The following is a 144179-nucleotide window of genomic DNA, read 5'->3' as shown; positions in this document are numbered from 1 at the left end:
GAATTCACATCCACCTGCTCCAGTTTAAATACACTGGAACAGCTTTTCAAAGTTTACTCAAAGCTAACTGGAACTGAATAATGTAGAGGAGGGCAAAAAATGCAGTCGAGAGAGTGAGAAGAACCTGGCATGTGAAGATATTCATAAGCCTTTTATAGCCATTGTCAGCATTAGACTCCATCTATTCAATATTTCAATAGGGCTTGCAAAGAATAAAGTACAAATGGAAGGAGAGAAAGTGAAAAAAGCCCCCCCACCACCACCACTTTGGGACTCTCAGAGCTAACATTGTTGCCACACAGACCCAAAGTATTGCCTACATCAGAAATTCAGAGTAATTATTACTCGAACTCAGAGTACAATGTATGAGTTGTTCCCACTTCTAAAATGAGATATATACATTTTGCAAAAATTGCCTGAAATTCAACGGCCAGTTTTCCTCTAAAATAAAGTAGATTTCATCCTCAGACACAAAACCAAATGCCTTTCCTCAGACCTTTGTTTAATAATAACCCATAATGTGGTTCAATTTCATTTCCAAAAATAATAGGTCTCAGTTTCTGTAAAGTTAATTCAGTGGTGCAACACACACTGACCACACACTGGTTATGATTAAGGATGCAGCGATCCACTTTTCCTTCACTTCCAATCTGATTCTGATAACTGAATTTCGACATCTGACTATTCCACAACTCTTTTTTGATTATTATTATTAGCATTGATATTATTATTGCTACTGTAATTATGGTTATTGTTGTTATTGGTATTATGTGTAAGGTTACATAAGGCTGTAATAAACCACACAGCACTTCTTGGCCAACTGTTACTAGCTGAATCAGTTGCAGACTGAAGGGCTTTTTACAGGGGCGACAAAAATTGCCTGGTCTTAATTCATTTTCGGTGAGAGGCCGGCGATGGAGCAACATGCAGCGAGGAATGCAGACGGGATGTGGGCTTGCACTGTTTCCTGGTCTTTTGCCCACAACCCACAAGCAGCTGCAACATTTACTTTACTAGTAAGCAAATTTGTACTTCTATAACACATTTTAGACATTTTTAACAGCGCATATTCTGCTTTTCTGCAGAAGCACTGCAGTCGTTATGGCTCAATCCCTTGACACGGGTCACAGTAGGGTGGCAGTGTCGTTCTCTTGTCTAAAAAGCCTTTAATAGCCTTTAAAAGCCTTCAAATGCAGTACAAGCCTCACATGTGCATCTACCCCATAGAATTCTGGTACACAAAAGATATGAGGATATCTTTGTGGAACTGTTTAATTATTAATTATGCGTTGCAACATATTGAATATGGCCTTAAAACTGCATTGTTACGTATTTATAATTCACAGAAACATGGGACGATGGAATCTGGATCGGTAAAATCAGTCCAGTATTCGATGAGTGAATCACATCAGTATGAACACCCGCTACCAATATTGGACGGGACAGGTCCCAACCCTAGTGATTATGAATAAGCTTGGAGTTTTAAACACTAATTAGTCAGGAGCCACCGCAGCAAAAAGACTGCACAGGCCGTCAGACAGAGGAAGTATATTGTGTTTACGAGCAGGCGAAAAACTCCTGTAGTCTGTATCACTTTGGTGAAATAAATGGGATTGATCTGCTCCGTGCACCAATTTAAGTTATGAAACCCCAGAGCGCTGGCCTCAAATCTTCTTTAGCCCACTTTTGCATGCCATACCATTATGCACCATTGACCCAGTGAGAAAGAGCCATTATAGAAAAGACTAATTCTTAATCTAGGATATTGCTTTCTCATTATTCTCCCTCCCTCTGGCCTCTTGTGTGATAACTGTTTGATTAAGGCAGTTATGTCACTTGAGAGCCCGAAACAGCCCATCTTTTAATATTACCTGGCTGACTGATTATACCAGCAATGCTTGAGGCTAATAATGTTGAACTGTGATGCTTGATTACAAATGGTGATGGACCCTCGCCGTCAAAGTAGCCTTCAGTAATCTCAAAGTTATTTATTCAATAAACACTACAAAATAATTAACCCAGATACCACAAACCAGGTCTAGTGGCTTATTCACTTTAAATAGCGGGCACTCACTCTGACTTTGCCCACTCACCTTGCTTGTTGAATTCTAATGTAGGCCGCGGCGGCAGCTCCATATGCAGCTCATTATGCGAGGTGCCTTGCAAAAGCTGAGGCTGAGATCATCGGATTGCACTGGAAACCAGTAGAACATGGAGTATGGGAGCATGAGTAGGCCACTTCAGTGAAATAAAGAGACTGTCGTACTTTGAAGAATGCTCTGATTAAATGCTGCGGGAATCCTGCTCATGCCACTTTACTTAAGTGCTGAAAAACACAAGTAGCGTGTAAGTAGCTTCACGAACGCCTTTGAGGGTCAGACCACTCCACTTTAATGGCGGAGCCCAGTTGAGAGTTCATTCGATTATCTGTGGATTGCGACTGGGGCTTGGCGGCCTGCAAGCGAATCCGCAGAAAGCGGAGAAGCCGCGGCAGCGTAAGGATGTAAAGCCGAGAAGCGGGACACTCTCAAAGGGATGGGTTATCAGACAATAAATAAAGACAACCGCGGTAGCGCGCTGTGTACTTACAGAATCCGTATTCAATTTCAGACAAGCATCAGACTTGCGGACCACGCAGTCACCCTGAGCGAGAACACTTTAATGCGCTGAATATAAAGAAGAATTCCTGTTTAATTGAAAGCACATCACCCTTGCCTGTCCTAATGCTCTTTGTCAGCTTTGTGTCTCGTATTGTTTTCAGTAATCAGAGCCAGATGACAGCAGGCAATGGAAGTGCCGAATAAATGAGATCATGACCGCCTCAAAACGATAATCCCAAAGAGCATCCACCTCAAAGTCCCCGCATCTTAAAGCGCCACCTTTTCCTATTTGCACAAAAGGTATCACGGTTTAGCGTGGACCCTTTTTTTTTTTTTTTTTTTTTTTTTTTTTTGCCTGAGAGTAATAACATGCAGCAGCGGCGAGTGCACTGCTGCAAACATCAATAGATTGCACTGCCGGCCGCTAAAGAGGAGGAAGATGAGATTCCATGAGGCGTATCGTTTACATCACATACTGTGGTCACCGTGGGCCCCCTAAGGCAAAATCCCAAACTCGCTTCCCTCTGCTCCCTCATTCTTTTGATCTGCATTAATTAATTAGATAATTATTGCATTAAATTTCCAGTGTGTGCAATGTGCATAATGGCCCATTAGTTTGAGATGATGACATCGGACCGCTGAGTTTCTAACACTGACAAAGCCAATGAAGTGCTCGGAGGAAATGTTTACTGCCTCGTTTGTCAGTCCTCTACCATTAACATCTTTCACCCGGTGATATTCTGCACCCCCCCTCACCCCATCCTCTGCAACTCACTTTCAAACTACACAGAGGCACGCGTACACAGATACACACTTGGATGAACATGACCATTATGCCGAGCACATTCACACACGGGGAACACAGACACCCATTAGCATAAACAATGTGATGATCATAGCTATACATCAGCGAGCTCCAACCTCAATGCTTTTTGAGAGTATCTTTGCCCTGATAATGAGGCTCAGCTTAATGTGACTGTGTGCCTAATAACCCATGACAGCATGGAAAAAATATTTGCTTTTGTCGGTCTCTCTCTCTTTTTTTTTGTTTTACTTTGCGGCACAGTTGAGCAGAAAATGGAAGGCAGAGAATGAAGGAGAAATTGGAACGGGAGGTTAGAGGAGAGAGAAGTTGAGGTGGAGCTGAGGTTGGCTGAAGGCCGTAGTATGTTAACCCCCCCCTCCCTTCCTCCTCAACATAGACTGGAGTTCAACTGCATCATTTTAGGTTCACTGACTTGGCAAACCCCACCATTTAATGAAATTAGGTCCAGAGTGCACTGTCTAGAGGCTTCATTTCAAGGACACAAGTCCAATAAAGGAAAAACCGGTTGTATAATTGTTATGATGGTCTTCTTGTGCAAGGTTTTACCTCCATGAAGCCGTGTTTGTTTGTTTTCTTTCTGCATTTTGCATATGAAACATGTGCTCCAGCCTGTTTGATTAAGTAATTTCTGCATTCAGATGAAACACAATCACCTCCGATAATGGGTTGCTCAGAAGATGGATAAATAAACATGGGGGAGACCTGCATCTGCTGTGTCAAAGATATCACAAGACAAGCACTCAAAATCAGCGAGACCGTTAACACTCAAGTAGACCCTTTGGTCGCATTAGAATTGTAGATAAGCTTTTAAATAAGGCACAGATAAGGTAGGTGCAAACAAACTGAGTGGCAGGTAACATTAATCATGCTCTTCTTTTATTACTTAACTCAGGAGTGCACCGAGTTCTTTTTATTTTGTTTTGTTCCATACTGCTCCCAGTTAAATCTTATGCTCGGTAATTTGTCCGGCAGTCCGCAGTGCCTCCTTAAACCATCCATCTCATGCAATCGCTGCTTCCATACAGCTGAAAGACACAGCAGTGTTATTTTCATGTTTATTTTCCAATTATATTTTCTGTGCATTTTTTTTTTTCTTATTGCATTGGGCAACGACTATGGCACTGTGCATGTATTTCATTATGCGATATCTGCCCTCATGGGCCAGGAGAAATGTTGCAGATATCATAATCCTTAGCCTGGTAAAGTAATCACATAGCACTAACATCCATTTAGAAATTGTTATTGCATCTGCATCTAGGCTGCATTGCTCATGGATGGTTATGGAGATTACAACTGATCAGCTGGCAGCTGCACTGCGCCGAATATTGACACTAAAACAGTAATAGCGAGCTGGAATAGATGAGTGAGGCTCGTGATGGCAGGAGAACTGTGTGGGGCGCCGGGTAAAAGAGTTGGATCTGTTATCATGAAAACAAACAAGCAAATTACACTCTGAATACCGCCATTAAAACCCAAAGCTGTGGTCAATGGGGTATGGCGCTAACACTTTAATGTACAACAGCCTCACTCCAATGTGTTAACCTGGGTGTTGACCTATGGAAAAGTACTTTAAGTGCACAGTAAACTCTTAAGTATTTAACGCGATGGTAAACCTAGTTCTAAATAGAGTTTTTTCCTTACTTAGCATTAGTCTTGAATGATCTCTTCTTCATCCACCAAGACTTGAGAAGTTCCCAAAAGTCAATAAATACAATAAAATTAAGTTTTAGGGGCTGCTTCTTCTACATTAATGGATCCCAGCTGGGATTTAGTTCCATCTGAAGGGTAAGAATATTGCCTGAACCCTAGAGAGACCAAGCATCTGTCCAGCATAAAAATATCCTGCATGTTGGGACTGAAACAGACTGAAATTTTCAGCACTGCAATGTGTTAGTAAGTGTTTTCATCACTGAAATTGCTTTTTTTTTTTTTTTTTTTTGGCATTGCTGCTATTGATGCTATATTGCTGCTTATTTGATAGTGATAGAGACAGGAAAGGCAGGGGAGAGATGGGAGATGACATGCAGCAAAGGATCTGGACTCAGAGTCAAACCCAGGCCGCTGCAGCGAGGACTCAACCTTAGTAAGTGGTACGCGCTCTACCAAGTGACCTACCGGGGCGCCCTGAGGCTTTTAGTAGAAAATACACGACTGAAGCCATCGCTAAGTAAAGCTCCCTTTTGAAGCGCTTTGCGTGCCCCTGACTCTTCTGATATAGTGTTGGATTGATAAAATAATCCCCAGTAAAATGGCAGATTTATGTTCAAGAACACCAACGGTCTCTGTACAGGATAATGGCTGCAGCTGAAGAGTCAGTCAAACGGGGGTCATGTTTCCTACACACAATGATGACCGTAAAAAAACATTAGAATGAAAAATGACATATTTTAGTTTACCAAAAATCTCCCTAGCCCAATGATATGGTTTGATTTTTCACTTGGATAGATGTCAATGGACCATAAGCATCATGTTTTACCTGACTCAAATTCCAAGTTACTGCAAATTCAAATGAAGAGTCACGTTCATCTCACAATCTCTCAGATGAGGTCCTTTATGGGGTCGAAGCACCAGGCGGAAAAAAAAGGAACAATGCACTTAAATGCACTGTAGGTTTTGTTTTCGGACTCAACAAATGACAAAATGATCAGACCCAAGTCTTGAGTTGATGTCATTTGATTCCTCTCAGAAGCAAACATGTTGAGCTGACATTCAACACCGTAAGCCACAGGGCGGTATCGATTTGCAGACAGAAAAGTGTAACTATCCACCATGAACCACTCTGCATGTAATCTAGAATCTATAGAAAAAAAAAAAAAAAATCTGGGCTCTAAAATTTTCTCAGTCGATTACACAAGAAGGACTTGACCGATACATAAGATATCCAATATTTAATATGAAATATCTGCCAATCATGCGGTTGTGACGGAGGTTCCTCCCAGACCACAGCTACATAAAAACAGTCTGTAAAACCTGCAGTGGCATTTCATTTTCTCTTGCAGGTTTTCACGATCTTGTTTGGAAAATAATTTATCATTTAAGGGAAATAATTGATCCTAGACTTCCCCTTGGCATTGCAAAGGTGAAGGTGCCTTATAAAGTAATGCTAACCCTAAAAAAAAAAAAAAAAAACTTGATCAGTGTGGGTTTCAATGGAGGTTCAATTAATGTCCTATGAAGGTCTAAATGTTGATTCAGTCATTTCTGCCCTGCAACAAACTGGATGTTTTTTTTTGTTTGTTTTTTTTAAATGTATTCATAATTATTGTTATTATTATTTTATTTAATGGTGCAAAATGCCAAAAAATGTCAAAGATATTGACTATCACAATACAAATACGGGTTACAGGCAGGTTCAGTCCAGAAATAGTACTGGTATTGCCTTTTAACAATCCATATCTGTCAAAGTGTATATACACCGTCCTCCAGTGTGTCCACCACCAAGTTTTGGCCACAGATCACAAGTGATGAGCCAACATAAAACGTCTGGGGAAAGAGTGTATCCTTATCATCGTGTGACATGTTAGACCTGCTTGTTCGGCAACTCTGTCCACGCTCATCCTCGGGGACGATGATTTATCTTGACAAAGCTTAACAAAAGGGATGGGCGAGACTAGTCGACATGACTTCATCTCACTGGTCCGGTAAGCACCAGAAATACTAGGCTGTTGTTTTTTTTCCCCCAGTATTGCTTCAAGTTTTACTCATAATAAAACATGGCCTTACACTAGATTTTTTTTTCCCTCCACCACTGCTCTGCAGCCACAATGACACTACATCTAGAGTTGTTGTTGTCTCTGTATTACTACGCAATCGCTCCCCTCAGCACTGTATGTAAAGCCTCTGCTTAGTGATGCAGAAACAAAGTAGTTCCACCTGGTTTGGGAAAGAGCGTCGACGATGAATCCCAAACGTGTGTTGTTGTACAAAATGTGTCAAAACGCTCGACATCTTCTTGCTGAAAATGAATGCCAAGTCCTTGTCATTCATTTTCACAGAGGAACAGTCCTGATGAAGCACTCGTTTCCGTGACAGGGAAGGGTGTTGAAAAGTAAAACTTGCAGGATCTGTTACACTCGGTGGAGTAGCAGTAAGAACCCAAACTACAACTTTAAAGGAATACTTCTGGATTAAAAAAAAAAAAAAAAAAAAGAGAGAGATCATTTGAGGAGAAGTTAGATGGTGGAATTGTAACTGCTGAACACATTTATCCTTCCATCTACCACAGCAATCTGCACACCGCTGAAGGTATGGGAAGATCTGGCACACATTAAATTCTCCTAAAATGACTCTTGCTTTTTTAATTCCAAGATGTGTATTTCAAGCACACAGTTTCGGAGCTGCTGTAAGGTTTATTTCGTCACTTTGATGGAGCCAGGCTAACGACTCCTATAGACTTCAAGTCTTTATGCTAAGCTAACACGAAAGGCAACACATTGGAACCAAACCATGAGACATACAGAGGTGTAAGTTGGATCGAACATCTTGTCTCAGTGCGGTAAGTTAGAATAAGGGTATTTTGCCCAAAACACTGGAGTATTCCTTTAGTTGGTGATGCTTTTTATTGAAAAATTTTAATCTTAAACAGGTCCTAGAGTCATTTACAAAACTAACTTAACTTTAACTTTTTTTGCGTATGCATGCGCTGTAGGTGGCCAAGTGGCCGAGTGGTCCGACCCAGACGTGGCACAGGTTCAACCCACACGACTTTGCTGTTTGTCCATCAGTCGCTGTGTGTCCTGCCAGTCACTGAAACACTGAACTACCTGCCTGTGCACTGATTATAAGTGGCTTTGGATAATAAATCTAAATGTTAATGTACTGCTCTCTGTGCCAGGGTTATAATTGTTTTGCCATTGTTTGCTGCACTGATGCGGTAAAACATTAGCAGTACCTTTTTGAGATGGCTTATCTTCAAACGGTCATATGCATAAACCCATAAACATAATCACAGTTTATCCATGTGTGAATGTGTACCTTTGTGCTTGTTTTGGTCAGCACATAATTTCCATTATCCTTTGCAATCTTGGCGCTCATTATAATGTGTAAATATTGGAAAACCTTGTGTGCAGGCCTAATTCATTATTTAACATGCAATGATTTTTTTTTCTTTGTGCACTGTTGTATACATGTAGGTATTCAAAGGGAATAAATAAACATGAGAAAAACAACGGCAGTCTGGAGGAAACAGTAAGGAATTCATATGATTCATTATAGATTAATAGTGAATTTGAAATTAGGGCTTTTTCATAGGTTTTTGTCTCAGGGAACGCATGTGAGCCGGGGCGAGTGTGGCTTCCTTTTACCTAAAAATTCAGTGGATTCAGCTGGGAAGTTCTGTGGCAGAGTAATTGTCATCTCCTTATCCTCCTTTTGATGTTCATGCATTTGATGTAGAATGGTGAATCCATTTGAGGCGCTAAATAATTAAGGAGACCTTTCTCCGAGTTGAAATTTTCTCATTATTTATTCTAAATGCTTATTGGACTATGTCGGATATGCTCTCATTCATAATTATCACCAGAAATGATTAAAATGTTTACACAAACACATTCTCCTCTCCAAAGGAAACTAGTAATACTAATATAGCTGTTGTAGCAAATGTCAACAAATATTGAACTATAACAATCATACGTTATGCGTAATTATGATTCAGTGGTTCCATCGTGTTGTGACATTATTAAAGACCATAATCTCAATCAGCAGAGCTTCCGAGAAATATTAAATTGTTTGCACAGCTTCATCACAAAAGAAAGGTCTCGAGGCGTGTGTCAGTGTTCGGCGAATCACCCGATGTGAATATCTTAGAGCTGTTGTTGCATGTCGTAATGAAATATTTAAGATTTTGTGACATTTTGTTCGGCACGTCTTGTCAGTGTGACATCGACCGTAGAGCGCGTTCCGGGCGGGTTTCCGAGGCTCGTGACCCTGGTGTGTTTCCACCTGCCCTAACTTAACCTGAGGGCGCAATCAAACGCCTTCGCCGATCAGGCCGTGCTCATCGGAACGAGTCCAAACACAGAACGGGGCGCCACTGTTTCGGCCAAAGTTGTTTACGGTTCACCTGTGGGGGCAAGATACAGTTCCCTCGGTGCCCGGCACCATCCCATCATTAGTAACCGTGTTTTGAACAGAAACCAATTAACATGCTTGTTCATCTGCCGCTATACAGCCCACAAACCCACAAGACACATGTGAATTACACCCCTTGCGCCCATATCCTCCCACACTCCCTGCACTAAAATGCTTATGTCTCGCTGCTGTACCTTGCAGTCCTCTTACATGCCTGATTTTTTTTTTTTCCCAGGAATAACGGAAATATGTTTCTGCACATCTATTTGAGGCTTTGACCCTTGTTACTGTTAATTTGAGGTTATTCTGCCGGCTCGCTCATTATAAGCTTTTCTGGATAAGAGAGGCCAGTAAATGTCCCAAATATGAATGTATAATTTAAATCACCTACATGCCCACCACACATGGACAGAACAATCTGTCAGCAGAGATTGTAATGCATAATTGAAGCTAATTGAAAGTGCATCCTCACTCGCCAGTCTCTTATCGAAAGTACTTCCAGGGAAGAACCGATAATGCCGGCACATTAATGACAGTACTAAGGTTATTGCCTTATCTGCAGAGGACTGCAGCAAATTTTCTCCTTTCTTTTCTCTTTGTTTTAAGAGGCAAATGTCAGGATTTATAGAGGCGTCCCCTATCGATCGCAACCCAAGCACTCTCAAGGATGTTCAAAATGTGTTTGCAGAAGTTGGAGGCAGACTCCTGTCATGGAAACTTTGAAAAGTAGGGGGGGGAAAAAACTGCTGGAGCAAAGCCAATTCCTAATTTCTGCATTAGGTTTTCATTTGGTTCTAATGGTCTTCCCCTCTATTTACTTTGTTTTATTAAGGAGTAATGGTATGTGTGCATAGGGGTGTGTACTTGACGCTAGGTGCCGCGCTGCTTCCCAGATTTGGAGGCTTGATGGGCGTGGCCACACCTCCCAAACATTTCCTAGCTGCACCTGATTGGACGAATGCTTCGCTAGTGGGGTGTTTCCGCTCGCTCTGAGATTTCAAACCGGATGAATGGCGGCTCTTTGGGAAACTTCCTTTGATATTAGGAAAATAGCTGACCGAAATGTGCTTCTGAAAACAACTGAGGCGAGAAATAAACCATGCAGTCACAGAATCTCTCTTCATTTTAGATCAACAATGGTTCGTTTAAAGGTTTCTTGGGAGTATCCAGAGGTTGTGAGTCACACTGGACACCTGTAATTTGCATAAAGTAGCTTAAACCTAAACTTTATGCAAATGAGAGGACGCCCTGTCTCTTGAAATGCAATGCAGTGCTACCAGAATACTTTGCACAGCTGCTTCCATAGACAATGAATGGGAGGCGTGGAAATGACCATAAGAGAGAGTGAGCTTACAGTCTTTTGATGTCACTCCTCCTACATGGTTCCTCATCACCATCAGGGGAGAGCATCCATGGAGAATGAAGCCATTTTTCTCAAAATCAAGTGAGAAACAGTTTATCCTTCTTGCTACTTCTGTAAACTTGCATGTGATGTTCAAAAAAAAAAAAAGTAGTTCCACCTCCCACTGACAGGTACCCAAGACAAGTGCTAATTTATTAAAAAACAAAGACTGTGGTATTTTGGGAGCATCTGAGAAAGGTGATTGGAGTAGAGACTAAAAAAAAAAAAAAAAAAAAAAACTTCTAAAAAGACATTCATTTAACAAAAAGTATGCAGAGAAGCAAATATTTGCAGTCTAGCTTAAAAATCATGATTTTTTTTTTTTTTTTTTTTTTTTTTAAATTGCACTAGGCATCTTCTGACAACTGTTTAATATTTGAAATTTGAAGAATGTCATTACCCAGAAATAATATGTCTTGCCAAGAGGATTTGCATAGCTATAACCAACACCTGAAGTGCATTCGGGAAAACAGAGAGAGAGAGAGAGAGAGAGAGAGAGAGAGAGAGAGAGAGAGAGAGAGAGAGAGAGAGAGAGAGAAATACATCATCACCATTGCAGAGGTTGGTTTTCTCTGCTGCTGCACAACTTTTGGTTTTGCTAATGCGTTGGCTGTTAGGGGTGTTTTTTTTTGTACATGAAAATCTCGCCTAGTGCAGCCTTAAGAAGAGGCAGGGAAGAAACAAATGACTGATGTGGATCCAGGTGGTTTACTGCCTTCACTGCTCTAATTAATGGGAGATAATAAAAAAAGGGCCACGGGAAGCGTCCCTGAACTCACAGATAGACTGAAATTGAGTGGCAAAGCTAAAGTGGCAGCGTGCGGGGGAAGATTATTGGTATCAGGCCACCAGCACATGGGTTAAAGTTACACCGTCGGACAGGCAGGTTCTGCTGCTGTGCTGTGGATGTATTTACAGTGCAGCGGAAGAGCGGAGATAGGGGGAAAGCAACTCTGCCTGTGTCACTCAGGACTACATCCATGCAGGGAAAGATTGATGGCAGGGGCAAGAGGGAAGGCAGGAATGATGAAGCCTTTCACTGCCACCAATCCATATCAGTGCATCCAGGATAGCGGCAGCATCACACTGTGTGTAGACAGTGTGTGTAGTGTGTGTTTCCGCATTTCGCTGCAGGGATTTTTTTTTTTTTTTTTTTTTTTTAAACTGGGCTGCCACCTCAAAGCGAACAACTAGGCAAAGCTTCCTTTATAAAAAAAAATCCAGGTGGCAAATACAGTATATTCCCACCAGCTTACATAAACATTTCATTTGAAAGGAGTAGATGTTGAGGCTGGAATTTGATAAGATTTAAAAGCAATATCCTCCCATCACCCAAAGAGTGCCACCGTGAATCCATAACTCAACACAACCGATTTCCTCCTGTAATACGATGATTTATTTTAATAATATAATCCCCTCTTTATGCATCCCTGCGGACCGGTTGAACGATGCTCCCTTTAGCAAATTTTTTCCTCCAAAATGCTTCTGTTTAGCACCACGTCAAACAGTCTCTTACATGGAGTCCCGGTTCTTAACTGCAAGGATTAGCAGCTTTTTTTTTTTCTTTTTTTTCTTTTTTTAAACAATATGTCAATTTGATAAGCAGCCATCTTCACCCCCGATGAAATTCCCATGTAACGGAGGTTGAATGAGAGGGAGGAAAACACATCTCAATTCGAGTGTACATCCTGCGCCAGAAGCATCATCCTGGCGGAAAAAAGGGACAGTTAAAAATTTGCATTTAGATTACTGTGGTAATAGAAAAACCATGGTGATGAATCTTGTTCTCCAAAAAGGGGACTAATGTGCTTGTATTTTGAATGAAATCATAAAGTTGACCACTCGGAGAGAATCTGAATGAAAGGATGTGTAATGGAATAGTCATAATCGATACATCATATTTAGTCAATAAAAGCTTAAAGGGCCGAGTATTAGCATATGGGCAAAATTCTATTACGCAAAAAGAAATGGAAATAAAGGTTATGAAAATGAACATGAGCAGATTAGTCAAGGTGCAGTAATTGTCAGAGGTAGATTACGTGTCACCTCCATTGTTTCATGGGTCGCCTGTAGTGAGGAAAGCTCGAATCTTGGCCTTTTAAATAGGGCCGTGACGATAACTGCATCACTGCATTCTTTTGCATATGGTGTGTGATATGAATTACAAACACAATAACTGCTGTTTAGTTTAGTTACAGAGCATCTGGAGGAAAAAAAAATTCATTTCAGCTTCTCGAGGAGGGGCAGGGATAGATAGATCATATAGGGGATAGGATAGGGATAGGAACTGACTGATCCTGTGTGATCCTCTATATCTCTGGAACGGAAGCTTCTAGAAACACGGGACCAAGATCAATGCGTCCGGGGTCCCTGAAAACCCCAATGTGGACGCTGGATCCAGGTCACTAGGTGGTTCGGTTCCAGAGATATAGGCCAAAAGTCAATTTGAGATATGTGAAAATTTTGTCAAAAAGTGTCAAAAATGTATATATCTCTTGGAGGGTTGACTCTGGAGATGTGGGCCAACTGGTTCCCTGTTCAAAGTGAATGGGAGATATATGGAATTTGTCACTCGGTCTGCAATACCGTCTGTGTAGATGTTAAAGCGATAAACAGCTCTGTTCAAGTTTATCTCATGTTTTTTTTTTTTTTTTTTTTTTTTTTTTTTAATATGATTTTAAACAGCAGGAATGCTCTGTTAAAGTCGTCACCACAGCCATCACACCCCTATTTGCAAAGTCCTCAGAAATTAACTGTTGACAATGCTGAAACATTAGAAATGATCATCTCTGTGTTTGAGCACACATAAAAAAAATAAATAAATAAAATAAAAAAAATAATAAAAAAAACAACTATTTTTGTAGGTGTGGGCTTTACATATAATCTCCTTTAAAAAAAAAAAAAAAAAAAAACAGCACCATATTTGCACCCAACAGACACATGGGAGGTGGGAGCTCTATTTCGGTCATGACAGACATTTGCCACACGACACGTCAAGTGCTGATTTTCATATTCATGAGCGCCGCATTGTTTGTCAATAGTGCATACGGAGAGGGCTTAATTTGTTTTCAGTTCTTCGCCGTCCTCCAATCACATAAGTGATAGCTCCTCAGCATCAGAGCCACTTAATTAGGCATCACCAAGCCTCTCCACATACACTTTTTAGAGCTGCCTCAGAATCAAATAAGGCATCCATCGGGTGAGAATTCCCCCATCGACTGTAGTCATTACTATGGCAAGAAATATGTAAACACCAGGAAAGAAAGAGTTGAATACCAAATTTATTCAGCATTAACTAGTTCTGTGCTTACTTTTTAAGTTCAGGGAGAAGTTCATGCTGCAGCGAAGCGTGGCGCCGTGGCTCCGCTGATCAGTGGGTGAAGCAAAGAAAACTGGGGTAATAGAGTTATTAATTTCTCTACGGGAAGTAGAAGTCAGACCTGTTGCGCAACAGAGGTCCCATAAATGGCAATCACTGAACTGTCAGACGCCATCAGCATTCAGCTGACTGCCGAGATGAAGATGTTGGCCCTAGTTGAGCTTCAGCGAATAACAATGTCGAGGCGCTTGCTATTCATATTTTTAAGTCTGTAACATCACAAATGAACGGATGGGTGATTCTATTCACTGGGTGCTTGTAAGGTATAAAAAAAAAAAAAGGATTTTTTTGCACTGCTGCAAGTCAAGTTGAATCACTGAGTGAAAATATGTTATTTATCTGTTCACTGAATCAACTAACTGAATCAAGGACTTTTTTTTAAATTTAATTTTTATTTATTTAGTCTTTTTTTTTTCCCTTCTTGGGCTGATGGAGGGGATTGCGATTCGGTTGAGAGTTTTTGACCTCGTGAAAATTTCAGAGGCGCTGCAGCGACGCATGATAGCTCCGTTGCTAAGTGTGTCACTGAAACCTTGCAAATGAGGAGCAAAGTAACCTAGAACAGGATGGGGGACGGTGCAGCTGGAGGAGGGGATGTCCCCGACACCGGCTCCGCTTGATTAGAATAGAGAGTGGCACCTTCAAAAACACTGCAAAAGTGAACATGGCAGGAGCCTTTATGGCCACCATTACCCGGGAATTGTGTTTGGGACACTGGCTCCACTTCCATGCCCCCCTCTCTCTCTCACTCCCTGTTTCTCTCTCCCTCTCTCTCTTTGTTATATAATTTATTGCCATCTGCTTGGGCCAAGTGTAAATCTGAACGCAGACTGACTTGCTCACCCAAGCTTTATCTGTTAACATTTAGCAATGTCTAATTAAGTGAAAATGGGGACGTGCTGGCTGAAAAATGCTGCGGCCAGATAATGACAGTCATAATAGTTTGGGATATGTGTCTGTCAGACCAAGCAAATGGACTTATTAGATCAGGGTAATTAGAGGGAGACAACAGCTGTAATAGGCAAAAGCTGTTCGGCTGTGATTAAAGAGACCAACTTGCAGCACATCAGCAACTGTTTGTACAGAAAGACGCTGCTGTACAAGTGACTGATTATCAAGGCAAAACAACTAAAAAAACACACACACAAAAAAACGGGCCGTTCGCTCCGTCAGCTCAAGGCTTTGATAAGCTGTGAATAATGAAAATGCTGCCGCGCAAAATCTGATACAGATGATTAACAATTAACCGTGCTAGATCGCCTTCATGATACTGAAACACTAAGTGCTCTCTATAGGCGGCTCGCAGGTGATGTAATACATCCACTAAGAGCCATATGGAGATCCTCGGTATAATAACACGGCCAAGAGCAACGATTAACAAACAGCGGATTCAGTCTCCACGTGCGACTTGGCCCGTCTCGTCCGTTTTCAATGGAAACGGTTTCCTGAATGTGATCACTTCAACACCTACACCTCTGATCGATTTTGTGCCAGTCACTGCAATTCTGTGAGCATTTGATTTGCATACTGCTTAAAATATCTAGTAGAAGATAGCATGAGTGCCAGTTTGTAGTTGCATGTTCACATTGGCTGGTTGCTTTGCTTAAAGAAAAGCCTCCTCCTCTTCCTGCCCTACACACACATCCACCTCTCTGTTTTCCAACACAAGTTACAAGGACCTAACCAAAAAAGAGGCATGGGAGGAAATTGTATCATTTACCACAGATACCATAGACCATAGCCTCTTTTTTTGGTCAAGTAGAAGATGAGCAAAATGCACAAAGTAAGTCAGCTCCCACTCTGCAAGATGTTGCATCCCTCCAGGACGCTTTCCAAGGCAGTACCATCGAGTAATCGCTCACTTGCCTCTAGTGTGGTGCAGGTGGAAGACCATTACAGTGATCTAAACTCAGAAATAAATCTACTTAATCAGACTACAATCATCTATGCATAATATACCAATCTTTTCTCTAAAGATCTGTTGGTTCCTCAAGCCTGTTTGTTAAATATTCACATTCATTATTTGTTAGTTGCAAATTCTCCATTGGAGGTCGTGGTGGAGAGTCGATCCCAAACCATTCGACCCCGGATCCTGAAACAAGCGTCGCTTTGGGTCAGCTCTCAGCCAGTGAAACAGAGCAAGGTCAACTTTTGGTTTTGCTGGACTTTTTTCATTTTTTTATTTTTGTCCGTGGACATAAAATAACCAACTGGTCAGCAGGGACACTATCTGGTTAACCATGCAGCTTCTCTGACATGGAGACGGGATTTTAAAAAGGGAGCGGGCATCGCATGCAGCTCGTATGTAAAAGTCATGTCAATCGGAAAAAGAGGCTGACGTTAGAGGATTAGAGATGGGCTTTCTTGTCCATCCCTAATTTTCTTGTCTGGCGTTGTGCGTGTGAAGATCTGAACTCACTGAGCAGTCTTCAGTGTAGCTCTTTGTGGTTTAATGAGCCTGCTGTCCCCCGAATTTCACAAAATAACCACAAGCTTGTAAAACGCGAATAGGTGCTGTGTGCATGAAAAGTAAGATAAATATATTTTTACCTGGAGAAACAACTGGAGAGAGAGAGAGACACTAGTTTGGCAGTGGAATAGCACGGTGGAAACTAAACGAGTTATGGCCAGGGAGCTGCGTGGGTGTATATATATATCAGCCTTTGTGATAATACCTTTGAAGGAAATGATGTACTGTCTAACGGGGCTTTTGTTGGAGCGGGAGATAAACACTGTAGTCATTTTCTCAGTCTGACTGCTTCCACACACAGTCGGCGCTCTTTAGCTTCGTAGAACAAACACATCCTCGGATCAGCCGCTTGTTAAACAATATGATGAGTCATCATATTTGACAAGATGACTGAAGCGGTTGGGGTTTGCTATTCAGACCGTTGTAAATCTAAGATGGAACTGGCCATTTGGCGATGACAGCAGTTTTTTTGGGAGGGGGGGTGTATATGTTCACTGAGCAATAAAAAACCCATTGTGACCCACAGAAGCCCTTAACGCTCGCTCAGTAAAACAGTTTTTGCAGAGGAGAGGACACATGGTTATTTGTCTTTTTGCAATGGCTGCAAACCACTGCCGGACACGTGAGACTCTGGCTGGTGATTTGATCATGCACTCACTTTAGGGTACGCATCAATACTGAGTACCAACATGAAAACTTTTCATAGTGCTGCAAGATTCACTTAAAAAAAGTAACGAGGGTGTTGACCCTGAAAGCACTTTATTTCCAATATTTGAACTGACTCTTGTAATTTAACAAAATTCAAGAGTCCAGAACACTGTCATTGACTTTTGAAATTACAACCTAAAACTTAGGAGTGGAAAAAGAAAACAGGGAATTGTCACCGAGTTTCAGTGCAATCGGTTACTCTCCCTGAGACAAATTATAAAGCTATAATCAAATACAACATGTCACTATCACCGCTCCAGATATTGACCAGAAACCCGCGCTGACATTAACTGAGACAATTGAACTGTCAGCCACGTCGCAACACTCAGGATACAGAGCAGGGAAGCGCACTTTGTCAGCTGCCTCGCTCTGGAGGGATTTGTCAGCACGAGAGACTGTGCCCTCTGCAGTTTAGGGCTTTTATTTTCAAAACGTCCGGCCCGACCAGGGAGCCGTGCCTTGCCACGGATCTGCACCTCGACACGATTGGTTGTCTCGACACATTTCTTTCGCCCATCTGGTGTTTGTGCTGGAGTTGCTTGCTGCTGCTAGCATGAGTCCAGCATAGACGGACACCCAATACCGGTATCGCAATCGGTGCAACCATAATGAGTTCACATGGTAACAAAATACCCTTATTAGTTGCTTTTTTGCACTGCCCTCGGCTCGTAATTCAGAATGCTATTTCTTTTTATCCATTCTCTTCAATAGCATAGTGTGTGTAATTACAATTATTACTAATTGTTACTTGTTATTAGCCACCATGCAGATTTGTTTTGTTTTTTTTTTGTTTTTTTTACAGGCACAACCTTCCACTTTCTAATTTAAAAAAGGAAAATAACAAGAAAACAGCCACTTAATTTCCTCAAAAAGGCCCATCCTCCTTTCGGTGGCTCAGCTGGTGGAGACGGTACCACATTTCAAGACGAAGTCCTCATCTCAGGTTCGATTTGAGCCGAGCCGTTTGCTCGAGGTCATCCCCACTCTCTCCCCTGCCTCCCTGTCTCTTTCTACTGCCAGTAAAGCAGAGCTACCAAAAAAAATCATTTCCTCCAAAAAATAGGTACTAGGACATAGTTTTTTACTCAAATCATCAGCAGCACCCCCTTCGTTAATCACATCACTCCTGTCCTTCAACAGCATCGCATTGATTTCAGCTCCTCACCTTTAAGGCCATGCAAAGCCTCGCTCCTCTGTTCCTCTCTGAACTCCACATCAACACACCCACCCGCTCTCTTAGGCCTTCTTCTTCTTCTCCTTCTTCTCCTTCTTCTTCTTCTTCTTCTTCTTCTTCTTCCATCGACCTCCCTGTACCACCCACCCGCTGGACTACCAGGGTGTGTAGAGCCTTCAGCCCTCCCACCGGACGTCCATAACACCGACTCCCTCGCTGTTTCTAAATCTCATCTCAAAAGACATTTCTTTAAACTGGCATATTCAGTTTGATTGTTGCCCGTCTCACACATTACATCACATTAATCCTCTGTGCATAGTGATTTCATACATTGTAAATTTGTCTCAGTAAATGTATTGATTTATCGTTACTTTAAAAAATGATAACAATAACTGTGCCCTGTAAGGTGACTTGACTTTTTTGAATGGCACCTATATATAAAATATATGATTATTATGGCCCTGCGATGGACTGGCGAACTGTCCAGGGTGTTTCACTGCCTTCGCCCTATGAGCGCTGGGATAGGCTCCAGCACCCCCCCGCGACCCTAGTGAGGATAAGCGGTTTAGAAGATGAATGAATGAATGAATGATTATTATGATTATGATTATTATTATCCCAATTATTATTACTATTTCTATTGTTATTACTTTCAAATCGTCATAATTAACTTTGCGCTCCTCAATGTGCTGATTTGCCGCTCTATGCCTATGTTTTTTTTTTTTTTTTTTTTTTTTTTTTCCCAAAAGGACAATGCACACTAATGAACAAGAGCACTCGAGTCCATCATGCAAATGCACAAGATTTAACCACAAAGGCTAATTTCCATCTGCAGTCCCTGGGCAGGTTGATGGCTTATAATGAAAAAAAAAAAGGCATGTTATTTGCACCCGTGTACGAATCTTTTCGTCGACTCGGGCACGTTAATTGCAATGATAAATAAATAAAGACATGAAAAGAAGGGAACGTAGAGGCACGAATGCAGGATTGTCAGTGCACTCGTATCACATCGAGGAAACCGCGCGACTCAACGCTTAATTTCGCTTTAAGGAAAAGGCCAAGGATGGTGAGGCGAAAAGACAGCTCTGCTCAGCATTTGCGCGCTGTGACGTGTTGAGGAGCTGCTGTTAAATGCAGTTAACTCCACAAGCCGGCTGATGACGAGGTGTTGCACTGCACTTCACCTCGCGGTAATCTCCCGGAGACCACCGAGAGGCAGTTCTCGTGCTTGTTCTGCGGAGACACGTTGCTCTGATGGTGCCGGGTTGCGGATGACTCAAGCCTTCATTCCTCTGTTGGAGAACAGGTGTGTGACTGGCTGCTCAACGCTATCCGTCTTGTTATAATCTGCCTTGTCTACTGTAACCTTCGCCGTCAATGGCTGACATCCCCCTTCAGCTGAATTTAATGACACACTCAATAACCCAACAGCAGAGTTCAAGATTCAAGGGTGAGACCTCAGTGCTCATCTTTTCTCAGCGTGTGCAACGGCAGTGAGGGTTTAAAAAAAAAAAAAAAAAAAAAAAGTCTGAGTTTGCACTGCACACCCAGTGGTGGTTCGATAGGCAAGCTCCCACCTACCGTCAGTGTGGCTTGTGTGTTCACCGTCAAGCTGAGCCCTGACAGCCCTTCCATTCATGCCTTTTATTTCCACATTCATCCATTCAGCTGAGATCAGAGCCAGCAGCAGTAGCTCTCACTCAAAACGCGAACCGCACATCAGTTTTGAGACATTGCTGACATTTATAATCACCATAATCGGTGTGTTGTGTTTTTTTTTTCTCTCTTCCCGATGCACCGTACGCCGATGAACGTCTACAGTATCTCAGAGAAAGACAAAAACATAAATCAGATCTTGAGAGCGTTTTTTTCTGAAGGCGCCGCAGCTTTCCTTTTTAATCATAACCTTTCATTGGAGCTATATGTGTTGCATCATAGACCACGCTGGCAGTGGATCCATCCAGACGTGTTCACACTGGGGAGAAGCTGACTCAGTGTGGTGCTGCTTTATTGCCTCGGGCCATTTCTGTCTGTACAGCAGAGCCTTCCGTATCTGGAGGGGGGAAAAGTTCAGTCTCTCGGAGAGGCAACCTTCGTTCACTAGGACATACATCTAATTTACTTTTCATCATCGCTTGATAATATTCAAGGTGATATGCCATCTCTGGGAGTGCATGTACTCACTGATTTGAGGAATCCCTTTATCGACAAAATTGAACTGGAAGAGAGTGTTTTTTTGTGTCTGTGTGTGCAAGCCTATTTTTCCTGTACCCTTGTAAGATTGAATATGACGGTTTCTGAATAATCTAGATCAGGGACACGGTTCTTTGAGATTACTCTTCGCCTTTAGAGGAATATTTTTTGCAGCACAAAAAAAAATACCCTAAATAGCCGAACATTTAGCCATGTCAGCTACACATATCTCGGGGCCTGTGACCCGCTGAGCGATTAGAGGCTGCATTATAACTTAAAGGCCACAGATTTAGACCACAGTGTGTTCAACAGGAGGGATGTCACACAGAACGCCTACCTGCTTCATGAATCACCCATGAATAGGTTGAGATTCGGCTGAACGCACAGGACGGAGATGAAAAAAAAGCGGCAGGGCACGGCGTCAGAGGCAGCATCTGTTCCGACGAGGAGCCGGTACTCCCTCATGCAGAGAGGAGGCCACCTGGACACCGTTTGAGCGGGCGCGGGACGGGGTCAATCATAACCCGTAGGCCTACACACTCGGAGAGCCGTCCGCCCGGATGAAACAGTCGCCGGAGCGCCGACGGAGGCTCGTGATTGCCTCGGGGGCCAACAGGGCTGGCTCATTTCATCTTAGTAGCTGTCTGTCTTTCACCGCTCCAGAATAAGATCAGGCATGTCTCCTGACTCCGAATATTTGTATCTGTCAAAACTTCAGATGTCAGAGACGTAATAAAAGATAACTGAGCGCCGGAATACAGGACACAGGAAACTTCAGGGGAAAACAGATGCTGTTTGTTGTTGATTTTCCTCCAGCTTCCTGGGTTGTGTTGGAAGCACAACAAACAAAAAAAACATATATTTGATTGTTCTTTAATAAACTCGAGCGTGACTAATTAAAACACAGTGTTGGAGATTAGTTTCACTATAAGTAAATGTAAATTCAAGTTTGGATAGTGTCATCTTTTATCATTTTTGATGCGTAAATAACAATTATTTCTTGCTATTAAAGAAAATATGGGAATAGTGTTGTTAAACATTTAATTATGACGTACAATATAAAGTTGACACGTTGTACTGAGATACATCAGCTTGATTTGTGTTGTGTTAAAAATTGCAGCCGTCACTTGTCAGCCTATGGCCATTATAAACACAGTGAACACTCCTTAAAATATATTTAAACTAAATACGATTTTTGCCAACATCATAATCAGGGATTTTTTTTGTGAACTACTTTGAACTTGTGAGGATCTTTACTTCAGAGCCTTTATTTCTCTTGAGTAAAAAGCTTTGCTGAGGTCCAACATCTTCCAGCGTTGACTGAGCGGCAGATTACAGAGACATACTTTCAAAGTGGCTTCTCCAGCATTGCCAAAACCTCTCACAAAGTGTCTTCTTCAGTCTTGACTCCTCGATTCTGCAGACGCAGCACTTTAATAAAGTAAGCATCAAGGCACATTTATCACAGAAATAGCCTTGGCAATGGGAGAAGCCGCCATTTATCACTATTAAAAGAATGTGTTTTGGCTTCGTGTTTCGGTTCTAATGAAGCTGGTGAGAGGCAAAGGCGTTCCTGCGCCGGACAAATCCATAGCTCAAAAAACAAAGCACTTGCACTCAGAAGTGTTATCTCTTTCAAATCACATCCACGCGGTCGTTTGCAGCTGAATCAGTTTTTCAAGCATCAGCAAAGTGGCTAACTTACATCGATTCGCTTGTATTTAAAACCCCTGCAGATTGTAAGCTAAGATGGACATGCAGGTGGCGGACAAAAGGAACAGAAACTTCTAGTGAAATATTATTACTACATACATGCAGAATAGAAACAAAATTCGGCCTCGGAGCAGCTTGAGTCCTCTTTGTAGTGCAGTCACACAGTTTCGGGACTGTGTTTAGAGGGAAAGCGGGCTCATAAAAAGGTTTAATGGTTCTTGGATCCGGTGGTCCTGGTGTTTGTGAAACCACTCCTGAATTTGTCTTGCAGCGTGTAAGGGAACATTAACATCTTGCAATATGGGAACATCAAGAAGGAACAGCGTTTGCATCGCAGGGTGCATCTGGCCAAGTTAAATGTCCTCATATTTTTGGTATGGCTGCACATTCCATGACAGATCCACCACCGTGTTCGACTGTTGCCAACAGATAGTGGGAACTGAAGGCATATTTTGGCTCTCTCCAAATGAAAACCTGTCAACATGTTGGACAAAGCGTGGAGGATGACTCAGACGATATTAATTTTTTTTCTCTCTCTTACTTAGGGCATGCCGGTGTTGTGCTCTTTACACCAGATTATACATTTTTGTTCCTTGGCATTGGGTGCAAATGGGTTTCCAATGGCTGCCATGCCATAAATACCTGCTGTGGGAAGCTGAAAGCGAAGGTTACAATATTGTAACCTAGTCCCATAAGCACAGGTGGAACTCAGTGTTTCTTGAGAGTGTGTCACAGAGGTGCCGATACAGTGCTCGGGTAATTTTTGATGCCAGCGATCAGTGACGTTTTGCAGCCAGCCTGTTACGTCTGCATATATTCGTTGGATGAGTTTTGACCTGCGTCCGCTGTGACCGCAAGGATTTTAGCAGCTTAATTGACTTGATGCACCTGCAAGTTAGGCGCTAGGGCTGCACGATCATAGCAAGAAAATGGCAGAAAAAAATGTTTTTCTGGTTGATTTTTCTGCCATTCATGACCACGGGAGGTCAAAAATCACAACGGGGAAAGAAAAAAAAAATAGAAATTAAATACAATTAATCACCAATATTAGACCTCTTGAAATCACTTAGTTACCTGTAGTTGCACTGAAAACTCTTCTGACCTTTCAGACCTCTTATGAAACAGGCACATAGTGCTAAGTGACATTCTAATTATTATGACTCACCTGTCTCAAAGCTGCCTTTCAGACCGCAGTTACTTAACATGCAGAGTCCTTCTCAGGAGCTTTGTTCGCCTCCTGTAGGTTTTTTTTTTTTTTTTTTTTTTTTTGTACATATTGAGATGGCTAGCTCAGCTGAGATGAAGCTGGGTAGTCCAGTACTGCCTGGGAGTAACAATTTGAGAGTACTCTGAGTGCGCTGTAGCCCATGCATGAGGTGTTTATTGATAATTTAGCTTGACTGGCCAGCTGTGTTGTTACTCCCTTTTCATTACCTTCCTTCCACCTACTCCTTCTCTTCTCCCACTCTTCCCCTGAGGGTATCTGATAATATTGGGATTTTCTTTCGCCCCTCTAGTAAACACCAAGTCTTTACAATAATGTCCTTGACTGAATGAGTCACACTTTTCCCCCTGTCATCTGAGAAGTACACATCTCTCAGCTTTAGTGCACAATTTTTATTCATTATTAGTATTTTTTTTCCTGATCATTGAGTGCCACAGGTTTTTTTTTTTTTTTTACACTAGTAGTACTGTGTGATTCTCCATCATTATGATGAGAGTGCTGGAACTGGAAACATGTTGTCATTATAAAGAGTCCTTGCTCCAGATAAGATAAAGGGGCTTACATCAGCTGTTCAACAATGTGTTCTGTCCAACGACGTTAATGGCGCTTTGATGCGCGCGTGCAGACGCATAAACAAATCCAGATCGGCTTTTCCACAGTCTTTTGTTTTGATTCCTTTTTATTGCACTGCATTATTAGTCTGGCACATTTATTACTTGTGACTGTCAAATACACACATGCAAATTGAAAATCTAACAGGCTGAAAAAAAATACATATACATATATATATTTTCCATTTTTATATTTTGAGTATCAGGCTATTGTCTTGAATTTAATTTAAAGTACAACGCATACACACATGTCATATTCTGCCCAATTCATTATATATAAAAAAAAATGGTGGTGATAAATTTAATTATATACTCACTGACTACACACCAAGGCCGTAACGGCCATATACATTGAGAGGTACAAGTCCCCCCAATGTTCAGGCAGTCCCAAAATGTCCCCCCCAAAATATGTTGCTGGAAATTAGGATTCGCATCTCTTTACTAATATCTGTCCCCCCCAATGCTGAAATGGTGGTTTCGGCCCTGCTACACACACAGTATAGAGCAACACTACAAATGAACCCTATGCCTAAACAAGGGCTCTCACACAGCTGTACAGCACATTCATCGATGCTGATTAATTCTGATTCATATTGGTATTGGCCGATATTGACCTTGTTGACTGCCATCAGCCGATTGGCTAATAAAATTGCATTAACCAATGGCAGTGGCTGATATTTATCTGTCCGTTTTGGTCTAGGGCAGAGACTAATGGTGTCGAAAAAATGTTTTGGATAGACAAACATCTTCAGTGGGATGCCTCTGGGGCCAAAGGGGATTTTTGGGATTTTATTATCATTATCATGATGCCCGTCACTTGGAAAATGACAAACTGGATTGACTGCAAATCTGTAAGCGACTGCAACCAGTGTGTTTCGCTACCAGGCGCTGACGAGAGCAGAACTGACCAGAAGTGAGCTGCCTCTTCTCTTGCTGTTATTGTTTGTCATCACTGGCAGTCCCCTTAATTAATGAGGCGCGAGACCCTTAAAAAACATGATTCTGAAATATTCCTGCAGTATCGACCGTTCTCCAGTGTTTTCCCTGCCAGTATAAGACTGAGGTGCAGCACCGAAGAGATTTTTCATCATGTCCAAGTTGAGTGAACGGGACTTAATATGCAGCACTCAAGCTAAAAAAAAAAAAAAAAAAAAAAGACCTAATATAAAGTTTGGCCTGTCAGTTTGTGAATACGCACTTTCCAAAAAAGAAAATATTTGCTATGTGACCATTTTGGTTGCAGTGTAGCAGCTCTGCCCTCAATAATGTTCCAGAAAAACCACAGTCAGGTCAGCTCTGGCTTCAGATTTACCTGACTGATAACAGGGAGGCTGCCGTGACACATGCATGTATGTGTATACATGCAAACACACACACACACTCACCCCACACAGAGCCCCCAGCACCATGTTCAGACACACAGCACCTACGCCCTCCAAAAGGTCAGGGAAAACCCTGATTCCCCGCATAAAGTGAGGAAAAAACATATTGCACTATTTAAAGAGAGTAAACAAAGGCACTGTCACAGATGACAGTGACACAATCCGACCGCCAACATCGGGGAATTGCATCTTAAGATCCGAGTCGGCCTACAAGTCGAGACAGAAAAAGGATGAAGATCGATATCCGAGTCCGAGTCCAAGTCGGAATTGGGTCACAATTTCGAGACCCGAGCTGCATCCTTATCCACACCGCTGCCGGCTCCTCGTTATCGTTAAAAGGTTGCATCGAGTTACATTATGGTGCATTCAGGCTCTATTCAGTAACAGTGAGTATTGTAAGGAGATAAATTATTATGCCATCATGATGTGTTCAAATGTTGTCTCACAAAACGGTGCTTGGTGAGAAACTACAATGAATTAGGCGATATAGAATAGAAGAATAGAACAGAATAGAATAGTAGCCTTTATTGTCATTGTGTAATACAGTGGAATTGCAGGTGCCCTTCACAGTGCCATATACAAACACCGAGCTATACAATGAACAAACAATATGAAGAGACAAATGACGACATAGAAGAGACAAGAGGCAATATTGAGGTAGTATATATATAAAAAAAAATATATATATACACACACACACACAACTGTTTCAAAAGCCTTTATTTTTCACAACAGTAATGTTTGTCATGTGAAAGGAAGGCTGTGTTAAATTTGTATGATTGAATTTGTGCTCATATTCAAAGATAGCATAATGTAGCTCTTTAAAAGACTTTAAAACTATCAGTTATTGGCCATAATGATATTTGAAACATGGGTTTTGGCCCAAAATTTCACAATTGGTGCATCACTAGATGTCACAGCTGTATCATTTGAGTCATGGCAGCGAATTACATTCAGACCTGCTGTTTGTTGTAAGCATTGATCCCCGTCTTGGTGGGAAGGGAGAAATTGCCTCATCCATTTTTTGATGGCCAAACCAGATATTATCTGGGAAATTCATATTCACAGGTTAACTATTTTTTATTTCATGCTTTGACAATACTTGTGCAACACCTATCACAGCTGAATGCAAGTCTCATTTTATTTGTGTTCGTCTGAGGATCATAATTCACTCTGTGCGTCTATGTGATAATGACTCATTATCGCTCACAGAGTGATGGAGGCATTAAGCTAACAAAGCATAAGTGTGACATAATTATATTTCTGCCACGGTTCCTGCTATTTTAGTCAAAGTGCAATATAACAAGTCAGATAAGTCAAATTGAAAGATATATTTTGATGCGCAGCCCTCCATGCTGCAATAGGGAAAAAAAACAAGTTTGTGGAAAATGCTGATGGAAATGAACCTGATCTCCAAAACAACTGTGAAGAGAGCGCCTTGTGTCAAAATGCAGATATCTTGTCCAGACAAAAAAAAAAAAAAAAGAGATGAGGTTGAAAGAGCATGATGGAAACTAGGGGTGATGTGTTCGGTCAGTGTATGTGTGTGTGTGTGTTCACGGGATCCTTTCTGCGGAGAGGAACCCAAATTTTAAATAATTCATGTCCGCAGCACTTTATCTGCATGCCAGAGTTTGTGCTCGTTTCACAAAAGTTCACCAGACTGTGTTGATGGAAGAATATCTGTCAAATAAATTATGTAGGCATGGCTTGACGGTCCAACAAATGGCTCAGTCGTGTCTGAAGAACGGTTTGAAAGTGGAATCGGACGTTCTGAAGCACTTTTGTAAAGTATCCGCCCCCGACTGCTCCCAGGGACTGTCAGATCCGCAGTCGTTATCGTGTGAAAAGGTGCCTGTCGTGGCTGCACGGCCTTTAATTTATGCTTTAGACTTTGTCTTTCATCTATGAACACCATGAAACATTGCCCCAATACACTACCACAGAAACTACAATGACCGCTCGCCCGATACTAATCGATACTTGTGAGACTTGGCGCTGGATGTGCTCTCTGATGTGGCTCTCCAATCAAGGGCACCTCTTCATTTCGCCTCGACTCGGCAGATGAAACCTCGGCTAATTTGCGTGTTATTGTTTACGCCGTCGCAGAAGTTTGCTCGGAATCCGCCTGACAGTCGGATGGAAATGCAGCTTATGTCGGCTGCAGGAGGAGACGGCGGGAGAAGTCATTAATTCCAGCCTGAATGGCGAGCGCGCGGGTCCCTAACCTTATTAAAACGACTTTGACTTCTCTATGTCTCCGAATGACATGTCAGTCCACAGGCAAAACACCTGCGGGTTCTTAACGGGAAAAAAATAAATAGATGAATAAATAAAAAATGAAAACATCACTCCCCTTATATCTATCATGAAAGAAAACGAGCATATGCAAAATGCAAACTCCGAGCCGGCTGAATCGTTTTCTAACCCGCCTCCTCACTCCAGAAGCCAATGCCTTGCTTATTTGTTTGTCATGTTTATGGCGGCCTTGACAACTAATAACTTTCTGAGGGAGTCTCTTACGGGAGGTACTCTGCACCGGCAGATCGGCCAGCCATATGTTCTTTGATTATTGAAGGTGATGTGTGAGAACGCTGTCAGCCCGCTGCGTTGTGTTATCTGAAGTAGACACCCGGGTCAAGGCTCACAACCGAGGCCCGACACATGCTAATGAACTTATCTCATAAAATATGCATCAGGCCCTCCCAGGACCGTACAGTGGCAGAGGCGTGATTTTGCAGGAATTATGGGAACAGTCATTTTCCATTATGTCGGCGCTAAATGAGGAGTGACCTGAGGGAGAGGCATGTCTGACCCGTGTCAAGATAGTTCCTGACAATTTTGCGCGGGGAACTTTGCAGATCAGTTTTGACTTTTAAGATACTGTGGTGACAGAGAGAATAAATGGATCCGGGTGCACGGCGTAACCTTGTTCGAGTAATCTCCCTCCGAAGCCGATGTTCCAAGTCTATATAATTAATCAAAGACAATGATGTCAATGAGGGCTCCGCTTATGAAATTAGAGGCATGCTGTCTTCCATTATTGTATAACTTCTAAGTGCATTAGGAGACAGAGAGGAACAATAAACCAGGTGTGAAAACCATTAGCTCCGTTCTTCGTTTAAGCCATTTGTGCTTCGCAGCCAATGATTTCAGTGCAGTTGAGTGTTTAGGAGCAAGGCAAGAGCAGAACGCTTGAATGTTGATACGGAGGTGGGGATTAGGAGCAAGGTGTGAACAGCAGCAGTGCAGCAAGGAATGGCTGCTCAATTATGAATGAGGCTGTAAAAATTAGGATAAGTCTTGTTGTTTTTAAAAAAAAATCGATGAAATCCGGAAATCACGATTGTTCGCCTGTCTGTAGACGACTCATTCAACACGTCCTGCTGCTTTGATGCGATCCAAAAAAAAAACATTTAATGCATGCCTGTTCTTTAGCTGACATGGATACGAAGTGATTTTTCATGTCATCACACTCCTGTCGATCACGAGTCACAAGGTTAAAAGTGCCTTTATTCGGCTAAATTAAAAATTTCCTAAGCTTCAAATTTATCTTTTCTTTTCATTGGAATGAAGTTGTAGTTCATGGAGTTCAAGCTTTTAATATGGCGAAACAGTTACATAAAAAAAAAAATAAATAAATGAATAAAAAAAATGAAATGCCCTCTCTTTCTTCAAGCTATATCAAGCACATGTTCACATAAGCCCTCATCACATGCATATCTCAGAGGACTTTGCAGAGAATAGATCGAACTAATAAGCAATCAGACAGTGAACTCCACTAATACAGTGAGTCATACTGTAATAAGTCATACTGTGCTTGGAAACAAGACAAATTAAATTGTCCATTATGTAAAGTGTGTCTGGTGTGTTATCGGACCTATATGTTACTGCTATATGTGGTGTGTGTCAGAGCTATGAAGGCGAGGATTGAACCCAATCGCACGACTCAAACAAGAGTTCAACTTAACAGTCTTTTAATAAGAAAAGTAACAACTCAAATTCACTGACAAAAGTAGTAACAAGGAAAAGTAACAACTGAAATTCTCTATAACAAAAGTAGCAACAGAAAATCACTCTTAACGAGGAATTACTAGAAACAAAGGCAAGACAAAAATCAAAGACAAAACAAAGTAGCAAAGGAAATACAAAACCTGACTTGACTTGACGTGACAAGGAACATGGACGTGGCATGACAATGCAGGTTTTGTATTTCCTTTGCTACTTTGTTTTCTCTTTGATTTTGGATTTTCCCAACTAAGCATTGGTTCACAGCGCCTAAGCCAAATGAAAAGACAGAAAAAAAATTGTCTGCAAGTGTGTGATGTGTTTTGGTGCAATTTCCATGCACACACACATACACAGACACACACACACAACAAGCTATCAGCAGTGCAACCACACAACCGCACTTTCTTTGATTTCCAAAAAAAATTAAATTAAATTAAATTAAATTAAAAAATTTTAAAAAATAGTGCAATTTGTGTCACAAATCCATTGGTTATCATTAAATTTCAAATATTTTCTTGTCGAATTGCTGTAATTTAATTCGTCCACAACATGAGTAGACACTTTCTGATCACAAAATGTACTTGAATCGTACATCACATAAATCAGAAAAATTAAAAGGGTAAAACATGGTATTTGGGAAAGAAATGAAACAGAAATTGGGAAAAATTAAAATGGATTCCATAGGGCCCTACAAAAAACGCATTACAGCAGCATCATATCGATGCTTAAACATTTTGCTGTTCAATGATGGCGAGATGAAATGTTTCAGATGTGGCTGAACTACATGTTGGACAAAATTACATTTTCCTTTAGCTCAAGTTTCTACATTTCCCTGAATACAATCCTGGTTCGCTCACGCATGCAAAATCAGACTGAATCTTTGACCAAGTAAAAAAAAAAAAAAAAAAAAAAAAAGCCATGACGTGCTGTATCCTACCGCCGCCTGAAGCTCTCCGGTACTTAGACCGAACTGTGTCTGGATATAGACAGTTACATATTGAAAGAAAGAACAAATTAAATTCAACTGTATGCCTTTGAGCTGGATTATATGTTGGTAATCTTCTGTGAGAGTTTCCTATTTCATGGAATGCATGTCTGTCAAATTACATGCTGCGGCGAGAGAAACAATCTCCTGTGACCACTGGCTGTCAAAGCTGCTGTGCTGCTCGCCGGAGTGATGCCTGGGAGAATGCAAAGCGTCTGCGCTTAAAGACATGATTGGGATCATAGGGCTCCGCATTGGCAGTTCATATATGGATTTGATATGACTTCATCACACCACTGCATGAGACATTCGAGCACTCCCTCAGACAACGGGACGGTTGCCTGCGAACGATAAAACGACTTCATGTGTTCTTGAAAATTGGAAAAGGAAAAAAAAGCGGAGGGGGGAAAAAATAGTCTTTGGCTCCATTTTCGGCGGCTTGCTGGTAAACTCGATAAAACAACAACACAAGGCTTAGGGAGGGAAAACATGTCATGCAATGAGGGGCGACTCACCAGAACAGACCACAGACTGGGAAGTGAGTTTTGAAAGACAGAAATATCAGCGTCTGCCAAAGTAATTGCTGAACGCTCGGTATTGATCGAATGGTCATTTTGTGCCACGGGACGGTGAAAGTGAAAATCGTACTTATTGCACCTTTAATGTCCGACTACTGTGCCTCCCCGCCTGTCTCAATAATAAGACTAAAAATCATTACCATCATAAAAATCCCCGGGGAAATGGATTAAATAACAACCTTTTTACTTTTTTTTTTTTTCAATCATTATTCTTTGCATCAGATTATATCCGAGTTGAGGTGAGGTGACGATTGCCGCATTCAGCAGTTTCTTCTCCTTCTTTTCTTCCAGGTGATGAGCTCCATTAATCGCTGAGTGGGATCCGGACGAGGAACGCAGGCGGCTGCTTTTTGGACCCTGCCACACCCAGCCAGCCCACGCCTCCCCACCCCGTTAACCCGCCCTCCCGTTCCCGAAGCCACCCCCGCCCCCCTTCTCCCTTCCAGAGTTGTTTCAGCGTGGCTCAGCTCGGCGTGGTCTTAGGACTTCGACTTGGGGACCTGAACCTCACAGACCGCCAATGCTCACAAGGAACTGCCTGCTGCTGTTCCTTTGGTTTCTCTTCAACGAGGGCTCGGTCTCTTCCTTGCGTCCCCCTTCGCCACCGCTGAGCAGGAGCAGGACGGGGCGGGAGCATCCCAGGAGCCTGGTGGGCCCGATGAGGAATGGGGCGGCTGGGTTTCAGCGGGTCAAGCGGGGATGGGTGTGGAACCAGTTCTTCGTGCTGGAGGAGTACATGGGGTCAGACCCGCAGTACGTGGGCAAGGTAAAAAGCCTTATTTCTCCAGTTATTTATGGCATGGGGGGGAAGTCATAAATCACATAGTAAGGAGCTTTAGAGAAATTGAATTGGTGGTAAATGGAGGGAGCGATAGAACGTGAGAGAGATGAAATAGGAGAAAGGGGAGCGCAGGAGGGAGGGAGGGAGGGAGGGCGAGATAGCAGTAGGAGTGGGAATGTGTTTGAATCCACTCTGGTGGCCATCGCCGCCAGTTGTCTATTTTCGCTTTGCCCCTGGAGCTGCTTCTTGCCATTTTAATCTCGTAATGCTCTTGTTTTTGAGACATCTCTTTCTGTGAGTGTTTTAGGATATTAATGGTGTGAGGCACGGGCAGGGGGGGAGAAAAAAAAAAATCTATATACATACATGCGGTATGGATCTGTGCCAACATTTCTGTGTTAGACTTTGCATCACAGACACACATGACATTGCAGTGGTAGGAGAATCGATGACCTGGTAGGAATAAATTTAAATTATGGCTCTTGTAAAGCTGTCAGAACATCATAGTTATGAGCCAAGGAAGATGCTGACAGCAATAAAAAGACAGAGGAGGCCCAATAGGCTGAAGTGAATTTCAGACGGAGAGGGACACACAAACACACACACACACACACACACACACACCTTTTTGTTCAGTCCAAGCCTTGGCGGTCTCTGTTTTTAGTGCAGGGTTTTTATTCTTCTCTGCTGTGGCTTAAGACATTCGTAACTAAACTCAGTGGGGGTTTAAGGCTGAAGTTGTAATTTGGCACTCCTAGCTTACACAGGATAATAGTAAGACTGACTTATCTGCCCCAGTGCCGCTGCAATCAGCCCTGACGAGCAGCGCTGTTTGTGGAAGTCTCTGAGGCTAAAGGCAGGGGGAGGGGGGGGCTGTCGTCTGCGGCACTCTTAAGTCACTTAATCCTGGGCTGCTGCACCGCTTCAAAATAATTGACTGATTCTCTGCCATATGAAAGGCATTTGGAGATGAGATCCTTGGACCTGGCTTAAGACAATCTTAAAGAGGGAAAAGCTTTTTGCAGCAAAATAATTGCAGCTGTAACAGGATAACAGTCGACTAGATAATGCCCAGACACTGGGAGGGCAGGGTGTTAGTGACATTTCTCCCAAGGAGTTATCAAGCCCTGCCACTGAGGACCCATAATGGTTACAGTTTTGTTTTCAATACACACAAATGAACTCTAATGGACCATGCGGCTTTGTGCAATGAATGCCCGTCCTATAATACATCAATGCCTAATTGTGGCAATGCATTCACTCTGGAGTGTAAACATGATTACCATTCATTAGTTTCAGAAAAGCCTTCAGCAACACGCCGCATGATGATTTCTTTTTCTTTTTTTCTTTTTTTTTTATAAACCCTCCTGACCGACTCGAATACATGGAATTCATGCACAGCACATTTTACTTTGATCTAAGGATTCTGCAAAGCATCTAATACAAATTACAGGTCCAACTCTAATAAACTATACAATAAATTTATCCTCTTAATTCACCGCTGCGCTCAGCCACCAACCGCTTGCCGCAGGACTCCGAGTAAATATTACCTTGAAAGCGCCACAATTTTGTTGATTGATTTTTTTTTTTTTTTTTTAAGTCCTACATAAGGTTGAGAGTCAGCTGAAAATAGCAGGATTCTCCAGAAGATGCCTCTTTTGTGAAAATATGAACCGGCCTGTTCTTTAAGCCTGCAGAACACCTGAGAGCTGTAGCTCATTAGTAACAATTACTACACTGAGCTTTCCGGATCAGTATGGATTATTCTATCACTGTCTCAGCTTAGTTTTCACTTTGCCTCACGATGCTATTAAATGTGCAGGAAAAAAAAACAACAAAAAAAAAAAAACAATAGTATTTATGAGCATCTAAGTTTTAGGAAAAAAAGCAGCGCAAGCCCTCTTATTGTTGGATGTAATTCATTAAAGATCACAAAGGAGGATGTGCACAAATTGGGCTTTGTCTCTGGCTAAAATGAGGAAGAGGAATCTCTCTGAAGACAGAGGGAAGACAAAAAAAAAAAAAAAAAAAAAACCCTCTTGGCTGAAACTCCAGCCAAGATAACACAGCAACACATATAACCTCTAATGAGGTGTGTGCAGTATAGAAAGTATAAGTTTCCAAGCCTCAAAAACAGCATCATGTTGCATGTAAGATCCTTCCCTTCTCACATTGCCATTATATCAAGGTCAGAGTCAGTGTGGGTAAACATTAGCCTTGTGTCACAGAACTGCAAGGAATGGCAGAGAAAAGGGAATACTGGGAAAAACAAAATCTGTTATCCATCTTTACAGGCTGTCTGGTCTATTTTGGATTAATGAATGCAAGCAAAGCAGCATTTCTATTCTTCTGTGACACCAGTGGGAAAATGTGCCATGTCTGCATTTCCACTTGTGTTTTTTTTTTTTTTTTTTTTTTTGCCATGATAGTGGGACGAACACAATACACAGTAAAGCGAATGAATTCAGACTTCAGCTTTGGTACCGATAAATCATCAGTGTCATATTTTGGGAGCAATCAAGCTGTGAGAACTGACAGGCACAGTAATCTATTCACACCGCTTTTGTACACAAGATACTACATCTTAATATTCCTGCCAAAATTAGCATTTCCCTGTCTTAATGGTTGTTTGCCCACTGATGTTGCAGGAGAGGGGAAGGTTAACAAGTAAACATCTCGTCCCCCACGAATAATTCAGGCACCCCTTGGGCCAATCAGTAACAACATCCATCATCTCATTGAAATTCTAACCTTTAATTACAGCGTCCCCATCAGGCCAATCAGAGTAACTTTTAAATACCAGAACTCGGCGCTCAAATGCATCATCCCTGCAAGGTTGATCAAAACTGGATCAGTGGTGTCTGAGATATCACGTCTGACTTAAAGAATGCGACCTTTAATTATAGTGCTTCCATTTAGCCAATGAGTGTAATTTGCAGGGGGATGTTGAAACTACATTAGGAGCACAAAAAAAAAAAAAAAAAAAAAAAAGGTGTCATATTGCTGTTTGCATTCAAACCGCACCATCAAAATGAATTAGTCGGTTTGCACGTTTGATATTACACAACGTGAGGTGCAATTACACCTATTTTCAACCGAGAAATGGATCAGTATCTCTATTTCAAATGACCTGACAGCATTCAAATGTAACAGGCTGCGCTGAGATGTTGCTGAAATGGACTTGCTGATCGCTCAAGTCCCATGCATTTTTCTCATTGGCCAAGCCATTTTTTTTTTTTTGTCTGGCTCAAGGACTGGTTGAGCATTGTGTAATTTTTCGGCTTGAATACACATGGTCTTATGGTCTTATGGTGTGTGCAATATGTTTTATTTTAGTTTTTTTATTAATATATTACTGAACTGCATTTATATTTTTATTTTATTTTTATACTGATCTGTCTTACTGTTACTGCCACTGGAACTCCAATTTCCCTGAGGGAACCTTCCAAAGAGATTAATAAAGTACTATCTATCTATCTATCTATCTATCTATGGATCCAGCCGCATACTTTTTTCAGCATAACATGAGAGTCAGTAGGGATGTAGAATTAGTTTCGTCAATGCTCTTTATCCAGGGCTGGGTGATGTGGGCAAAATCAAACATCACAATATCTTTGACTGAATGCTTGATATCAATATTGCGATGATACTATAGGAATGACTACTGTGGCTTTGATTTTTGTCATTTGTAACGTGGATTATGATGACCAAGTAACTGAAAATTGCATGCCTTTACTGTAATGGAGCCTTTAAAACCAGGCAAAGACAACATTATTCCATATCACAAAATTATGTCCAAAATCCCACATGATAGAGTATCATGATATTGATATAATACTGATATACACTCTGTGGCCACTTTATTAGACCTGTACAATCTAATGCAGTTCAATGCAACAGCTCTGCCATAAATTCTACCTTTTTAAGAAAGTTGATCATGTTCAGTTTTTGCTGACATTGTGGAGAAATGTGTAAATTTAATTCTGTGTTTATTATTGAGGTTGCAGAAGTCTTGTACTGGATTACATTATATTGAGAGGTGTTTCTAATTTTTTGTCCTCCCTATTTAGATACAATGTAGGGGACAGAATAGTGGAAACACCTCTCAATAAAATGCAGTCCAGAGTAACAGCAGCACTAACTATGAGCTCAATGCCAAACACAGAAGTGAATGAACACCTCTATTACTGTGACAAAAAGAAAACCTGAGCATTATAGGCAGCAGGAAAGGAAACTTTATAGCACAACAGTTGGATTGGATTGTATAAGATTGCACAGGTGGACCTGATAAAGTGGCAACTGAGTGTATTATTGACTATTTAGGATAAATTATGACGGTAAAGCCATTTCACTTGTGATTACTACAGCAGATTAAAATACAGCTACAATAATGTGATATGTAGGCCACTGTGACATGTTTCTATCGCAACACATCCCATTATATTTCAACACACGTCCCATTCCTTATTGTTTTATTTCATAGTGTTCCTCTAATAAATAATTCCCTGTTTCTTAAAACGGATTTGAGTGGCTTTTGAAGTGGAATGAAATGACTGCAGTTTGTGCATACGTGTCAAAGCATGTTGTATTGCTCTGGACTTTCTTCCTGCCGCTTTCCACTCTGCATGTGAGCCACACGTATGAAATCCGACCCCCGCTCTGCCCCACAGTCTTTGTGGAAGTCTCACAATGTATAGGTAGCCTTTTTTGTCTCCGCCACATTCATGCTCACCGCCGGCGTAATTGCACCATGTTCGTCATTGTTGGAAGAGTCGTGCGCGGCTGACAATAGGCGATTCATGACTAAGGCACTCATGTGTTGTTAATATTAATCCAGACTTTTTCTTTACTCCATCTGCACTCTAGTGGACTATCAAGTGGGCTATCATTATGCCATAGGCTCCTGTTGGCATGCCGGACGTGTTAAAATTCTGAAGAAGTAGACCACAGGGGGGATGGAGGAGAAGGACCGACATCCATAACTTGCAGCCACAAACGGCACAGATTTTCAGCACCATTGTTGCATGGGATCACTGTTGCATTGTGCCATCGTTCTGCCCTCCCAAAAATAAGAAAAAAAATATGCAGTTATGGAGCTTGCCACCAAAGTACACACTTCTCCGGCCAACGGCACCATGCAGGGTCCTGGGAAATGGTGTTTTCCATTTTGTTTCTTCGCCTTCTTCTTCTCAAATGGTTAGAAGGTGCTGTTTTTGCTTTGGTCAGATGCTAATTGTAATAATTATATATGGTTACATCTACCCTAAGGCTGCAACGCTTTCAGGGTTGAACTTTCCTTCAAGTGTGCAGCCTAAAGCCTGATAATGAATCAAAGCTCAGAGTTACACGGTGGGAATGAAGAGTTTATTTTGAGATTCTAGGTTTTGTGACACGTTTCCTTACTTTGATTCAATCCTTCATAAAGTCATCAAAAAACACAGAGACAAGGCAAAGATAAGGGGAGATGCAGTAGGTCACCGTGCATTTGGCAGTGTTTTTTTTGTCAGATTTTCAAAGAAATCATGCAGTCCTGGTTTATGGCCATGGCCTTGCAAGCCACAGAGATCGTTGTAGCACAAATAAAAAACTGCAGTTCACGTTCATGCGTTGAACCAAAACAAAAATCGCATTCAGACATTAATCTCCAATTCATTTCCGTGTGGTGCCAGGGGAGTGTATTCCCATAACCAGAACTGCTTATGTGTAAAGAACTAATTACCTGAGGTCAAAATTATAATCACATTAGAAAAACTGATCCCAACTGCATAATGTTTACTAAAAAGAAAAGCTGTTATAATTTTTTTTAAATCACTTCGTCCCATTTTCAAGATGAGCATTGGTATGTATCAAGATGTCTCTGTTTCATTACAATAGTTCAGGCTGCAGCCCCTTCCATGTTCACCTCTGCTCCTCCTGCCATCGCCGATGATGTCACTGTCAAAGCCTGAAAGCGAGCTCCAGCGCTCTGAGCTCCAGCGGCGGGGCATTTACAAATTCCAATTTGCAAAGATGCCTATATCTATTAGCTCCCCTTTCAGTTACTTGAGAATTCGGTCAAAAATAGCATCCAACGTGCTGAAAACCTGTAATGATCCAGGAGTGTGAAGCATCATCTTTACTGCTGGCCTTTCAGGAATGTGGTGCAGTCATACGGCACATATGGCTATAGCTGTTTCATGCAGTTATCTGTGTGCTGCATGGCTTTGCAAAAAACAAAATCAATCAGATCGGTGTTTTAATGCACAGCGTATGACGCCTGCAAATGCACGCTGCAGGATCTGAAGCGTCGGCATCGTAGGACAAACGGAAGATCGGCCGGTCGCTCCTGCAGTCCGTGCATGCCGGGTTGTGTGTTTTGGTGGTCTGCCTCCCTGTGTTGGTGCTCTGAAATCTAACTCTGGGCTAGTTCTGAGGTGAGGTGAGCTGTGTCAAACTATTTTAAAGCACTGCTTACTTCTGCCTCTAGTTTGCCTGCAGCCACTGAGAACAATGGGTGCTTTTGTTGACACTAGTGTGCTATTTGTCCAGAAGTGTAGTGCCACAAATATCCGATAAAGGAAAATCCAAGCTTTTTCGCAAGATTATGTTTAATTTTTAAACTTCAGCCGATGGGAAAATGAAAGGTGATTTTAAGATGTTGTAAGATAGCACTTAGTGTTGTTTTGTTTCAATTGGACTCATGAGAAAATTCTTGCAATTTGATGTTTTAAAGCTCGTCTGTCAATCACATTGCCTCCATTAGGCTGATCACTGTTTCTTTCTTCTTCCTCTTCTTTTTTTTTTTTTTTTTTGTAAAACATGAGTACAGTGCACAAAGACGCATCACCCCCCCAGATTATGTCAAAGTGATGCCTGACATCGTCTGAGCTTTCACGTTTGAAATACAAACAGATGGACAGACAAAGCCCGCGCTTTAGTCGCCTCAAAAAGATTCCACATCCCCATCTGATCTGTCAAGGTCAATAAAACACTAATGCCGTTTGCCACTCGGCAACTTTGAAGCAATTGCTGTGTGGAGGCTTGCTCAAGGGCACTTCGACAATAGCAGGTTCAGGAAGAAGGACTTACTTCATTTGTTTTCACTTGTAGACTCAAAGCGTTCACCCAGGGGAGCTGCATTTGCAACCTCTAGGTCACAACACTCCTTTGTGAGAGATGTTCCTGCTATTAAGAGTGAATATTTTTTCATATTTTCATGTGAAACACCACAATAGAGGCGACTGCACTGTAAATAAAAAGGAGAAATCTTCCAAGGGCACTTAGGGGGAAAAAAAGGGTTTGTTACCAAGGGTACTCTGAGGTTAGACAATTAGGAAGCTATTACACCGAGGCCACTCTTCTGGTTGAGAGGCGGCGTGGAGTGAATCCCAAATTCCGCCGCCATTAACAGTAAACACAGGAAAACAACAACAAACCTTTATAATTTCATAAGAGAGCAGCCCCCTGCATCTTCCTTTACAGTTTTAAGGAGACATAAATAATCATTCTGTCACTTGCAAAACAAAGGAACCAGAAAAACACATTGATTAGAAATCACTTTGAGCGCCGAGGGATCGCGTTTAATGCACGCCTGCATGTGGAGAAAAACAAATCAAAAAAAAAAAAGAAAAAAAAAATCCTGCCAATCTCCTGTCGACAACAAGTACATCACTGCAGATAAGCAATTAAAGTGCAGATGGCTTAAAGGGGATAATGTAACAGCATCATGCACTCACAATTAGATAATGTTGGAGCCTCTCCTATGCTGAGCAAGGGTTATCTGCAAGGAAAAAAAAACAAAAAAAACAATCGGTTGTGTGGCTGTATATCAAGCCGAGCTCCTTCCTCTCAGTCTTTATTAAACTCTCCGCTGAGTTCAGCAGCTACCCGCCGACATTTCTTCCCACCATCATGGCAGCCTCCGTCCCAACTTAATGGTTATGAATGGCTGTTTGACGCAAAAAAAAAGTCGTATTTCCCCCAGAATTGCAGTGGTGTGGCCATTGAGAGCCCACTCCGAGGAGCCGCGCTTGTCAGTTTGATGCATGATAAACATAATGACCACTTACAACTGCTGGAGGCGTAATCAAAAGAAGCACATCTCGCAGGCTCGCGATGCTGACGATGGTTCAATTCACTGAGTCAATGCTACAATTTTGTATCGTCAACACAGGATGCGGCGGGGTGGAAATGGGTGCACTTTGCGGCTCGGCAGAAATGGATTTAATGAAAATGTGTATTCCGCGTCTCAACGATTTTATTAATTTAGTGCGACTTCATCTTGTGATCGCATAAAGGTTTGACTATATGAGCAACGCTGGCCATAGAAAACAGTACTTTGTGTGAGTGGGGGAAGGCAAAGAGTGTGAATAAAGAGAGAGAGAGAGAGAGAGCTGTGAGAGATCATACAGAGCCTTTGTGCAGAATCCTATCCTTTGCAACCTGATTGATAAAGGATTGGTGGGAGCCGCATAAGGCTGACTTGGTCTCTAGATTCACAATGTATCTAAAAAGGCTGTGCTCAGTGGGACTCCGCTGTGTTACCTCCCCTAAAAAGCGACACAACAGAGCCATGTTCTTTTCACGAGTCAGGGGAACATGAAAGCAAGGCAATGTGTGAGACTCTCTCAAAAGGGACCAAACAAATTATACAGTTGGCAAGAAAACGCAGGGAGGGATTCGGCGCCATAGAAACTCACCAAGGCTTCGGCGATTATGCTCAGAAATGACTTTTCATAGCCCCGTAACAATGACATGTATTGTAGATTAAAGAGAAACCAATCAATTTGGAGAGAGTCATGCTGAGGATCCAGAAATGGAGGGAAATAACGGGAAATGACAATACCGAACATGCGACGGCGCGAGGTGACATGCTCCAATGCCCCGTTTCACACACTTTTAAAGAAAAGGTCGCTCATTTAAATAAAAGTCAATAAACCACTTTTGCTGGAAAGGGCAGCCTTGTTTCTCCAACAACTTGTTTATTCACTTGCCTGCCGCCTGACAGGGAATGACCACCCCTCTTTTTATTGATGGCTCTTCCTCCCAGTTACACCCAACATCTGGCTGAGATTTATTACTGGCCGTGTGTGCAATTTAATCTATCAATGAGAGCCTATGAGTAGCACATAAAAGCCTTTTCGACAAGACGTACGCCCTGATGGATCACCGGGCCCAACAAAGAGAGATTCCATCATCGCGCCGCGCGAAATTTACCGGCCCCGGCAGCGCTAAACTGCGGCGCGCGTTCCACACTGTTAAAGATGGCTCGCTTTAAATGCTGTGGAATTTAGTAGTAAAATGCTTCCAAACATGCAGGGGCCCATAAAAGGCCACACACACACACACAAAGTGCGATGATGATGATGGCGACGATGACGATGGTGATGATGGTGATAGCCGCCGCTGTAAAATACCTGAGCGGGGCTGATTGAACGGCAGCAGTTAATTAACATTTACTCCAAAAAAAAAAAAAAAAAAAAAAAAATCACAGGCTCCATAACCTGAGTGCTAGGCGTCGCTCCATGCACGGGTCTGCTCAGTGACCTACAAGCTGAGCAAGGTTACTACACGCAGACACCGAGCAAAGTGCCAGACAATTATCCTGTTGATATATCCATGACGCCCGTGAAGCATGTCTAATGCAGTAACTGGGTGTCTGACTAGGGCTGCAGCTAACAATTATTTTCAATGTTAATGTATCCGTCATTTTGTTTCAATTAATCAATTAAGTCCACCAAATGTCAAAAACAATGCTAAATAAGCATGGTTGATATGGAAGAAATATACATATCTTATTATTTGCAGGCCTTGTGATGACATGCTATATGTCTCAATGTGTGTGGGTGTGCGTGTGTGTGAGAGAGAGAGAGAGAGAGAGAGGAAGGGAGGGTACAAAAGGCACAAAACACAATGCAAGTGACAATTAATTTTAGTGGAAAGACCTTTTTTATCTCTCGCACATAAAAAAAAGGCTCGTCTTTGCTCTTTCCTTCTCATCTTCTGTTCTCCCTCTGTCACACAAACACACACCAAAGGAAAACGGGGCTTCATTTGGCGACTTTTCTCTGAAATTCAAAACCGATGTGCGATCAGTAACCAGCATTTATATATATATATATATATATATATATATATATATATATATATATATATATATATATATATTTATTTATTTATTTTTATTTATTTATTTATTATTTATTTTTTTTTTTTTGCGGTCATCTTAATCTGTTCTCAGGTGGGCTATGTGGCGAGCTTGCCAGCATGAGCAACTTTACCTCATGACTAATGCAATTTGTAGGGCTGAGAGGTATGGAAAATATCAAATATCACAATAATGTTTAACCAAATCCCTAATTATCAATGTAGTGATGATGCTGTCAGAATGACTATCGATGCTTTATTAAGATATGTACACGATACTTTTGATTAATAGTAATGTGGAGATGATAATCAGACATTCAGAGACAAATAACACAACAGCTAGTCTAATAAAAAGTCTGATAAATTAAGAAAACTGCATCCCTTTACTGCAATGCAGCTTGCAAAGCACTCAAGAAGGCAAACATGCATAACTGTATTTATTTTATGACAACTTTTCTCCTGTATCCCACCAGCCAAACAATGAATTAATGTATAAATAAATAAAGGAATAAATGTCTTGCTGCAAGAGGAAGCAGGTGAACTGCAAAAGAGTAGTATAATTTGAACAGTGCTAACCTAGAAGTAAACTAGATTTGCAAGATTTTTTTTTGTGTGTCTGCAATGTCAGTCTTCAAAATAAAAGCACCACTCCTGGCTATGACGTATTAGATGAGTTATCTGTGAATAAAACTTTTATTTTGTAAACAGCAGGAAACAACACAAAACATTTTTGTACCATGGATAGTTGAGAGTCGTTTGACATCTCTGGAAACATCGGAGCAAATTTCCAAACGGGCGTTATTTGGATAAACCGATCACATACTGGTAATCTACATGGCTACTTTGTTGTCTGAAATTTGTTTGAAACTTATGAAAGTGACATATTTACAGTGTTAGAGAGAAAAGTGTAGCAGCTTTAAGGGTCCAGTTTGGTGCAAAATGCATTCTTAGCAACATACTTCAGTTTGAACGGTTGGTTGAGTAGGCAGGATGTAGTACACACTGTTTTAGTATGTAGTACGCAAGACGTTAACAGGCGATTTCAAACACAGCCATTGTCAAGAAACATCAACAGCTGACTTTCACTCGCTCTCTGCCCGTCCAAACCCTGCCTCGTCCGCATCAGATGCTGAGACGGGCTTGATCGCTGGCAGTTCTCAGGTGCAGTCGTCCCGGGCCGGACTCGCTCAGTACACAGTCGCCGCCAGATGACGGTGAAACACAGCTAATTGAGCCTCAGTGGCCGCAGCTCCCCAACCTGCAACACACTTTAAAACCATCCTGGCTGCAGGAGTTGCCCTGGTTACATTACGACAAGTGGAAAATGCACTGCACCTCTTGTGCTCAAGCAGGCATTAAACATTTGCACCATTCATATATACACTACTCACAAAAAGTTAGGGATATTCGGCTTTCGGGTGAAATTTCAGGATGAACCTAAAATGCATTATAACCTTCACAGGTGAACTTAATGTGATCTTCTGTAAACTTTTGAATGCACATGTCCAACTGTTCAGTGTTTCAGTACTAGTTTCAGTATCATTAGGGAACGGCTGCTGGAGACTGGGGTACCTCAAATGGAGTGGCCTGCACTTTCTCAGACCTGAATCCCATAGAAAACCTATGGGATCAGCTGAGTCGCCGTGTAGAGGCTCGGAGCTCTGTACCCCAGAACCTCAATGTCCTGAGGGCCGCCCTTCAAGAAGAGTGGGATGCCATGCCTCAGCAGACAATAAGTCGACTTGTGAACAGTATGAGACGTCGTTGTCAAGCTGTAATTGATGCTCAAGGGCACATGACAAGTTATTGACACTGACATTTTTTGTTGTGGTATATCCACCACTGTTGTTGGCTTTTGTTTCAAGAAATTGTTTGAGATGAGGAAATCGCCAGTGTATGCTTCTACTTAAATGCCCTACTTTCATGATATAATATCACTGTAGCGTGAACATTTTACATTTTCCATAAATTTCACCCAAAAGCCAAATATCCCTAACTTTTTGTGAGTAGTGTATATATTTCTGTTACTTATTCTACTGTTATTATTATATATAGACAGTGAGGATGAAATTGCAGATGATTTGAGGCAGAGCAGACACAACAAACAGGAGAGAGAACAGGCAGCCCAGTGAGAACAGTGAAGCACATATAAAGTAAGCATGTGGCATGACATGAAATTAACCTTAAATGTGTTTATTGTTTGACATGTAATGGGGTTTTGGTCAATGGTTCGTAAAGATTTTTTGATGTGGAGCCTTGCTGTAAAATCAGGAAAAGATATCACGCCATATACAATGCTAAAATATGCGAAATCCCAGATGATATCTAATCCTATATCACAAAATCAATACAGCGCTGATATGTTGCCGAGCCCTGGCTAATAGCAAATCAAGCCAGGAAATTTCCTGGCAACTTCTGTGAATCTGCTACACCTACACTTTCCCCGTCTTCGGGAATCTCATTCATAAAATATATTAACACTTAAGAGCATGAATTCACCATGATATTCACAATAATGCTTTATTTTATACCTCCAACAAAAATATTCAGGATATCAACAAGTCCTATGACAAATACTCATGGGAATTTGAGCCCAAAGTGGAGTCTTCAAATTGCTTCCTCCTTCCTCTTCTTGTTTGCACATCGGGGGTGTGATGAATAAACGCCAACAAACTGCAAAATGTCCTCGTGTGACTATTCAAATCAAAACTATTCATACCGTCAGCGATGCGGATTCGCGACAGTTGCAACACCTGCTCAATAAAATATTCGACTGGATTCACGCCAGCTCATTCTTCAGGAAAAAGGATGGATTCAGCATCCTTCGGTGATGATGACCTTGCCCTCCTCCCCCTCTTCCTCACTCCACAAAAGGGGAGATTTTTAGTACATCCTGTTTTACACGGAGACAGAGAGCTCCACTGCCTCATACAGGGGCTGAGGCTGTACCACGGCCGGTCCCGGGACATGTTTGAGGATGTTCCTGGGACAGTCTGATGTCCCTGTGGGAATGCTAGCACCCTCCTGAGAAGGCAGAGCATCATTCGCCGGCATCTTATTGACCCAGAACAGCATCTGGCAGCGTGCCCCCGGGTAAGTTGCATAGCCTGAGCTACTCTAGTGTTCGAATTGAATAAGCAGGCCTTTTAAAATATTTCTATTACAGCCTATCATAAGCACACATTTTATCTGTCTGTCTATCCCATTCATCATACTCCTATGTCTAGTCTTATCATCCTCTATAGCTAGACAGTCATTAAAGATCGAGCATGGTCTGGTGATGCATCTGATTACATTTTTGTCGAGCTAGGCAAAACAAAACAAAAAAACACTACATCCAGCTGCATGAATGATGATAAGCTCACTTCACTGTGAGACAGATAAGAAATCTGATGTTAGAAGGAGCAAAACGTCTTGAGATGAGCCCAAATCCAAATGTTTTCTAACTGGCTGTCCACAAAAAAAAGAGCGACTTGTTTAAGTGACTGTGCAGCGTCCGTGCGTAGGAGCTGAGTTTTTCCTCCTCATGATTTGAAAACGTTCAGGCTACAATAAGGCTATATTTAGGCTACGTTGGCACACTGCCTGGCTGATCTCGGGCTTGTCAGCCTTGCAGACGTCCATGTAATTTTCCATAATAATCTCCCTCCCACCTCGTCCGGATCCCTCAGCGTCGGGGATTCTCTCATGAACATCGCCTCCAGTGTCTGCGTCAACCGTGGCCGATTCGGTGAAAGACACCCGTGATGTCATCTGGGCACCAATGAGGGGAAATCGACACGCCGGTCCCAGCTGTGGAGCTCTGGAGGAACACCGCCAGGAGGTTCCAGGGGAAATGAATTCCTCTGATTGTATCGGTGCACTTGATGGGAGGCATGTGGTAATTCAGGCACCGGCTAATTCATGCACGAATCTTTATAACTGTAAGGGCACCTTCTCCACGGTCGTCTTTGCTCTGGTGGACGCGGACTACCGGTTCCTGGCTGTAGATGAGGGACGTTCCAGTTGCACCGCCACCGTTTCCGCTCCCATCAGCACCGTCAGAGTTGGGACCGCTGCCGGATGAGGCGTTCCTGCTGAAAACCTTTTCCCCTCCCCTCTGGATCACCAACGATTTGACGATTCGTGGCTCCATTGGTGTGCGCGGAGCCACAGCCGTGATGCTGAGGATGAAGGTGCTGATGATGAGGATGACAGTGTGCAGGCTCTGAGGGTGCTGAATATGTTCTGGCATTATTTAACCTCACCTGAAGCTACTCTCATTGCAATGTGACCATTTTAGAAGTTCTTGAATGTGTTGAATGTATAAATAGTAAGAATTTAGCTATAATTTTTTCTGTTTAACTTGTACATGTATATATTTCGTTAACAGTTCCACCTTTAATTATTCGAGATTATGCGATAAATATATCCAATGACGAAAGTTGCCTCAAAATATTTACTTATTACACAAGTGACACTGGACAGGTAAATAATGTGCATCTTCAAATACAAGATAAAGCATCTGTGCCTTGTATTGTATTTGAAAATTGTTAATGAACAGGTTCTCCTTTGTTAATATATATATATTTTTTAAATGTACTTTCAAAATTGCCCTTTAACAGCAAAAAATGCCATGATGCCTGAGTAAACGTAGTTATTTTGATTTTATTTTCTCAAATATGTGCAGTGAAAAAGTAAGATCAAAATAAATATACGATACCTGTGTTATATATACACACACAAGACATCACAACTGGGCATAATGTGAGCTGACATTTGGTGGCTGTGGATATGAAGCTCCAGACTCCCGGGGCATCTCCTGCATCCTAACTTTGAGCCTCGACTCTAAGCCTCTCTAAAGGCGGCCGGGATCATGGCTGGAGCCGGGCTCACGAAACAAATGGATGTCATCTCTCCCCCTCACACTCCCTGGCACACTTCTGCTCCCTTGCCTGCCTCTCCAAACACTGCTCTCGGAAATCCCTGTTCTTCCTTTTGGGTGCCTTAGCAGTAAACTGTGGAGCCGCAGTTGCACTCATCTCTCGTCTCACCTCTGACTGCTCTTTCCCTGCCTGCTCCTGCTCCTGCCCTGGGAGGTCTGCACTGCCTTAGGCTTATACCCTGTCAAGAAAAATATCCAATAAGTCATCCCATGTCAAAATACTGCACCCCCTCTCCATCAATCTTACCCTCTTGAACAGTAAATAATATGTTGAGGTCATTTTGTTAACTGATTATCCACTCAATTGGCCTCTTTTTTCCTTGACTGTGTACCGCATCTTTAAAAACACAGAGAAAGAAGACCGTAGCTACCGCCTGAAAGCTGTTGACATCTCAAGGACAGTCAGCAGCATCCATGTATTTCCGCCTCTTCTATTTCCCTGCCTGGCCACTCTTTGACTCATTCTCTTCCCTTTTCTTCATGACATCGATCTGCCCCTGAGGGTCTCTTAGCATCTTGAACTAAAATCATGAACGGCATGTTAAATACGGTACTGAATCATATCATGCCAGTAATCAAATACAATGTAGAAAGGCAAAGAGAGGCTACCTTTTGTTGGCCAAAGCTGCTGTGGCTCTCTTGCTTTGCTGCCAACTCTTCCGCATCCAAAAATAAACTACAAACTGCCTTTATAATTTTTATGTCCTTTGTCATATAATACATGGTGATGAGAAACGCAAACAATAAACGGCAGCACCATTTTGGTTACGAGTTGTGATGAGACGTCCTTTTTCCACACAACGTGATTGGTCGATGCCTTTTTTTACGATGTGTAAGCTAAAAAAAAAAAAAAAAAAAAAAAAGACCACTTTCCAATAAAAATTATGCCACTTTTCCGGCATTTAACACTGACATTCTGCGTGAAAGAAACATTTCGAAAAAAAAAATATGTTTACATGCAAAGTGTGTACAGTGTGTCCAGACCCGAAGTCTGGCTGGCAGAAAAAAAAAAAAAAAAAAAAAAAAAAAAAAACATCTCAGACATCTTAATGAAGCATTAACCAGCAGGTCACTTGGAGTTTTACTGAAAATATGACTAAACAATTAATTTTCTGTCAATCAGCAAAACAACTGACTAATCATTACACCACCATGCCTAACATGCAAGTACTGCAATCATAGAGATAGAGAACAAAGCATGCTGGGGTGTGTGTGCATGTGTGAGAGTGTGTGGAAGTGTGTTTGCTCATTCAGAAATGCGATGCATCGGTGTCAGTGGAAGTATTTCATTCCATTCTGAATTATGGAAATATGTTTGGATACAGGAGGAAATGGTGTGGTAAACGTGTATATTATGTCAAAAAGGAGTTCACCGGCTCCATCGCATGTCCCAAAACTCGCGCGGGATCACGTCGACGCCACCCCTAACTTGATCTAGAAATCCGGTGCCAAAGTAATTCACGGTGCCAGATGCAAAGTAATTTGAAAGGATTGCTCCGGTGCAAATTATTCATGAGGCTCGCCAGTGATTCAGCTGCTCATTAGAAGATGTTAAGAAGTTGAGGGCATTCACGATCGCAACGTATGTTGATGATGAATGTCGCGAGACGTCCCGAAAAGAGCAGCCGAAATGAAAGCTAATGATGTCGTTCATCTGTCCTGCCAGAGTAATACCTTTCCATATATTTTTGTCCTTTCAGTAATGGACTTTTCCCCTGATTTGCCCGGAACATATTTCCAAAATGGTGTGCTAATGTCCCAATCAGTATCACTTACTAACCTGATCAACATTTTCTGTTTGTGCCTTGACACTGACAGCCAGTGCTGCCGTGGCTCTGGGGAGAAAATTACATTCTGTATGTTGTATCAATATTACTATGTTGCTTAATCAAGTGTGATATTAGAAAAGGGGATCAAGCCTTAATCGCAGCGTCAAAGATCGATAACTATGATGTAATTGAATGTGACATGTCAGGTGTGAATCTTACACCATGTTATTTTCAATGCAAAATCTAGATAAAATCAACAAGCTGAAGTCTTTGTTTTTTTAGTGTTTGTGTTGCATATTGCTTTATTATGGTATTTTTACATGTATTCATGATTGCATGTAAGTGTATGGTTGTATTTGTGAATGTGTATGCATGAGAACAAATGTATGGGTGCATGTGTGTATGCAGATATATGTATAGTTTTATATTTTCATAATGCGCAATCACGGATACGTATTTTTCGATGTTTTCTGTGTTATTAATGTAAATTCTACCTCTATTCAGTTGTCAGCTGCAAGCATGAATGTAAATAAACTCAAACTTGAGGTAATTGTGCATGCAATAACACTGCAACTCGCCACATATTGGTTCTTTCACATTCTGGACCTGAATAACAATACTATCACCAGCCGCGGCAACAAATGTCATCCTTCTGTAACCAGTGAATGTAATGTCTGTTGTCAAGAGTTTTGATGAATGCCTGTTTACTACTGCAGGTGAGACGTGGTGAGCGCTCAACTGAGCTCATACAGCTTCAGAGGCGGATACAGCCCAACTGCTACTATCTGTTGTGATGCACACTGTAGCTGTCAAACTATCCCGTTTTGCCTCCTTTCCCTCTAACACACACAAACAACGCACACACATTCCCAGCGGTTGCATATCTACTGTAGCAGAATAGCCTCCTGGTGAGCTCCTCACTGTGTTTTTTGCTCCTTCCCTATTACTTGACAGAGGCATGACACAGCCCAGATAGCGAGCACCCGGCTGTCAGCAGCTAAGGGATGGCTCGCAAGCCAATATCGATCAGCTATAATAAGCCAGCAGAAGCTGCAATGGCGGTTTTTCTACCAGCGGCTCACCGGTGCGGTGACTAACCCCCAGAAACTCAACAGCAGTCATGACATGGTATGACATGGCGCTGGCCTGAAAATGCATCAGAACGGTGTGTGCCAACCTGCTGCCACTCGGGTGTCACCCCGCTGCTGGGTGAGGAGGACAGGGGCTGTGGAGTCTCTGGATTGAGAGGCTGGTCTCAGACTGAATAATGAATCCTATAGGGATGCAGAGATACCAGGGTTTTGTTGGCTGATACAAACACTGGCGAACTTTCTCTTCAATTCTGTGGCAGGAACAGAAATGCAGCATACACTTCCTGTTTAAAAATTTTGTTGAAACACTAACAAGTGCATAGAAGCTGAGGATACACTAAATGAAATAAATAAATTAAAAAGTGCATAAATCAGCAAGCAACTGGACAAATGACCCAGTCACCAAATAGTCCAGTTTTTTTTTTTTTTTTTTTTTTTTTTTTTTTTTTATTATTTTACATGGACCAATGCACCGCTCATTGCTCTCATTTTTTGTATATATAAATGTATATATTTTATATATTAGTATAGTATATACAGTATGATATATTTTAGGAACTTTCATCTTTTCAATAGACAAATCTATGAACAAATCTAAGACTGTTATTTAAACATGGACTTTTAACTGTAGTAAAATGAAGTTTAAAAACATGATTACAAGATGTGTGAAATTAAAAAAAGAAAAATCAGATCAATGTTGGCAAGATTAATACTTAAATCTGCAATATTGCGGTACTGACCAAAAAAATGCTAACGGTGCACTCTTTGAATAGAAGTTACCAGGTGAAAAGAAACTTAACGTGCCTCAAGTAACCACATTTGAAACATTAGAATAAGAGCCCTGAGTCGTGTGAAAACGGGCTGCAGCCTTCAAACAGAAAACAAAGCACCTCAACAAAATATTGATTAGATACAAGAGGAACGGTATGAAATATCCTGCTATAACAACAAATACAAGAGTACGCCTGTGTGCTGTCATCTTGACGTTGCATTGAAACAACAACACAGAGTTACAGGGTGAAGGATCAAGTTGTGTTCATACTACAGAGACCTCATAGCACTAGTGTTTGAATCGATTTCAAAATTTTGCTGATTCTTTTGAAATCCCTGATGCAGTTGGAAAAATATCTTTTGAAGACGAGCAGTAGGCTATTGAGGCATACAAGCTACGGATGCAGTCAAACCAATAACTGACAATGAGCACATGCCATGTTATACAGATCAGAGCTCAGCCCATCAGTAAATATGGCTCAGAATCACGATTCAGCGAGTACAGTAAATGTACAGGAGTCTTCAGATGTACAGACATATTAACACCTTACACAGTTACACAAGGCAAATCAAGGCAAATCAGTGTGTGCAATGAGAGAAGCTGGTTTATTCAAATTATGGTCGTGTTTATTTCTGCCTGCTCTCTCTTGATTTGGGATAAGGAAGATGGCTGCGGGATAAAAGCGGCAGAATAGCCAGAAACACAGACTGACAGATGGGCCTGGACAAAAAAAAAAAAAAAAGAAGAAGAAGAAGAGAAAAATGAAGACTGGCCATAGGTCTATTCATTTATAAATCCACAGCCTGTCAAGTAATAAAGTAGCAAAACCATCAGCGTCACAAAAGCCCGAGCTCAGATCCAGCCGGTGGATATCAACACACAGCAACTTCGCTGTCACAAGCACACAAACAGAGAGAGAGAGAGAGAGAGAGGCCTTGTGAAAAAATCCAGGGGGCTCATAAACCAGCTCAAAAGTCTCCAGTGCATAAACACATAAAACAGCACATAAATCACACCTCTTGTGTGATAGCCAACCTCAGGCACTTTTTTTCTTGCGTCGCAAGGAACACACACAAATTCAATCCAGACGCAAGAATAGGAAAGATTACCAACACGTGGCATCTCCAACAGTGCATATGGGCCAAAAGATTACCATGCATATCCACCATCCGACAAAGCAAACAGTCTTTATCCAGTGTGCACAAACACAGGCCACAGCCAGGCCATCAACACCAGCGAAAACCAACCGACAGCACTGGAAGCAGAATTGGTTTCGTCTTACCTTTGATGTCTTCAGGCGTCTCTATCAGCTCGGCTTGAGAACGGCGATCATTTCACCGCGTTAGTGGAAGAAGTCTGAGCTGACTTTCAGATGACAGGACGCACGAGCTGACTTTCAGACGACAGGATGCTGCAGAGATTTAGAAGAGGTGTAGACGTCGAGGCCCTTGTTTTAATCCAATTTGCCTTTGAGAAAAGTCTTTGAGCTGTGCCAGAGGTCGGCAGCGGCAAACTAAAAATCCTCAAATGAGCACTGACATTGGGAAATATATCAGCTGGGCAGCTGTCCAGCACTTCCATGGCAGTGGGGTGGCGGTTTTGTCCCGGCTCCAGCCTGCATCCTCTGTTGAAACACTAAAGTGCTCGCTTGGGCTCTTAAGTGTCTATTGCGTGTCCCAGACTGGGAGACTGTGGCAAAAATTACGATGTACGTCGCATGATTGCATATATGTCCTTCCGAAACCTGCAATTCAGCTCCATCAACTGTCTGCTAGGAATTTAATACAAGATTTTCTTTTTTTTTTTGTGTCCCCAAGGAAAGTGGTGACCGCAGAGCCACCAAATTTGGCTGGGAGATGTTCTCCTGAAACTGCACAAAACAGACTTTCTGGCTTTATTGCTAAAAATATAAATAAGCAACAACCAGTTTTTTGGTCTGCAGCAACAGGGCCTCTGCTTCCAACTTTTCCTGCACACTCTCCTCAGAAAATTGGGCCAGAACTTTCAATATCAAGCAACCGCAGCACTTTAGATGCGGATCCAGACTTGGAACTCCAGTTGCTTTCTCCAGCTCGAGTGTCTTTTGATTTGGATGCATTTGTTTTTTGTTTTTTTGCAGTCCTATGAAATATGCACGTCTGCAAGCCACAGCCATAAAAATATGAAGGTGATTCAGTGTTTAGCCACAGGGCATAACACCAAATTCACCTGATGCCGGTCGCGATGTACATAAATTGCTTACAGGTAGGTTTCCTTGAGAAGAACGTAAAGCCTGCCTCCATTTCCTGACATTACTGATGTGCCATAACAACAAAACCCTGTGCAATGTGCAGGATCCAATTTCAGCAGCTCCAAGATTTGAAAGATTTGGCCATCCGCTGTGTCTATAAACCCCACTGTCCTTCCCTTAAATGACTCCACTGTGGATAAACTCGATGCAGATGGCAATGAGTTCACATCTGAATTGATCCTTATGCTCATCAGCCAGTATGATAAAATAAGTATCGGGCATGTGTAATTCCTTGCTAATCTTCTGCAGTAATGATAAAGCCGCAGACTCCAGCAGCGTGTTTTGAATTTTAGGCCTCATGAAGGTTGCATTGCAGGGTTGTCGTCTGAGCCTCTCTCCTCCTTGTTGTGTCACATTTCGAGATAAACATTACCATTTCCAGAAAGTTGTCATCCGTTTCTCTGTGTCCCTTCCTGACACACATCATTAGGATAGGCTACCACAGACTTTGCCTTGCTCTCTGTCAGCCTCCACAAATGGTACTTTGCTTGCATTTAATTTAAGTCAGCTCCACATCTCTATCTCTGTGTGCTGCCAGTTTACCACTCGCAGCAGCATGAGATTTACTTACTTGTCACTGCAACATTTAACAAAAACCTCCATTTTCTTTTGAACTAGTCAAATGAAAAACAGCTTGTCCGTTCTACTCCCATTCAGTGTCTATGATTGCAGCTATCCAGCATCTGGGTTAAAATGGTGCTGCATTGTTTATATCCAATCAGCATCCAATATGTGTTTGGGTTTTTTAAAAAATACAAATATTCTAATTGGCTGGGACAGTGATTGACAGTCCCACATGCATTCGCTTGGGTTAATGGGAGGAGGAGGCGGTGCAGGTGCAGAGAGGTGGGCAGAGATGGGGAAGAAGCAACGAGAAGTGTCACTCTGCCCTGGAAAAAAAAAAAATGTACACAAGCCAAATAAAAAAATATATATATCAATTGCAGCCTGAGAACTGGGTGTTCTCAAGACCAGAAAAAAATTTGTTTTCATTTTCATGGATTTTCAAGGCTTCTGCATTGAAAAAGTGATCATCTAAGGGAGAAAAGTTTGGAGTTTAGAGTTTTTTCTCATTCCCTCCAAATGATTGATGGCATTTGGACGCATGTTTTTACATGAAAAAAAAAAAAAAAGTTCCCACATTTTTTAAATAACCTCAATACAATAATTGTAATTATAAAAAACAAAATGTGAACAAATAAAGTGGTTAGCGACCCATGATGGCTCATTGCCCAATTAACAGCTGTAGTCAGCCTTTTAAGTTTGTTGTCATGCTTTAATAATGATAACTGATCACCCAAAGAAATAGGACATGGCAGGTAGTTAACCAGGTATTTTTATGACTTTTTTATGAATTTATCAGGCAAAGTTGGTGACACAAAAGTCAGCCAAGTACTTAATGAGTCATTTTATTTGTTGATAGCAGTGTAATTATTTTGGTTGGAAAGAAGTTGTAGATTTATGTGGCTCTAGTGCCATTTTGAAGATAAACGTGCAGATAAAACATTTTAAACACCAGCTTAAAGGTAGCAGGGATGTGCATGTGATAACCAGATATGTATTCCTTCATGGAGGAAATGCTGTGGTTCCAGATTTCCATTGGGTAAAGGTTGGTAGTCAATGTTAAGTCACACTTTGAGGTTTGTGAGGCCTCAACAGGCTACTTGGAACTAATTTGGTCTTACATAAACTGTCAACAAAAAAAGAAGAAGACAAAAAATGTAACCCATTTCAGAACGGGAACTGATTCGTGAATTCATTTGCTGGTAGAAAGTTGCTGGCCCATTCAAGGGACAATGTTGACTTGCTCTCTGTGAAGAATTGTGGCCTCTGCATGCATTCCTGACATGAGGCCCACGTAATCCTGGTTGCAGAAATCCAATTATAGCGTTCTCTACAGAGGTTGGTTACATTCACCACTGAAATCACTCAAATTAATCAATATGCGGGTCTACTGCATAGCCAATGAGGGACCGGGCGCTGCAAATCCTGCAAATAGAGGTGAACACCGTACTCTCTCTGGACAAGACCGGAACAGTGAAGAAGAATTCCCTGTGAAGCAGAATCACCATCCTCAGGGTATTTGCCGACACCACAGCCACGACAAACAAGCCACATTCCCCTGTTGGCGCCAAAGGTTGAATAGTTGCAGTCAAGATAGGTTTTCTGCGCCGGTGGTTAATAAGCAATCAATTATGGGCCGGCACATTTCTGTTTCGACAACCAGACTGATGCACTGGCCTGGCTATCTGACTCACGCCAGCTGTTCTGAACAAGGCAGTAAGGCCGGGGTGGCCTATTGGTCGAAGAGGACATCGGGTAAATGAAAGATCAGGGGTTCAATCCTGGCAAAACCTAATTTGTGTCCCTAAGTAGCCGCACGTCTTCCCAAATTGAGCTCGAGCGAGACGTCGAACCCCTCCTCTCTCCATCAGCGAAACTTCCTGCAGATAAGTGCATCATATAATTGGCTAAAAATATAAATGCAGCGTGTTTATGACAGTCCTTGGCATGGAAATAGCGAACGCCGAGCAGCCATCTGAGATAAAATTTCATGAACATAAACATCATTATGCTCACAGCGGGCGAGAGTTTTGATGGTTGCAAAGATCCTGTTGCTGTTCCTTGGGCTACCTGTTTCTCTCCAAAGCTGCTATGTCAGCTGGTGCTCTGAGCGGGCCAACCTGCTAATTACAGAAATCATGAATAAAAAAAACTTCCATGCACAGGGAATACTCACCTCGCAAAAACCACATTATGCGCAGATACCATGCTGTCTGTCTCTGTGTTTATGGTACAGTCTGACGCTCTCAGTTCCTCTTCCTGTCATTCTGTCTTTCTGCACATGTGCTTTATGCTAGCCAAATGTATGTTTGCCTTTCTGGATTTACATAATGTTATCACTAATGCCATCATTTGAATTCAGCACGCACCAACTCAGTTTTGTTGATTCATGTGTTTGAACTTGGAAAAAAAAAAAAAAAAAAACTTTACAATCCAAGCTTGCAGGAACTGTTTTTTTTTTTTTTTTTTTTTTTTCTCTTTGTAGTAAAATCACTTATTTTCTTTTGACACACTCTTGAGATTCTTCTGGCTGCGATTCTGCCTCTTGTCTATTGGGCCCAATGGATTGTGCTGTATAGTTTAAAGAGTCCTTTCCGCCTCCCTATTAATGAATCTCTTTATATAATTGATTACCATTGTTAGAGTAATGGAATTTTTAATTAATATCAGTCAACTTTGCTTTTAATTAATGAGGCAGCGTGCCTATTCTTTTTTTTATTTGCATTTGCATTTCTGTTTCATCTTTAATTGTGTAGTTATGAATGGATTTGTAGGTGCTTCTCTTGGGTACCTGTATTGAATAAACTGCAGCTGTGCACAATAGACCTCCCCCTCCCCGTTTTTTGGTCAATCAAAGTGAGGCAATCAAATGTAACCTTGCCATTATTCATGTACAGACAGTGATGATTTATTTCATAGTGCAGTCGAATGGGCTGCAGAGGACAAATTTTATTTCTTGAATTGGGATTGCATTCATGAGATCGAGGCCTGCATCTACAAAGGAGGGCACAAACCATGACAAAAAATAAAATGAAATAAAATAAAATAAAATAAAATAAGAAAGCGCACATAATCGGCTGCAATTTTGCACCCAATTTGCCAGCACCTGCCACACTTGGACGAAGCTTGAAATATGGTTGAAGGAGAAAAAGAACAACTCTTTTTGCTGGTGAATTAAAAGTATGTACATAATAACATACCTCATCTGACAGAATGGGAAAAGCTGTCTGGGTTGGAAATACGACAAACAGATTTTTGTTCACTTATTTATTTGTTTTTTGCTATTTATGTGAGCTGAGGAGAAAAAAATGCATTACCTTCCCTATTGTATGCCCTCCATCCCTGTCCTGAGAGGTTCATCATTGTCCTCTTCATCTTTTCCTCTTCCTCACCCCCGTGTCCGTTCTGTTCTCTACACCGCACAATGAGCATGCAGCACACAACACCAGGCTAATTTGTGTTGGGAACTCTATTTCACACAGGCTTCGCCCTCTAACAGGTCTCTATTGGCTTAACCAATCATCTAGTTACCTCAGTGCACTGAAATTTGCATGCACAATTGGCTCCTCACCCTATGGCCTACATACAGTACCAGCTTTCTGCATCCACTTTTCTTCAGCACCTTAGGATGACAACATGGCTGAGGATGAATTCATCTGACACTCCACCACACCGATGGCAATGACCTCTTATCTGTCTCTGCTCAGGTGGTGTTCTCTTTCTGCTATTCCTGCCTGCTCTGCTTTTTTTTTTTCTGTCGGCAAATGACAAAAACATGAACGGCTGGTTTGCCATCTCTCTCAGAGCCCCTTCTCCTCTGGCCACATTAGCTCAAGTGTTGAGAACAGTGGGCTGTCTTGCTAGGTGCCAGCTCATTTGAGAATCACGGGGGAAAACTCTGATACATCTCTGAGCATCAAGCCCAGCTGAGAGCAGGGCTAGCCAACAAGTTTACCAGCAGCCAGGCCTGTTTCTTGGTTTCTCTCCCCAGCTCTGCCCATTGAGCCAATTTGGCCCCTCCAGAATCGGAGAGAGCATTTGAGTTTTCCCCTGTAATCTTGAAATGGCCAGCCTGGCTGACAGTGGAGTTTGTCAACAAGTTAATCGCTGGCTGGGCTTGTTTCTTGGAAACCTCCAGCTCCATCCATTATCCTGCTACAGCCAGGAATGCTCATAACAAAGATTCAACACTCTGTCATGTCTTTACACATGAGACAGTCATGAGGGCAGGGTTAGCTATCTAAGTAAATAAACACTGTGTCTTGTGTTAATATCAGCAAAGCATCTTACCCCTGTACACATCACTAAGCCCTTTAATTATCCTCATAATGTTGTCTGTGCTCTGCTATCTTGTTAAAACAAGAGATGGACATGAGTGAGGGGTTAACTGTCTTTTTCTCAAGGCCCTCACTTCATCAAACAATTAGGCTCTGTTGAGTACAGCGAGCTTCCAGGAGGACCCCATCCCTGCTGCCTTCTTAGCCAACTGATGAAGGTGATGCGCCAACTCATCTGAAAAGCGGGAAACCCCGCTGCCATCCTGTTACGGCCAGCCTGGCTGAGAACAGTGGCTCTCACCAGTGACAGAGCTTGTTTTTCGGTCAGCCTCCCCAGCTGTAAACAATAGTCAGCTACAGCTGGCTGGGTTGGGAAGAGTGGTCTGTTCAAATCAGATTCACTTTCTCCCCACCTGAGGCAATGCGTTGTCTCTTCAGATGCGACAGACAGGAGCAGCGGGTGAGCTGCCTCTCTCGGAGCGTGCACTGCACCAGCCAAATAGGCTCAAGTGTTGAAAACCACAGAGCCTCACAGAGGATCCATCCCTGCTACCTTTGGGACCAGCAGATGACAGGGAGACGCTGGCCTGTTTGAGAACCATAGGGAAAACCTCAATGCCGTGCTTCAACAGCCAGCCTAGCTGAGAGCGAGAGAACTGCTAATCATGTCATTCTTAATCAAAGAGTATTTAGTGCAGAGCTGGCTTGTCACACGGCACCGTAGTTCAGCAAGGGAGTTTCCTCATGTCAGTCTGTATCAAGCAGAATTATAGATTTCTACATGATGACGCAACGCTCCTTCATGCAATAGCTGTCATTCATGATCGTGACTATAGCAACTTCTTCGTTGAAAAACATGCTTTGTCCCTGTCAGACACATACCCTAATGTATGTCCTATCCACCATTATTTGAAGTATTCACTGCTACAGAATTTGTGAAATCCTGCACAATTGTGGACACCAGAGTCACAGTTTAGCACAAAACTATTTATACAGATTGATAACAGAGCTGTGACATAAACTGCTGTAGAGACCGCGGTTCTTTGTGGAGCTCAAGGTGTTGTGCACACAGATGTGTAACCATGCTTTTTCCAGTATCTCTCAGACATAAAACTGCAAACTGAATTTAGTTTTGGCTTAGTAAACCGTGTGATTGATTGAATGAGTGGAAACATATAGAGCCAGCAAAATCGTGGTACTACAAATGAATTGCTGAAACATGTGTTTTGTTTGTTTGATTTTTGTTTGTTTTTGTTTTTGTTTTCTGGGAATTTTCTTCCAGACGAAGTTCAGTGCACTCAATTTAATTTTCATAAATATCTTTGAAGGAGTGCCCCAGGGCTCTGTACTTGATCTTCTGCTATTTGTGATTAATGCTGATAATGTGGGATAAAATCTGTCATCTGTATGCTTATGATGCAATACAATACAACTGTGCTCCAAACCTTGTTAAAATTAATTGGGAACTTCAAAAATGAGCACTGTAAGGACTTTGTAACACTGTACAAGTTACCTAATGTCAAATGAGAGTTTTTCTACTGTCAAGACAAAACAAAACAAAACAAAAAAATGAATTTACAAACTTGAAAGATAGGCTAATTATTTTCGGTTTATTGTAAGCACTGGAAGGTAGTGATTGAGTTTCTCCAATCTTAGAAGTATTAAGAAATTTTAATTAAAGACTGCTTTTCCTTCAGGCCATATAGTCAGCACCTCGTTAGCACACTTAAGCTGAAATTGGATTTTTATTTCAGGAACAATATAATTTCATCATTTTGCCATTTGTGGTACTTGGTTATAGTGATGTATTGACATGCCCTCTGCTCATTACTTACTATAAATCTTCCACTTGTCCTTGTACGTCGTGACCTCGAGTTTCTGCCCTATCCTCTCCATTTATAGACTTATTCATTGGTACATTACATATAGATGAAACTGCTTTGCATCTGCTCTTAATTATTTTGTTGTTATATTGCTAAAAAGGTAGAAATTACTGCATATGTTCACAGGAGTTGCACTGAGAATGTGAAATCTGAAAAACACTACAAATAAAAATGCATTAGAAATGCATTTGTAATCCTCACATTTTATCAGCGAGTGTTCACGCAACTCCCTCAGTCCTTACTGTGGACTCAGAAAAACACTGTCATCACCACAAATGTCCTGCAGAGCTGTACCCAATCTATAGGCAGCTTTTATCTGTCCTCATAATCAGAAGTGGAGTAGGCACAAGTGGCTTCATATATTCTGCTGCTGCCCAGTGCAAAAAGATTTCAAGCTGAAAGAGCTGGACTCCACCGGTCAGTTCGAGCCGTTATTGAATGGTCTTGTGGCAATAAGGAGCTGCCATTGCTTTGTTTAGTCAAGGCTGAAGCAGGTTTGGCCCTGCGGGAATGATATTGCATTACAGCCTATTGGATTGCTATGTAGAAAGTTTTGCTTTACTCTCTCCTTATGTGACTTCAAGTGCAATTTATATGGCCTGTCATGTCTGTCTGCAATGTTTATGCCTTTCTTCATGTTTCTCCCTCGCCCAGGTCTCAAAAGAGTATCCAATTAAAGGATAGCGAGTGATTAGAAACACGAGTTCAGATCTGATGAGTCTAAGAGGATAGTTGATTTCTTGGCTGACACATTTTTCATGGTATTTTAACCGATTGAATGGCGCCACAGCAGACTTCAGTTACCACACCCACTAAAATACACATTTCTATCATTCCCTATTTCCACCAACAGATGTGCCTCTGCTGCTCACATAAGGAAGTCAGTGAAAATCCATTTCAAATCCTGAGATACACACTCCTCCTACTGCCACCACACACACACACACACACACACACACACACACCTGAACTTGAAGTTGCCTCAGTCGCTCGTTTATAATCAGAGGAGTCAAATCTTGATTTTAATCTTTTAATCTTCTTTTTCAATGGCTATTGTTGCCTGTCCTGTCAGTTGTGGATTAGACTCGGCAGCATTGATACCTTGTGCTGTGTTATATTCCACATGAACAAACCTCAAAAGCTGTGTTTTGATTACATTTGTAGGAATAAGACAAATACAAATTTTTGAACATGCATCCAAAAAATGAAACACCAGCTTTCCAAGTAAATACTTATGTTATTAACAGCAGTAAAATAAATAAATAAATAAATAAAGTTTGAAAGCTGCATTGACATAGCTCAGGACTAATAAAGTGTGTAATGCAAATGACTGTAGCAGTTCATCTGCTGCTGTGACCTCTCTGTCACTCCACAGTGGCATTTTCATCAAGCCAGAGTTTCATCAAGTCTGAGATGAGACTGCAGCAGGTCCACCAGGTCAGCTTTTCTTTGTAGTGGAGCACGACTGCTTGAACAATTTCTTTTTTGTCTCCGGTTCTACCTCCTTGCAAGTAAAATGGTCGCGATTCAATATCGACCTCGGTTGATGCCGTGGATGACATGAATGGATTACAAAAGCTACATGACACGCAGTGGTTCTCTGTGTTTCTGACTACCTTGCAGTCGCCTCACGGTCCTCACATAAGCTAACCTGAGTTTTGTTTTGCCAAATGAAAAGTGCAGTAATCCACACTGCTTTTGTGCACTGTTAAAGCACAACATAAACAAGAAAATGCAATGAAGACTTAAAGTCCAATGAAATACAAAGCCTTGGCAGCAACAAGAGATTTTTTTTCTTTTATTTCAGTCTAGACAGCAATAATAAGTTAATAGGCATTATAATAACAGCAACGGAGCAATAAAATATTTATTTACTTTGCTGAAAAGGATAAAGAGAAGAGATGTTTTATGCAGGCTATACATGGTTTGCTATGGTATGTTATTTTCAAAATTAAAGTCAGGCGCCGCAGCTCAGGAGGTAGAACAGTCGTCTGGTAATCAGAGGGTCCTTGGTCCAATCAGTGTCGAAGTGTCCTTGAGCAAGACACTGAACCCCCTAACTGCTGCTGATGGGCAGCTTGGCACCTTGCATATCAGCTTTTTCCATCAGTGTGTGAACGTGGTGAATGTGAGGCAGAAACTGTGAAGTGCTCTGAGTGTGAAGCGCTATAGAAAATGCCGTCCATTTACCATCAAATATAATAAAAAGAGGTGGACCTACTCCGCTGTGGTTGGCCCAGAATCAACCTGTGGCCCAGACATGCATTTTTTACATGAAGAGATGAGATATTCTGACTGGCCAATAGCATTCAAACAAGATGCACTATTTATTAAACCCTACAGTCACACCAAGCTTTTAGCAAATAGCAAATAGCATTGAAATTATATGTTAAACCTGGTTCTGTAACCATCAGAATGTCTGCATTTATATAAAATAACAATAGTAGTAGTAGTAGTAGTGGTCGTGATAATTATTTTTATTGTGATTATTATTATGCTAATAATAATAAACCTGGTTAAAATTCATGTTGATTTCCACACAGTAATAATGTTTAATATTTATATAATTCTCCGTTAAATCTATTTCACTTTGACTAATAGCTTGGAGGAATCTATTTAAATAACTTAAACAAGTGTATGGTTTTTGACATTGTATAAAAAGAATTTGCGTAAAAATGACCAGTTCGAGCACAAAAAAAAAAAAAAAAAAAAAAAAAAATCATATCTTTTCAGTTCTGTTGGGATGGCCAAGCTATACTTTTAAAAATGCAATCAGCTGCTCATAGCCACTGTGGCCTACAGGCTGAGGCCCAGAGGGTGTGTTAATGTCACCTGAAACCCTCGTACTGAGTACTTCAACAGGCAAGGAGAGGAGAGTGAGAGATGGGGCAGTTGTGACAAAAGGTCCCTGAGCCAACCGTAAACTATAGGGTCAGGTGCACCTGAGCACGGGTCACGAAAGCTTATTTGAGAAGGAAAAATGGTTCAGGCTGCCCCTAGTTAGAGTGCACCCAAGATAGCTGTCTGTATCGCCTCTGCCTCTGACTGCCACTGCTGCAAGACGGCTGTGCTAAAATGCCACTGATCACAGTGACTGAGGGGAAAAAAAAATCCATATGTGGTGAGGATTACATTGCATTATGGTTCTTGAATATTTGAGTCCGATGACTGATTTCCGCAGAGAGGAAATCACTACCGTGTCAGTAAGTGCACTGCCACCAGCCAGGGATCTGTTTGTCTAGCTGTTGTGCAAAGAGAAACTCTGTGGCCCGCGATGTAGGTCAAACAGTCAGATTTTGCAAAGGTGTTGAAAATTATTCTTGCGGAAAACTAGTGTTTGCCTCTAGATTTCACAGCCTGATCTTTGTTACTTCCAGAAAAAAAAGCTCACATAATAGAGGATCTTTGAGTCATGCTTGAATAGAAATGGCTCTACAATGTTGAGGACTTATCAGTGCAGCATAATTGCACAGAGAGAATACATTATTTATGAGAGATTTAGCCTCATTAATCTGTGAAATGCTCTGAAAGTGTGATAATTTTATTTTTCTCGTGACTTACTGTTCTGCAGATCTCTGCGGAGACATGAATTCGCTCTTTGATGCTCAGTCAGTTTCCCTGACTCTCTTCATGAAGTACTGTTCCTTGACAGCTCTCCTCTAGTGCTTTCATTGAATCATTATCTGTATCACTGCTTGGACTCAACCTGTCTTTTTTTTTCTTCCTCTTTTGTCTTGCAGCTGCACACTGACCTCGATAAGGGGGACAATGCGGTGAAGTACACTCTCTCTGGGGAAGGGGCCGGCTCCATTTTCACCATCGACCAAACGACGGGGGACATCCATGCCTTAAGGAGTCTTGACAGGGAGGAGAAGCCTTACTACACCCTCCGCGCCCAGGCTGTTGACATCGACACCAACAGGCCCCTAGAGCCCGAATCAGAATTTGTAATCAAGGTCCAAGACATCAACGACAATGAGCCCAAGTTCCTGGAGGGCCCTTATACAGCCAGCGTCCCAGAGATGTCACCAGTGGGTAAGTGACCGTCTTCGGTGACTTTTGTCCACCAACATGGATAAATCAATGCTCTCCCTAATGGATTTGAATTCCTTGCACCGAGTTTTTTATTGTCTACTCTTGCGCTGAGCTGAGACACACAAAGTTGCAGGAGATGAGGCGTCTCGGTAGCATCACAGGTACAACCAGAGGGGCAGAGCCGCTCCCCCTGACAGATTTTGACATTTCAGAGATCCAGTTATTCTTGGTGTGCCCTGAGTATGTTTCACGGGGTTGTCTTTATACATTCTCCCCCAGGGGGAACAGATCAAGGTAATTCACTGGGAGAATGGCTCACCTTGATCTGAATGGCAATGAAGCCCTGGTACAGAGAACTCCAGATCAGCGGTCTCCAGAGTACGGGTAGGAAGTAGGAACAAAACAGCCTGGCCTACGTGCACATTGCAAATCACAACCTGCTCTGTAACTGTTTACTGCAGAATCAGAGAGCCTTTCAAGTTGATATGAATTGATATGTTCACAGTGTTGCAGCCAAAAATACCAAACGCCGCTAGGCAGAAATGTAACTGATTCCTCCCAAGGAAGAGGTTATATCAGAGTGCATTTGTGATTATTGTTCTTTTCCCATTATTTGGCAGTGTGTTGCATAAATGGCGCTGCGGTACATCAATGGAGTGTATGTTTAAAAACTGGAAACTGTTAATTAATTAATGAGATGAAAGGAGCTGAGTGGCCTTCCTCCGAGAAATGAGAGTCTTCTGAAATCAGACCAGGACCCCCCCTCCCAAAAAAAACCCAGATTTTTTTTTTTTTTTTTTTTTTTTGTTCTTTAGCTCCCGTGGAGAGAGATCTCATGAAACAGCGTTAGAATTTTAAATGGTGCAAAACTCTCTTCAGGAGGAAACTCAAAGTGACTCCAATAAAGCAAGCTTCCTCATTCATTTCACACGTCAAAAGTGAAAAGCTGTTGGCTCTATTATCTCATGTGCACTGTACTCTCTAGTCTGCCGGTGCCGAGCACGATGCAGTCGTACTAAGCGGACATGTGTGGCTTTGTTAAGGAGGATTGAGACACTAATCTCTGTCACCTAATGTTTTTATGCCATTGTTACCATCTGCTCAGATTGCAAAGCCTTTTTAGTGTTAGCTCTTTATAGGTAAGTAGGAGCTTACCACAATGCTGCAGTAACCAACTAAAAGCCGGCCCTTTGTCAGTATCTGCATACCCCGTAGTTTAAAGCAGTCAAATGTTTTTAGGCGGCATTTTTTTTTTTTTAGCCACACAGGCATTTGATTGATAGAGCCGTGCATGAAGCTGTTTATGAAGTAGACAAGCAGTCTTTCAGGAGAGTGTCTGCCCATCTGCGACAGGGACGCCAGGCGTGTCTCTTGCTGTTGCACACTCATGAGATAGCATGGCTGGCAAGGCTAATGTTTATTAGTTACACTGCGAAAACCTGAAACTGCTGTCTGTTGAATATGAATGCATGGTAAATAAGGAGTGCATTAATGCCATGGCGTTTTCAATGCCAGCTAGTTAAAGGGGATGAGCCATACCTCCAACAAGTAATTACTTTGTCCCTGTTACTGCAGGAGTTTGGAGGACTGCCATCTTACCACTGCTCCTGCCATCGCCCTTTGTTTTCTTAATGATAACACAGCTTAATGAATGGCTGCGCAAAGGAGTCTTTTTTGTGCCCTTGATTTATTTCTAACAGCCTCTTACTAGTGCTAAGAATGTGCAAATCAAAAATTACAACAGAAAAATAAAAGCAAATTCCCTTCTTTACATTCCTCCTTGATGATCTCTATTAGAGGCCAGACCACATGAGGACTTTCAACTTTCAGCGTGAGCCTTACCCACTTTGATCCCGAGTGTCAAGTGAGATCAGTCAGCAAATTAACGGATTTCAAAGGGTGGGGATGTCACTCTGGCGGTGAAACAAGTTAAATAAAAAATGCATTTAACACGTCTTTATTCTCTTTTCCTGCAGGGACGTATGTGACGCAAGTGACAGCCACCGATGCGGATGACCCTACTTATGGAAACAGTGCAAGAGTGGTGTACAGCATCCTCCATGGGCAGCCATACTTCTCTGTCGATCCTAAAACAGGTAACCAAAGCACTGCAAAAATTCAAGGATTTAACCATATTTCCATGAAAATAAGTTTCCTCATTGCTTCTCTGTACTGACATAGGATGTAAGAAAGTAGTGATTCAGCCTATACATCGTTCTTAAGCATTTTGTTTTTACATTTGTTAAGTTTTTCTGTTTTGAATAGCCAGAGGCTGGTAGATCTTTCTCTGGAAAGGATGCATGTCACCTTTCTCGTTACAGTGGCTTGTTGAGAAGAAGGAACCTATAAATGAAGGGAAGGACATTATGTCACCTTACAGTGTGTGAAACCACATTGGTTGGCATGCTTAAAACAGTCATGAATGGGTTTGCCACCCCTTTGTCTATAAGCTAATTGAACACACATGTGCTCAAGCCAGGTTACGGAATTATTGGTGATTTATTATGCAAATTTATGTAAATTTATGCGAGGCTACATGCAGTCTGCTTTATGTATTGCATTTTTTCATAAAGTTGAATTTCAGTCCTATCAAAGTTGAAACAGCATTGGTATATAGTTGGATTTGCTTCTGCCTGTGCTACGATGTAAAGTCATTTCCTTCTTTTTACCCAATTTTCACTCAGGGAACAATAGAAAATTTTTCATTCTGTTTCTTATTCTGATTATACATTCCTTCGAAGCTAACATGAGCACTGATCGCCACCATGGCTGACCAAACAAGGAAAAGAGCGCCACCTATTAGTCAATCAGATGTTATCTAAGGACAGGACATTTAACTACCAGCCAAACTGTTGGACTGACAAGTGATTTCCATGTGCAGAAACACCACAGAAATCACTGCTTTGCACCAGAGATGTAAAATACAAAAAAAAAAAAGGAAAGAAACCAGAGGATCTTGCACATTACCACTTTAAATATGGTCGTTGACAGCTTGCCCGGTTGGATGTCATCACTTTCTGCAAAGCATCCAAATGTCAAGTGAAGTCATAAACTGGCAGCCTAAGCAGCAGAATGTGCCCAAGCAACAGACTGCTGTGTTACAGCCACTGGTGACTTGCTAAGTGTTTGCTGCAGTGATACTGACAGTCTCTGTACTGAGGCTGGTGCAAAGTCAGACAACAAACCACCACAGCAGCTGGCATGAGTTTAAATGACCAGAAAGACAAAGAAAGACATAAGATAATGACATTTTACACAGTGATATTGAAAATGTTAATTCAGTTATTTCCACCAGCACATTGCTGGACTGGGAGAAGAGTGTCAGAGGCAGAAAAGGCAAGAAATATGGTGGTGGAGTGTCAGCAGCGGAGTAGTGGGAGATGACTTCTGTAAATCTGATGAGCAACATACCTTTATATCGTCAGTATTTGCTGGTGGTGGGTCTGCTGCTGGCTTACTATCTGGTACAGTTCAAAGCATGTGAAAATAGGTTCATACATATCACACAGGGGGATACGGAGGAATCTATTGCTGATTATGCTGCTCATCCCAGAGCTTTACAGAGCACATACTGTGACTGTATTTCAAACCGATTCAGGAAAATCAAACTGTTAAAATAAATGTTTGCACTGCTGGGCTGTGTCTATCTCCAAACACACATCAACAAGGGGAACAAACATTGAGTGAAAAAGGTGGGGGCGAGGGGGTAAAAGGAAGGGGAACAACACACCTAAATAACCATGCATGTCACAGCATCGCCTCGACCAAACCCGAACACCCCCACCAACTCCTCCCGAAAAAAGATGAAAAGCCATCAAAAATCAGCGCGCTTTTCGACTTTTTTTTTTTTTACCCACGCATATTTGCAGTCTGTGGATCAAATGTGACATCCTCACCATTTTAAGTGGAATAAGATGAGAAAAAACATGCAGACCCACCTATACTCCCAGTTTCCTTTTAGCCTGACAACCTCCCACTGACCTAGCTATTAATCTGCAGTACAAACGCTCTCTGATCTCAGGGTCTCTGATCCTCAAGTGAATCATTATATGGCCTCACCAAAGTTCCCTATTGAATGTCAAGTGTCTCCGGTTTGTAAAATGACCTCTATTTCAGCCTTGGTCAGAGGCACATGTGCAGCCTCTTACTGTGGAGTCTTTCTAAGTGAGCTTCTTAGAGCGAAGTAAATTGTACATGTGGCATCGAACATATTTCAGTGGATTTTATGTTCACCTTTTATTTTTCCTTTTGTATTTTTATCGCTGTCGCTCTCTCCCTGTGTGTCTATCTCTCTCCTTGCTCTCTCTCACTCTGCCATCCTATTTCTTTTTCTCTCCCTCCTTTATGATCTGCTTTGCTCATCAATCTGGCCGTACACCAGGGGTTATAAAGACAGCCTTGCCCAATATGGACCGAGAGGTGAAGGAACAGTACCAGGTATTAATCCAGGCCAAGGACATGGGAGGCCAGCTGGGGGGGCTGGCTGGGACCACCACCGTCAACATCACCCTCAGCGACGTCAACGATAACCCGCCCAGGTTCTCCAAAAGTGAGTGTCTTCTCTGTTGTACTGGCTGTTCCTTACAACGCGGTGTTTCGTGTTTTACAATATAAATTATAATTAAGGTCTGCAGAAAATAGGCATTTCAATATCAAGGCAGGGAGCTCCATTTTCAAAATAATAATAAAGCTGATGACCTTATGCAGGTTCACGCAGCTTGCATTGAGAAAGAAAACACCATGCAATTACAACAGGGCAGAGGGTATTCATCATCACTATCCTTTGTAATTGGTTTTCATTATTTGTCATTATGCACTGTCATAAGCAGAGCCCTGTTTATTTAACGTGATTACATCTACAGTTACCTCTCCAAGTAAATAAACCCGGGTTGGTTTTATTTTGCTCATGGGCTGTCCTTCTATATTTAGAAATGGTTTGAGCGCTGCATCACAGACTGAGTCAGTGTGTTAAAAACTGCATCTTATCCAGGGTTCTATTTAAAATGCTAAGACCAGATTTCCTCTATTGTGCAGTTCACCAGGTCATGTAAAAACTCCCCCCAAAAATTCATTTATCTGGGAGAGCATTACATCTATTCAACATAAATATTAGATGCTATGCAAAATCATTTATATTCCAAAACAGTATGAGGTTTGACAGGAAGGCAAACATACTGTTTGGTATTGATGCAGTCCCTCTCTTAAGGTATTTTGATGCGCCACTGACTGGCCTGCTCTGAATGTAAATACAGGCAGTCAGGCGGTCATGCTCCTTTGGCTGTGGGGAAAAGATGATATTTCCATAATGCTGTCACAGCACAGAGGTTTGGACCAAGCATGGTGGCTCCTCTGCCCTGTCCCAGATCATCTTCGTCTTTTCCTTGCTCTCCATCAACAGAGGATTTACTGGTGGCAAAACATATGGTGGCCATATTGACAGTCCTCAGTGCTTGGGTAACATTGGCTGTGAACAGCCGATTGAATTTCTAAACATACAGCTTGGCCGTCTCAGCAAAATGGAATGGATATGGTGGCACTCTGTCGTATTTTCGACTGGGAACAGACTGATATCTGACAGATTTTATTTCTAGATAATGTCAGTTTGTCAGCCAGCCAACCTCTGAGCCAGTCAACTGTCACTAGCTATGTTTACATGAACACTAATATTCCACTAACAATGGGAATAATAGCTTGACGCACACACTGTCCTGAACGGCTCCGTTTCCAACCAATGACATCAATCATATCTGAAGATTTCCAGGAACCAAACCGATGTTTTTGCCAAAAAAAAAAACCCCTGTACTCTTTGTGCGACACTAACAGGATATTTGAATCAGTCTTGGCAGCCGATACACCGTTCCATCCATCAGTTTTGATAACTTTAATGGTTCGGTTTGTCTCATGTTCCCAAACCTTCACGGATGCTGCAATGTCACAGCGACCTTGTTGTATACTCAGCAACCTTGTTTCTGTGGTACACAAATCGACAAAATCCTCTCAGTGCACAAGTTGATATCCTCCAGGATGTTATGGAAGACTCACACACACAGGCCTTAACACAAAACTGAAAGAGGCCTTCTAACTGTCTTTATTATACACTATATGGACAAAAATATTGGACCACACTTCTAAATCATTGAATTCAGGTGTTTTCTTTTGTCCCATTGCCACAGGTGTATAAGATGTGCAGACTGTAAAGTTTGGTGGAGGAGGGATAACGCTATGGGCTTGTTTTTTCTTGTTGGTATCAGCCCCTTAGTTCCAGTGAAGGGAAATCTTAATGCTTCAGCTCACCAAGACATTTTGGACAATTCTCTGCTTCCAACTTGGGAACAGCTTGGGAAGGCCCTTTTCTGTCCCAGCATGACTGAGCCCCAGTGCACAAAGCAGCTCCATGAAGGCGTGGCTGGCTGAGTTTGGTGTGGAAGAACTGGAGTGGCCCGCACAGAGCCCTGACCTCAACCCCATCCAACACCTTTGGGATGAACTAGAACGGAGATTGTGAGCCGGGCCCTCTGGTCCAACATCAGTGTCTGACCTCACAAATGCTCTTCTGGATGAAGGGGCAACAATTCCCACAGACACACTCCAAAATCTGGTAGAAAGCCTTCCCAGAAGAGTGGAAGCTGTTCTAGCTGCAAAGAGGGACCAACTCCATATTAATGCCTATGGATTTAGAATGGGATGTCAGAAAAGCTCCTGTAGGTGTAATATGTAGGTGGCCCAATACTTTTATCCCTATAGTGTAAGTATGTTCAGTCATATAGAATTATTTTCTATATTATGAGTTACCAAACAGTTGAATATATGAATTATCATTACCAATAACTCATATAGTTGTCTAAATATACACAGATATAAATAGTGAGCAATATCTGGATTAATAAAAAGGATATATGAACATATGAAAATAAATATGGAGAACCAACCAAGTTTTCCGCCACGTAATCCGCCCCCTTTTGAGGCTTAACAAGCCTCAATCACCTGTCACCCTGTATGAATACATACCACTTACCCAGAGAACTCAAAACCTTTGCAGTTCCTTGGGAGAAATTCCAGTCCAGGTGATAAGCACCTGTGACCGTCTCGAAGTTTTGAAGTGGCGGCTGGCAACAAGGACAACATTTTTTACAGTCGTGGCTTATCCTATTATGTCCACGCCAAACAGACCGATGACTATTGCTGGAGAATAAAGGGCTCCAATGGCATACACTGTGTAACCTCGACACACAGTACTGATGGTATTAGCTAAATCCAAAAAGTCTGCAGTTGTACACCCCCAAAATGTTTTAGTTGCCCTAAAAGATGTAAGGACTGTGGAATGCCTCAGTGGTTGGGAGGCTTGAAACAAAGAGGTGTTCAAGCAAGTATTTGTAGAGATGAACAAGGCCAGAATGTACAAAACTATTGCCCAGATACAGGGGCATGAAGTTTATTATTCCTGATAGGCTGTAAAGCTCCACTTGCACTGGCCTTCCTCTATTCAGTGACTGCAGAAGTGGTATGTTCTGCTGAGACTGCCTCTGAATTATCAAGAATAACAGAAAAGTGAATATTGTTCTCAGCGCACAATGTGCGTCGAAGTCTGAAAAGTTTATTACATGTCAATGTCACTCTGTGCCTGTCAAAAAACTTCAGCTTAAATCCTCTGGATCATGAAAATGGATATCTGATTACTTGTTTTAGCATCCATGTAAACCTTCAATCCAAATGATTTCAATCGTGGGTTGAAGAAATATTCTGCACACTGTCTTGCTGTAAACATATCTCATTTGCATACTGGCAAACATATCTAATAGAGGTTTGCATGTTAATATGAACATTAGTTGCTTTGTTAAAGTTGACCTGTGCTGTCAGTGAATGATGCTGTGGAACAGCCCTGGAACAACCTGAATTTTCAATGACACCTTCTCTCCCGACAATAAATACTATCCTTAAAAATGTGAATAAAATCTATTGGGGTTATTGTGTTCACAAATTAAGAGTTTGGCCCGGAGATAGCACGAAAAGGAAAGGAAACAGGGTCACCAAAATCAAAGAGGTTCTTTCTCCAGTGTCATAAATTGGCGCAGCAAATTTGAAAAGATTCATATAAAAGGTATTCGAATTATTATGTTCACAGACAGGATCTGCAACAGCGGTCAGGGTGAATCCATAATTTCACCAACTTGTCATTTTGGGCATATAATTAGCTTGCTAACAAAGCCAAAAGCCAAGTTGTTTTTCTTTCATTTAAAGCTGCCATCACTGGCATCTGAAACTTTAGCAACATTTAGAGACCTTTAGTAGACTTTAGTGTTTGTGTTTCGCATCACTGTCATAAAGAAAAATTTGCCCACCTACTTTGCAAAATGAAAACATACGCAGCCTACTGTGAGACTGCAATAATACAAAATGAATGCTGGGACTGTAATCTGCTTCTTTAATTAAGCATGCAAGTTATTTCTCCCATGTCACACGACGAAAATCCAGGTCAGTCAGTTCGACCAGCCGCCTCAGATTGCATGACGCCTCCTCTCTCGGTGCTGCTGCCTCTCTGTGTGTTGGTGTGTGTTCGCACCTGCAGGAGCAAATTTATTCATGACAGAAAACGTTTTGTGCAACAGGAGTGAAATTTATGAAGTTTGCACAACATGAACAAACTATTTTGGCCAACAGGCAACTGAATACACATGATGTACCGGAGCAGAGCATATCTGTTCTTTAACTGGTGGAGTTATGATGATTATCCTAGGGCTGTAATAACAGTTACAGGAGGCATAGGGCCGGACATTGTCTCTCACTTGGCTGGGTATTTGTTTGCCTATGTAACCAGAGTAAAGCAGTTCTCGTCCTGTTTTTGGTTGAACCTGCACATTCAGGCTGTAAGTCCATCCTGCCCTTTTTGTACCCACCTCATAGAAAGTAATGCACCAGTTTTAACGAGGATTGTCTAATTTTTCTACAGCTATTCTACCGTGTTGTAAAGACTAATCTGAGAATGAAATGTTTAGGTAGATATTCTGCTTTAATTGATTCTTTTGCAGCCAAAACTGTTAATGCATCACAGTAGAGATAGGGCTAATGAAGTAAGACAGTTTCATGTTTCACAGCAAACTAAATTTTGAAACAGATGTATCTTATCAGATTTTTTTTTTTTTTTTTACTCATAACATTACTGGATCCCCACCCATGGCACCACAATCTCTATTTTTTTTTTTTTTTCTTATTGTTACATGGTTGCTAAGAGATTTGTTATGCAACCGCATCGTGTTTTTTCTCGTTTTTTTCTCGTTCCTTTTTTCTGTCAGTGTCTCAGCGCTCGCCAGCATACGCACACTCACGTACGCACACACACACACACACACACACGCTCACACAATCTACACTCTGTCCATCTGTACAGTACAGACTTCTCAATGAACAGATGCCCTTGTTCTTGCAGCTTGCCATCCCAGAGGATGACAAGAAACAGAAACAGCAAAGAGAAAATTTCTGTCCAGTGTCAGGTGCCGGTGATAAATGAGGCCAATCTGTTGCTGTTGGTATGTTTGTTTGTTTGTAGATACCTTCCTGAATCCTCAGCAGCGGGTTCTGCTGTTGGGAGAATCAAAGCCCCCGGGCTCTCGTGTTCGGTGGTCTAACAGGTTGATCCAGCCAATTACAAAGAGCTGAACACCCTTGATGTCCAAACTTGTCAAAACCGAATAATGTCACGGGTATAGCTACAGGCCTGCCTTCAGACAGAGAGCGTATTATACATCAAGGTCCTTCAGCTTCTTGCCTGTGGGCGGATAAGATCCTCTGGCAGGCAGAGAGGCTGGGTTAAGGACACAGAAGGTGCGAGGTGGTTAGCAAGTATTTTCATCGATGTCAAGTGCTGATAATGGATGACTCTGATGCCAGCCCCGCTGTTTGTTTTTGGCAGGTTTCTTTCACCTAAGGGTACCCGAGTCCTCTACGGTGGGATCGGCTGTAGGGAGAATCAAAGCCCACGACCTGGACATCGGGAGGAACGCGGAAGTGGAGTACAACATCGTTCCGGGAGATGGAGGCGCCATGTTTGACATCACCACCAATGAACACAACCAAGAGGGGATCATAATCCTCAAAAGGGTACGCACATATCATCGTATGATCTCACAAACTAAGAAATATTGAACACCGTGTCACAATACATCAGCTGTTTCTCACATCAGTCACATCTAGAGGTTCCCCAATGAAACTCTTTGGGTCTTTGGTGTCCACCTCAACCGTCTTTTAGGTATTACTCATTCACTTTACCTGCTGATTTTAGGAATCAAGGTAATGACACTCCTGTCCAAGATATAGGCTGCACTGGCCCTGATGAAGTGGCACCGACTGCCACCCTTGGCCATTACCATGAATGGTCAATGGTGATCCTTCAGTTCCTGTTTGTTTGCTACTTTGTCCATTACACTGTGTTACAAATCAAAATTTCAGGGTAAAACCCCCCCATCATGTCAAAAGTGCTCGGCAAAAACTTTCAAGCTGCTCGAAAATGCGAAAATGAGCACCATTTAGAAAGAACTGACAAAATTGTGGAGTAAGCAACCAGATTATATGAAACTCCAGCTGACTAAAACAACCACAGTAACTTAACCATTAAATTACATGCAAATTCCAGGAACAAGTCGGTTGAGTCTACACAGTATTCATGTAAATTGTCCCATTGCAGTTTTGACTATTACGGCTTGAAAGCGATACGGAAGTTTAATAAAACATTTGCATATGTTCTGGAGCTCAATATAAATCTATATTCTGACACTGAGAATATCAAGGACTCTGAAGAACACGCTTCTTCTAGTTTTCACCTCCTCGCTCATGTGTGCTGCATTCACAAAATGACTCTCAAAAATATAACCTCCAGCTAAAATATGAATAAGTCATGAACACGTATCACGTAAGGAAGTGGTGGCCTAAGAATATAGACTTATACTGAGCTCTAGAACTTATACAGGTAAATTTCTATGTTGCTTTAATCAATTCTTAGACCTGTTACTCAAATCCCGGTTCCTGTTAGTGAATGTGTGTGTGTGGCAACCTGGAGCTGGCTCATGCTTGTGTGACTTTGGCGTCACGAAGAGGTGAAATGGCTGGGACAAATCCCCGTCAAGGATAAGACATCGCGGCTGGCGAGGAGGCGCACTGACACATAAACAAGTGTGGCTGATTATTGTAATTCAGATGTCGAGGCGGGGGCTGCAGTTTGCAGTGTTTGAAGAGGGAGTTTGAAAGTGATATAGTCCCTCTGTTATTCAAACAGCGGCTGTACCTGTGAAAGATTCGTCCCCACAATTTGCTCCCAATTTGCAACTATTTACACTACTTGTAAACACTGACTTAACACTTCTTTGCCCTTATTATCAGTGCTTACCAATTCCCAGTTCTGCTCTTCCACTTGCAAAAACACATTTAGCTCAATATGCGTCTGGAAGTCGTGTATCCATGACCGTAGGAAAAAAAAAAGTTTGCCAATAACAAAATATTTAGTAGAAAAAGAAAGAAAGATGCATTCACAATGGATTAATGTTCACTTTGATGGGAACTTCAGTAACCTCTCAGTTTGTTTTTAGTTTGTTTCGCTTGACACGTTAAAAGTTGCTGAGTATAAGATGCCGAGTCTGAGATTAATCCAGTCTGGCAGTTCTTTTCTCAACTGACAGTTTTATTTATCTAGTTTGCAAAACCAGAAAAAAAAAGTTACAAAATGCAAGTAAATAGCTGTGTTTTTGAAACTCTGGTGTTAGGATTATTAAAATCCCTGTGTGTAACCTTAAGTGGAGGGCAAATTGTCAAAAATGTCAGGAAATGCATTCTGAATTAAAAAAAAAAAGAAGAAGAAGCAAACACTCTTCTCATTCAGTTTTTACTGTAAAATATTCATATACAGCATTTTGTGAGATTTGACCTCACTCTTACTGAAATCAGCTTGTCATTCTGAGTAGGATGACTGTTCATTTTGCTTTTTCACTTATGTAAATGTGTCAAAAGGAGAAAAAAAAAAAAAAAAAAAAGGTGATGGTGATTGAACAGGTCAGGTGTGACGGGACACCGGAGGCCGTCGCAGCAGTTGAACCTGTGTCCTCCCCCAGCTGTGAGATGACGGTCTCTCTAAATGTTTGCCACCTTGCTGCCCATGCCCTAAAGTGCAGCGCAGTACAATGGCACAGCTCTCAAAGCGCCTGTGCTATATTAAGTATACACTCCGCATGTCAGGACTCATTTATTATGCCATATGGCCTCTTTGCTAAATGGATTAATACGCCCAGGGCGAAGCAACCCGCAGCAAAAGGTCTTGGTTTTTGGATGCGGTTCCTTTGATCCACAGAGCGGATCCGGCCCATTTCATATTAATGCCACTTTTACACAATTCACTATTTGTATGGCCCTGATGTCACTTCACTTAATGGTAAGATATGGCTGAAATGCCAGCGATATTAACTGCCAGCGGTGGGGGGGAGAAAAAAAAAGGACTTTGCAGCCACAGACTAAAATTAGAGGGCGAAAAAGAGGGATCCAGCCAGTAGCTAGTCTATAATAAGACTTACGCAATCAATTATTAACTTCAGACTATATGTTAAGAGAAATTGAAAAGTTATGTCCCAATCTAGTCATACTGGGGGGAAAAAGTCATGACCTCAAGTTCATCCGTAGTTCAAATCCATGGTTCATCAAAAGTTCAAAGGCTCATTTTTACTGCTCTTATAGGGCAAAGGTTTTTGTTTTTTTACATGTATTTTTTTTGCATTGATCCACTTTATTCTTCTGGTGTTGAGAGGTTTATTTTTGGTGGTCTAATATTCTTCCTGTGTAATGTCTGAACAACCTGCTGCTGTAACACAAGAATTTCCCAATTTAGCATCAGTAAAGTCCATCTATCTATCCATCAGTGACATAACGGGAAACTTCAAAAAAACATAAACTGACAAATAAAAGTTAGAAAAGATATAAAGCAGTAGGAATGGGTGCTGAAAACAACACCACCACCAACAAAGGGCTTGTAAAATGACCCCCTTTCACAGTCCTAGTTAAATCAAAGAAACTAATATTACAGCTGACACAAACTGCATTTGCATTATATGTGAGCCATGTGATTGAGAGCTAATTAATTCACTAAGGACAACTTTAAATATTTCTTTAAAAAGAGGAATAACTGTGGAATGTAGTGCTGAGGTTTTTCTATACTCTGGCCTCCTAACTTTAATTGAAAAATGGACAAGTCTAGCTCTAAAGTAATGCATGCGTAATAGATTAGAAAGAATGTGTTTGTGAATTTATGCAAAAGAACCTGTTAAGAGACTTTGGTGATTAATTACTGCGATATCGGTAAACAAAGCACAATCATTTTGTCAACAATCGGTGAAGTTACTATCCATTAAGTGCCACATTTTGCATAAATTCTCCAAAAATCATTTGCAAATGGTGGATATTTGATTTCAAATTAAATTATTCAGTTAGACTGGCGAAAAAGAGTGTTTTAAACTTTTGCAAACTGCACAACATCAATCAATTAGAGTATTTGTATAGCGCTTTTTTTGTACAAAAACCAAAATACAATACAAAGCAGGATCGAATGCCTTTATTGTCATTGTACAAACAGTGCAGCGAAATCATAAAAGTGCTTCTGTGTCAGTGGTAAAACAAATGAGACACATGACATATCATAAAAATAGTAAAAAAAAAAAAAAAAAAAACAGTAATTATGAGTAAAATAATCTATGGTTAAGTTATTGCACGTAATTTCATTATACATATGCATTGAAGTTCTGATGGCCCAGGGGAAGAAGCTGCTTTTTTTTTTTTTTTTTTTTTTTTTTTTTTTTTTTTTTAAAGTCTATTAGTTCTTAAAAACAGTTTGCAATTAAGTAATAAAACACACACAAAACTGGAATAAATCACTCAATAAAACAGGAACGGAGGAAACGCCGGGATAAATCTCAACTTTCTGAAAGAAGGAAACACCGGAGACGCCGCGATATGTGTGACCGTCTCACCGCCTAAAATAAAATTCAAAGCCATGTGCGCAATCATTGGATCAATATTTATGTCCAGGTCATTTATCTACAATATAAACACGCACATTATTTCCTAGCAGGGCAAATATTTGAAGTCTGGCTCGCGGCACATTCATAAGACGAGCTTCAATCAAAGCTCTCTGTCAGCTTTCCTTCCCTCGTCGCTCAGACCTTTTGTCAGCTTTCATAATGTCATTACGGGCGTTCGGCTCAGTGTCGGCGTGCCACTCAGGCCTTCCTCTGAATGCTTCAAGGGCAGAGCGCGAGCGGGGCTTAGAGCTCCTCTCGGCTGCTTATTTACATGGTAGCATATCATTCTGCTCGGCTCTGAAGTGGTGCTTTATGTTAGCGCTTACCTTGGATCGCCGCGCGAGGGGCCGTAACATCGTCGCTTGTGAATTAATAAATGCATCGAGAGGACTTCTTAAGAAATCAAGAGTAGCACTTTAAATAAAGAGATGTCATTTGAAGAGAGGACGATGTGCTGTTGGAAATGATCCCTTTTTTTGAAAAATGATTGCTGTTATGACAGTCTAACATGTCTTCTAAAGATAGCCCAATCATTTGTGTTGTGAAAATGAACAGTTTTTTTTTTTTTGTTTTTTTTTCACCTCCTAGATGTACAGGTAACAGTGTGATAACGAAACCCTTTAAAGCTGCACAACGGAAGGATTTTGAAGTACAAACGCACACAAAACTCACATCTCATCAGCTTCATTAAAGCTAAAAGTGGGATTGCAGTTGGAGGAAAGTGTCACAGCCCCCCCCCCCCGTCTTAACTGAGATGCCATAGATCTGCCCTGTTAGTCCAAAAGAAATGAGGGCACCCATGGGTGAACACAGCGTGTAAGTCACGCCACCGATCCCACTTTGTGGTCACGGTCGTATTTCCGAGCGACTGAACTCTGCCGTACCTTTTTCCTCCAATAAACCGTTCCACCCAAGAAGTGATGGAAAACATTGCCGATTAGCTGCATTTAAAGGACCGTAGCAGAGCGTGTTTGCATGTTTAGCACAATATCTACAAAATATAAACTCAACGTTTCTGCTAATCTTTTCCCAAAGCAAGCAGTCGCATTTTTGACCTGCAATATCATTTCTCCTCAATTTACTCCAGGCATTGGTTTCCATTCATTCCACTGCGATATGAAAATGAACTTTGAGAGACTTCAGACTCTCTTCACACCAGTATTCCTTCACCATTATGAAGTCCTCCACATTAGTTTTCCTAAAGGCAGCAGCACAGTTGGATTTTGATGACTTGAAACTGGGAGGGAGTGAAACGCTCCCTCCGCCAGGGAAAATAGTCCCCGGGGAAACATTCGCTTTCCACAGCCAATTATCAGTTCTGTTTATGAATGTTGACGACTTTGTCGACTTTGAAGCAGAACATTATAAGGTGGCCTTTTCCACCAAAAATTCAAATGTTAAAATCGTGAGACTCTAATTGCATGTTGTGATTTGCAAAATGGCTTAGACATTGTAGTAAATGTGCCAAACACTCAAAATCTCCTAAGAAAACTTTTGAATAGAGACAGTCAGACTAAGAATTAAGAATTAACCATTTATCAGTGACCACCAATTCACTTTACACTCAGGAAGTGTCTGATGAAAGCTCTAAAACCAGACAATCTGCTTGTTGTTTTTCAGCTTTTTATCAGTGGATAGCTAAATAGCTGTATGCCAAAGGAAAAGCTGATGTTATGTCATGTTCAACTCTGTGTTTGTGAATGTGCTGTGCGGCTGAAATTTACGACATGAATGTGTTAGAGCTGATATTGTATCGCCCAGCCGCCAAACTACCAATCTGCACACTCTCTGTGCAGTCATTTGCAAATGGTGGATATTTGATTTTGAATTAAATTATTCAATTATACCCGAGAGAAGGAACTTGAAAACTTCTACAAACTTTTCACAGTCAATCAATCAGACGAACACTTTTCATACAGAGTGCTCCACAAAATAAAATAATAAAACACACACACACAAGCTTACCTGCACACACTCAAGCCCTTGCACATTGATTCCTTCACACTCTTCGCTGTGTTGCCCTCTGGCAGGATGCAGCAGGACCCCTGCGGTGGGTTTAAATGCCATTTGTTGTCAGTGTAGTGTGAAGTTCAATAGAAATAGAAGGAGAAAAAGTAAAAAAATGAATAAATGCAGAGCAGTGGTAGCCTTGCATAAGGTAACAGCTAGAAAAAAACCTCCTCAGTATGAAAAAAAAAAAAAAATAGTTGTCAAAAAAGTGCATATTTCTGTGCGCAGTACTCTGGCCCACGGTTCAGATGGGCTTCTTTCCTGTCGTGAGTCGCTGTCTCCTTTTCATTCCAAAATACCAAAATATAATATCAGCTTTGGGTATGAACTGCCACATTAAATTTGTCTGTCGGTATTTCAAAAACTAATCCAAAGTGTAACTTTTTTTTTTTTTTTCTCTTTTGTGAGGAATGGTCTTCAGATAACTCTAAACTTTAATAGCTGCCCATAATGTGCTCTAGCTTCATGCCAGGAATCATTTTCTAACAGGAGGCATTACCATTTTCCAGTGGTACAAGATATCTCATTTTGAAATTGAGCAGTATATGGTGCACAAAAACTGCAAAAGTGAGCAGAAATGTGAAATTCCTGACGCTGGAGCTTTAGGGGGTCATTTTGATTTTTCTTTGCTTTAGTTAAACTTCTCTTTCCTGGGTCGTCCCATTGAAGTTTACAATCTACAGGAGAGACCTGGCCTCATGCAAATGCATAAAAGTTGCACGCACGCAAAATGCATCAATATACACAGGCTGAAATACAATTGAATTTCTATAAAAGATAAGGTATAGGCAGTTATATCTTATTTACCACCAAGCCACTGTCTCTCTTGATAAAACAAAGTCCCTCTAACTTCCCCCGAAACTTTGGAGCTCAACAAGCACTTTCTCCACTCTGGAAGATTGAAAATGGATTTCTCGCTAAAACCTGCCCTTTTCCATGCATATACACCTCGACAACACACTTTAAAGCTTTGGCTGTTTTTTTTTTTTCTTTTCTCTCTTTGTCTCTTGTTTTTTTGTTTCAGACGTGCAGCGTATATTTCATCTGATTGCAAAAGTAATAACTAAATATTTTTTTAAAAATGTGCATCAAATTCTGTTTTTCGTGACTCACTTTCGGTGCCTCTCGGGCTGTTTCTGATGTAAGTGTCTAAAATGATCTTTTGGGGGAATGCAAATCCTCATTTGTTTTTCTGATGTATCAGACGGAGGTGTTCGTTAACTGGTACATTTTTAGTACATGCCCCGGTGCAGAGACGCACAAAGGTGTGTGATCCTTTGATCCCCCCAAAATATGCAGCTGAGTGAATAATTGATTCCCTGCTCAGTGTAAGCGCTCCCTCTGAGTGCTGTGTACATGTTTGTGTGTTTGTGTCTGTGTGTGTGTGCGCGCATGCACCAACCCCCTACAGTATGCTCACATGCATATGGACTCACTTGCCTGTGGCGTGAGTCACGGCTATAGATCACAGTATAGTGACCTTCTCATTGAGAGTAATGGAATTACAGAACGGGATGGGGGCGCGATTATAATGTAAATGAGGACATTTATTTGTTTACATCACGAATACCCTCGATGGATAGGCGAGGATACATCTTCCCTCCTATTGTTTTACTTCCAGTGTTTGATATGCTGCCATAACGACAATGAGGCAGTGTGATGTATTCCCTAAAGTGGGAGGCTACTGCACAAAGCCATTGTTGACGGGGGACATTCTGAGCCCCTTCGACTGAATCGTCCCCCCACAGTGTAATTTACTAAACGACATGTGCTTCCACCCATGTGGAATAGTGAATAGTGGTAGGGAATGGACAGAGAAAGAGAGTCAGAGAGGAGATGGGGAGGGGGGGAAGAGAGAAATGGAATTGGAAAGGTATAAAAGAGTAGGTAGCTTGAGATGAAGCCTTTATGAGTTGTTCCCAGAATACTGACCCGCCCACAGTCTTGTCTTATTTCAGACTGGAGGAATATCCCTAGAGAGAGGTGTGCAAATGTGTTTAGACAATGTCTCTCTCTCTCTCTCTCTCTGTCTCTCTGTGTATGTGTGTGTGTGTGTGTGTGTGTCTCTGTCTGACTTCTCCTCCTCACCCCCACATTGGAGGGAAAAAAAAAAAAAAAAAACACAACAGGACAGGGACGAAAGCCACATTGTACACGGAGCAGAGTTTGGCAGACCTCAAATTAGGGACTCGGGAAGGTTGGTTATGATAAGAGGATCAGGCTGAGTAATGGGTTCAAAGGATGATCGTCTGTTTCCCAGTCTGCCGATACAGGGAGAGAGGGGGGGAAAAAAGGCACAGAGGCATGGAGGGGGCTTGCACATCCCATCTGCAAAACATAAGATTATGAGAGACAATAGGCAAAGCCACCGCAGGATTCCCAGGGAAGCGTTCAGACAAATGTGTGCACACAGACTGACATACTGTACACCAAAAGGCATGTGGAAGGACACACACACACACACACTAACACATATCCACACACACACACTTTACATAAAGCAACAGTGCTGACCTATGCATGATAACCCGAGGTTGCATTGGTAAAAGGCTTCAAATTAAATGTGTTTATATGCGTTTGTCCACTTGCATGTTTATTTATTTCCTCCCGGGGGGAAGAAGAGATAGCAGATATGTATAATTGAAATTTGCTGTGCTAAGCCTGGAGGAATGGCTTTGTTTAATGGCAACATGTGTGGCGTAATACTTGTTGGCTCAAATTCAGAGGAGCCATTTCAATGCGGGGCCGTCTTCACTGTACAATGATGCCAGCCGCAGACCACTGAATGCAGGGTGTTTGCTGCCGACTTTAGACGCTTGTTTTACCAGATCCCGTCCCCCGCGGCGGCATAGAGGGTTAAGAGCAGTTGTTGGCGCTGCAGGTGATTTGCATGCTGCAGACTACTGTATGTTCACCTCAACTGCTGATTTGAGCTCGCATTGAGTCCTAAAATGGCGTCCCACAAAAAAAAAGAGAGAAAAAACAGGGCATCAAACGAGTGAAGGAAATGGAAACGTAAAGCGGAAGCAAACGGTATTTTGCTGAGATCGAAAACCGAAAATAAAACCACGTTTCATTTCGTTTGAAAGGACTAAATAGGGCCAAGTTTTTTCCAGAATTGCAGAATCTGATGTCTGTATAACTGGTTAACAACTTTTGTCTTGTTCCATCAAATATCGAAAAGTTGAAGTTGTCTCCTCGGCTGCTATTCCTGTCTGATCGCCAAACTCCCAGATGATGCGCGTTACATCATATCGCCCTCTAATGATAAAGATAAAGAAATAATGTGACACCTTTTTATAACGAGGACATGTTCAATATGACCCCTAATGAGATACATTTCTGTGTTTAATTCTCAAGTTTTTCTTTTTTTTCTTTTCTTTTTTTTTTTTTTACAGTGCTTGAACACTAATTCTAACCTTTTGAAAAACAAAAGTAGAGGAACACCATGCTGCTTTTTCAGCCAAACCTATTCCTGTTAACATTATTCCTCAAATAATTTGGTCTTAAAACATTTTCTTTTGGTTATTTGGAGAATAAATATGAAGACTCATTGTCCTGTGTTGTAAAGACCTGACCTAAAAATGAAGAACACATGTTGGCCCCGTACCTCCTGTTTATAGCTTCTCATAGTAATAATAATTACTGCACATGAGTGTAAAAAAGAATGGAATCAGCCATTTTTCAATTATCTTGCCTGTTTAGGAAGATCATAAGCGATAAAATACCAGTTGAATTTGGAATGAACCAATTTATAGTTAGATTTTTAATCCTTGGATTATAGTTATTAGATTACTTGTGAACATTTCTAAAGAAGAACGTAAGCCAGGTGACATGCTGCAACAGCGACCAATGATTCATCTATCCAGAAAAAAAAAAAAAGGAGGTTATTTGCTGTCATCCAAAGAACAACACGTTGGAATGATTAATGTTATAGTGTTGCGTGGCATTTAAGAAAAGAGCTCGTCACCAGCACAGTGCACAACGTACAAACATTTACATATAAAACAGCCAACATCGATTGCCCGGATCGTCTCAGCTCAAACTTGGCCCTATTTAGTCCTTTCAAAGTCGGAGCCGGTGGCAGCGTCGAGCCAAGTGGCCTTTTCCATCCTTCCTGCCATCAATTAAGAACTTAATTTCACTAAAGCCAGACAGTGACCGCAGTCTAATTTCTCTATCAGAAATGTCATTACTGGGCTGTTTGAACAGTGAATCATTTCAGAGGATGGAAGCTGTTACTGCTTTTCAGCTGATGAGATACTACCAGGCAGTAAAAAAGGAAATGGTCAAATGACACAAGTGATGAACAAAGTGCTAACTCGACTGAGGAGCATAAAGCGGCGAGGAACGCAGGTTGAATACTAAAGAACAGAGCGGAATGGGGTCCAGCACAACGGTTTTCAAAGCAGGGTCCGGGGACCCCCAGGCGTCCTCGAAGGGGCTTCCAAGGGGTCTTTGGCAAAATGAGGAATCGTTTAATTTCACAGCATATGATTACAATGTGCTGCAATGCAGAAAACGTATCAGGGATGATAATTTTTGCCACAGTTTGTCGGTGTTGAAGTATGACATTTAAACAATTTAACCTTTGAAATCCAGGCAAATTCGCTTGATTTCTTGATGAGGAAATCAAAAAAAAAAATTGCTGGAACATTGGTAATGGTAGCAACTACCAGGAAATTGCACAAAAAATATTTTTAAAAATTACAACAAATATGGTTACGATTATTGAAATAGATATATTTCATGGTCAGATCAGTAATGGATCACTTGGAATGGGCGTCTGCGGCTTCTTGAAAATCAACTTGGAGGTCCAGAACATGAAGAACCTTGAAAGCCCCTGGTCTAACATATGAATTTCCTGTTTGGAATGTATTTTAAAATGACAAAACCCCCTTATCATGCGAGAGAATTGCATGTGTGACGCCTTTATCGCCGTGCAGCAGTTACATTGCTGGTTAAAGTTTGTCGCATTTATCCAAGATCTAATCCGCCAGGCGATGCTCGTATCTAGTGAAGTTTTGCTCGGAGGCGAGAGTTGAAACTAATCTATTGATTATAGAGCTGAATGTTTCAGCAGGTGGCGAAACGAGTTATTTTAGGGCCTGTTGTGAAAGGAGCCGACAGCGGGGGGAGGAGGGGAGGGGAGGAGGGCGGAAACAATACCTTCGAACAGCAGGAGATATAGGTGTCCAACACAGAGGAATAACACCTTCTCAAAGCAGCCAAGCAGAAAAGCAATGTGCATGTCTTTGTGTATTTCTGGGTATTCACGTGCTGTGTGTGTGTGTGTGAGCCAGTCCAAGGAGAGAAAAAGGAGAGGGGAGAGTGACACCGAGGCAGGCGAGGCGCCGCTCGGAGTCGATGAAGTGGCTTCTCTCCGGGGGCTCGGGGTGGCGTGGGTGTAATAGATTAAACTAGTGTCTCGGGGCTCATCCCGTGGCTCACCCCGTCCTATTAGAGTGGCAGTGCGAGTCTCTCACAGTCACTCCACTCTCCACCGCCGGTGTGGACAGGGCTGCTGGCAGGGCTCTCAGATGGCACTTGACTGTCGCGAGCGCCGGGGGGGTCGAGATGCTTCCAGGCGGCCAAGGACACAAACCAACGTGACTGATGGCAGCACAGTAAAGTGTGAAGACCCCCCTCTTCCACCCATCCACCGCACCTCCACCCCTTCACCGTCCCCTCTCTCCGGCATTCAGTGGGACATCAAACAGCTCTCTGGGGCATGTAAGCACCGCGCTGATGATAAGCTCATTGTGCGGCACGGCCAATTGACCGCCGATGGCACGACGGTGCATAGGTGGATCGCGGGTCTTTAGCGTCCCCCTGCATGGCGGGCGGGCTCTTGTTGCGCTGCCAGTCAATGGCTGCGATGACCCAATGAAGAAGCCACTCGCTCACAACAGAGATATCGCCATTTATAATACATGATGGCCCATCTCAGGATCCCACTGGAGTTTTGACATTGAAGCGGCTTTGTGTCCCGGAACTAACTCAAGTTGCCAAGTTTAAAGGAACAGTTCACCCAAAATACATTTAAAAAAACAGATTTTTTTTTTTTTTTCCCTACTTACCCTCTGGCGCAGGTGTCGGGAGCCACACATGGTCTTAACCAGTGGTTCCCAAACCAGTCCTCAAGGCCCCCCCTGTCCTGCAGGTTTTTGTTTCAGCTCTACTCTTTCATACCTGATCCATTTAAAGGCTGCATGCTAATTGGCTGAAACAGATCAACCTGAAGAGGGCATGCATGAAGGTGCATGGGCCTTAATTGGGTCAGGTGTGCAAGAGTAGAGCTGGAACAAAAACCTGCAGGACAGGGGGGCCTTGAGGACTGGTTTGGGAACCACTGGTCTTAACCCCTTACTGCCTGAATTTATTTACAATTATCTACACAAATAAATTGTTTGTGTTTTTGCCTTCAAGCAGATGCTAAATTATTGGTGGTAGAGTGCTTCCAATACAATTCTTGGTATGTGTGGAGTATGCATCAACAGCATTAGTGGGATACACACACCACCTCGGCTGCATTAAGACTGGAAGTAGTTTGAAGCGAATTTGCGACAATAGTCTACAAGGGGTTAAACATGTCATTATTAGGGCTGAGCGTCAAAATTTGGCACCTATATGCTACCGAGTTTAACCGAAATGCCTCGCTACTATCAAAACAGCAAGTTTCATTCAATACCAAGTTTAGATACACCCCGTTAACAACCAGGCGCCTCCACACGGGGGCTGGGTACGCCAAATGGAGCTGCTGTGAAAATGGAATCACGGGTGAAAAAATACAGAATGAAGATGAAAGAACACACTGCTGATGTGGAAAATCAACAGTAGAGACACACACACACACACAGGAGGAGAGAGAGGTGGGGCGGGGCATGACAGTGTGTATATGCAGTGAAGCCCTAAGACAACGGGGCTGGACTGGCTTTGACAAGAGCATAAGGAAAATGGATCCGTCCGCCCCCAAGAGGTATGAATTAAGGGTGAATAGATATAAATTGCTGGTGTTCTTTGGCAGGAAATAGTTCCCGGTGAAATTCTTACACTACTCACAAAAAGTTAGGGATATTTGGCTTTTGGGTGAAATTTATGGAAAATGTAAAATGTTCACGCTACAGTGATATTATATCATGAAAGTAGGGCATTTAAGTAGAAGCATGCACTGGTGATTTCCTCATCTCAAACAATTTCTTCAAACAAAAGCCAACAACAGTGGTGGATATACCACAACAAAAAATGTCAGTGTCAATAACTTGTCATGTGCCCTTGAGCATCAATTACAGCTTGACAACGACGTCTCATGCTGTTCACAAGTCGACTTATTGTCTGCTGAGGCATGGCATCCCACTCTTCTTGAAGGGCGGCCCTCAGGACATTGAGGTTCTGCGGTACAGAGCTCCGAGCCTCTACACGGCGACTCAGCTGATCCCATAGGTTTTCTATGGGATTCAGGTCTGGAGAAAGTGCAGGCCACTCCATTTGAGGTACCCCAGTCTCCAGCAGCCATTCCCTAATGATACGACCTCGATGAGCTGGAGCATCAAACACCTGATGTGAATTTTGCCGTTAAACTCCTTGTTAGAGAACAGCAACTTGTGCAAAAACTACTGAAACATTGAACAGTTGAACATGTGCATTCAAAAGTTTACAGAAGGTCACATTAAGTTCACCTGTAAAGGTTATAATGCATTTTAGGTTCATCCTGAAATTTCACCCGAAAGCCGAATATCCCTAACTTTTTGTGAGTAGTGTATGTCAGGCATTTACGTCATTGTTTTTGTAAAGGAAAGCGCTAAATTATTACATGTTGACTTAAAGGATATGAAGGTATGGCTCAAGTCTGAACTGAATTGTTCCAAAAAATGTCGAATTAACCCACTGCAAGTGACTATTTTTGGTAATTTCAAAAATTTGACATATCACGCCCATCCCCTGTCTCAGTTAGTTCAGTAATCATTTGGTCTTCACCCAGCCAATCAGCAAAGATCGCTCTACATCCCAAGTCACATGATTGTGGCATTTGACCAATCTCATTGGCCTTGATTTTCTATAGGAAAATGAATTTTTTTTTGAAAAATTTTATAAAAGTAATAAAGTCATGTCATGTTCACTAATAACAGTCTAAGGTTTTTTTTTTTTTTTTGAATTTCAAAGTATTTCAATGACTGCCCTATAAAGGGTTTGCACCGTTCTTTTGCATGTAGTTTGAGCCCAAGAACAGAATACCCCTCCAGCCCTGTTGTGATTGGATGAAGGGAGCCAGGAAAGATTTCTGTGAAGTGGAAACCTCACCTGGTTGGGTACGCTGGACCACATGTAAATGGGAAGAAGTCTTTTTGTGTGTGTGTTTTTGGTGAACTGTTACTTTAACGTATCGGGCACTGGATTTAACACTATTTGATCTCACTCACTGCAGCCCACATTCTAATATGGCACTGTCTCCTCACATGTGGGATCGAGAGGTTTTGGCCTTCTGTCACCAGAACTCAGCAGGCAGACATGCCCTGATGCTAATATTTGGAGAAATGTGTTGACTCACACGCGCCGGAATTAGAAAACGGTGCTATTCTGTGCATGTTTGGCTCAGCTTTGATTTTCTCTCGGAGGATAAATCATGTGAGGGGGCGTTAATGATTCATGAGTGGTATTGTAAATATATAATGGTGTGATTAATGGGATTTAAGACCACACCACATATCACAGATTAAACAGTATTCCTGTGCTTTTCGCCGTCTTTAATCTTCAGCCTCTTCAGGTAATACCTGCGTTCGGCGCAAACAAATGAAATCAGCCTCCTAATGACTCACCGTGCTATGATAATGATTCTTCAAGGGGAAAGACTAGAATCACCCGTGGGTGTTGGCAGGAGAACATCCCCCGTATTAAAGGGTGAAAGTGGCTGAGGTTTGTGAGAGTACTGAACTCTGCTATTGTAATACTGAACTTGACACACAAACAAACTGAGAGGCTATTAAATATGCATATCATCCTGTTTCCGCTTCCAAAATAACCAGCAAGCTGGAAAAAAAGAGCTGTAACTAACAATTTTCGGTGCACAGGGAGCGAGCTGAGAAGGAGAAGACAGAAATAATAGCCGAAAACAGACTTCGCTTACAATCTTACAATCTTTGCTATTATTTCATCTTCGCAACGCCTGAATAAATATCTTGTTTGTGGGGTATTCACGCATTCAAATTGGAAGATATAGCCTCTTTTTCCCCAAACTTGTGAAGCACAATACTTTACCTATGGGACAGGGATGCCTTGATTAGTCCCCTGTTCAAAATTAACAAATTCCCATGGTACATAACAGGTTCAATTGGGGGAAAAAAAATAGTTCCTTCATTCAGCATCACTGCCAGTGCAATGAAGGTGCACATTTGCATATCAAAGGGCGCAGCACCATGTCTAGAATTTCAAGTGTGTTCTGTTGTGATGTTGAAGAGCAGCAGCACTGACATGAGAGGAAGTCGGGCTGTCCTCCTTACAAATTTCACTGTTGATACGCTTCCATGTTGCGTCCGCACAATCCATAACAATTCAAGTCATAATGAGCCACTTCAAACATGTCATAAAAACACGCATCGGAATATGCAACATGCTTAATGGAATTATGCGCGAGGATATGGGTAATATTTAGCCACACGACAGCAGTCCTTGGTTTGTAACTGGGTCATGTTTGAGGAAGGGAGAAAAGGTAAAGTAATACATCCAGCGAGACTCTGACGGGCTATTTTCCTTCCTGGGAAATTTCTCCTATGGCCTCCAGATCTGATTTGATTTTCCCCAAGACAAGCGCTGACACATTAGCGCTTCTTCTCATTAACGCACAGTTTCTCATTACCCCCTTCTGCCCTCATTCTCTTCCTATTTCCACGTTTTTGCCAAAAAGACATTAACAACAGCTACCCCAGCCATACTTGGCCTACCATACGTATCAGACACGTTAAAAGGGCAGCGCGGCTCTTGACATTCTTTTATACACTTAAACCAGAAAACCTGAGTTAATCGGCGGGATTTGCCTGACATTTAATCATAGTGGATGTCCCCGTGTTGTCAGAGAGGCTACGCGCCCCTTCCATCTGCTTGGGAGCTGAATTGCGTTTTGTTCAGGTGACATCATCTCATTTCTTGGCTGCGCGCTAACAAGATGTTAATTCACACCTCGACACCTGCTTTAATGAGGACCTTAACCAGAAAAAGCTGCTCACACCAACCTGATAAAATACCATAATGTGTACCAGACTCGATCAATGTGTCAGCCAAACTAAGTAAAAGTGTGCTAATTACTGAAAACAAGTTAAAAAAAAAAAAAAGAAAGAAAGAAAAGAAAAGCTCACCTGCTCACCTGACAGGACCAGAAACCCAAATATAATATGATGTTCATCAATGCAGAGGCTTTTTCAGGTGATGAAATTCACTTTGAGTCATTTGTCTATTCACCCAAATGGGAAAAGTGAGCATGAACACAAATTATGACTGACTCTTTCACCCCAGAGTCCAACCCATGGATCTCCCAAACCTTCTGACACTAAAATGCCATTTTTCAGACAAACATATCATCTCTCTGTTGGGGCTGAACCACCTCAGTGCGGCCGACTTCGCTTTCCAGCCGGATAAACAGAAATTTAAAAGGGACATGAATCCATAAATTAATAAATAAATAAAGCTGAAGTAGAACTTGTGTTTCTTGGCTTAATACTGCTATTCTGATTTGTATTTAACCGTTTTCAGAGGAGAAAAAAAGGAATATTATTACTGATATGAACTTGTTCTGGTTTGATATCAGATATTGAGCTGTTAGATAAAAACAAGTGGAAAAATAAGGAGCAAACATTAAATTGTGTAGTGGCTACTCAGGATATTTTTTATTATTTCATACCATTGGTGCAGCTTGTAATTTGTCATCTTTTGTATAGAGCATCTTGGGTACCGGTCAATAGCTTCCGGTGTTTCCGCTGTGAACACACAACTTAGCCGTCTCAACTTGAAACAGTAGGACACTGAAATGGTGGATTAATCATTTTCCGGCCGGTCAGCTAAGCATGATCTTAAACCCGCCTGTTGTTTGCACACAAGCTCGTGTTTCTAGAAGCGTTCACATTCATGGCTTTGCTGAATCAGCCCGCCGGTCACAATGCCATACACTAACGGTGTGTTAATGCGGTGTTTATGTCATATTGTACATCCTGTAGGTACCATCTTCCGACTTGTAATTAACATTCAACAGGCCATAAGAGGTCAATAATGTATTTCAGGAAAATGGTGACTGTTTAATGTAAAGCTAAACTGAAATTCAATGTGTTTTTATCATGCATGCTTTTGAGTATTTTATTAAATGAAGAGTTTAACAGTGTTACTTTTTGACATACACTTTCCCAGCTGACCTGAACACTTGCAAGATGTCCACGGGAATCTTTCCAATCTATTTTTTTTTCTTCCCGTGTGGTTTTCATGATGCTTTTCCAGTTCCAGCTTATAATGCACTGACGTGAACAGGACCAAAAGGGACACCGGCTAAAGGCTGATGTCTACCAAACGTGTTTTTGGCCTAGATTTCTCTCTTCCGTTGTATTCCGGTTTCTTGTCTATTTTGTCTGGGCCCGCTTGAGTTTGTGAAGCCTGGAAATGCTCCATTTTGACACTGAAGCAGCAAAACAACATATAATATGATCCTTTTATTTATTAAACCCAAATTTCAATTTCCCCAATGAGGCCAATAAACAATGACAGGCTGTATTTCTAGCCTATGCAATATTCTCTGGTTTCGATTGCGGTGTAGTTTGTTATTTGTAATCTGTCTTCAAGTGCTTTGACCATAAAATGTGTTTCACAGGAATTGAGAGAGAAGCGAGAGAAAATAATTCAAACGGTGGTCAGCAAGAATATTTTTCCATCGAATTAAACCTCACCCAGTTGTAATGAGCTCCAACTTTTTTTTTTTTTTTTTTTATTATTATTGACAATCGACAACTCATTAGCACTGTTTTGCTGTTATTTTTTTCTTAGAAATCTCACCGTTGCTGCTTTATTCAGCTCTGCTTTTAACAGAAAAACAAAGACATCTGTAATAGCTGCCCAAATATTTAACTGACTTTGGTTTGGTTTGAATTGATATCTACAAGCATATAGATCTTCCCTCTTTAGCTACATGTTGTTATTTTCAGATGGATAAATTGATGTTCACAGCCTTTTTTTTTTTTTTTTTTTTTTTTTTTCCTCAAGATGCTCTGTAACCTAGTTTGTTGTTTCCGTCTTGTCAGCTCTGTGCCTATAAATAATTGTATTACTGAACCGGCAACCTGCTGTGTGTTGCGCCGTCGTCATACATTTAGGCATGACTTGCACACACACACACACACACAACTGTCCACTACACGTCCATGATGGCGGCCCAGCCGTGTCTGCGAGGAGATTTGTGACACAATTGCACAGCCTCTAGATGGAGAGACCATTTCCCCATCACGTTTCACAAGTCTCCATCTTTGGCTCGCCAATTACATGAGGATTAGACAGAGTTATGGAGGGTGAGGGTTTGGGCTGCTGTCCTAATTGCGGTGATGCAGCATGTTGAGATGGAGAGCGGCGTTTCTCCTTGTCCCCGGTGAGACTCTGGCTAATGAGGCCTAGTGTACGCCTCCTGCTGTCCACCTCCCCAGCCTCCCCCCCGCTCTCCTCCTCCACCACATGCTCATGTATTTCAGCTGAGCTGTGCATTGTCATCTGCATGGGTCGGCGCTGGCGGCCACGATATACAGTCCAACAGGCCTTTTTTTTTTTTAATGCATATGCATGTATGTATCTATCGATTGGTCTGTGTGCTTCTTTGTTTATTTCTTATCAGTGTATTTTTTTTTTCTCTATTTCAGCTGCAGACCTTTTGCATCACTAAAAGCTTGTGTTTGCTTTGGTTATTGTCAACAAAAAGTCGCTCTTTGAGAGACAAATATATTGAGTTCTTTTTGTTGATTTGTTTCAGTTCTGTGAAAAAGCAAGAACACAACACAAGGAAGTGAAATAATGAATGGTTTGCATACCGTACTCGCCGCTGTGCTATTAGGCTACTTTCCAGGTGGAAGCTGGCAGGACGTCTTTCGGTGTGATTGTAAGGGCCAGCATGGGAACGACACCCACAATGAACTTGTAGTTTTTTGCACGGGACTGTAGCTTCAGGGAGCTCTGTCTTCTCGCAGTGTTGTCTGTTCTTGAGAGAGATTGAAAGAGACAGAGTGTATTTCCTGTTGAAGGATCTCATTGCCGCACCCAGCCAGTTGCATCTGGCTCACTGTAATCAAACCAATCACGGTGGTTGATGGTCAATGATTGCTTTCAGATTGGCTCGGCTTCACATAGCTCGTCTCCTTCTCTTTTTTTTTCTTTCATTTTTTTTTTTTTTTTTTTTAACGGACACCTGCTCTAACAGTGATGCTGTGAAACCATGGAGATGGAGGCGAGACAGAGGCCTTGAGTAGCATCTGCCATCGCTGTGAAATTATGACTGCACTGCGTCCGGTGACTTCAAGTGGCTGGGCTCGCACTAAAAAGCGAATTCATCCGCTATTTGATATGGATTTAAGAGGAGTGGTCACATTTAGTCCCCCCCCCCCCCCCCCCCCCCCCCCCCCCAGCGTACATGCACAACATGTTCCGCAGCCTCCTCCGCGCAACCTCTCCTCTCATATTCACTCTCGTCAAATAAGCACATTTTTCTACACTATTACCAGCTGTTTTCACTTGGTGTCTTTTTGGAGCAACATGCCAGAGAAGCCTAAGGCCTGGGGCAGGAAGATAGCACGGCTGCCATAGTGGTTACGTGTTAGTCAATTTGAAATACACAGAAAGGAATGTCTCTCATGTGACTGCAGGCCAGTAGAGCGTGACCGACTGCGAGCTCGCCAAGTGTGGTTGGTCACACATGAGAGGGCAGGAGACAGGCAGAAGCACGAACACGGGTGTCACTGCTGTCGGATGTTTACACCTCGGCCGCAGACATGCCATGGTTGCCAATTCCTCCCTTCGCCTTTGACTAATTGACCCTGAGCCGATATGTCAGAGGCAGAAGAGGTTGAACATATGAACCCCTAAGCTGTTGTTTTGAGAGCTCTTGTAAGGGGCAAGGTTGTACTGAACCGAAAAAAAGTGCAGCTTGACTTTCTCGCACCCAAGGGGGAAACATTAACCTGACCTGGATCTGCTGCATGTCTTTCACAGATGATGTCGGACTCTCCTATTGACTGCCCTTTTGACTGACAAAATTAGACACTGATAACCCATATGTTCCCATATCCGGGTGCGCTCACTCAGCATGTTTGGTGTGGCTTATTCGAACCGAGAGGCATTTGCTCCGTTAGTTCAGTTCCTTTCGGGCAGGCGAGAACAACGCCGTTTGAACCAGGGGTGGCACCAAACGCCGTAACCGCACCGAGAAAGGTTTTTGGTCATTTTCCAGGTAAACTGTGGAGCGAGGACATATTACAAACCGATTAGAGGAAATAGCCCCAGAATTCAAAGTTTTATGGTATAAGGAGACAGATGTTGACATCTAAGAGCCAGCGATTACTTATACTTGGAAAGCCTTGCATAACAAAATGAACTGAGGGCAAAATGCTGCCTTGATTTAAGCTTGTATGCATCAGCGATTGCCTCACAAGTTTTTACTTGGTATTAAGATCAGACAGGGTGAATTATAACAAAGGGCATGGACCGTGAGTAAAGTGCATCATGTTTAGCTAGGGGAATACATCTTTTACACTGAACTAAAATCCCGCCGCTGTCTGGGACGTGAGCGTTTCAGTCCCAAGGTCTGAACCCTGAAACAGTCCCGGGTGATTATCGTCTTCGGCTCCAATCAGCAGAGGTGTAAACGGGTCACTCGCTAATTTGCGATTTGCGTAGGTAAGACGATTACAGGACATGCTCTACATTTTAGGGTAGGGAATGCTAACCTCAATGTAATTTCAGCCTATGCAATATGATAAATTACCAGTAATTCACCACCTTTTGGACTGGACTCTGACTTATGGTCATGGTGTCGCTGTAATGACTGAATGCCCGGGCAAAATGTCAGAGAAAATGCTGCGTGTCAGTCAGGTTGGAAGATTATGACACCAGAACAACTTGGGGGTGAAATATTCAGTTTGGCACTTGTGCTAATGAAAATGGTGTCAAATGCTTTTTTTAGCAGGTAAGTGCCAGGTAAAAAAAAAAAAAAAAAAAATGCATAAAAGTGCTATTACAGATGGCAAAATTAGATTCGCTTGGACTCTGCCAAACTTCTGCCAAAACATCTCACCTCACAAGGGAGCAGGTTCACAAAACTGCGCAATAAACAAGTCACTTGTGAAGCCATTCGAGCCTTGTAATTGTGCAGTGCGTGAACCCAAACAAGATGAATATCCGACAAAGCAAACTTTCCCTCTGCGGCTCAGACCAAAGACAGCAAACTGCAGCTGTGAGTGCACTTTTAACTGTATTCTCTTCTACTTTGTAGCCCCTGGACTATGAAACCAAGAAGGCGTACACCTTTAAGGTAGACGCCTCCAACGCTCACCTGGATCCGCGTTTCCAAAGCTTCGGGGCCTTCAAAGACACCGCAACAGTGAAGATTAACGTTTTGGATGTGGATGAGCCCCCGGTGTTCAATAAGCCCTCCTACGTGATGGATGTGTATGAGGACACGCCCGCGGGCACCATCATCGGAGCGGTGACAGCACAGGATTTAGACGCCAGCAGCAGTCCAGTCAGGTAAAGTTAAACTCTTCTGTCTGAAAGAATATATAGATATAGATCAAGGTTCTCTTTTTTTGGTAATTATCAGGTGGCCCAGTTGAACTTGACAGATCTGACATGCCTGATTCAACTCATGATTTTTAATCAAGGCAAGACATTCCTTTTTCTCTCACTGTCTTTTTTTTTTCCTCTTGTATGACCCACATATACACACACACACACACTCACACACCATCCCGCGCCCCAGCCTCAAACTTGAGTGGTCGGCAACAATAGCCTCATGCAAAGATAGAAGAAAAAGTGCATTCTTAAAAATGCATGAGGGCTCTTTTGTTTTTAAAATCTATTAGCGACTTCGGCTCAGGTAGTTTGTTTTAAGGCGTCGCGCCGATGAGTTTTCGAAGATGCACCACTCGAGAGCGAGACACAAATGGTAAAAAGCAAAAAAAAAAAAGATACCTGTTGCGCACGAGTGGTGTATCTTTTATTATGAATATTTCATCTCAGAGAAACAACAGAATGGAAGAGGCAGAGATTTGTACAACAAAAAGCTTGTGTCCCCTATTGTTTGGAAATCCACTTTGTCTCCGGCACTTTAAATATTCATCAATACCATTGCTGACATTGTTCATTTGTGCACCATCGGAGAGCAGACTTGCATTCCTCACTTCAAAACAATAGACCCAATGACCCATCATGCATAGGGAATTATGCTTTTAGACTTTGACTCAACAGATTTGGCTATTTAGCAGTGTAGTGCTGAGTTATCTCCAACTGGGGACACGAAAGGGCATCATGAATACTGCATTGTTGACTGATTTCAAACAACTTCCTGAAGTTCGTATGGGTTTTTTTTGCACTTTTACACTTTGCCCGCAATGGTAATGTCACAAATCTTGAAGATGTTAGAGAGGAATTTCAACTGCAGTCACACTGGTCGTGAACTTTGAACGCCTCGACTGCAGGATCTGATAAAACCATAGCCTCCAAGAATCATCGGCTCAGTGGAAAATTAGCATGGACGTGCTTTCTCAGTTGCATGTTATCCTGTGTACTGTGGGTGACGTTCACTGGTCTGAATTCACATTACTATAATTCAAAGGAGGAGATAACGCCGTAATTAATTTTCATATCTGCAGCATGCAATACTGAGTTGAGCTTAGCCAGACTCTTTAGATCTGTGATCTATTTCTCACAGCTGGTGCTGTACTCTTGAAAGATAATTTAGAGATTGAACCAATTATGAGGGAGAGAGAGAGAAAAAAAAAACATTTCTGTCTCACATGAAAACAAAAAATGTAACCTATAATTTCAGCAGCATTTATGCCTTCTAGCTGACACTTTTGCACAGACTGGGAATGAGCAGATAGGGGTTTATTATCTTTCTCAAGGACATTTTCAAAGGACAAACATTGCTTGTCGCACTTTGCAGTAACAAACCTGCGACATTTCAGTAACGAGGTGTTCTCTCTAACCTCACTGACAGCGAGAGATTCAGGTTGAACCGCGGAAGCCGGGTCAAACGCCTGAAAAATCTCGTGGAATACCTGTGAGCCATCGACCCTTTGAACCAGTGATGGGAGTTTGACTGCGATACTCATCAAAGAGACTCACACTGAACCGTTGCGACAAGATCGTGTTCACTTCAAGGCTACACACAAAACAGGGTTAAAGAGGGGGCCTGGATAAATTGAAATTGAAAAAGAAAATCTGATGGAGCCCAGGTTCTCTTTCAAATATATCTTCTGAAGATTCTTTGTTACCATTTTCATTGCAATCAAAGACCAGCCAGTCTGAATATATGTTAGGGCTTCTGTCTAATGACTGGCTCAAGTCCAGTCTCAGGCAGCGCGGTGGAGGAAAAACAAGCATAATAAATATTGATGAGAAACTGCCTTTAAAGATCAAATAGCTTGCCATGAGAAAAAATGGGCTTCATGGTGGCATATTGAGTGGGGAGGCTGTCCTTCAGCCAGAAAGTCCAGGCTCGAGTCCATCCGCCACAGAGCACTGGTGCTGCTGAAGCAAGACTCTGAATCCCTGCTAAGTCCAAGGAGGCTGACCTTGACCTTTAACCTCCCCGTGGAGAGGAGCATGAGAACAGAGAATGTTTTCTCTGGGGAAATCAGCAAAGATCTCCATCTAACAAGCCATTTAGTCTCATCTTGAGGCTTGTTTTTCTTCAGACAAGTAGAAATCTGCAAGTGGGATGAGATAATCCCATTTGTTTCCAATGACAGTCAATTTATTTCCACAATTTTCTCGATACAAGTGAGCTGATCGGCTGTGTTTCAACATATTTATGCTTGTTCCCAGAAGAAACAAGTGAAAGTGCATCAGAAGTAAGTGGGGCTACAGTGTCTCCCCCCACTGACCGATTTTTTCATTTTCCTTTAGAAAAACAGGATTTTAACACTGAATACGAGCCCAAATGACCGGATAGATTTTGCACACTGTTATTGACGAGACGTTGCCTTCAGGATCAGGAAGCAAGCCGTGAAAAATTGCCCAGCAAAGTGGCGTGCCATTTGGTTTTAGATCCGGTTTCTGCTGCATACTTTACATTCAGAGCGAGTGAGTGAGACCAAAGATGTGTTTCAGAGAGAGGACATCACACACTCCGTTCACAGGCAGCAAACCAACATTTTATGCCTTTGTTGTTCTTGGCTATGGGAGATTGATACCGTTTCAATACTGTCTAAAATTCATTTGTGTTCCCGGGCAAAGCGTTTAGTCAGCACCGCCCAAGTATATGTGCCCCCATTACTAGATTGGAATGCATATGCATACCTCAGCATATTTTCTGGAAATGACCATTCAGAGTGAATAATGAAGGCTACGCCAACATTATATTACGCCGAACTCATATGCATGTGCCCATGGGGAAAATCACTGTGGTTTAATTCCCCGGTTCATGTTGGAAATGAGCGCCATTAAACAAACATTCTCTTTTAGGTATAAGATCGACTGGAAGAGCGACCTGGACAGCTACTTTGACATCGATCCGGTCGAGGGAACGATCTCCACCAACGAACCACTTGACAGAGAGAGCATCGCCCAGCACAATATCTCCATTGTGGCGACGAAACTTAGTAAGTATGACAACAAGATCGATTGTGATTCATGCGGGTGCCGTCGTCCTTCCCCCACCGTAATCTGTGTGAAGGATTTAACACACTTTTACTCAAGTCAATACTCAATCCCATTTTGTTGGAGAGCTTTATAGGTGACCATAAACCATGATGACTCTCCCGCAGGGTGTATCTCCAGGACATTGTCTCCTCCAGCATGCTCACCTCCACTCTGTTTTCATTTTTAACTGCTTTTTTTTTTTTTTTTTTTTTTTTTTTTTTTTCCCCCCGAGGACGTTTGATGGCATTGGCATTGGAGCTGAGCTTTTCTTGCCAGAGTCAACTTTTACTTACAGCGCAGTAAAATGTGAACCTCTCAGAGTTTTATACAGCAGGCGGATGCAGCCACATCGCACCCGCGAAGGGAGTGTGAGCCCGGCTCGAGAAGCCAGCGAGCGAATGCAGAACTGTGACTTTAAGACGTGTCATCGAGCTAATTATGTTTTTATGAAGGAAGTGGAGCAAATTTCCGGATAAATAAGCAAATCCATCGTCATCAAGTCATCAAATCTGCTAAGAACCGTCAAAGTCATTATCCCGCAGGCAGGCTGGTGCTCAATCAAAATTACCCACGCTGTATATTCATTAGGACAGACTGTGAAATATGGGCTGTTAAAACTTGAGTCTTTGTCGCCTTGGAAACTGGTATTACTCACTTCCCCTCAAGGTCATGGTAGTGACATGCTAATTCTGTTTCCTGTGTGTGTGTTTCACTGTGTGGTGTGTGTGTGTGTGCGCAGGCAGAGGTCAAAGGATTGGTGGATGAGTGCAGGGTTGAATGAGGGGAAAAAGAGCGGAGGGAGCGAGGAGGAGGAGGAGAGGAGGAAGATGAAAGCTGCATCGGGATGGTGCAAGCGCGGCCTATCATGGCCTGTGAAAAATCTCCCTCTCCACAAGCCATTTAGTGTCATATTCAGTGTGAAAATGCTGTGTTTCTCAAAACAAGTGAAAAACTCCAGTGCCAGTGGGATGAGATAATCCCACATTTCCAATGCTAATCAACTTGTTTCCAGAATTTTCTTGATACTAGTGGGCTGATCTGCCTTGTTTCAACATATTTAAACTCGTCCCCCCAAAACAGAAAAAAAAAAAAAAAAAAAAAGTGAAACTGCATTGGAAACAAGTGGGATTATTGCACCCTATTTGAATATTTATTCACTTTTTTATTAACAGAAACAAGATTTTAACACTGAATTTGAGACCACAGTGCTTGCTAGAATGGATTTTTTTTTTTTTTTTTTTTTTTTTTTTTTTGACAGTGCACCTGGCACAAAACTCAACGGGATTGTATTTTGTGCACACCTTGCCATATCACTGCCCCCACCTGTATTTCACCCCATTCTTATCACCTTCCCCATGCCAGCCTCCAATCCTGCTCGCTAACATGCCCAGTTCCCCCCTGGAGGACCGCTGTTCCTAGAGAGACCTTTCTCCTTGTGAGGGAAAAAAATAGAAATCATTCACATTCAGGGCCAATATTTGGGGGGGGGGGAAGAAAAAAAAATCACAAAACAGGGTGGACTCAGTGGTGCCATGCAGTATAGATCGAGACGGCATTTTATATCGAAACTGAGCACCCAGGAGTTTAGAGCCCCAACTTTTGAGTTCAGATCCATTTTTGACCTTGGCTGATATTTGGCAGTGCTTTGTGTTCTGGGTATTGGACGCCTGTTATGGGTCCTCTGTGATGCATTGTGTTTTTTTATGTTTGAGCTGTTGTCTGTATTCCCATACCGGAGTTTTAAACCATGACGAACAGCAGAAATACTGGAGCAAAAGATACCCCATATGCTCACACAAATAATGGATTGTGTAAGGAGAGGGCACGCACAAAAATAAATGTTCTGTCTCTTTTTTTTTTTTCTTTTCTTTTTTTTTTTTTTTTGTAAGGCTGTCGCTGCACAGTGGTTTTCAATAAACAGTGAATCATTGCAGAACTCTCCGTTTGACCCGTCCCTGCATCTTTGGCGTGACCTCTCTGCTAATGTCTTTTCACATTTCTCCACCCACTCCCTTTTTCTCACACTTAACAACGAGTCGGAGGAAAACATCCAACAATATGAATTCTCCATGAATAAAGGCACCTTTTCACTGCGATAATTTTGCACAACACCTGAGCGGGGAAACTCGCAGCACCACAAAGCCTCGGTGATCTATCCGGTCACTGCTAGACACTGCAGTCATGCAGCAAAATGAGAGCACTGTCTGCTGCTCTCCTGAGACACAGCACTCAGCCTTACAGCGGAAGGCGTAGTAAGTAAGCCCGGACAAGATTAACGATTTGCTTTTTGGTGTTTTAACCCAGCGGCGATTTTTGGGGGAAAACCGGAGAGGAACGTTTAATAGCTGCAATAATTACCCTGGCAGTTGGTGTTATGGGGGAAGCACACCTGCCATGTATTTCCAGCTACTGCAACCGAGCCCCTTTCAAACATACCATGTAGCTGTTGTAAATTCCCTCACATATTCTCCATTTACCTTTCCACAGTTGCACCGTTAATGGATGCTGCCCACGGTTTCAAGGAATCTTTCTATCTGTGTTTTTCCCCCTGCCTTTTATTGATTTCTGGTTGGTTGCTTGCAAAGATGGAGGTTTTCATTAAAATGGGTTTAATTAACAGGTTATATCTAGTAGAAAAGCTGTATAAGACGGCCAACTTTATGGCTGACCAGTGAAGCATTCTGTAGCAATACAGGATTCTGATTCAATAAAATAAATAGAGCATGTGGTGCTGGGTTGAAATGCTGACACAAAGTCTGATTTGAATACAACCAATATACCATTGCTCCATCTAGTGGGCAGAGCGTGACATCACTCGAATGCAGCTCGAGCCAGTCAGCAAATAATTATGGAGATGAGATTTTCTGTTTAACTGCATTACTGATGAAGGAAACGATAAATGCCAGAAGCCCACTATTTCAACATTAAATGCCGATTTTACAGCTTTTCCTGGACCTTGAGGGAGGGTGTTAAGTTGTTCCAACTTTTTGGTGGCTGGAGAAATTTCAGGACCTTGACAACAAAAAAAGATCAGTATTTTTTGCTGGGTGAGCATCAATGTTAGTGGTTCAGTCAGAGCAAAGCAGCAAATCCCATGCTCAGTGTCATTTTTACCTCAGTGGGAAGATTGCTTTTTCCATCAAGGTCACAGACAGGTTACTAACTGAGCCATGGCTGCGTCTCCAATCCCCTGGGGATGACTCCACAGATCCCCCCTCGCATTCTTCTCAACTACCCACCTACACACAAACGCACCCACGCACCCACGCTCTGGCTCTCACACAAACAAGCACACACTAAGCCCCCCACTACAGAGCAAAGCCTATTCCCACACCAAATCCATAAAGTTTACCTTTCTCGGGTTTTCTCACAAAAAGAACATTTCCCCCTTGTGCCCCTATAGTGTAGAAACATGGTAACAAACAAGCCTGGATTTGAGTTAGTCCCTCTCCAGGGGGCTTTTGCGCCGTAATTAATATGGGCTGCACATCTTAAAGCTAAAACCCATAATAGAACCTGAGGAGAAGTAGCTCGCACTCTCCGTGGGGACATTTTTAATAATATGGGTGTGCTTTATCAGTAGTCGGTGCATGTGGGATGCATTTACTGTGTGTTTTATTTAATTCTCCTTTTCATCATCAATCAGAAGACATCAGAAAACAGCGGCATTAGGGTGCAGTTTATGCAGCAGTGTGTGCCAGCCACATCAGAGGTTTATTGCTGGCGCCTTTATCCCGAGTGACTTACAAGAGGGTCTGGGGGGCATGTAGGAGTTTAGCGTCTGTTCAAGGACACTCTGTCGGGTCACTTCGACATGACGGCCTCTTTAAGCAGCTCTTTAAGCACCCGGCCACCCCGGCTGCCACAGCGTTAGAGCAGCACACACTGACTCATCTTAACACGGCAGTACCGTGTGTCTCCACATGATGTCAGTGCTGCGCAATAAAGTTCTCCCATTTGTTTTGTATTTTTTTTGTGTGTTTTTCACAGCACAGAGCAGATTTGGGATTGATTTGCATGATCCATCATGGTGAGATCTCTAAGTTCAAATTCAAGGTGAAGTTCAGGTTTGTGTAATGCCCAAAAATCACAGTTTAGAGTCTCAAAGGGCTTTGCATGCCTGCAGGTTTACAACAAAAACGACAACACTCCCCCCACCCCCCGATTTAATCCTTAATCCTTAAACCAAATTACAAATAATACAGTCATAATGCAAAAAAAATGCTAAGTTCAGTGTTTGAATGTAATGCTGATTTCTGTCGTTGTGTGTCCTCATTCAGACAGTCCAGTCCTGACCAGCCGAGTGGCCGTCACCGTCCACGTGCTGGACATCAACGAGTTCCCGCCTGAGCTGGCCAGCCCCTATGAGACGTTTGTGTGTGAAAACGCCAAGGAGGGACAGGTGGGTTCACATGCACTGCTGTTTTCCCTCAATTCCACTGAGGTGTTAACTTAAGAGACGTTCACTGCGCTGCAAAAAACACTCATCTCAGGAAATCATTCAGTCTCAGTGTTACAGTTTTGGTTTTGAAAGCGAAAGCGGATTCCACTTCTTTTCCAACGCTGATCAGCTTGTTCCCAGAATTTTCCTTAATCATGGGCTGATATGCCTTATTCTGCTATGTTTCGACATATTTATACTTGCTCCCAGAAAAAACTGCTGAAACAAGCAAAGCTGCACTGGAAAAAAGTGAGATTATCTCATCCTACTGGCATTTTTTTTCCATTTATTTCAATAAATACAGGATTTAAACACTGCATATGAAAGTAAATGACTCGTTAAGAGGATTTGTTTATTCATTTATTCATTTATTTGTGTTTTTGCTGTATCTTCAGTCAGTTAACAAATGCAGATTGGAGAGTTGTTGGTCCACTCACAGACCTGATATGGCTCTCGGCACCGAAAAGTTTTAAATTGACTCTGATGGTGGATTTTTACGGTCTAATAGTTAAATTAATACTGACATTGTATAGCCATAAAACCCACTGGGGTTATGGGGTTTTTTGGAGCATCAAATGGGCTTATAAGATATACTGTACGCGTTTAACTCTCACATGCATACCTATCAGAGGGGTTCTCCTCCCAAAGCAGGCGTTATTCAGCTCGGTGGCTAATTCAAGGACACTTTAATAGGGTTGTACTCTTTTGTGATGATCATGTAAGTCATAGTCTTGTCACTCTAAGCACCCTGCCACCGTGTCACCTCTCCGCTCCTCGTCCCCGGGGGATTTTGCCAAGAACAGTGCAGCACGGAGCGTGAATCTGCTGCTTGAACTATGGCAGTGTCACCGAGTTGGCTTCAAGCAGGGGAGGCAATCATAAAGCACGGCGGCGCTTTGCATATCAGCAACCAGGAGTACATTTCCGATGATATATTTTGGATGCGGTGGAGAATCTGCCTGTGCGCATTGTAAACCACCTGTGCCTGTAAATTAGCCCATTAACCAGCATCTATATGCAGTTAGCGTTTTGGGGGAACAGCTCCTTTGGCAGTCTATCAAATGGCTGTGGACTCCTCATCTCGCTCAGAATGCCTCGCCGGTCCTGAGGCCTGAGCCAGTTTTGTCTGCGGATCGCGTGTTCTGCTTCCGCTTTTGAAGACATCACTTTCCACCCGACCAGCCTGACCTCGGCTGTAAATGTGCTGTGCTCTTAAAACCGGCTCTAGCCTTCGGGTTTGTGTCAAAACCAGGTGCAAACTGGGGTCAAGTTCAACACCGACATAAGCAGCCCTCACTTCACTTTCCAAATGTAAATGTAATCCCTACACAATAATAATAAAAAAAAAAATCGTCTTAACAAGTCATTCACTCTCATATTCGGTTTTAAAATCTTGCTTTTCTTCAAACGAGTTTAAAAAAAAATCTGCCGGTGGGATGAGATAATCCCATTTGTTTCCAATTCTGCTCAACTTGCTTGCAGGATTTTCATGAATTGTGTAATTTTCTTGATTCTACTGGGCTGATCTGCCTTATTTCAACATATTTATACTTGTTGCCAGAAAAAAAAAAAACTGAAACAAGTGAAACTACATTGGAAACAAGTGGGATTATCTTATCCAACTAATTAGTCCACATGATTTTGATAATCAATACACTAAAAAAACATGACAACACACCTGCAAACTGAGAAATCTTCATGCAGGTGCGGAGAAGCAGGCAAAATGTATGCCAAGTAGGCAAAATGAAGCGAGGAGGCGCCTGCTGTAACGTGCAAAACTTGCAAACTTCCCAGCTAAACATACATGTGCGCCCGCTGAAGACGCTTGAGTAAAACATTTAGCATTTATTTTGTTGAAAAAAATCATTAAGTTTTGCAAGTTGCAGCAGTGTGCAGGGCTATTTCGTGTCTTCGTTTTGACTAATCGATTCATGAAAACACCAAGCACACAGGTGGAATCCTTGAAATTGCTCGTAGAACTGGGGAGGAAACAAATGAGGGCGGTGCAGGTCGAGAAAAATGCACATGCACTGCAAAAAGTCTCCCATTTTAACAAGTCATTTAGTCTCATATTCAGTGGGGAAAAAAGCATAAACATGTTAAAATACAGTAGAATCGGGCAGATCAGCCCACTAGGAAAAAAAAGAAAATGTCAGACAGAATAGGTCATCCCACTGACAGATTTTTTTTCACCTGTTTTAAGAGAAACGAGACGGATAAAGAGCATATTTGCAGCGTATTTTAACATTTTTAGATAGGAGATAGGAGAAAAAAGCTTGTCTAATAGCAAATGCTGAGAAGATGAGTCAGAATCATAACAGGTGCAAAACTAAGTCCAGTATATCTGAAAATATAGTCGGGAGCACAAACTTAAGGACAACAGCCCCATAATTTTGAACATAATGAGTTTTTTGACCCGCTTTTGAAAACATTATCTCTCTAAATCTGTCAAACTTGATGTATTGAATTTGAGAATGGTAATGGAAGTCAGAAATTAACCTTGGGCAGAATTTACCCGCTTCCTCCTCTTGTGTCCCACCTCCTTTGTCTCCTTGCCTTGTCTTTTTTTTCCCCCTCTCCTCTCCTGTTATCTCCCACTCTTCCTCCTCTCATCTTTCCCTCCCATTCCCTCCTCCTCCTCCTCTCCCCTCCCCGTCCCTCCGGTGCACGCTATCTTCCTTCCTCCAGTGTTTTCACACCAGTCGTCTCCGCAGCACGACTCCGCCAGGTGTTGTGCACAGCTGGCGGATGATAAAGAATTGCAGGTCTTCTCTTGTAAAAGCCATCCTGAGTCTCCCTTGATGATTATCTGCGCGCACGCCGCTAAAAAACACACAAACCCCTTGTTTTGAAGTGCCTCACGCTGCGGTGCAACCTCCCATGGAAAGTAATCTGTAACCGGGATGTAGCCAAGCGAGAGAGACGACTGACTATTTCCATGTGAAAGTGTGGGAAGAGGAGCAAGGAGAGAGGCATGAGACCACACACTGAGAGGCTCAAATAAAATAGGTCAGGGTTAGAGCAAAGTAATACAGTGTGATGTTTCCTTATTTCATTATTTACACAGAGGCCAGATCGGGGGGTGGGCAGGTCAGATGAACGAAGAACCAGCAAAAAAAGGAACATTCAATATGTACATATTTTGTTCTGTGGAGCTAAATGGGTAGAAAACACACTCATACATACTTGATATGTTCTCAGGCCATTAAGAGCTGCATTTTTTATCGCCCTCTCTTACTTTTAAAATAATCAAAACCTGTTTTCTAATCCTCATCCATCCTGTGAAGCTAAAGTTTCACTGAAACAACAAAGAGCAGAATCAGATTTTTAATTCCAGCTAATTACACCAAACTTATATTTCGAGTTAACTGCATAACTGTGCTTTATTTTATTTCACCATTTAACTTCGCAATATCGCTGTGTGCATAAGGTGTATAAAGGTAGACTTTTTTTTTTTTTACACAAGCTCAATTTCTTATTGACTTGTAGGATTAATGCACACACTGACACTTAATGCACATCATTTTGCACATGCCTTTGATACAACTTAGACATAATGCACATACTTTTTTTTTTTTTTTTAATTTGGAAGGCATATATCAATATATTCCATATTTCTTTCTAGTTTCATATAATTTAATTATTCTCTTGAGAACTGAGGAGCTGCTACTCATGCAATTTCCACTCAGAGATCAATAAAATATTTCTGATTCTGATTCATTAGTAGATACATGGTAGAATATACTAAAATGTGTAGATTAGAAACATTAATAATGCGTACCATGGAGTGCAAGAGTCAAACACACAGCACATTAAATCTGACAACCTTGTTCCTTTGTTTATTTGTGTATTTATGAGGATCCCCACTGGCTGTAAATAGGCGGGAGAGCAATTTTTCCTGGTATCCCATAGAAAAAAATACAATATACATCCAAAACATACATACAAAGTTGAAACCAATCAAAAATAGAGCCGCTTTGACACAGTGAAAAGCACACAGTGAAAGTGAAAGTGAAAGACATATAGCCTTTAATAAAAACAAGCTTTTTTCAGCTGCACACAGATCATTTTTGATACTGAATCTGCTGACATGATATTTTGTTTTGTTTTGTTTATTTGCCCTATTGGTCCTATTGATCAAAACCAACAAGAGGAGTTAGTGTACCCTGACAAATTTTATTCTTGCAAGGGTGGAAAATTCTCTGAAACACGATTTAGACCTTCATGGGACGTCAAAACCATTTAAACCCATTTAATGGTGAAATTTCGTCAGGCGGGTCAGCAGCTGTTTAACGCCGGGTGACTCACCTTGAACTCAATTACTGAACAATAAAATGAAAAAAAAAAAAAATTGCACAGAAAATAAAATTTTATTGCAGGTTCTATAGACTTTTTTTTATGCAGCTACGGTCAGGAACGAACCTCCATCATTTCACAAAATACATTTATAATAAATTTCATGCAAAATACATTCAGTGTGAATATGCTTTAATTAGTCCAGTTGGATTGAAACATTATAATCCTGCAAAATTCACGACTCATACAGATTAATTATTCTACATCCAGCATGATCCAGTTTCTAGAGGTGCTCTTATAATACCAGCCAGCTACTTTCCTCACCTACTATCCGTCAAATAAGTTGTTTCAGTTTTGCTTCATATTGTGTACAAATGGGCGGCAGTGCATCAAATGGTAACTAAATCATTTTTTTTCTCTCTCTCTCTCTTTTTGATTGAAACTTGAGATGATCTTATACCTGCGGCAGATGTAACATAAATACAATATGAAACAGCTGGTATGTGGTCACGACCCGTGAACAACAAGCTCCAGCGGTTTTGGCTGAGCTTAATCCATCACACTGTATGGGAGTAATCTTAGAAATTCCAACAAGGTATCAATCTGGTGCTCAGTCACTGTATCCCAAACTGCAAAAAAAGAAAAGAAAAGAGAAAAAATAATAAAATCTCCTCCTTCTTTCTGTACTGACAGGTCTGAGATGGAGTCGGCTTAGCTCAAGACGACATTTCTGCTCTGATAATAATTTTGTATTTTCTGCCTAAACAAACAGAGCTGAAGTGAGTTTGTTTTCCACGAAAGCAAACATAATTTAGTTTGAGTACACACAGGGTGTTCAGACAGTTTTCCCATTAACCACCAGGGGGGTTACGGCATCCTAAACCGCCCACCCCCTCGCTTCTTATGGATGTGCTTGAAGATATTTCAAACGCGAGGCTCATCTGCCTCTGGCATGCTTTTGTAAATTATAAAACTTGAGAGAAGAGAATAACCTCCCGAGTGCGGAAATACTGAGGCGACGTGTTAATAGCATCACTCTGTTCATCTCAGCGTTTCATGGGTGGATTTCTGCTGCAAGAGAGAGCAAAGCAAGGATGTTATCGTTTTATGAAACTAAAACTAGGGGAAAAAATTGGGGGAAAAAAGCATGAAAAGAATCTAAATGGACTTAAATGAAGTTTGTCCACAAAACTGGCTGAAAGAGACCGATGCTTACTGTGCACATCCAAAGATGGTTTTCTATTTGTGCACAAAACAACTGAAACTAATTGAAAACTACAACATTTATGAGACTAAAAACTAATCATCAGAGTAAAAAAAAAAAAAAAAACTGAAACTGAAACTAAACAAACATTGAGATCATGGTCTCAAAGGTAAAAACAAAGTCTGGCTGTTTCTCCCTGAGGAATGTTTCCTTTTTTTTTTTTTTTTTTTCCCAAAGGTCATGCACGTTCGTTTGGTTTGACTATATGTGAATGGGTTGCCACAGCGCATCTATATTTGCTGTACTTGCTGTACTTGATTGTCAAAGCTGAACAATCACCTCTTTATCCTCTTATTTTACTTTTTTTTTTTTTTTTTTTTTTACAGGTGATACAAACCTTTAGCGCAAAAGACCAAGACCTCCCCAGTGCCGGCCAGCAGTTCTCCTTCAAATCACCAAAGGAGGACGTGAAAAACAAGAATTTCACCATCCGGGACTTTGGGAGTGAGTCATCTTACTGTGTTAGAACGTCTTTGTGTGCTGACATTCAGTATGAAAACAGTGTTTAAATGCTAAAAATGATCAGATTGTGGTTATTTTCTTGGCAGCTTGGTCTTCCAAGAAACTGAAACCATGCCACACTCAGCATAACAATAATGTTTTGTGTAATTTGAACATGCAGTGCCAATACAGCAATGTGATTATATCTAATTCTCAAAATAAGGTGTTAGTGTATTACTTTTTTATGCAAAGAGTCGGTTATTTGATTATAAAGTTACACAAGAGAAACTTAAATATGACAAAAATACGATCTATCAATCAGAATAAGTGGAATGCTTAATTTTATATTATGCAGTGTGATTTGAAATGTAGAAAGTAACCTCTGACAGACTGACAATGTTGAAAGTTACCCTCCTTTCCCTGCTGACAACTCATGTTTTCCCTCGAAAAACTTAAAACAGGAAGCAGGGCAGCCGCCTTCTCAAGATCAATTACTGGGCAGCCGAAAGGTTTTCCGCTCACAGCTAAAGAGAGAGGGATGTTTTCAGCGGCAGAAATAACTAAAACGCATGAGGTCAGACGTTGTCTTATGATAAGGGCATAATAACGCTCCCCAGTATGCACTCGCCGGGCCCTTTGAAGTCCGAGCGGAAAGACGGGTAATAAAAAGTGGGACATGGCAGGATGAGGCCGGGGAGACGAATGCATTCGCCATCCTCGACAAGCCCCGGCTCGAACCTCTGATCCACTTTTACCTTTTGGACACACTGTCTTGCAGCTTCTCGACTGCCAGGGGCCTCGAAACACACTCTGCAGATACACAGCGAGATCTGATACGCGGGGACGGGGAATACAAGCACCACAGGCGCCGCAGACAGGTTCAGCGAGAGGGAGAAAGAAAGGGGGAGAGGGGGAGAGAGGGAGCGAGCAAACAACAACATGGTTGTGCACAACATGCAAGGTGTGCTAAAACGCCTGACCTCCTGTCAAGAAAAAGTGCCAAGCTTCGTCAGTGGAACAAACCTGGCTTGACAGGGGTCAGACAGTCTAGCGGCAGCAGACAGAGCTGGGCAGGTCCAACCTGACACTTTCCCTCTACCTTCGTATACGTTGTCGACCTCTATTCCACTTGCCATCCTCACACCTCCGCCTGTCTTCCCAAGTTGTTCCCTTAGTGCTTTTTTTTTTTTTTATTTTTGTAATCTATTATTTATCATTGTTTAATCTCCTGTTTCTCTGGTGTTATGCTGCCTGAATGAACAGATAACAAAATCACAACCGATCCCAATAGTTCCCACGAGGAAAAAAGAAAAAAAAAAAAAAAAAAAAAAAAAAAGCTTTGCTGTTTTTCAGGAGAGATCCGCTGGGTGTGGTTGGGTGATATCAGCCTTCAAAATAAGTGGTGTAAAATGGAAAAAAAAAAAGGGGGCTTTGATAAGACGAGGCTTTGATACATTGCAGTTTCTGATCACATTCAGAGAGGATTTGTATCAAACATACAGAGTTATCAGACATTGAACAGTTTTATCTCGCTGAACCTCAGACCTCCAGACTTGTACCTCAGAGGATTGTCTAATTGATGTTAGAATATCCACTATGGGGTATTTTCGCTCTGTTTTTCTTGTTTTTTTGTTTCTATTCAAAAGATACTCTGCCCATCTTTTCCTGCTAATGATAACATTCAAGGTTAGTCAAGCACTTGCTGCAGTACTTTGGGCAGTTTCATCCAAATTTACAAAATTCAAGAAAAAAAAAAATCCCACACCAAAGACTTTTTTAAAGCTTTCCGCTGCTGTCTAGAAGATTTTTTGGCTGGACCGGCAGAGTCAGTGTTACAGCTGAATGTCTCTAACCGACTGACTGATTATGTGACTGACTGATTGGGTGACTGAATGATCAAAGTTACACGATTGGTCGGCCGAAAACATGGAAGCGGCCAGGTGGTAATGGCAGCGGATACCATTGATCGACCGCATGCTGGACGTTTCCCCGTTAGCTGCTGCTCTTTCGAAATGAACCGGCGCACTGCAGATCATTTCGAAATTATCGCTCACTCACACAGCACATGGGCAGAGAGATAGAGAAGGAGAGAAAGAAAGAGAGAGAGAGAGAGAGAATAAATGATGCTGAGAAATATGCATCTGTTTGAACAGCCAAGCTCCTGCACACGTGTGAATTTACACTTTCTGTCACATTTCATCTGTCTTGACAGGTCAGACTCGTAAATATGAGGAGACGTTCTTTTACCTACAAATTATAGAAGATAATATGATGATGATGACTTGTCCAGTAATAAATACTTTGAGCCAAATTCAGCAAGAGTAGTGAGCCCTTCTGTGTGCTGTGTCCATAAGACGTAACAGGCTGTATAAAATAAAAAAAAAAAAAAAATCCTTAGTGTTCGAATATTTCTGTTTTTCTTTACTGATTGTGTGACATTTGCAATTGGGTTCCAGATGTCTAGTAAGACTCCAATGAACAATTTAAGCGGTAGCTGTGCAGAAACACGCATCATAGATAAAAATATTGCTAATTTTTGTTTACAATAACTGGAGAAGCTACTGAACTATGAGCGATGAAACCAAATTATCTGACTTAACTGAAACGAGTCTGAATTCCCCTCACCATGTCCTGGGTGAACACAGAGCCGTTCGGTTTCTCTCTGATCAGTCAGTGGTCTGTAGTTTTTTCAGGTTACCTTTTAGTATCGATGAAGGTAGGGAAAAACAGTACCAGGGGCTAGCCACAACTTTTGCCCGATGGAAAACCCCCCAAAAAATGCAAATGGAGTCGATCCATGTGGCGGAAAAACGGCTTATTTCATATGCAAAAGAAATCTGCACTATTAGCCTGTATAAATAATCACGGTGTGAAAACTGCTGTCTAGTACAGATGCTGTTTCCACCGAGGTCAGATCAGATACTTTTTCTATGTAGTCGAGGTACAACCAACTAGGTTTTGACCCAGTATGGTTGACCTTTTTTTTTAAGCCGGGCTGACCATGTTGGCTCCAGGGAAAAGGAGGAAAACCCAGAAGTGTCACTTCAACTTTAAATATAACTTTTTGACTACAGACCTTAGTTTCGACTTCTCAGATATAAATAGTAACCTTTATGTCTCTTTGCTTCTTCTTCTTCTTCTTCCTCTTTCCCTCGCTCCAGACAATACAGCTGGCATCGTGACAAAGCGGAGCGGCTTTCGACGGCGTTTACAGGAGATCTATTTTCTCCCCGTGGTGATTGAAGATAATGGCTACCCGCCCAAGACCAGCACAGGGACCCTGACCATTCGCGTATGTGGATGTGAGTCAGATGGCTCCCTGCTGACCTGCAGCGCAGAGGCCATCTTTCTCCCCGTGGGGCTCAGCACGGGCGCTCTGATCGCCATCCTGCTTTGCATCATCATCCTGTTAGGTGAGACCTGTTGTCTTAAAACTAGTGAATACAAACCTACAGAAACCTACCAAAGCCCTCTACTCTAATTTTAGCATTTCTTTATCAGTGAAACAGGGTTTTGAGATTTCTTTGCTTCATTTGCGTGATGTATTTCCTGTTGAAACAGGATATCGGGGTGGGACATGACAAAGGGAGGTGTCATTCACAAATGTAAACCAATAAACCGATGCAACATGAGTTGGGAGGGAAAAGAAGTTTTATTTGAAGGAGGAACAGGAGAGGGATTGTTTAAAAATCAGAAATGGTTTCACTGATCAGAATTTTTGCTTACAGAAATTATACTGTTTTTTTTTTTTTCTGGAAATATAAATGGTGGGATTTTGATGAAGATCTGTTGGCATTTGATGAAAAGATGAAAAAGTCATCTTCCATTTTCTTGTGTCTGCACTATCCAACCTCACACTATCACTCTCTGCTACAGATGGCAGCGAGTGATAATTGTTAGAATCGTTATTATACAGAAATTGAACTTATAGTTCTTCTTAGTCATCGGTATGGGTGTAAATGATGAGGATTTTTTTTTTTTCCAGCAGGTTCAGCCATTATTGCTGAGTCCAGCTCTCTTTCAGCAGAGTGCTTGTACTTAGGAGAACATTTTAGATTTTTTCTCCTAATTGCCACACACCAGCTTCCCGTGGACCGACTTTTCCCATCAGTGACCAGACCTGGAACTAATTTGGCCAAGCTAGTGAATCAATAGTGTCTCTTGTAATTTCTCTTACGTGATTTAGACTGACAGGACGGGTTTATCTTTTTTTACAATAATAATAACAAAAAAATAAATAAAAAAAAATCTGCATTGCAACTTTAACACCAGTTGTTTGTAATGTCAGCGCTCAAGCTTATTGTAAGATGCTCTGGGGAAGAGCACCAGCTTAAACACCTAAAATGACCAGGTCTGCTCTTTTCTGGCTCCTATTATTTGCCACTATCTGCCTTCAGAATGAGTTAAACTGGCCATTAGAAGCTGACTGGCGTCCCTCCAGAGGTGCCTGCCGTTGATTATAGAACACTTATGAATTTAGCCATTCAATGAGGCGTGCGAGATTGGAGGGAGGGACCCTTTTAACAATTGGCTCTATAAGCTAAATCCAATCCCGCTGCTCCCTGGCTGCTTCTCGGGCTCTGGCTTTAACTTTTCCCACAAGGTCATGGCTGTAAAAACTCCTCCTTAACTCTCTGATGTTAATGTCCGAGCTCATCTGCATAGCAGGGAGGAAGTAAATATACCTTTTATATCATCGTTTCCTGAATTATGTATGTGGGATGGTCGGTTGTAAAAGAAGCTCCTCTTTACAGTGGAACTCAAGGGCAGCTGTGACCTTTGAACGCTTGAATAATATGATTGAAAAATACCAGTTGCCATGAAGACCCCACCACCACCACCCCGTTTCGCTATATTTACTTTACTGGCGGCAGTATATCCAACGAAAAAATCCACTGTTTTTTCATACCACTGCAATCTTCATCACTGATCGCCGTGCGTTGGATTTATGAATATATTCTTGTTCATTTTCCGTTTGAGAGTTCCCCCGTTTGATGTCTGAGGGAACATAAAGCGGCGCTCTGAACTGTAGTTGTGCAGAACAGTCTTGGCGTGTTCGGTTCAGTCGACATGCTGGGGAAGAACGGTTTCAAAGCGCCAAGTCAACTTGCCCCGAGGCTGCAGCCGACGCCAAACTGTCATGCCGTCCCTGAGAGGGAAAGTGGCAGGGAAAATCAGAACTCACAGAACTCACACTGAGAATATTTCCTCAGAGCCACTTAGTTCCCGTGCCGGATTTGTCAGGATGACCCAGTTGTTCTGTGAGGAGAAGTGATGAGGTAAATTAGACGGACCGGCATGAGGACTTTCATCCGCATTGCCGTTTCTCCACGTGGGGAGGCCACACCCAACGACGGGAGCGTGTGTTCAGCCAGTGTGTTCAGCCATGAATAACATCCTGTTGTTGAAGTACAGATAGGAACCACTGGGGGGAGCTGGCACACTACACCCAGGTAGATAAAATCATTTGGGGAGAGAAGGAGGGCAGAAAGGAAGGGAGAGAGACGAAGGAAGGAAGGGACCTACTTGAGGCATTCAGTTGTTTGTTTTTTTCCGCCTGAATTTATTTATTGACTCATTTCAATTGAATGATTTCTGCATTATTCTGGCCATTGCTCTCCCACCTAGATGCCACTGTATATTAAAGACCCACATGAGAATTGTATATTTTGGTATATTTGTCACCGAGGAGAGACAGACAGACAGAGAGAGAGGGGGAAAGAAACAGGTAAAGAGAGAGAGAGAGAGAGAGATAGAGAGAGAAATTTTCTGCATGATTATGTGTTGAAAATCATTATATATTGGTACTATGCACAATATGCACAGCCTCAGGAAAAGTCTCTGAAGGAGTTGGTGCTGAAAGCAGAGGTTCCACGGCAAAATGAAAACTGTTGCTTTAGGTGTTGTTCACATTTTCACCCCCAAAATTATTCAGTTTACAAATAACTCATATCTGAGTATGTAATGCCATCAGTGCCTTCTTTATGCTTCACTTGCAGTGATGTAATATCTGTTTTCTTCACAGGAACAGTGCAGAATAGGGCACAAGGCCATGGGGCTAACACGTAATTGTCTTTTTTCGTCTCCCCAGTCATCGTGGTGCTCTACGTGGGCCTGAGACGGCAGAAGAAAAAGGAGACCCTCATGTCCTCCAAGGAGGACATCCGGGATAACGTGATCCACTATGACGACGAGGGCGGCGGCGAGGAGGACACGCACGCCTTCGACATGGGAACACTTCGCAACCCCAAGGTCATCAAAGAGAACCTGTTCCGGCGGGACGTCAAGCCCGAGATGAAGAGAGGTCCCAGGGCGCCCGTCTCCCAGGACAGCGCCGACATCCGCGACTTCATCAACCAGCGTCTGAAGGAGCACGACATGGACAACTCGGCCCCGCCCTACGACTCGCTGGCCACGTACGCCTACGAGGGCGACGGCTCGGTGGCCGAGTCGCTCAGCTCCATCGAGTCCCTGGCCATAGACCTCGAGGAGGACTATGATTACCTCAACGACTGGGGGCCGCGATTTAAGACTCTGGCAGGGATATTCGGGGAACAGTCAGAAACTCAGTCCGACACAACGACCACAGAGAACACGCATTGATGTTATTCATGGACTCAAAAAAAGCAAATATGTAACAATTTGGTTGGCTACGCAGTTGTTTTAGCATTTTCTCCCTTCATTTCTACCGGTTTCCGTTTTGTTTCCCGCTTGCCATTTTCTACGCTATCTGGTACTTGACCATGTTCAGTCCCAAAATTGTACAAAACGAAGGTACGTACAGTGACACGGTTAGGTGAGCAAGGCAGCCATTCAATTATCTTTCAATTGAATGTTGTTTGTTGTCATCATATGTTTTGTTTCCTCCTGGGGAATACGCGTACACACGGGAAATGCTGCCATTTCCTAGAACATCCTTAAAAGTGCCTCAATATAATTGTTCTCTTACTTTCTAGTCCATGCCACATATCCAATGTTGTCTCTCTCAGAACCCCTTAAGTGAAGCTGATTCTCTCAGCCTACTGTGCTCTGACTGGCCGAGTCATCTACCGAGACCAATGCTAACTCTGTGGGGACAATGAAGTGGCCGAGGTTTGGCCAAAGATGTTTTGAATGTTATTTATTGTTCTATTTATTTATTGGCTGGCTGATTTGATTTGATTTTTTTGTGTATTTATCTATTTATCTCTCAGTCATCAATCTGTATTTTTTATTTTTTGGAGACACTCGAGGATTTTGTAATTATTCAAGACCCACGTGAAAATGGACGTTTCTGTTAGGTGGGTCCTGTGAATAGACTTGTACTAGACTTGTAAAAAGATAAATTAGGGCTAAATAATGCAGTTCAGTCATGTAATAAACACTGTTTTCTTAAATAAACCACACTTGGACAAAAAAAAAAAAAAAAAAAGAGCTCTCTGTCTTTCCTTATTTGACGTTCATGTCTGCGTGTAATGCTGCATAGCCACGGGGCTAATTCATATAGAAATATCCCTCACCTTCTAGATGTTGTAGTGTCATAGCATCTTCAGTGATCTTAGTCATTGTTTATTAGTATATATGCTAATGTTTCTGGTGATATTCTAGTAAGACAAGGCCATATCACTCCAGAGCTTAAGGCTATTACTCATAGCAAATGCATAAAGTTATGATTTTGAGTCAACAGCTATACAATTGTTTTGTGTATTAGGAATGAACATATTTTTCAGACCTTTTGTGCAATTTCCAAACTTTTTCAAGACCTGGAAAGCATCAAGTTGGTTTTCCAGACTCTCCAGATTTAGCTAAGGTAGAGAAAATTCAGGATGCAGTCCCCCCAGACAGGAAGCTCTGCAGTTTATTCATCCCTTGCCATATATGAGCGACAAACCCCTGAAAACCCAGTCGTCTGTCCCCACTAATCATACTCTCTGTGAGATGACATGTTGCTTTATTGCATGTGTGCATTTGAGTCTTGCGAGCAACACAGTGCAGCCTTCATTGAAAAGGAATCTATTCTGGAGGCGACTTATTTACAACAGGCAAGCCAAAGACAGATACCTTAAAGAGGCGTGTGTTTGCAGATTTGCACCATCAGCTTAAACATCCCAAATTCAGCGAGCAAGCATTCGAGAGAGGAGAAGTACGAGTTGCACCAAGGTGTTAGTTGGACATCCAAACTGGCCTACTCCTCTGGTCATTGTATAGAGTACCTCAGACCTTTTGCCATGGTCTGCTGATGATATAATGGAGGGTCTGGATGAGAGCCAAAGCAGTCAGTGAGATAAAATGCAGAGCCTCTACTAATGGCTTTACAGTCATTCCCTCTGTCTCTTTCTTTCTCTCCCCTGTCCAACAGGTATACCCAGTAGTCGAGTTGTAAAAAAAAAAAAAATTCAGGGAGGATGGTCAATTTTTTTTCACTTGATGAAAAGTGAGGATGGCAGTTTTACAGGGGGGATTATTTTGACCGTTTTTATTTCAGGGGGGATGCCACCCACCCTCATCCCCCCTCAACTCGAGTACTGGGTATACACCATAGCAAAAGCTTGAGAAAATGTGTGGCTATGTGTTTAAAGGGGTCCTTAACTCGTCTATGACCTTTATCTAGCAACCAGTAGGCACAATATTACTCATTTTATACATAAGTCTCCCCATACTATATCTCCAGCCACTATTGAGTTATGGTGGCTCGCAACAGGCAAAAACAAACAAACAAACAAAAAATCACATATCCACAAAAGTTAATAAGCTTGTCAAAGAACCTCTCTAGTGATTTCATTACCTCAGCTGTTTTCCAAACTGAAAAAAAAAAGTCTCACCTTTACAAGCAGGTTAATCGCGACTTGAATAGGTTATACCGGCTGTCTGTTGTTCCTCCTATTTTACCGGGTAAACCAATTATTTAGCTGCAAAGCGCTGGGAATCACTGGAAGGGGTGTAATTACAGCTGTCTCACAGGTCAGACTAATTTTAATTGAGATTGTGATTGGTGGATATAATCAAACACCACTGAAATGTTTAAGGAAGGGTTTTGAAAACGACTTGCGTTAAAAAAAAAAAAAAAAAAAAAAAATCACTGAGGAGGGGCCTTTAAACTCCCCGTGAAATGAACTCACATTACTTTCACTTTGTTAAAAGCAGCGTATCTCTCTTGGTGAGTTGCATCAGAGGGGATAAATAAAAAAAATTACAACCAATAAAACCCCCACACATCTTTGAACCCATCCCACCCATCCCATTAAATAAAATACTGTCTTCCCCAAATGATAATCTTTTGGTTTACACTAAAATAAATAAAAGAATCCCTGAAGAAATCAACCTCACCTTAAATGCATATTATTATAACAGGAAATACAAAATCAAGGAAATAAAAGGTGCCATTTCATAGCTCTGAATCTATGACTTTTTTTTTACCTCTACCTGAACGGATTTTGCCGTTAGTCTGATTACAGCGTTCCCACTTCACACCCCCCACTGTGTTGAGCTATGGTGGTCCTTAATTAATACAATTAATAGCACCACATACCCACAGTAGAGTCAAACAAGGTCATCAATTAGACAGGGGAATCAGAGGAAACCGAGTTCAAGTTGGAAAGTGGATTTTTAAAGTCAGAGTGAGAGATGAGTCATTGGTATTTTTGCGCAACGGTGCAATAAAACCTATTGTTGCCCCTTTAACCGATGCTGCTCCCCATGCTTCCCTGTATCAGCTGCGGGTAGCCAGCGTGCCACGGCGAAAAGGGGTTTGTTTGAACTTGAACAGCGGGCCGTTGTGATCACTAGACCACTCTATCTCCCCGGACGCTGCATGGCCTTTCCCAGTTCACAATACTTCCATACCAGTAATGACTCACCCTGTCTGCTGGCAGCGGGCGGCGGAGACAGACAGACCAAACAGAGACATCATCGCTAACAGGGAGGAGTAGTGAGGGGTGGGAGGGAGCGTGCAGGTGGTGGTGGTGGTGGGGGGGGTATGTGTGGGTGGATGGAGTGGCAGTCGGGGTGGTTCCCATCCTATGCATAAACATGAGGGAGCTGGTGCATCTTCTGGATAGCTCAGGGATAACCAACAGTTGCCACAGGCCAAAGCAAAAAGAAACGATGGCATTGATACTGTTTGTGTTGGACCAAGTTCAGCCCTCTATGCTCCAGCGAGCAGCACTGTCCAGTCTCATTGTTCAGTCTCTCAAGCAGACTCATAATCCAGCCAGGGTTCCACCATGTTATTCACAGAAACTCCATAAATTCTCAAGTCAAATCACAGCCTCTTACTCCTTGCAAGAAATCAATCAGTGACTTAAATCACAGCAACAACGACAACAACAACAACAACCATCAACTGATTTATCACAGCGAAAATTATAATTCCCCTTGGACAAGATGCAGCAAACCTTGGCAATGCACTGACAAACATCACAATGCACGGAGCCCCCAAATTCACATTTGCATTGTGTTTTTTTTTTTTTTTTTTTTTTTTTTGGGGGGGGGGGGTAGCTGTGAGTGAAGGGTTTTTACAGCGTTCAATTTTTGAGTCACGCAAGTCTGTGCAGGCCTGTCATGATTCAACAAAGAGGAGTTGTCACGGCGTCTTTCGAATCACCTCCTCGGTTTTTGAAGGCCCTGAACAATTTGCTTAGAGAGAGACAAATGAATACACAAGTGCCGTCAAGACCACTCGCCGTTATGACTTTTCAATTTGCTGTGTAAATGCGCCGTATTGTCTCGTGAACCCCGGTGTTGCGCAGCTGTTGCTAGGGATTACGGCGCTGATGCTTATGTGTGTTTTAATTAATACCAGTCACTTTGTATTATTCAGCGTCTAAGGGTATTTTTGGAGGGTGCTTATGCATATGGAAATGGAGCTGTCACCACCGCTCTCACTGTAACTGCTCTTTAAGTCGACAGGTCCGCTTTACAAGATCCTGCTGATCTTAATGTGGGAAACCGCACATATTTGCAGCCACTAACCTTTTGCCCTGATAATTATGCAGCAGGGCTGTTGACTAACCTTGGGACGGTGGCATGTGAATAAACACAGCGATCGTTATCACACTCTCCGGACTTGTTTACTGAGTGTTAAGCAATAATTAAGACATTAATCAATGGTGGCATCTTACACAAAAGTGAAAACAGTCATTGCTGTTTGCATGGGTGGTTTGTTTTCTATTTATCCCAATTTCCATATTTTACATTATTTGGCCCGCCGGTTGTATTTGTTGATGGTGTTTTTTTTGTTTGTTTGTTTTTTTTTTTTTTTGATTGAATTATTGATTTTGAACGCTTTTAAATGAGCATCTGTTGACAAAAATTTTTACTGGTGCAAACAGACGGGGCAAACAAAACAAAACAAAACAAAACAAAACAAAAAAAAGAAACAGGATTTTTTTTATGGATAACATCCCAAAACTCTTAACATCACTCACTCTTTTCATTTTGTATTCTCTTCTTTCGTCTGTAGCCAGCAAACTGATGTTCATGCTGCATTGCTGGCTACTGTCTCAGTAGGGGAGAAGACATCACACATTCCACTGCTATAACACAGAAAGGCTTTTTTTTTTTTGAGTGACAATTGCAAGGACACCTCTTACTTTTGAAATGTATTGTAAATAGATTGACACACTGTTCCCTGGTTTTGTTATAAATGCCATTACTGCAGGCTCCGCATGATCACCTCATGAAAGGAGGCATGAGGTTTGAGTCAGTATTCATTAATACGCCGTGCATCTGTTGGAAAGCCCTTGCAGGAGAGTTATGGAATGTGTTGCTACTAATACTGTAAATAAGAATTTCTATCACACCTGGAGATGGAGATATCCAGCATCTCATGCAGCTCACATTAAGCTGCGTCCTCTCTGCAGCCAAACTTTGTCATTCTACCTGTGTTTTTCTTCTGGGTGAAATGGGCGTGAGGGGAAACTCGGGTATTTATGAAAGATTGCAGGGCCAATTGGAGTTTTGCTGTATTTACACAAACATTTCTCAGTGACTGAACTGCCTCAGAGGTGCAGGAGTAATCTTATTGTTTGATTTAAACCTCAAAGGGCAGAGCCAAGGAACGATTTTTTTTTAGTATATATATATATATATACTTCTGTATTGATGTGTGTGAACTTCCCTTTTCAAATATCCACCTGTGACCGTCCAATTAGAAATTAGGTCAAGTCAAACTTCTTGGACAGGCACACAACACCAATGCAGAGCAAGGGCGTATATTCCAATTCCCTGTTGTGGGGTGTAGGGTGGGGGGGGTCCCGCAAAGCGCCCCCTATTTGCCACATTTTCACCATCAGCAACGTGCTAAGTACTGCATGCTAGCATGCCTTGTGTGAAAATGCAGAGCACTATGAAACCTGCAGTGACATTTTAACATAATGTTTATGGCATTTTTTTTTTTTTTTTTTGTCTAATTGGCTTGGTTTCCAAATATGTGAATAAAATCACATCATGACAGCCATTTCACAACCAGTAAGAAAATATGAATATACTTTTTTTATCTATTTATGTCAAGTAACTCTTAAAAATTAAAGAAATATTACTGCTACCATCTATAAAACAGAATTGTTTTGGTATGAAAACCCAAGCTTTATAATTAAACAGCGTAGTCATTACCAGAAATAAACATCTGACATTTGTAACAAAGCAAATTGAGGAAGTTGTGAATTTAAGAGACAAAACGCAGTCGGTAAACAAGTTTTATTCTACAGAGGGGGAGGTGTGAGGAAACAGGTCTGTCAAATCATTTTTTTTTTAAGCTCTGGCTTTGCAGGATGACTACTGACTAGAGGTGGGCAAGCCAACACAAACTTAAGGCGAGCTCACTCCACACATACAACCAGGAGAGTTCGATTCAAAACAGGAAGCGCAGTGGACCAAACCACTATGTCACATTAAAGGAGGGGTATCTCAGGCTTTCTAAACTTAAAAAAAAAATGTTTTCCATCTATAATCAATACAAATGCTTTCATAATATATGGTTTAGAATTGTATAGGTTTGTTTCCAGTGATTTTTTGGAGGAACAGTCCCTTTTCCCAGGATTGGGGGTACACGTCCCACCCCATCCCTCTCGGGATTTCCACCTATGATGTAGAGACACATTTACACCACCTCAAAAAGCATCAGTCTACATACAGAAACACTGAGGAGATTTTCACTGAAGAATAAAATGTTCTTTACTGGCACTAACTTAAATGGAACTCTTTTTTCCCCACCATTTTCATGTCACTTTAATGCCTACATAACGTGTTCCAGACAAATATTACACAGCTGTAGTTGTCTCGTGTACAGTGCTGACTTTATCCAAGGTCAACAGTCTTGTTTAGTGGGAACAGTCAGACTTCTGAGGCCGGGGGCGCACGAGAAAACAAAATCCTCACCCGTTTTGAGAACACATTGCGTCAGAGACGTTGCAACGGATTTCACAGGCGTTTTGTCTCTCGTTCGTAAATATGCACAAACCAGGCGACTTGACAAGGACAAGAGACGGCACGGCTGAGGCTACCCTTTTGACTCCTGATGCGTCGCTGATGTCAGGACCTCGAGTCTCGCAGGAGCTCACGCGGTGCGACGTGTCACCGGCGACGACGACGGCGATGGAGGCGGACAGCCAGGCTGAGCTCGCTCCGCCTCCCCTCGCGGTAAACTCAGCTCTCATTACGTTCAAGTCCATGTTGGAGTTAATTTGCTCATGCAGCTCCTACTTACGAGCCTGTTTAGAATGAACGAGCTGACAACGAGCCAGACGAAACCAGGAAAACAGAGACAAACACATCACACACTATTTCAAAATGTCATTTGCTGTTATTTGACTGTTTGATTTTTCAGTGAAGACAGGGAGGAACAAAAAACAATAACAACAATAATAATAAAATTATTGATACCCTTTTTTTTTTTTTTTTTTTAATTTTGAGCCTCTCTTGACAAGGTTATTAGATGCTTTCCAATTATAAAGACAGTAGATAAACAGCCAAACATCGATGACAGAGAGCAAATGAAAAATCAACCCTTCACTTATAATGAAGCCATTAAATAGGCCTCTTGTATATTGTATTATTCAAATAATTTAGATACTAAAATAACAAAGGAAAAACCCACATAAAGTCTTTTTCTTTCTTCTAAAGCAAAAGAGATTTATAAAAAGACACTGAGCTGCCAATAAGTTAAAAAAAAAAATCTCATGAGGCGGTGGGATGGTTTTTCATATCCTCCCCAATTTTCGAGTCTGTTTGTTATTATATAGGATGTATATGGAGCCGCCGTGGGTTGGTAAACATGAGTGTGTTGTGTACAGTTTGCAGACCTTGCATTTCATTTCGGAGTATTAAAGTTGAGGTTTTTTTTTTTGTTTGTTTTTTTCCCCACCTAAATATCTACCTCTCTGCTCACTGAATCTGTAAAACTCTTCACGCTATCAGATAATCTTCACTGACCATCAGTTCTGACCAAGCCTCTGATCGGCGGGTGGGCAAATAGGGTCTAAATAATCCCCGAGTGTGTCCAGCCTTAAGCCCAGTCTCAGAATAAACTGCTCAAACACAGTGTGTGTAACAGCGACTGTGTTTAGTGGGGAGAGATTAGTTGCAAGACAGAGCAAGATAATGAGCGGCACCTGAACCTCCTTCATAATTATTTTAATTTATTGTATCAGTAGGTGTTAAGAAACTGGCAACAGTAACTAAGCAAGCTAGTGTGACTTTTGTGTGCTTTCTTTCTTTCTTTTTCTTTTTTTCTTTTTTTTTTGGCACTGCATCCTGAAAGGAGTAATTAAAAAGATTGTTGATTTGCTAATCCTCCCCCGATGTCTGTGTCGACTCCGCTCGAGTCCTGAGAGAGCGCTAAAGTGATATTTTCTAATTCGACACGCGGCGTGGCTGCAATGATCTCCTCAGCTGATTTTTCGATTTTCACCTCAATCCTCCCTGACTCTCAGTTCAAAAGGGTTCTGCATATTACTGCTTCGGGGGATGAGTGGCGAGAGTGGAAACAAACGCATTAAAAATTAAATGCCACAATAGCTCACAATACAACTTGTTCTCTACTCCCACTCTCGGGCTCTTCGCTTTACAACGGCAACGGCACAGAGAGAGGAAAATGATTGCCTCGTCTTCCGCTGCAGGAACGGAGAGTTATGAAGGCCGTCTAAAAATGTGGAACGGTTCCAGTCGTGAATGCTTCATTGTCTTCGTTACTCGCCGATCATCAGTTACACAAAGTACGGACATTAAACACATGATATATTTGGCTGAGAGCCTTTAAAATTGTGATTCAAAGACTGAATTCATTGTTCATTGAACAGTGTTGAACTTAAGCCCTCTTTAAATTTCAAACGCAATGGCTAATAATTGCTCGGCTTTGACAGGATGCCACTAAATTTGATTACTTAACCATGCAATGCCACAAAGGATTAACAGGAAAAAAAAATGAATTAAATTGATGACAATTTGTATATAATTTAAGCCTTTGTTGTTGCTGTGGTGCTGCTAGAAAGGTAAACCGAATTGTAGTTGCACTCATCCCAGTTAACAATTATTCACACAATTACAGAACTCACATGCTATTTTATGGTAAAGAGCATTTGTAGGCACATACAAAACACATCTAATGCCACAAACAGAGCAGTAAGACTCAAATGCAAAATGTCAACAGATATGCAGTTTATCTGCTCCGTCGAGTGTGACTGAGAAAGTGACTTAGCGGATACACAGGATGTTTGAATTTTACTTTAAGGCGTTCTTTTCGGCTCTCGAGCAGGAAATGTAGTTTTATCCCCAGAAAATCCCGACCGCCCGCTCCGTCAGGCGTCGTCATCTTTCCACATTCATTACCTCAGGAGCCGTGGCTCCTCTGTTTAGCTCTGCAGGAGTGTTTGCTGTGTGCTCTGTTCATCACCTACCCAGGTAACGTGGTGTGATCTCAGCCTTCTCATTCATGCAACCGGCTGCTCATATAGGCTCTGCTGGCCCCACCAGGAAAGGACCCTTACTTAAGCAGTCTGAGTCCCACTGGACCGTGGAGGCTATTTTTAAAGCCAGTACAAAAGAGGTTGAGCTGCCTGGCGAGACGCGAGCACACTGTTCTAGACATGCAACCACGTGATTGGCATTATTTAAAAGGAGTACCGATGAAGGCTATTTCCTCTGCAGCCATCTGGTTTCCACTGAACACAAGAATGAAAACAGGCTAAATGTAATAATGATCAGTGGATGTGATAATGCTGGCATGAGACTATATTATACCCTATATTGTAGTCCTACAACTAAGACCAGACTCTCAAGACTGTCCTTAATCAGGTGTTGATCTTGTTAGCTTATTGCATTGATAATGAGGGGACTGTGTCCATGATCCTTGATATTGGCTGAAAATCACCAACCTGAATCATATGAACATCTAATGAAAATCTAATGAAAAATGATTGTGATTTCAGGCACAGTGCACATTCATTTGATTGGCAGTGAGACTTCAACCATGAGACACAATCAAAAACAACGCTCCGGGTTTGAGGGAATTCTGCCAAACAGCTGGAGCCTGTGATGCCAGCAGTGTACAGGTTTGTAGGGTCATGAGTGTCCATAATCCCACCGACGAGTTCTCCAATCCACATGACCACAAAGGTTATCTGTGTAGGTTCTTAGCCATCCAGGTTGTGGTTACCCACATAGGGGAATCAAGGTCAGCTGGACTGTTTGTCGGTTCTTGAAGACATTTCCCTCCTCATCGAAGAGGCTTCCTCAGTTCTGATGAAGGACTGAGCCTACAGGAGCATCCTTAAGAAGACCCAAAGGACCATATCGTGGACTAGCTAACCAGCAAGTGCTATTATTTACAGAACCACTAGAGGTCGATTAACTTTTAAAACGTCACCGTAGGTCATAATAAACTGTTGTACAAACACAGTTTCAATCCTACATGTGCCAACCATGGTTCATTTACAGCCTCCTCTTCCCTGAGGGAGAAAGAGGCATCCCAATAGTTGTTTGGCCCATAAATGCGGAATGGGCTTGGTGAAACGGTGGGTTAAACTAATGTTATGTTCATAATAAGCACGTTGGGTACTTCCTTAATTTTGATAATTAGCTTGGCAGGGTGAGAATGACATCATTTGCACACACGCGATGTTGAGCAAATGCACCAAGATGCCAGAAAATACAATTTCAGTGTTGTTCTAAGCAAACTGTGGCAGGGTTTGAATGGACAAAGAGCGTACAAGTACATGAAACAACACCAAAATGCAATGGTTTATGGGTTGGAGGAGACAGATGTTGACAGCTAGCATTACTATTATAACACAACTAAGGGTAAAGTGCAGTTTGGACTGATGCTCATATGCAGCTGTTTCTTCATGTGTGCTTATCTGGTGCAAACACACAGGAACTGCAATAGGATTTGTTTTAACTCTTCCACACACTCCCAAAATCTCTAACCTTGCACCATAAATTGCTACCACAAACGTTCCTTCTTATGACTTTTGTTTACAAGCCCTGGCTCACCTTTAACAGGGTAGTGTGACCCTAAACCAACCCAATACGAAGATGCAACAAAATAAACTTTTCCATTAGGGTTTGGACCAAAAAAAAAAAAAAAAAAAAAAAAGTAGGTTTAAGGTCCAACCTAAGGGAATAAACCCATACTCAGTATAGCAAGTTTGACATGCACAGCACATTACTAGCCCTACTGATATGAATTCAAAGACTGGGGATCCTGTGAAGACACTCTCCCACGTATTTTCACCTCCTATCCAAATCAAACAGACGGTGGGAAGTGAAAAATGATAGGAATGTAACTATGGGTTTTAGTCGCAAATGGACTACCTTACACATGTAGCAGATCAGCCGAAGCTGAATCCAGGTAAGTCCAAATAGCTCCCTTTTCAGCAAGGGAATCCCTTTTAGCTGACTGGTATGTTTTATTATCTGTGTGGGAGTTTTGTGTCTGAATCCTCCGTGTTGCAGTGCTGTCCAACTTGGAGCCGGGTCTGCTGCAGTGTAGGAGCTCCAAGGATGTTGAATGTAGCAGCGTATCCCTGCCTGAAGCCTTCTACATATATTTCTTAGTCCCTTGGTCAGGATAAATTCTCCTCTGGATGACTGGTAAATGCCTCGTTTTGAGCATAACAGACCTGTGGTCAAATCTGTGCTCTAACAGAGGGAATTTCTGCAAATTACAACTCATAATAAAGTGGACGTGGCACCAACGTGAAGGATTAGTGCAGCGCCATGTTCTACCAGTGTCATGTGTTCTTTAGCTATACGAGATCAAAACACACATTATGGCATACTGCTTAATCTCCTCAACGTCTCCCCACAGAACATACCGAAAATGATAACATACAGTCCAATCACTGTGTAATACGATTTAGTGACAAATATCTGAAGATGTGCAAATGCTTTAAAAAATAAATAAATAAATAAAGTGTTAGTGTTCAAGTTTGAAAACAGTGATTATTTAAGCTTAAATAAGTATTAGCCAGTGAATCAGTCTGAATCAAACCACACCAGAATTATGAAGAAGTGTAACTCTTAATGTCATAAGTGTCACCATAATCTTGTCAAAATGTATCAAAAAATCTCTCAGAATGTGTTAAAAACAATCAATCAATCAAGCAAACAACAATAAATAAATAAAGCCATTATTACTATATATATACGGGTATAAGATGATGATGTCATAATGATACTGAGTAATGTGAAATAACACTATTACTAATGCAAAAACTCATAAGGACAATAATGTGATAACCTGTGTAACTGCATCACCAGTAGGTAATAATGTGACATTGCTGTGATATTATCCAGCATTTTATACCAGTATCTAACACTTTCTATCGATTTACAGGGACTTTTTACCATACTCTGATTGCTTTAATATAAAAAAAAAAAAGTTTACAGAATTCACACCATCACTCTATTTGTTTGTTAAAGTTGAATTATAATATAAATGTAACAAAGTGGGGTTGCTTCTAATTATATATAAAAAAAGTTGATTAAAAGGATGGATTTATCTATTCTCAGAGATGCAACAAAACAAAAATAAAGTTCAATGTGATTATCATAGCACTAACCTTGGGAAACAGTTCACATTAAGTGCGAAAGTTGTTTTTAATACCATACTTAGAAAATAATAATTAGCGGTTTTCGGGCCACATCTACTGGGACCTCCGAAGAAAAATCAGAGGCGCTATATTCTATTGAAATGCAACCACAATAATCTGAGCCACGTACGCCTGTGCCTGTGATTATCCCCGTGCTCTGTGGGAAGCGGCGCCACAGCCACCTCTGCTCAGCCGGGGAGAGACACAGGTGTTAAGTCTGCGGCGCCGCGCTCGTGTGCTTTACAGCCCAGACCGGGACGATAAACAAGCTGTGGGACGGCTGTAAGCGACACTCGCCCCGAGGACCCTCAGGGGGGGCAGTGGAAAAAAACATACTGTAACAAGAGGTGATAAATATTTTACTCGCGCTGATTTTGTGGCTCCTGCAAGTGCTGTAACCTTATTATAATTATTACTATTATTACTTTACTTCTGCTGTGCACCGCTGCATACACTGCAAGTTTGGTTTGTCAGCGTGAGGAATTTTTAGAGCCACTGGGGTCTCAGAGAAAAAGTCCACTGGAAACACTCGAAAACCCCTTAACTCCTTAAGTATCTTCAAAGTTAGGCACTGTTTTCCACATCGGACAACATTTTCACATGCATATTCTGCATCTGCTCGTTGTAACGCTTCATTAAAAGCTACACCACAGTTATGTTAAGGCAAGGCAAGGCAAGTTTATTTGTATAGCACATTTCAGCAACAAGGCAATTCAAAGTGCTTTACATAGAGCATAAAAGGCATTGCAACACAAGAAAACATACATAAAAACAATTAATAAAAAGAGGCTAAAAGGAGAATAAGATGATAAAGCAGGACATTGAAAGTTAGAGTGCAGTGTAAAATATTAACCCTTAATGTAGTTTAATGGAAGGCAGCGGCAAACAGAAAAGTCTTCAGCTGTGATTTAAAAGAACTGAGAGTCGCAGCAGATCTACAAAAAATAGATAAATAAATAAATAAATAAACGCTGCTTCTCCATGTTTAGTTTCTACTCTGGGGGCAGAAAGCAACACCTTTTTTGTCCTGTCCCAGACGACCTAAGAGGTCTGGATGGTTCATAATTTAGCAGCAGATCAGAGATGTATTTTGGCCCTTAAACCATTTAGTGCTTTATAAACCAACAGCAATATCTTGAAATCAATTCTTTGACACACAGGAAGCCGGTGTAAAGATGTGAGAACTGGAGTGATATGATCCACTTTCTTGGTCTTAGTGAGGACTCGAGCAGCAGCATTCTGAATCAGCTGCAGCTGTCTGATGGATTTTTTAGGGAGACCTGTGAAGACAGCATTACAGTAGTCAAGTCTACTGAAGATAAATGCATGGAAGTTTTTCCAAATCCTGCTGAGACATAAGTCCTTTAATTCTTGATATATTCTTAAGGTGATAGTAGGCTGACTTTGTTACTGTCTTAATGTGGCTGTTGAAATTCAGGTCTGAGTCCATGACTACACCAAGATTTCTGGCTTGGTTTGTGGTTTTTAGCATTATTGATTGAAGCTGAGTGCTAACTTTTAATCGTTCTTCCTTGGCTCCAAAAACAATTACTTCAGTTTTGTCTTTGTTTAACTGAAGAAAATTCTGGCACATCCAATTGTTGATTTGTTCAATGCACTTACTCAGTGCTTAAGTGAAATATTCCAGTGTATTCTCGTTCCCAGGTCATCAAACACCGGCGCGGTTTGGATTAGGCATAGAAACCACTTGCTTAAGGTTAGGGAAAAGTTAGGTTTAAGCACCCAAACACAAACTGGACATGGTGTTGATCACGTGCAAACCAAGACGGTCTCCCTCCAAGAGAACAGAGACGTTTCACGCCAACAAAACCATCAACCCCACCTCCACCTACATTGACTTTCTCACTCTTTACACAACATCAGTCTACCTCCTGTGTCTCATATCAGCACCAAAAGTTGCCTTTGGCTTCAAATGGGTGCCTTTTGCATCGGTGTCAGACGCCGACAGGTGCCTTTTGTGTCGGTATCAGATGCACAAGGATTTGACAAAGCGTCCTCACTGAGTGACCTGGGAATGAGAACGGCCTGAATACTCAAACCCAAGATGCAAATGCTTCATTTCAGAGCCATAACATCAAATAGGGAATATCTACATATCTTGTACACCATTTTATACACAGAATTCAGCAGGAAATATTGGGTATCTCTGGAAACGTCTAAATAACCACTAGAATTTCAAAGCTCAAACCTACACATGGGGAGCGGTGGACTTGAAGAGGTGAAAAACAAGAAACTATTTAGGTGATGTAACTTGCATTTCTGGGTCTATTTTGTTGTTTGAGGGTTTCCTTTTTCTCCCTAATTCCCATGGTTTCCAGTGGTCACATTCATTTAATTGGAGTGTAGAGGTTTGGAGTAAATTGGAGAGAATCCTCTTCAGTAATATAAAGCAACACAGGGTAAATGTCAAGATTTGATGTCAGTCCCTTACAATCAAAGAGCAAGAGCTTCTTTGTAGAGCCTCCATTTTTTTCCCACCGACGTTCAACAACCACACAGGGAAAAAATCCTTTGTAGAAGAAGTAGAGATACGAATTCCTCCTGTGACAGCAGCCTCAGTAGACCGCAATTCTCACTCTGTTGCTCTTACTGTGCTCTCACAATCAATTTTACCTCTTTCCTCCTACACATATAAGTCAAAAATTATATTTTTATGCCTTCTCTTTGTGCATTCCTTTTATTGCCCATTTTAGGGGCGGTTAGAATATTATTCCATTACACCAGGTTATAATGAAACTTGCACTATTTAGTTGTACAAAGTTATAATTCCAAATTCACTGAGGTGGTGCGGTGCAATCAACACAAACCTAGTGCAAAAAGAAAGGTGATTTACATTTTAATTACATTTACCAATGCACAGAATTTGATGCTGTACTACGGGACTAAAAAGCATCCTTTGCAACGAGAGGCAACGTTTAATATTTGCAAATAATGTTAGCTTTGCACATTTTATATGCCTCTGTGCAGGGAATATTTAAACACATAATGTATAGGATAATTAAAAGAATGTAAGCGATGGCAATTTGTGCCATTGTGCAGTGTCGCTAATGTCTGTCTCTCATTGTTCACGCGATGGCATGACAGGATTGCCTTTATGCACTGGCTGCCTTACATGGCGGTGAGGCAGAGACATGATGTCCTTGGTGTTCAGACAGTTTGATAATAGTAATTATGTCCTCATCATTCAGTCTGTTACTGCATGTGTGTGATGAATGCGCTCCAACATTTTTTTTTCTTTTTCTTTTTTTTTTTTGGATCCAGATCGAGAGAGGATTACATTTTACCTGTTAATATCATCGAAACACTTATTTATCAAGGGCGCAAGTGTGGTGTGAGAGGTGAGCGGGGCCACACTCAGCAGGGTGGGCGGCTTTAGAGCTAATGATGTCGATGGATGTCAGCATTCAGTTTTGTTCATTCATAGACGTACTGTTAGGATGAGTTTTAGGCACACAAAAGGGGATTTTCTTTTCTTCTGTCTCCTGCCTCTCCCATTTTGTTCGGCTGGTGAATTTGGGCAAGGCCTTCTAATAAAGGCAGATGTGCCTGACATGCTTTTGGCACATGTGACAAATCCGCCTGTCAACAACTGTTTGTGATGTGGACTTGCTTATAAAGAAGAGCAACTCATGATCCTGCATATGGCCGCTGCATTCAGAGACTCGTCAACCTGTTGTTGTTTTTTGGCCAATCTCCACTGTTTTGTTCTGCTTGTTTTGCTTGAGGACGCTTTTGTTTTTTGAGTGAATGGCCTTAAATGTTGTAGGGGAGAGTGGGGTAATTTGTGCCAAGGGGCAAGTAGTGCCACCCCTGTTATCTAGAAAACCATAGAAGAAGTTGGTCATGTGACCACATATTTTTGAAGAGGCATCCATTTCACTCATCCTGCTAAGAAGGGAGACACATGGCTTGAGAGGTAAGCACATTTCATTTCCAAAAACATTTTTTTGCCGTCCAAAGTAAAATTTCTATGATCAAGGTTTTTTGATTGCTGTGTTTCAACAATTATAGAAAACTTTGAAAACAGTTCACACAGGTTTTAGTACTTTAGTAAGCTACACCATGAGTCTATACAGTTAGCATGATGTTAGCTCAAAACAGCTGGGGGAGGCATTTTTTTTTTTTTTTTCAAAATGGTGGGCTTGGGATAATTTGTGCCAAAGGGCCTGGGGTAAATTGTGCCAGTGGCACAACTTGTGATTATATACTATATATTACTTTATTGTATTTTATTGTCCAAAGTGGGGCGTGGGCATGTCCCCCCTGTGGAAATTCTAGTAGAAAGTAGATCTATAGTCTAAATGTATCTGAAAATTATTGCTTCTCTTAGATATCGGCTGGAAAGTCAGGAAACCTGTTGATCACCACTGCAGCTGAAACATGTTGCTAAAACTAAAGCCTCATCAATTGCTTCCCAAATGTTCATTTATTTCTTTATTTATTTACTTCTACTGCATGCACCTTGGAAAAGCTACACATTTGAGGTAAATATTTTGGCCTTTTCTCCAAGGATTTGCCAGAAAGTGATAAAAAAAAAAAAAAAAAGAAAAAGTTTGGAGAAGATCTCATCGTATGCAGATTGCCTTAACCTACCCACACGGCATTAACCAGCTTGGGAAGCCACATGCAGTATTCATGTGGAAACACTGTGCTGGAGTCAGTGTGTGTGTGTGTGTGTGTGTGTAAATCTGAAGGGAGCATTAATGCCCAAACATTCAGCTTTGTCTTTTACTCCCGGCTACATTAGGATGAGCTTATTCTCAAGGAGAGGGAGAGTGCGGGAGAGTTTGCCGCCGCTGCATGATTCAATCTTAATACAGTTCGCTGTAATATCTATTTGACCTTCATTGTCAAAGATGGACTTCAGATTTGTGCTGTAAGACCCTCGCTGCCTCCGATTGCATCCAATATTGTCAGGCGCTGTAATGACCGAGATTCAAACGCACATTTCACTTAATGCAGAGAGCCAAAGGGGAATATCTGTGCTGCTCTATTTCTGCGAGCCAGACTACTACAGCCAAGTATATTCATTCATTTTTATCTCGCTTGTCACTTTATGCATCTGTTGTTGTTTTACTGCTTTTTTTTCTTTTCTTTTTTTTACCATGTCGTCTTCTGTTGTCATCTAGTTTTAATCAATTAACTTGTACTGCGCTTGGCATCTACACTTCTTTTTTGTGTGTGTGTGTATGCAAGTGTGTTGTTTTATTCATTTGTTTGCTCTGATGTGAGATTTGCACGGGTCCCTAAAGTTATTATACGCCGCCTGCAATAACCCCATTCAGATTTTTACCATTGTATTTAATCACTCTGCTTTATCACCTTTGTTTCTACTGTGTTTTATACTATTATACAAATAATGCAAACTAAACTCGATGGGAGCTAGTCTAATCTGTGCTCGTTCTTGTTTCTTTTCATTCACTTTTTTTTTTTTTTTTTTTTTGTTTTAGTCATGTTCCCACCTCTGATACCTGCCTAACACTTGAAATTTGGAACCTCCACCTCCTTGACAACCACCTATCAATGAGATCACCATCCCAGCCAGGGGATGTGAATGCTTTTGATGCCGCCGGGAAGCCGACTCTCTCTGTAATTAACATCCTGCAGAAAGAGCTTTTTTTTTTTTTTTTTAATCATTTCAGCACTTGAGAAATTAGTTGAATCGTTGCATTTACCTTCTACACTGTGTTACATCCCCGCTCGCTTCTGCTGTCACAAAGCATTTTCTACCTGTGGGAGAAAATGTCAGCTGTCATTCAGAGGGGAAAGGTACAAGGCTCCTGCAGACAGAAGCTATGTGCTGTGTAAGTCTTTAAAGCTCGGCGGATATGAGATCATGTTGAGTCATTGCCACCAGGAATCAGATGCAGCTGAAAAAAAAAAAAAAAGCGTACTCTTGTGCTAGGTGAGTGCAAAAAAAAAAAAAAAAAAAAAAATCAAGAAAGAAATGTCCGTGACAAATTGAAGATGATGAATTGCCATAAAGAGCTGTCCATCTTTGCTCCGGTGCTTCATTTTAATTTCTAAGTACTACTAGTATTGGTAATTATTTTTAGTGGTAAATAACTGCAAGTGTGAAAGGTGGAAAATTAGCCTGGGTGAATTGCTTGGAGAGCTGAGTAAAACCGATGTAGAAAATGCCAGCGCACATGGTGGCACAAGCTCTACTCCGTCTAATGACTTTGCCAAAAGCACCTGCACCGCTGAAATAGAAACTTGCTAAGAGAAAATGAGGAAACTCATTACCCGTGTCACTTTTGTTCACTGATGAGAAGCACACTGCTCTAACCGAACGACCGCCGCGAGGAAAAGCGAATGGAAGGAATAACATGGTAACCTCGAAATTGTCCACTTCATTCGGGTTTGGCGCGCTGAAGTTTAGGAGGTAATGACGCTCCTTCACGGGGTTTCTGCATGATTTATCATAATCGCCGCAGCCGAAGGACGCAACTCCATCTTGATATCTGACCAAAGTGATTCACAGGAACCCGGTGTGATGTGTTTACATGGGGAGTTTGATGTGGATTCAGCATGGGACCAATATCAATAAATTTTTCAGTTAGTGCATATGAAAAGTACCAATCTAGATGTGTTGATTTGTTTGACTTGATGTCTGTGTTTTATAATAATATTTGGGTTTGGCTTTTGACTTTAGATGCTTTTTAACATACTTACAATGTCATGTCAATGTTTTTAGCACTATTTTGTCCTTTAGAAACATTTTGTTCAGCTGTAGGCAGGGGCGCCGTATATGGGGGAAAAGTTAGGACAATTCCAAGGGCCCTTGCCTGACAGGGGCCCCAAAAAAATAGGTAAAAACTAATATAAAATTATTAAACCATCAATGAGTAAATATATATTTTTTCATGGGTCCCAAAAATCCTGGCGGCGCCCCTGGCTGTAGGTGTATCTCTCATATACAATATAAAGCTGGAAAGGCAATAACTTTGAACTGAATCTGAATCTGAATCCTCAGCACTCAAGGTTTGACTTGTTCTAGCATAACACACACTGCTATGCTGGAAAACAACAACAACAAAAAAACAACAACAACTGTATCTTAGCAAGTCATTTCACCTCATATTCACACATAGAAATTCTGTTTTTGTTAAAACAAGTGGGATGAGTGTCATTTTGATGCTGCTAGTGCAACAATCAGGAACCTCTGGATCACGAGCCATTAATGGATCTTTGCCAGAAGTCATATGGCTCTCAACAGAGGCTGCGCATTTCATAAAGAGCACTAATTAAAATGGCAAAATTCAAAATGACTACCAAAAAATGCTCTCCAGGAAAAAAAAAAAAAAATGCATCAGATGAAGCAAAAATAAAGGCCCTTCAGTCATAAAAGTTCCTGCTGTCGTGGGCTGATTTACCTTATTCCGTATTTTTCAACATATTTATACTTTTTATTTGTTGAAGAAAAAATCCTGAGACAAGTGAAACTGCACTGGAAACTTAAGAAAAACAGATTTTCTAACACTGAATGACACTAAACTGGAGGCTTTTTTGCAGTGTAACATTTGGCTACCAGCGGGCGACCACATGATACAGACCTGACAGACCGGCCACCGCCACCAACTCGTAAATGTAAGGACATGCAAGCTGATGCTTTACTTCTGCAATGAAACATCACACATCCTTTCACCTCTACTCGAATGGTCAAAAACAGGATAGCCTTGCAGTCTCAAGTGGGCAGATAGAAAAAAAACAAGTGTGTGTGTGTGGCTGGAACCATCAGCGCACGGCCTACGAGCTGCCTGCGATTTCAAAAGCAAAAGTCTCATTGAACAGGCACATTCACTGCACACAAACGATATTCAAATAAACGGAGAATTTCCAGAGACACAGGTCAGCATGAGGTGAACCGAATCTCATCTGTCTGCCTGTGAAAGTCGTAGTGATGCAGCATAAAAACGCTAAAAAGGACAATATCAGGAAAAGCCTCTTAAAGAAGTAGGGTAGGTGTGTGAAGAGTTTTCTTCTCTGATAGAAAGAAAGATCACGAAGGAGTAGATGTGAGAAATACTTTGAGCCTCTCTGTGGAAGCAGGCCCAGTGGGCTGAGCTCATCCTGCACAGCACAAAGCATTTTTTTTTTTTTTTTTTTTTTTAAATTTCAGCAGAATGAGGGAGGAAAAAAGCGGCTGACTAATGTAGTAAGCTATACATTACAGGTGCACGTTACACGGCTCATACCTGTCATGTCCATGTGCAGTCTGCGTTTCCAGTGCTGTCTGTGTGCTGGCGTAATCACACAGTTGGGATACATCATGATAAGCACCGGGTCTGTAAGGCTAAGTAGTCTGAAACTGTGTGTGGGCTGCACTCCATTAGGCTCCCGAGTGCATTTGCTAGAATATTCTAGAGGTCCTCTTTTATTTATTTATTTTCCTTTAGTTATTTATTTATTTATTTAGTTGTCACTGGCGTCTTTCAGCTGTCACAATTTACTTGGCAGTTGCAACAATTATCATTGTTTCATTTAGCCTCGCCGCTGAAGGTACAGCTCGACGAGGCTCGTAATCAAATCAGCGGGCCTCATAATCAAATCATGTACCCATTTGTCTGCCATTGTCTTGGTTAGGGCAAACAGTAGTCTTCCTATACACCGTCTAAGCCTTTTTTTTTTTTTTTTTCTGATTTTCTGATATAGAAGAAAGGAAAAGAAAAAAGTTGCAAAGGATAATACAATGTATCCCTATCGTATATTTATTTATTTATTCTAATGTGTGTAGGGTCACCGTATGATAATGTCAGAGTGTGCTCTCAGCTCCGCTCCATGACATTTCAATAGCAATATGTTCCAATATGTCCTTCAGGGGCGAAAATCCCATTTCATTATTGGGGGGGGACAATAAACAGCAAAATTTCAGAGTAATTCCAGGGAGGGGCGGTCATGAAAAAATTTCTGTCTGGCACTACTATACCTCCCTCTTTCTCTCTTACGCTCCTTTGAAATTTGCCATACAGTGTTGAGCCCTCAGCATGTTCATATGGTTTAAATAATGCTATTAAAAGCAACAATTCTCTAACCAAATTTCTTTGCTCACTGTTCTATTTCCACTACAGTCCACCAGCTTTACAAGCACCAGAAACTCAAAATAAGCTCTAAAACTAGAGGAAATACCTGGAATAATCCAACTACATCAAACTGTTCTTCAAAAAAACAGATTTATTGTAGTGTCAACAAAAAAACAAAGCAAGATATGGCATCAAATAGTGACATACAGTATATGTTTGAGCTGTACACTGTCCCTTTGAGATCAAATACGAAAATGAAACTGCCACAAAATAATTCAACTTAAAATGCAAAAAATATAGGTATCTATCTAGAGACAAACTTAAAATATCAGTAAAATATGAACTATTTCTGACATTAATATCCTGACAGACTTTTTGAAAGAATAAAAAGCTCAGTATTTGCTCCTCCTGTGGTCTGTCCTCTCTCTCCCTCACTGTCCTGCACTCGCTTCAGCTTGTAAACAGTCATTAGCTATTAGCTTAAACAGAGAGCTGAAAGAGGCAGGTTTTGGACCAAGCAGGGGAATATATCGCTTTTCATATTACAACCTTGTGCTTGGTGAACAAGTGGTGTGAGAAATGACTCACTGGCTTTCACTTGAGGAGGTTTTCTTGCTAGTTCTCAACAGGCTGCTGCCTCTCTAACAGACTGACTGACAGTTACCGAGCTGCCGCTCTGCAGGGAGCAGGATGCGGACCAAACCACTGTGAGGCATGGGGGGACACTTAAAAACACACTATTTTACATTTATAATTAGCACTGCTTGCATTGTGCTTTCATTGAATATTACTATATTATTCAAAATTATTCATTAGTGTTAACAATGTTTTTTCTGGAGGGGGACAACTTCATGGATAGAGGGGTCTTGTCCACCCCGACCCCCCCCCTGGATTTCCTTGTTTGATTTCCATGCACAAATGACGCATATCAGACCATATCAGAACACACGCGCTGATATGCATGCCTTGTATGTGTATGTGTGTGTGTGTGTGTGTGTGTGTGTGTGTAGAGAGAGAGAGAGAGAGAGAGAGAGTTAGAAATATCCATAATGATCTCCATCCATTCAGATTTTCAGATTTTTTTTTGCAGGGGTTCTCGATTCGTCCTTTTTCTTGTAACTGTTCTCTTTAGTCTTGGCTCAAACACAGGCCTGACAGAACAACCCCAGTTAAAATCATAATTTGGACCACAGGAGGTGTCCAGCCTCTGGTCATTTGTAATTCATGCTGTCCATAAACCAAAGCCACAGACAGCTAATGATTACCATGTTGTATTTTTTTTTTTTTTTTTTTTTTTTTTTTTTTTTTTAAATAAATATGTGTGGAAAAATGTAATTGACATGCCAGAAAATTAGGAAGCAGGACTTGGTTCGGGTCATGTTTAATGGAGGCGCTGCTTTCCTCTGTAATGTGACCCTGTTAGCATATGATTTGCATATTTTCCTGTGCAAAAGGGAAAAAAAAAAATAAAGAAAAAAAAATCAGGGTTAAATGGGTTGTCTCCTAGCTGATTTCTCAGTCTACTCGATGTAATTCATACTCCACTGCTGTTAAGTGATGGTGAATTAAATTATTCAAGCTTCCGTTGTTTGCCACTGTTTTAGCACACTGCCAAGTCGTGCTAAATATTTGAATTTTTCGTCACATTAGTAGTTGTTAAAATGTTCCCTTTTTCACTTAATGTGGTAATGGACACTGCATATATCTTAACGTAACAAGTCATTTATTCTTATATTCAGTGTTAAAAAAAAACTCCCTTTTTTAAAACAAATGGAAAAAGAAAAAAAAAAAAAACAACTGCTAGACAAAAACGATAATCCCACTTGTTTTTTCAAAGCTAATGAACTTGTTTGTCACGTTCAGGCAGGTATGTGGACCCAAATGCAAGGGCAAAGGCAGGTTACAGTGAATAATATATGGAATTATTATCAAACACAGGGAATTTAGAAACACAGGTAGCAGGAAACACAGGCATGAGAAGCACAAGGAGCTAAAATCAGAGCAGAAGTTAAACACAAAGTGAACTGATTGGCAACCTGGACACACCTGGCGAAGGGGAGGGACACAAGACTGGAGGGAGCAGGTGATTGGCTGACACCTGGCTCCACAAAACCTGAACCTTCAGTCAGAGGCTTTGTGCAGCCCGGCTTTCTTCTCTGAGGGCGCTCACATTAAAGGGGCACTCAGAGCGTCATGTGACTCTCCTTCTGCACAATATGGACCAATCACGTGCCGCCTACTTCACTCAGGAGGACCAAACTGTCATCATGGAGAGCTATGACGAGTAAAAAAAATATATATATATTACTATGGCAACAAATAAGGCCAAAGTTGAATGTTGGCCGGAAATTGTGTAAACTGTGTAAATTCAACAATTATCTTCCAGTTTATTTCTATTAATTCAACATTACACTGAAGAATTGCAGTTAAGACTCACTCTATCCTTTAACAAAGGATACATGTAAATCCTTGTAGTTTTTGTCAATATCAAGTGAAATAGATTTCTAAAACAAAAAAACAAACAAAAAAAAAACGAAATTTTTGTTTTGTTTTGTTTTGTTTTTAGATCACTTGTTTCACTTGTTTGACAAAAAAGAAGGTTTTAACTCCGAATATGGGACTAAGTGACTAATTAAGATTTTTTTTCTTTTTTTTCCTGCAACTATTGAGTTGAGAGTAAAGCCCAGGCTTTATGGACCCGCTGGTCGTTATCCTTGAGCATATTTGAACTGCCGGTGCACATCCAGTACAAAGAATGCTCCTCTAATCCATTTAAGTAGATTTCATGCAACACAGACCAGTCAAAAGAGCTCAGCAGTGTCAATATTTAGTTGTATGTCCTTGTAAAGATTTTGCCACAGAAATAAATTATTTCTTTTTTCTCAACACTCATCTAAGGAGCTATACAATAATAATAATAATAATAGATTTTAGTTGTAAAGCACTTTTCATTCGAGAATCTCAAGGTGCTACAGATAAAACCAGTAAAGAAAACACGCAGTCGGGCTGCGTGTTCATTACCTGGAAATTTATTATTTATTATTTATTAAATTCCACAGTAGCAGAAAACACAATGCTCCTTGGCACAATGAGCCTTGTGGAGGTCTTGACTTCCACATTTTGTTATAATATTGATAATCCTGTTGAGGATGTTCATGCAGATATGGTTCAGATTGAGATTATGATGCTGCAAAGGATCATCAGGGTTTAACTGAACACACGAGTGCATGAGTTTTACTGAAGCCTGAGCATCGAGATGGAAAATGCACCTCTACTGGTGATGTCAAGAAACCAAAACAGGGGCAAGCGATCTACTGCCCCTCTTATCTCGCTCGAGAAAATGAAGGGAGCCCCGCAGAATATAGCCTGGCCGTCGGACTCCTTCCTGACGTGAAGCGAGCACACCGGGAGAGTGTGAACGCTGAATTGGATGTGACCCGGGCGCACAGGAAGTACAAGATGGTTCACTGCTCCCCCGTGATCACACACACTTCAAAATGAGATGGCTCTCTCTCGTTAATGGGAGACGGGGAGGAAGGCGAGGCTGGGGTGCATTTAGCCTCTGGGCAAGATGAGCCACCCTTTGTTTCTAGGCAACCTTACACAAAACCAATCATGTGATGGTATATTTAAGAGGTGCGATTCACTTCTCTGAATCTGCAGTGGATGAAAATGCAATAAAAAAAATGTGATTGTTGCCCCATCTGGTTATTTCATTGTGTTAATGTTGTCATGATTCTTGTAGCTAAATAGAATCAGATATTTCTGGGGATTTTTAGTGCCTGCTATGTTCACGTTGGAGACTTAAACATCTGGTGTGGGAAACATCGGGTAACCATAGCGATCTCTTTTCACATTGGAAAGGTGTTTTTCAATGGCTTTTGTATGACTACAAAAGAGCACCTTCTGAAGAGATGCTTTCTACTTCATTGTTTATTCCTTCATTTTACTGCTGATGTAGGAAAAAAAGGATTCATGCTATTGATCTTTCATGTAATTATAGCTTTGAGGGTTCATGTGCTACTAACTCATAAATATGGTACATGCAATGTTTCCTATGTGCACTTGCCAGTGCAGTTTATTCTGCATTAATTTAAAAACTGTATAATTACAACATGAGGTCATGAACTCTGCATAACCGCATCTCAAGTGAAGCGGTATCAATATGGCGGCTGTGAGGTAAAATATGCCAGTAGCTCCGGGGTGAGATGCAAACGTAGAGCTTAGCTTAGTCCAGTTGCATTTACATTACATTAAAATATAGTTAATGGAACATGTGTGACAGAGTGGCAAGGAGAAACCAGTCAAACCAATCAAAGTTAATATACCAATAGTTTCTACCAGCCTGAATGTTTAAATATACACCAGTTCATCCACCAAGCAAGACTGAGACATGAATCCAAACACAAATGTTACCTTTATTGATAAATTTAGTGCAAAGAGCTGTGGAAAAAAAAGGTTAAGCCAAATAAAACAAATTATAAAATATGGGCAATTAGATTTTAATTCCAAAATCCCAAATTCTTCAATGAATTAGCCGCTTCAGGTATTGTAAAATTCAATTATCCAATCAATATGGTGCTCGAGGCCACCAAAGAGGTCCATGGGGTGCAAATCCTCACATTCAAACATACGGTCACAGCAAACCTGACCTCAAACGGTGCCCATCAGTCCTCAGGAGGGCTGAGAAATCGAAAATGAGGCTCAAAACAAACTGAATTATTAAGCCAAACCTAAGCTAAGGAGGCCACAACCCCAGCGACAAATCATACCAGCAGGTTAAATACCTCAAAATATGTGACAGCAGCTGCAGGAACCTATGGAGAACATGGTGAGCAGGTTGTGCTGCGATACTACAGCCATGAGACTAAGGTGCAACCAAGTACCCTGCTTACGAAAATGTATTTATTCTGTATTTATACCCAGGTGGAGGCCCATACAGCCGGAGCACACAGGGGGGAGCTGTCCAAAGAAAAGACAACGCGTTAGTTAGTGTCTTCGCATCAGACTGCACAGAGCTCAGGAGCCGTCAAACACAACAACCTGCCTCAGACTGACACATCCCCAAGGAGAGGGATTGACCCCAGGCGGCCTAGGAGTCAATGTTGCATGCCGGCTGTCAAACGAGGCCCTTTTTATACACGGCAGTGATTTACAAATAGAAAGATTGGTCTGCGGGTGGAGCTGCGGCCTCATCACGCCTACCTACCAGGAGTGGGATTCCTTCAAAAACCTCTGTGACAGGCATCACGTCACCTATGTGCTCGGGCGGTGTGTTCCAGCACAAACAACATGGGTGCAAACAGTGGTTTAGCCTTTCAGGATGGTCTAAGAAAGCACAGCCAGAAAGACTCAGAAGTGGATTTGATCAGAGGCAAGGAAACGCGAGATAGACAGAATGACACTGAAGGGACATGCTGTTCAAACTGGCCAGAGATGTGCCTGCCACACACACCCACACACACACACACGCTATTCTCTAAGGACATGGAATAGAGAGACAGACTGACAGCCTCTGCTCGCTGGAAAGGCACCAGAGCAACAGAGGATGAAAATAAAGGTTTTGTTATGTAACGTTTTTACCTCCATATTGTCCGATGTACCCCTATTATGGTGTAATGTCTCCCAAAGATGACATTTTTTTTTTTTTCAAATGAGTTAAAAAATTGTATTAGTCACAGAAAACAGTATAATTTCCATGAATCTCCAACAATGTGCAATGGATTTGAAATATGAACACATTATTTGTAATTGCACGAAATGCAAAAAGAGGCTCATTTCGCCCCGTTATCCCCTACTGTAGGTTGTTGATTATGAGTATCCCTGTGCACATTTCTCTCCCAGCTCGACGTGCACGCTGCTAACACGCTGAAGAGATCTGACAAAACACCAAAGGACGGCGCAGGCAGGATGCTCTGAAGCATTATGGCAGCCATAAATCAAGACTTGGTGGGATTGTTTCTTGTAAAGTGGAATGCTTCTGGCCAAGTTGCCGCTCCTGGTTTCCTCTGAAAGATGTAACAGGGCTGGGTTGTTCTTTATGCTTTTCAGTTTCCGCCCAAAAATCAGGAAAACAAGGGCATTTTGTCAGCCGTGCTATTCAGAAACTTAATAATTATCATTTTATGTTGTTTAAAATTTTCATTTTGCCCCAAGACTAATAAAGTACATGTTTCCAAAACCAATGGCAACTAGGGGGAAAAAGGCTATTCAACAAAGCTGCTTCAAGTTATTTTTTAAACACCGATAAATAAAGGTTATGTCAAACTTTTTAAAAATGATTTAAAAAGGTGACATTGTTGTGACACACTAATATAGAGTTATGCAGATGTGATGTTTGTAATCTGAGTCAAAAAAGGAAAGAAAACAAGATAAAACAGGCATCCTGATTGAGAAACTCAAATGAACTTTCTCTCTTTTATGCTTTTTATGTTTTTCTTCAGGATGACATTGATGATGCAGAGGTAGAAAGCATCATCAAAGGATTCCTCTTCCTCGGTGACCGTCCCGAGAAGCTGTGAAAGAGCATATGCTCGGCTAATTCAGTGTTTCTCACAGGTTGGCAGATTAATTGCAATGGTGACAGAGCTGCATGTGGGCTGTGAGAACTGCTTATGAAATGCGGGCTCTTTATTAGTACTTTCTGAAGTGCTTGTTATTCCTGTGCTCAAATTATGGTGGACTTGACTGACCCTCACTTGGGTCGCAATTCGCAATTCCATAACTCATAAATCACAAGATCAGATTTCAAGCTAGAATAGCAGGTTCATCCTTGCAGAGGCTTTAAAAGACATTAGCAAAAATCGGCCTAAATTGTAGCAGGCAGGAATGGGTGCTAGATCCGGTTCTAGTTATCTTTTA

General features: G+C 41.7%; 1 protein-coding gene across 3 annotated transcripts; it reads left to right on the top strand.

Moving 5' to 3' along the window:
- Positions 1-31846: 31846 nt before the first annotated feature.
- Positions 31847-116586, top strand: LOC115378755 (cadherin-12-like). 3 transcript variants are annotated; one of them, XM_030079233.1, is made up of 11 exons: positions 31847-32092; positions 63543-63837; positions 65814-65933; positions 68219-68386; positions 73745-73932; positions 95395-95648; positions 98589-98725; positions 103046-103167; positions 109093-109210; positions 112369-112620; positions 115299-116586. In XM_030079233.1, the coding sequence occupies exons 1-11, from the start codon at positions 31847-31849 to the stop codon at positions 115808-115810; spliced, it is 2412 nt and encodes an 803-aa protein (XP_029935093.1). In that variant the 3' UTR covers positions 115811-116586. The 3 variants fall into 3 exon arrangements, with proteins under 3 accessions (XP_029935093.1, XP_029935094.1, XP_029935095.1); XM_030079234.1 differs by having other exon boundaries at positions 98589-98729; positions 103050-103167; XM_030079235.1 differs by lacking the exon at positions 65814-65933 and having other exon boundaries at positions 98589-98729; positions 103050-103167.
- The last annotated feature ends 27593 nt before the right edge of the window (positions 116587-144179 follow it).

This window comes from Myripristis murdjan, chromosome 20, assembly GCF_902150065.1.
Source record: "Myripristis murdjan chromosome 20, fMyrMur1.1, whole genome shotgun sequence".
NCBI classification, from domain to species: domain Eukaryota; kingdom Metazoa; phylum Chordata; class Actinopteri; order Holocentriformes; family Holocentridae; genus Myripristis; species Myripristis murdjan.
Note: the sequence above shows the minus strand (reverse complement) of the source record. Positions and strands in the feature narration are given on the sequence as shown.

Bases quoted from the DNA above. Each gene is read 5' to 3' on its own strand.
- LOC115378755 (XM_030079233.1), top strand. From the start codon at position 31,847: ATGCTCACAAGGAACTGCCTGCTGCTGTTCCTTTGGTTTCTCTTCAAC. The intron at 32,093-63,542 runs GTAAAAAGCCTT...TTTGTCTTGCAG, and splicing joins ACCCGCAGTACGTGGGCAAG to CTGCACACTGACCTCGATAA. The intron at 63,838-65,813 runs GTAAGTGACCGT...CTTTTCCTGCAG, and splicing joins CCCAGAGATGTCACCAGTGG to GGACGTATGTGACGCAAGTG.